General features: G+C 39.7%; 1 protein-coding gene across 2 annotated transcripts; it reads right to left on the bottom strand.

Moving 5' to 3' along the window:
- Positions 1 to 65,164: 65,164 nt before the first annotated feature.
- Positions 65,165 to 136,436, bottom strand: ahnak (AHNAK nucleoprotein). Of its 2 annotated transcripts, XM_039760700.1 has the most exons (6): positions 136,236 to 136,436; positions 112,246 to 112,393; positions 91,504 to 91,593; positions 90,994 to 91,150; positions 88,501 to 88,703; positions 65,165 to 87,529 (listed from the first exon to the last, which is right to left on the bottom strand). In XM_039760700.1, the coding sequence occupies exons 4-6, from the start codon at positions 91,148 to 91,150 to the stop codon at positions 66,056 to 66,058; spliced, it is 21,834 nt and encodes a 7,277-aa protein (XP_039616634.1). In that variant the 5' UTR covers positions 91,504 to 91,593; positions 112,246 to 112,393; positions 136,236 to 136,436; the 3' UTR covers positions 65,165 to 66,055. The 2 variants fall into 2 exon arrangements, with proteins under 2 accessions (XP_039616634.1, XP_039616635.1); XM_039760701.1 differs by lacking the exon at positions 112,246 to 112,393.
- Between the last annotated feature and the right edge of the window lie 7,743 nt (positions 136,437 to 144,179).

Here is a 144,179-nt window from a genome sequence, read left to right as displayed (position 1 = left end):
ATCCCAATTCTTCAATAGCTCTCTCCCTGCAGGCTTATCTCTGAATCCTTATCATCGTTAAAGATGTTCCAAAGCCAACTTCCTTTTCACTTCCTCTTTTCCGCTACTACACAGCATAATGACATTAGCAAAAAGCATGCACCAGGGAGATTGGTCTTTTATTCCATGACAACATATCAGATCAGAGAGGTAAGGACTTATAAAAGATCTCTGGTACAGACCTACTCTAACTGGGATCTTGTCTGTAACCCCAACACTGCTTTTAACCCAAGTCCTCACTACCTCTTATATATCCTGGACAATCCTTACATACTTATTTGGTTCTCTTTTCTCTCTCACACACCTCCAGACCTCTTGATGTGGTACTCTACCATAAGTCTTCTCTAAATCAATAAACACCATATGCAATTCTTTCCATTTTTCTTGATGCAAAGACTACATCAGTTGTTCCTCTCCCTGGCATAAAACCACTGCTCCTTCTCTATGATGGTCTCTTCTCTAACCCTTCTTCCTATAACCCTTCCCCAACTTTTCATTATGTATGATATTAGCTTTATCCCGCTATAATTTCCACAATCCTGAATATCACCCTGCTTCTTATAATTGTGTACAGTCACTCTATTCCACCAATCCTCTGGTAGTCTCTACTGTTAATGAATCTTCTGCATTAGATCCCATAACACATCTACTCCCTCTTCTCCTAAACTCTTAACGCTCATAAGTTTACATACACCTGTAAGAATTTGTAAAGTGTTAGCCATTTTTGGAAAACATGAGTGATCAGTCAAAACCTCATTCTTTTATTTAGGGATAGTCCTTAAGTGAAGCTATTTATTATCACAAAACTGTGTTTGCTCTTTAGTAATCATAATAATAACAGAAATCACACAGGCTGCCCAGATCAAAGGTTTAAATATCCTTGAATGTTTGGCCTGATAAAATACACCCAGGTTGACCCACAAGGGTTGAGATGGCTATGAGGGGTGAGTATCCACTTTCCTATGCCTTGTTTGTTTGTATAAATGCTCAAAGAGTTTCTTAACTCTTTCACATTTCATCCAGGGCTGTACTGACTTTGCTGGTTACTAAATGGGGAAAACATAAGGAACTGTCAAAGGATTTGTGAGAAAAAGCAGTTCAACTTTTTAAGTCAGGAAAAGGATGTTAAAGCATACCCAAAGATTTGAAAATCTAAATCAGTTGTGTTCAAACTCTGGTCAAGAAGTGGCAAATTAGGAGTTCTGTTCATAGCAAGTCATTGTCTGATAGATCAAGAAAGATATCTGATACATGAAAAATTGTTCAGGATGCAAAGAAAAACCCTCAAGCAACTTCAATTAAAATACTCTGAAACAAAGTAGTGTAGCTGTTTGAGCATGTGCAGTAAGGAGATCTTTGAACAAAAACAGACTGCATGACAGAGCCTCTAGGAAAAAAGCAATTGCTGTACCAACATCACAAAACAGCTTGCTTACAAGGCTCTAAATAGCACCTAGAGAAGCCTCAAAACCTTTGGAATAAAATCATTTTGGGTGATGAGGCCAAAATTGAACTTTATGGTCACAACTGAAAAACACTGTGTTTGGAGAGGTGTCAACAAGGTCTATGACAAGAAGCACACCATCCTTACCATGAAGCATGGAGGTGGATCTCTGCTGTTTTGGAGATGTATGAGTTTCAGCAGCAAAGGGAATTTTAGCCAAAGCCGATGGCAAGATGGATATAGCTTGTTGTCAGAAACTACTGGAGGAAAAGTTGCATTCATAACCCTTGAAGGTGTGCATGAGGCATACTTGGAGTTTCCATTATGACAATGATTCAAAACATATCACCAAGTCAACCCTTCAGTGGCTGCAGCCGAAACAAATTGAAGGTTTTGGAGTGGACATCACAGTCTCTTGAACTGAACATCATTGAGCAACTTTGGGATGCAGTTCATGAAAAACAACCATTGAACATACAAGAACTGGAAGATTTTTGCTAAGAAGACTGGGCAGATTTACCACGTGAGAAAATAAAGGACCTCATTCACAACAATCAGAAAAGACTTTGAACCATTATTGATGCTAAAGGGGGTAGTACACAGGTTTCAGAACTAAGGGTTTGCAAACTTTTGACAAGGACCACCTTAATATTTCCTGTATTGCTATGGTTTTATTTAATGACTGTGCTCTTCTGTGATGCCTAATTTGAATCCCATTAAAAATAAAAAAAATGTGTTTTGTGTGATCACTCATGTTTTATTAAAAAAAGGCAAACCTCTTGGAAATTCAGCCAGGGGTATGTAAACCTATCAGCATAACTATATATATATATATAGTAAAAAAGAGACACAACAAAGTGAAAGAGTTGGGGCTCCACCTTGGTGACCACATATCATTTGATGGAATGCACAATAATGCAGCACACAATAATTTGCAGAGACATCTTTCCAGACATGAGTTCAGAATATAACTGAGTTCAAGATAGCTGGTTCCCGGGTTATATAGTCACTTGGGAGGAAGGGACAGGTTCAGAAAGGGAGACAAAGGAAGTGATGTCAGCAGGGGAGTGGCTGTCAGTCTTCTGTTCTGCAGAGGGAGGAAGAAAGAAGGCATTAGGCCACTAGGCACCAACTCCTGGTTCAGCGGGTAATTTCCATCACCAGAAGCCTTAGGCTGTCTCCTATGTGCATGCGCATGACAATATTACTGTATCCAAACAATGAGACAAGTTGGATGTTGGTAAGCACTTACAACTAAGAATTTCGCTGTACTCTGTACATGTGCTAATAATTATTCCATATACAGTATATATTGTAGATGCCCCAGAGGACAGTTGGGAGTCCTGCCCAGGATGGAGGTGGAATCATTACTCATCTCGGATACCATAATGGAAAGATGAACTAAATGGGGACAGTACCCGGTCGGGACACTGTATGATCCTCATGCTGGGTGGTATGCCCAAATATTACAAGAACAAGGTCCCAGTTTGAATACCAACAGGGCTGCATGGGAGTTGGAGTCTGGAGTGATCCCTGGAGGATGATAGAGTGTGCTGCCAGGAGAGGATCTCCCTGGCTTTCTTATAACCTGGAAGTGATTCCAACTGGCTATGTCACATCACCGGAATTACTCCCGGGTCATCAATAAAAGAGACTGCACTGCCTTCTCCAGGCGAGCAAGAGCTGGGAGTGGAGACGGGCAACACTCGACTGGAGTAGTAGCAGTGTGATGGAGAGAGGGAGGGAAGAAGAAACACAGTGTTTAATTGTTACACAAGGTTTATTTGACACCCGGGACTGTGTTTTTGTATTTGTTCTTGGGGTTTGGACCTCTGTGGCACCCCTAGCTTTCACAATATATATATGATATACAGTATGATGATGCAGTATGATACTGGAGATGAAAGAACAATATTTCATAAGCATGCTGTTTATATAAGTTTAAAGCTTTTTAAATGCACAGACCACAGAATATTTTATTTTCACTGCTGCCCACACACTTCACTTTTGGAACACAGTGACTCGAACAACTGCTCAAAAAGTTGAAATAAATATTAGCTTAAGTCAGCAGTATTAAGAGATTAAAAATTCAATCAGGAAAAGAATTGTGTTAGAGGACCTTGACTTTAGAATGTAGCTGCTTTATTTCAGAGTTTACCTACCAGGTAACAGAAACATTTCAAGACCCTCACTTTTGTTTTTTACTTTTAAAGGATGAGCACTGAAGAGTACTCAAGCTATGTTTGTGGCAGTGCCCCCCATGGTACCAATTGGAGTGGCAGCCTTCTTTACTTGTGGTACCTTCCTGTTTTCTGTGATATTCTATGGAGAACTAAAATAAGTGCAGGTTTTTATTGCAGTTACTTTTTAAGTCCCATTCTGTTTCTTGCCTATTTCTGATCTCCTTGAGCCTAACAGTACTTAACATTGACAAGATTCCGCCTCCTCTTTGTGAATTTAAAAATAGCCTTTATTGTGTGTTTTTCTTTTATTAGATTTAGGGAACGTGACTTGTGTTCAAATTTTACTTTATTGCTAGGAACTTTATTCTGTGTTTTGAATGTGTAATATCACATAGCTCTTAAAAAGTTCCAATTTTGATGAAAGGCACAAGCACAAATAACCCAGAGTCCTGCTGTGGGGCAGATCATTCATTGTCATTCACACGTTAGCCTGCTCATTGCTTTTTAAAGGCAAGCAGTTTTTGCAAAGAAATGAAAGAAAAAAACATTAGCAAAAGATGTGCAAAGGAAATGAAGTTCTAAGCACCTAAATTTATAACCAGAAACTCATACTGTGGGTTCATTTTAAATTCACACGCTGAGTGAAGAAGCAAGAAAAGAAATGTGTTGGTTAAATAAAAAAAAAACCAAACAAACAAAACAAAACAAAACCATATTGTGCAGTGGACTGGTTCTCAGAAATTCCCCAATAGCCAATCTTAATACCTCCTTGCAAGGCACCTGTCTGTTTCTAAATGCTTTGTAAGAGAGACGGCCCTCACTTTAACAGGTTTCAACATCTACCACTAAAGTTGATATTTTCGACTGCAAATGTCACGGTTGCCAATTCTTTCCTACCATTCAATCCATCAACCAGCCTTGATTTTATAGAGAAGGTTTCCTTGAGCACATCATCACAAGGCAAAGCAAACAAGCAGTTCAAAGTTAGAAGATGAAGCCTAGCACAAGACTGCTCAGTGTCTCGATGCGTAAACCTTATTGTGTTGCTCAGCCTTCACCGGCTCCAGTTGCAGGAATGTACACTCAGAACTACAGTACTGAAGCGGCATGTAATGGTGACAGTGGAAGTATTGTCATGTTTACAAAGTACAGTGACATTCTGGCTTGCATGTCCAACCAACAAAAAACACATTGCCACTATCTGCTGCCATGATAGACAAGAATGTATTATATTAACAACAAAACTTCCCTGTAATTAAGAGAAAACACAAACGGGCTCCTTATTTCTGCCTCTACACTCCCATTACATGAAACCTCCAGTAGTGCAAATACTTGTTTAGGTTTTATCCAAGTAGCAAGACAGAAATGTACACTGGCTGTTACTTCAGCTCCTTATCTAAGAGAGCAGAATAGACCTGATTCCAGTTTTAATTAACATTTATTAAGTGCCTCAGCCAGTATTTCTTTGTCTTCTTTTCTTCTGGGGGCCTAGCTCTAATCGGAAGTGACCTGCCAGACCTGCATCAGGGTCTCCCCTTTCATCCTGGGTCACATGCCAAGAAGATTTAGTTGTGTGGGCTTTTTCTGAGGACCTTATGAGGTGGATCTTCCTTTCAGTTGTCTCCTTGATCCTCCCTCTTTCAGTGGAGTACTGGTCTTCAACGGTGAAGAAGAGAGAACACCATTTGAGGTGTCTGGAACCCCTCTACTGGTGCCTATAGTTTACCATGTCAGACCTTGAACGGAGATGGACAATATGTACAAGCTTGATACAAGCAAAATATGAGTACAAGTGCTTCCCAACTGAGGTTTGTGGTTTTGTGAATAAATTCTAACATGCTAACACAGGAAAGTTTATTAAAAATCAAAAATAAAAGTGAATTTGAGATATCTTGGAATACATTTCTAATATGCAAGAAATGCAAAAAGGAAGCCCATACAAGATCTTTCAAATTACATGTCACAAGTCTTGAAATACAAAAAATGTTATTATCAGCTATCCAAAATGTATTGGAGGTATTGTACAAATGACAGAAATGTATTTAAAGATATTATGAAATGAATTTAACATACACAAACCACCCAAGGGTGACATGATGGTGTGAGTTTATTAGTGCTGCTATCTCACAGAAATGGGTTTAGTCTCATAGATGCTTGTTTTCTGGTTGAACTTTGTACAGTCTCTTTGAGTCTCAGATGGTTTTTTCTCCAGTTTTCTTCTCACGTCATTAAGAGATGCAGGTCAAGGTAACTGGCCAATCTAAACTGGTCCAGTGTGGCACCTTGTCCAGGGCTTGTTTCCTGCCTTGCACCTGATGGTGCCAGAATAAGCTCTGGCCTAATGCAGCCCTGAATTGTATTAAGCAGGTCTGAGAAAGTTATGATATGAAAAGCTTTTTTAAAGTAAATGAAATTCAGTGTGAGATATCTCTAAATGCTAATTTGACATGCTACAGAATAACATACCCAACATCCGAGTTAGAAACAATGTTTTTCTGATGAGATTTGAATGTTAATAACTGATTAGTGATGCATTATGGGCAGATGAAGTGTAAGGAGGCCCAAAACTGATCTGGTGTTATCTAAGTTATCTAGTAGTGTTATGAGGTGACCACATCTATTAGTGTACCAAGCACCCCCTAGGAGTCACAACAGACGCAGAACACCCCTTCATTTAAACAGACTTTTGTCTTCATTTTAATGCTTTGTTGACTTTGGAGTTTGTTTATAGATAGATAGATAGATAGATAGATAGATAGATAGATAGATAGATAGATAGATAGATAGATAGATAGATAGATAGATAGATAGATAGATCTTTACTTTTGTCTAGGCTTTTTACAGAGGCTCTTTAAATGAATAAATACACATATAGTAAGTAAATAAATATACAGGTACAATCTGGTTTGAACACACACTGGCATGACACTTGGCTTTTTAAAGATATATATATAAACCTTCACATAACATGTATTCTCAAATCTCATCATTAAAGCTCTGCAGTGTCTGGAGTTCTCATACCTCCATATACAGTAAATGGGCATAATGCAGATTTGGAAGAAAGGATAACTCTTAACTTATAGTAAATGGTGTGGCAAAAGAGAGCACGCAGTTCAGCACAGAAATGTTGTTGTTGATGTTGCTGATATGGTGGAATGAGACCAGCAATTTGACATTCATCTTTTTGGCTCCGCTACCGCTAGCTGTGCAGCTACACACATTGCCCCGGGGTTATGCAGCTCTTTGACTTTATACTGTCTTTATTTTTATTTTGGCTTTTTAAAGAACCTCTTTTAATAAATAAATTCATAAATAGATAGATAAATAAATACACACACACACACACACACAAACACACACTATAGTCTGAACACACATCTTAAAAGGAAGAAAATTTAAAAAGAAAGAAAACATCTGACTTGACAGTCACAGTCACAGTGAGGCATTATGCAGGCTTATTTCTGTTGGTATGAAGGACCCCCAATAGTGTTTCTTGACACACTTCCGCTGAATGATTCATTGGCTGAAAGTCCTCAGTGTTACTGTGTCACAGGGAGGATGTGCAGTATTGTTCAAGTCAAGTAGAGCTTTATTGTCATCCTAACAATATACTTACAGTACACAGTGGGACGAAATATCGTCCTTAAAGATCAAAAGGTGCAATACACAATATATATATATATATAACTATAAAAAAAATGAAGAATATATATACAGTGTTATGTAATATTTTGTAATCCAGAGAGTTTATGGAGTTAAGAGTCCAGTGTTGAAGAAGGCAGCCTAGTGTTCAGGAGCCAAACTACTTGGGGAAAAAAACTATTGCACAATCTCGCAGACCTGCTCCTGATGCTGCAGAGTCGCCTTTCAGATGGAAGAGGAGTAAACAGTTGGTGGGAGGGGTGGTGGGAATCAGCCATGTGCTAGTGGCTTTATGAAGGCAGCGTGAGGTGTACATCTCCTGCAGACTGGATAGAGAGCTGCCAATAATGCACTCAGCGGTCCGCACAATCCTTTGAAGGGCTTTGCGGTCGGAGGCATGGCAATTTCCATACCAGACTGTGATACAGCTGGTCAGGACACTTTCTATGGTGCCTCTATAGTCAACAATCAACTCTTTAGTCTTTTCAACATTAAGAGACAGATTATTATCTTTGCACCAAAGTGCCAGCCGTTCCACCTCTTCTCTGTACGCCGCATCATTGTCGTTCTCGATGAGTCCCACTACTGTAGTGTCATCAGCAAACTTGATAATGTGGTTTGTTTCAGAATTGGAAGTGCAATCATGGGTCAGCAGCATGAAGAATAGCGGACTCAGCACACAACCCTGGGGTACACCTGTGCTCTATGTGATGGTATTAGATCTTATATTCCCGATCTGTACTGTTTGGGGTCTTTCAGTAAGAAAGTCCAGAATCCAGTTGCAAGTGGAGGTGTTAAGTCCGAGCAAATCTAGCTTACTGATCAGCTGCCTGGGAATAATAGTATTGAATGCTGAGCTGACATCAATGAACAGCATTCTGACATGTGCATTGTGATGATCCAGATGTGACAGAGTCAGGTGGAGTACCATTGAAATTGCATCGTCAATTGATCGGTTTGATTGATATGCAAACTGTAAAGGGTCCAGTTTGGGGGGCAGCTGGTTCTTTATGTGACTCAAGACTAACCTCTCAAAGCACTTCATAATAATTGAAGTGCCACTGGGCGGTAGTCATTGAGTTCCAAAGCTGTGGCTGTCTTTGGGACAGGTCTGATGATGGTATTTTTAAAACATTGTGGCACACAGCTTGGCTCAGGTAGATATTGAAGATATTGAAGATGTCCACTAGGACATCAGTCAGCTGATCAGCACAGGCTCTGAGCACACGTCCGGGTATGTTATTAGGTCCAGCAGCTTTGTGTGGGTTGACCTTGGTGAGAGTACTTCTCACACTAGCTGCAGACAAGGACAGAACTTGATTGTCTGGCGAGAGAGTGGTCTTCCTTGCTGGTTTGTTATTCTGTGTCTCAAACCTGGCATAGAAGGTATTAAGAGCGTCTGGAAGAGAGGTGTAATAAAAACGATAATAAAAAATCCCTCCGGGTAGCGAGATTGCAGGTCACTGATGGCCTCATACAGCTCACATAGCGCCTCCTTAGCATTAGCATCAGGAGGAATATACACTGCCACAATAACAATAACACTGAATTCTCGCGGCAAATAATAAGGTCTGCACTTAATTGCCACAAATTCCACCAGCGATGAGCAATGCTTCATGACCATGCCTTTGTTTCCACACCATTCTGTGTTGATGCATACACACAGGCCGCTGCCGCGTGTTTTTCCAGATCTGCTGACGTCTCTATCCACGCAGATCGCATATAGCCCTGTTAGCTGTATAGCCATGTCAGAGATATTATCATTCAGCCAGGTTTATGTGAAGATAAAAACACAGCAGTATCTTACTTCGCGACGTTTTGCTCTTAGAAATCGAATATGGTCGAGTTTGTTATCCAATGAACGAACATTTGCCAGAATGATGGACGGAACAGCCGGTCTGATTGAATTAGCCTTTAGCTTAGCTCAGACACCTCCTCATTTTCCGCACTCCTGGGTATGCTCACACCGCTTGCGGTGTCTCCTCGCTGCGATGGTACCTGTAGGCAATTAGGGAGCAGGTTCAAGGAGCAGGCCTTGCTCGCTGAGCTCTTTTATTAGAGCATCTTCGGGTTAGTTTCTGGTGTTAAATTTTATATTAATTTCCAAAAGAGTGACACGATTGTATGAAAGTCTTTGTGTGTCTTTCACACACATGATTTGTTGACAATATAGGCAAAATAAGATAGTTAAAAACGGCTAGAATGCACCTTTTTTGCATCCGGAGTAGCCGCTGCACTGTTCATAATGGCATTTAGTTTTCTTTTAATTCTCTCCTTCGTTACGACCTCCAGGGGGTCCAGTGTGTGTCCTAATACTGACCTTGCCCTTTTAATTACCTTGTTGATTTGGTGGTCCTTTCTTGAAGTGATTTTACCAGCCCAGCACACCTCAGCACTGGCCATCACAGAGTTGTAGAAGATATGAAGGATGTTACTTCCCACGTTAAAGGAATGCAGTCTCCTAAGGAAAAAGAGCCTACTCTGCCATTTCTTGTATAGTTCTGCTGTGTTCTGAGACCAGTCCAACCTGACATTCATGTGGACCCCCAAGTACTTGTAGGAATGGACCACTTCTACATCCACTGCCTAAATAGTGACCAGACATAGAGACTCTTTGGTGTGTTGCGAAAGTCGATAACCAGTTCTTTGGTTTTGCCGATATCAAGATGCAGATAATTCTCTTTGCACCAAGAAACAAAGTTCTCCTCCTATACTTGGTCTCATTCCCCTTTATCAATACACCCTATAAGTGCAGAATCATCTGATAATTTCTGCGAGTTACATGACCTGCTGCTATATTTAAAGTCTGACATGTACAGAGCGAAGAGAAAAGGAGACAGGACTGTTCCTTGTGGTGCTCCAGTGTTCCTCACATCCACACATACATATCAGAAACACAGTCCTTGAGCCTCACAAAGCAGTCTGCTGGTCAGATAGTCCATTATCAAGGTTTAAGAACGCTAGAGGGCGCTGTTGCCCTGTGACTTCAATAGACAGATATGCAGACACAGGGTAAAAGCACAAAGAAAATCCTTTACTTATTCTTCTTTCTTTAAAGTGTATTTTAAGCACTACAGCCACCATACACAAATAAAGAAATAATAAATCAATACAAATCACCTCCACACCTCCCAGCACGCTCTGCCTTCTGCCTCCCAACTCTGGCTCACTTGCTGGGTCTCCACCAGTCCTTTATTATAGTTCGTGACCCGGAAGTGCTTCTGTTCTTCCTCCCACGTGACTTGCCAGCATTTCAGATGGTCTGATGGAGAATCCCAAGTCTTTAAGCAGCCCGGAAGAACTGTGGGGCTTCTGTCCTCATGACTTCCAAGCATTTGTAAGGGAAACATGATTCCTCAGGTCCTTTAATAGCTCCCCCTGGCGGCACCCACGGCACCCAACAGGGCTGAGAAACCAAACTCCAAGTTCCAAGATGCCCTGCGGGAATCCGGGGCACGGCTACACTCCAAGGGAGCTGCCATCTAGTGTTTTGGGGAAGGCAGCATCCTGAAAAAGCTGCCTTTCCCCATCCTTTCATCACAGGGGCACGCCAGCCGGGTTGAGCTGCCGGCCATTCATCACACTAGGACAGCATAAGTCATGGGAGTTTACCCTGGAGGAATCATAAAACATAATCCTCACAGTCCTACCAGCCTTGTCCAGGTGAGAATAAACCTTTTGGAGCAGATAGATAATTGCATCATCCAGTCCAATCTTTGTCTGATAGGCCAACTGCAGTTGGTCCAGGTGGTCTACCACAAGAGGGTTCATATAGTCCAGGCTCAGCCTCTCAAAGGTCTACATCATGCAGGATGACTTATGGAAGCTTACCGTTCTTGTCATAAACATAGCAACTGGTGTTTGTGTTATCGTAAACCATCTGCATGTTTATTAAGTCAGAAGCTACTAAAGTTTAGAATCATGGCTAATATTTTTCTTTGAAACAAATTCACAAAGTTTGTAGCATTGTGTCACTTCTTTACTTCACTTTCTTTTCTGTCTAATGTCTAAATGGTGTAGAAGACAGGTCTGCTAGTGCCCAACCACATCCAGTAATTCTCATTGTAGCTGAGTACTTACAATCATGTCTGAGTGGAGGCCACGCATTTTAAGGTAAGAACTGGGTAGCAATAACAACATGTTACATACTGAAGTCTGTTTAATCATTTCAGGAAGGAAACAGACCAAGACAGGGTGTCAGGGCAAATACCTACTCTGGGCCAGTTAATCCAACCAGTATTTCTTTGGAAATGTGGGAGAAAATCCACACGGACACAGGAAGGAAGAATGTGCAAACCCTAGACAGGCACAAGTGTCTACTGACCTGAAGGACCTCAGATGCTGGCCAGCCTCTTCATGTCAGGATGTGCAATGGATAATGGCTGGACCCTGAGTGATCTGACAATAATAGAAGTTTCTGCACTGAAGAATGGCAATTAGTGCAAAATGATTGATCTTGGTAACAATTTAAAAGATGACAGCTTAATGGAGGCAGGTACATATTCAACAATAATTCTACATACTGTGCTAATAAAATGTATTCTCCTTCTTTGATGTTTTCACATTTAATTATTGTACAACAATGAATCAGATTGGATTTAATTGGGCTTTTTGACATTGGTCAACAGTAAAAGAGTCTTCAATGTCAAGTGAAAACAGCTCTGTTGTCTAAATTGTCTAAAGTTGTCTAAATTAATTAATACTTTTTATTAGGCTGATGCCTTTTATCCAAGGCAGCTTAGAACATTTGAGATACAATTGGCTACAGTTCTTTTGTTTTTTCAATTGGAGCACAGGCAGGTGCATTGACTTACTCTGGGTCACAGTGGGATTTGAACCTACAGCCTCAGGCTTTGATGTCCTTGGGCCAAAGCCATACCTGCTACAGCACAGTTCCTGCCCGTGGAAGGGTGGTGCAGTGTTCACAAATATAAAACACAAAAGTCCATTTTCAAGTCACTATTGAGCAGATGCTCCAGTGGCAGCCAAGACAGCCTTGAGTCTGCACAGGCCATTCTCATTAGCTTTGCACATCTGGACACTGCGATATTTCCCCATTTTTCTTTGTCAAACTGCTCGAGCTCTGTCAGGCTGCATGGGGTTTGTGACTGAACAGACTTTTTCAAGTCCAGCCACAGATTCTCAATTGGATTGACATCTTGACTCTGCCTCAGTCACTCCAAGACATTCAGATTGTAGTTTTAAGTCATTCCTGTGTAGCGTTGGTTTTATGCCTGGGGTTGTTTCTTGCTGGAAAACAAAAGATGCAGGTTTCTTGCAGACTACATGAAGGTTTCCTGCAGGAATTCCCTGTGTTGTACTGCACTCATCCTTTACGCTCACAAGTCTTCCAGGGCCTGCTACACAGAAACAACTACACTTCACAGCAGCATGTTTCTCCATGAAGCTTCACAGAGAGGATGGTGTGGTAATGTGCAGGGCCGCGCTTATGTCACAAATGGTGTTTAATCTGATGGTCAAAAAGCTCACTTTTGTTTACCTCAGATCTCACAACTGTCTTCCAGCTGACCACGGAGTCTCCCATGTGCCTTTGGAAAATTTTAGCTAAGTCATCAAATGCATTATTTTTAGAAGTGGCCTTTTCTGTGCCACTCTCCCATAAATCTGTGAATGAAGAGGCAACAATTGTTGTCTGCACCATCTCTCCAATCTCAGCTTCTGTAGCTTGTAACTTCTTTGAAGTTATCGTAGGTCTCTTGGTGGCCTCCCCTGCTAATCTTCACTCAACGTTTATAGACAGCCTGCTTTAGGCAGAGTTAAAGCCGTGAAACACTCTTTCCATTTCTTAATGATCGATTTAGCTGGACTCCAGGTGATATTCAGGGACTTTTTTTGTATCCATCCCCTGTCGTGCTTTTCTATCACCTTTTCACAGAGTTGCATGGAGTATTCATTGTGTAGATTTGGCCACCATATCGATAGGTGAATTCACACATTTGACTAAAGATAGGTGATCTCCACTAAACTAATTATGTGGCTTCTAAAAGCAATCGGCTAGACCAGTAATGATTATGGTATGTCATATTAAAGGGGTGAATACTTCTGCGATTTACTTATCAATTATTCTGTATCTTGGATTTGTAATTTAGTCCACTTTGCAGAGATCTGCTTTCACTTTACCACTTTTCTATTGATCAGTCTCAAAAGAGCCAAATGAAACTCACTGTGATTAAATGGGGTAGAACAATGATGGGGCGAATGCTTTTATAGGCTGTCGCAGTAGGGGGCGCTAGCGTTCCCTTGAACCCTCAGGTACCACGCCAAACACCTGGTAAAAGTGTTACAATTATTCTTTTTATTATAATAATGCGCACTAAGCACCCTCCACTCCACACTATTCATAAATCAATGCACAATACTCCAATAATAAATCAATAATCACAATCCTCCACTCCCAGACGTGTTGCCCTCCTACCACCCAGCACAGCTCATTGTCTGGGAGTTCCCATGGTCCTTTTATACTCCCTGACCCGGAGGTGTTCCTGCCCAACAGTCCACAAGTCCTTATTCCTTCCGGGTCAGGGTAAATAGTCCTTATCTTCACCCCGGAAGCACATCATCCCTTCCACTCATGTGACTTGGAAGTCTTGGAAGTGGGGGTATAGGGCAAAAAGAAGTCTTTGGTCCTCCCTGCAGCTCCCTCTTGTGGTCCCTGTGGTATCCAGCAGGGCTGAGGATAAAAACTACAAAGTCCATGACTCCCTGCTGGTCTTCGGGGCACCTCCATACTGCAGGGAGGGCTCCATCTGGCGGCTTAGGGGACTTGGCCGGGATAAACTGCCGAGTACAGTCCACAAGGCATTGTACTATTCTTCAAATGAAGAGACTCATTCAAACATTAAATGAATTATGGTGGATAGATGATTTTGTCCTGCCTCAAGTATGGCAGGTTCTGGTGAAGCTTGAGTCTATCTCATTCACATCAGGCATTTAAAATCTGCATCTGAATGAAATGATCTCACCCTTTCCAGAATTGTGGGAAGAGGAATCTTATAAATGTGCACAGAGCCCACAACAGACACGCAATGGGTGGAGTTTGTCTTTAGTACTCCATGCTGGAACCTGGAGTGGGTTGGCGTTGATAAGGGGGAGGTTGCATTCACTCCCGGATGATGCAATTCCTGGCTTAAAACTTGTGAAATGATATGTAAACAATTAGCACATAGAAATATGCAAGGAGCGGGACTTTAATGAGTTCAAAACAGTGGATGCGGGCTAATGATTAAAAAAAAACTGGAGACAGAGCTGGATGTCTGTGGAGGAGCACCAGATGAACACAAATTATAGAGGAGGAGGAGTTCCTCGTAGAGCTAAGAGTGTCGATTCTTACATTGGCATTCATGTTCCCTAGCTTTTATCCAAAGCAATTCTGAATCAAGCTGTTTTCACTTGAAATGCTTTAATAGACATTTGCTTGTATTATATTTTTGTAGCCAATGGCACTTGTATTACAGTGGTTTATTTTATTCAGTAGTCAGCTTTTCATTTTTTTTAAAACCACTTTTTCCAGCATAGTGTGTCAGGATCTGCAGCTGTTTGTGTTTATTTTGATATACCTTGAATATCTTTCTTCATTTTATTTTCTCAAAATTTATTTTTATTTTGTTTTTATGTTCTTTCCATTTAACTCTGACACAACACTTGGTACTGTTTTTGGGACATCTGTGTAAAACGATTTGTGACACCGTAGAGGCTGGGTTGTTTAAGAGCTTGGCATGACCATTAGTAGTCATCTGATCTTTATTACAAATAAAGGAAAAAATCTTTAAGTTCTGTAAAAGAAATAATGAAATCAAGCAAAAAATTAGGGTTTCAAGTCGTAACGGCCGACCCCTTCCCTTTCTCAGCCAGCAGCTACACTACCAGGACCTGTGGTCTGGATAAATTACTGAGTTGAACCTACTTATACCAAGCCATACCTCTGACAAATAATATTTTCCCTCAATCGATGGTTAAACACAAGCAAACAAAAGCAGATATGTAAAATAAGTGTATAAATATATTAAATAAAACACAATGACTAAACCATAATACAAATCCCCAACGTAGAATATATAATGGTGGCGCAGTGGGTAGCGCTGCTGCCTCGCAGTTAGGAGATCCGGGTTCGCTTCCCAGGTTCTCCCCACATGAAGTTTGTATGTTCTCCCCGTGTCTGTGTGGGTTTCCTCTGAGTGTTCCGGTTTCCTCTCACAGTCCAAAGACATGCAGGTTAGGTGCATTGGTGATTCTAAATTGTCCCTAGTGTGTGTGGGTATGTGCGTGCCCTGCAGTGGGCTGGCACCCTGCCTGGGGTTTGTTTCCTGCCTTGCGCCCTGTGTTGGCTTTGATTGGCTCCATCAGACCCCTGTGACCCTGTAGTTGGGATGTGGCAGGTCGGATAATGGATGGATATGTATATCCCTCCACCAAAGCAGCAAAGTGAAAACCCCACATATATAATAGTAAAACCTCCCTTGCACCTGCAAAGTATAACATACACAAATAACAACGATGGATGAATGCTGAAATGTCAATGAACGTGAAACTGAGTTCGGGTAATTCACTGTCCAGAATACAAATGACTGATAAAAGAAAAATGGTTACGTTTGTATCTCCTGAATAAAAATGAAACAATCTCACGTGTTTCCTCGGTGTATGGTGGATAATAATGTCCAACCCCGGGGTTTCTGTGGATGATTGAGCTGTCGTGAACCCGGTGGAATGAAAAGCAAACTGGGAACAAGGCGCGATGTGAATAATGGGAGAAAATGACGATCTGTTGTTGGTAATGAAATCTCCGTCTCTCTCCTTTTTTCCTCTTTCCCTCCTGATTGTTTAAATAATGATGAGCTGGATGTAACTGGAAAAACTCCGGTACTGACGTGTCCAGGGGTTGCTGCCTCTCCACAGCATCCTTCCCCATTTCCCATTGCGGGGACAACATTTAAACAGACACATATTAGTTTAAACAGGGTGCTGTGACGAGATGCGACTGGGTGCAACACTATAAACAACAATACTTATGTGGCCCTGCTAGAAAGTTTTGGGTTACAAATGTTTGGATAATCATATGAACCAATGCCTTCTATCTATTTAGTGATTCCAAAATGTGCCTCAGTTGGTTCACTATCAGGTAATGCTGGCTGCTTTGAGGGTCAGCGTTCCTTCTGGTTACACAGGAAACCTACTCTGGAGGGTCCTCTCATGAAGAGGAAAAGCAATGCTGGACACACCAACATTTTAGAGTCACTATTCAGCCTGGAGGAAAACCACTTGCTCGGAAAAGTGCAGGAAAACTCAACCCAGAAAGTCCTACATGTCATGGTGGAGCAGCGGCTGAGCCATTTCTTTGGCTGAAGGTATGCATTTTATGCATATTAATAAAAAAGATCATTTGACACATAAAAAATGGCCTGAATAAATAATTTGATCGTCTTTGACCCTGCTCAGCCAAACAGCAATCACTTTAAGTCCCCCAGAAATGATTCCACGTCATGTATTTTCTTGTGACCGATGAGGAGTGTTCAGCCAACCTGAACACAATCTCACACTTAAGATATTCCATCATTAAACATAGGATTTGATTTATTATATAAAATAAAACAGCCCAAACAAGCACAAATCACAACAATGGATTTTCCTAAGGTTGTCAGAATCCTTGTCCCTTTTAGGATAGATGTTTTAAAATCTCTAATATATACTGTATGTTTTATTTTTATTGTTTGTCACACATGTGCACTTGGGAGAGAACTAGACGGTTCATCTAATGATAATTTCACCCGGAGTTGAGGGTTTGGTGCTATTGCCTCCTGTTTCCCTTGCAGATCTGACAACCAGTAGCACCCGGTGACATCACTTCCGGGTCACTGCCCACCTCTTTTGTTCTTATTTCCTCTTAAGGAGATTCACCTCCTTCTTGAAACAGTCCAATCTACTGACTCGCGTCTGAAAGAGACGTCTCGCTATTTTGCAAGCTTTTGATTTTTTTCTTTCATTCAAATATACGAAGTTCACCTTCCAAGTGTCCCGACTCTTCATAACTTCATAACTGTGTTTTTCTCACATTTTGTTAAAATTTCATTATGATGCCACCATTTTATTTTTTCACATTATTGCAGTTTTTTCAGACAGCAGTCTGAGTGAAGCCATCTTGTTTATCAGTAACATTGCTGTTGTTAATCACAAGGACCTGGTCAATTTTTTTTTTAATGATGGCATCATGGGGGAATATTTCTACTGAATTTATTATTTTTCTGGTTGTGTTGGTTTCTAAATTTGCGTCTTTGTTTTTGAAATAAGATTTTTTTGGCATGAAGATCAGTATTGCAATGGTCTTTCAGGCCTCACTTTGACTTTTGCTTTCTCCTGCCTCTTGTAGTGGCAATGCTGCACAGAAAAGGATGGGGCTGACACAGAGAGAAGAATGGCTGATGTCACTATGAAATGCCCTGCTCAAAGTGTTCAGATGTTCTCTCTGCACCTGGCTATTGGAGTTTCTTCTCTCAGCTCACACTAAAACAGGTTTGTTTCTGATGTAGACGTTGTGAGTTTCTGACTGACCACCGGCAGTTCACCTTGGTGCAAAACTTTGAACAGAGGTGCTAAGTGGAGTGAGTCCACAGTATTTCACTTGGTGAGGAGGATCAGATTTGTCTGCAGCTGAAATGTAGTGGTGATGTTGCACAGAAAAGATGGGGGCTGACACAGAGAGAACAGCTGACGTCACCAGAAAGTGCCTGGGCAAAAGTGTTCAGAGATGTTCTCTGGGGGGCTGACCAAAGAGAGAGAATGTTGAAACTGAGATGCTTCGCAGTGCAAATCCACAGTAGCTATTGTCTATCTGTTTTTGCTTAGTGAAATCCATTTTTGCTTTAACAAAACTCTTAGTTTTGTGTATTTGCTTTTCCATTCCGTTAAACTTTCAATCCACAAGTAAGGGTCTTAAGTTTGTAGCACCAGCTTATGCATTGCCTTGCATAGTCATGAGACATTTGACCTCCCTGGGCATTCTAAGTTCCAAACCTTATTTGGAAATAATAAGGCTTATTAAAATGTCACTTATTGTAGGAATGGTAATATGATTAGAACCTAATATGCAGAGAGTACTTCAGGTACAAGGTGGAAGTCCTTCCTCCCTTGATGCCAAACATGAGCTACTGGCCCTAGAAGCTTATTCTCCTTTTTTATCATGGCCCCTGTACTCAATGACCAGAAGGGACAGACCTTGTATGGTGGTTCCCCAGACAACTCTTGATCTTTTACTTGATGTGTTCGTCATGAGAGACGAAGTCCAAGGAATATGGAGGTTTCTGCCTGTAACCCCCAGAGTTCCTCCTGTGTTCCCATTTCACAAGTAACAAGGTGAACTGATCGCTTATTTTTTGTAAAATGTGAAAGCTTGTTTATAAGGGGGCTTTAAGGTCCCATGCACTAGCATCTTAGTGACATTTACAGGACATTTTTTAAAAACCAATTAATTGTGGAATAATGTTTACTGTTTATTTTCTCTTTTCTTACAAAGAACCCATTTGCAGCTGTAGCACACTTCCAGCTGCCTGAAAATTGTCATACCAAAACGCCTGTAATAATTTTCAAAAAACCAGAAGAAGCACACACAGAAGACTCATTCCCACTTTACACTCTTGTATTAATTTAGTTTATGGCAATAAGACTTTGAGCAATAAAGAGGTATAAATGGTAGGGAATTGAATTTGACTTGGAGTTGGAGTGTCACCAATTTTATTTTTCAAATTGGTCTCCCTTAAGCTCAATACACATCCTTAGATGTTGCAACTTTTTTCTCAAACCCAAAAGTTGTTGACCCAAGACGCCTTGGCCTATCCACTTACAATTGTAGTAATCTGCATGTCCACATACCTTTAATTGTGTGCCCACACCGTTTGTTGTCAGTTTACGTTTTAAACATTGACTTCTGCAATGGATTCTTGGATTGGTTAACTGCCCAACTGGGCCATTAGCAGCAATTAAAAGTAAGCCTTAATAATCTCCTTCCTGAAGTTTGAAGGGAGGCAAGTTAGCAACAGCACTGGCTCAGCAAGATAGTCTCCTGTTTGGTGCACCGGCCATTTCTACCTTTGTCACAGGTTCATCCAGGTCATATAATTAATTCATAAGTTCTTTAGTAGAACTAAAACAAGCCTGGCCAGGCTGAAAAAGGTAAAGTCACAGAATTCAGGCCATTTGCAGGTTTATTTATTACTTAGCTGTTCACCTTTGCTGTTTTCCACGTTCAATTATTTCACTTGGGACACTTTAACTGGGATTTGCTTTAATATTCATATCACTTCTGTCATAATCGTCTTTTACCTTAATTGTGCACATATTATCTATACTAATAAAAGGCAAAGCCCTCACTGACTCACTGACTCATCACTAATTTTCCAACTTCCCGTGTAGGTGGAAGGCTGAAATTTGGCAGGCTGATTCCTTACAGCTTACTTACAAAAGTTAGGCAGGTTTCATTTCAATATTATACACGTAACGGTCATAACTGGAACCTACTTTCGACCATATATACGGCCATAGCCTGCAGCTCGGTCGCTGTGTGAGGCGGAGTTGCATCCCGCATCATCACGCCTCCCACGTAATTGAGTGGCTGCCCATATAAGGTAAATATTTGCGGGTGAAGGACTGTGCTTATGCAAACGAAGATGAGATGGTCTAGTGTTTGGCACAAACTCAGCGAAAGTGCAAGAGAAACTTTTAAGTGCCGGGTCTTAGCTAACATTAAATAAAGCTGTGGACATCGCAAGATCACACAAGAGAGTGGCTTACGTGAACTGACTGTGAACGCAGTACGTAGAGAACAAGGAAGAGATCCAAAGAGCGCTGAACAAAAAATGCATTACACAATTGAGAAGGCAGCAAAAGAATATGAAGCGAGTGACCCATACAAGCATATTCATAAGTGCAGCTACTGTGGAAACAAAGCACGGTGTAAACCGTAAGTTTAAATAAGTTTATGGACATGCTGCCGCTGGCGTTTGTCATGCCTACGATGAATACGACTTTCGATCACTTTGTAACAGAGTTAAAATAGGAAAGCAAGGTATAAAGCTTAACTTTAAATTAAGTTCATAGACACACTGCCGCTGGCGTTTGTCATGCCTAAGACGAATACGATATTCGCGAGATACAAGTTTAATGAGAGGATGCGGGGTATAAACGAGACTTTTGATCACTTTGTAACTAAGTTAAAATTGCTGGTGAAGGACTGTGCTTATGCAAACGAAAATGAGATGGTCAGGGATAGAATAGTGTTTGGCACAAACTCAGCAAAAGTGCGACAGAAACTTTTAAGTGCCGGGTCTGAGCTAACATTAAATAACTGCTGGTGAAGGACTGTGCTTATGCAAACGAATAGAAAGCAAATGTTACGTTATTTTTAAAATGTTTCCTTTTCTTTTTCATTACTTCTTTAACACACTTCTTCTCCGCTGCGAAGCATGGGTATTTTACTAGTCTATACTAATAAAAGGCAAAGCCCTCACTCACTCACTCACTCATCACTAATTCTCCAACTTCCCATGTAGGTAGAAGGCTGAAATTTGGCAGGCCGATTCCTTACAGCTTACTTACAAAAGTTAAGCAGGTTTCATTTCAAAATTCTACACGTAACAGTCATAACGGTCGATAACGGTCGACAACATCCGCCATGTTGAACTTTCTTATTTATGGCCCCATCTTCACGAAATTTGGCAGGCGGCTTCCCTGCACAAACCAAAACCGATGTATATACTTATTTCGGTGGTATGACGCCAATGTCGGCCGCCATATTGAACTTTCCAATGAAAATGATGTGTCATGGTTGAAGGAGAGAGCTATCCTGACACCAAGAAATGACATGACTACAACTATAAACCACATTTTACTTCAGGAACTACCTTCACAACAGAAAATATATCAGTCTGTGGATTCAGCTGTAGAAGTGGAAGACGCGGTGCACTATCCGGTAGAGTTTCTCCATACTCTGAATCCTCCAGGCACTCCTGAATATAATCTAATTTTGAAGATTGGGGCACCAATAATGTTACTGAGAAACTTACAGCCACCGAAACTTTGTAACGGCACGAGACTTCAGGTCACGTGTCTGCAAAAGAACCTAATTGAGGCAACTATTTTTACTGGCAGTGGCTCAGGGGAGAGAGTTTTTTATTCCTCACATCCCCATTATACCCTCTGATCTCCCATTTCAATTCAAACGCCTCCAATTTCCAGTAAGGCTCTGCTTCGCAATGACAATTAATAAATCTCAGTGACAGGCCCTACAAAAGGTTGCCATTGATTTGAGGCAAGAATGCTTTTCACATGGCCAACTGTACATTGCATGCTCAAGAGTAAGCTCAGTACACAGCTTGGTCATATTACAATCGGAGGGCCGAACTGATAACGTGGTATACAAAGAGATCCTTAACAAATAATTATTGGTATATTTTCCCTCAGTTTAAAAAGGTTTACCGTAGATCCCAGAATACAAGCCGACTCAGTATATTAGCCGACCCCCTTCTCTACCTACTAAATTACATGTATTTGCCGATGACTGGTATTTAAGTCGACCCCCTTCTCCAAGCAAAATCGTCTAAATTTCCTTAAAAGTGTCTCTTCCAGTATATTTATCATGTTTATCGGTGAGAATTTGAGACTGCCGGCATTTTTGATGGAAACCAGGAAGTGATTGCGGAGAAGTTTGGAAAAATGAAACCTTTGTGTTGAAACTATATACGCAAATACGGTACATCGGCAGGTGGATTTCCGGAGACTTGTTATAAATTTGATTAAAAATACGCAATACAGTGGACCCTTGACTTACAAACTCAATTCGTTCGCAAGGGCTGGTTGTAACTCAAGTTGGTTGTAAGTCAAGACTATTTTTCCCATAAGAAATAATGGAAATACCCATAATGCGTTCCGAACCTCCCACTGCAACACTTACTTAACCTTTTCATAATAAAAAAGGGTTGTATAATGTGCATAATTTACCAAAACACCAATCATTTTTCTAATGTGCTAACCAAAAAGTTATAAAAAGTGCCTAGCCTTCCAGAAGTAGGCTAGATTAAGCTAGGAGCATGGCGGCGCGCATGGTCGCAGCAGCTCAGGGCTCTCCTTTTCAGTGTACTTTTTTGTTGTTTTTGTACTTTTTTTTTTTCCTTGTTTGTGCACGATCGGTTCGGCGAACATCCGCTACGCCCGTCAGAACCTTCGGTGTCCAGAGCCAGACATCTGTTTTGAGTGTTTTTCATCACACACACAACATCCCAGACAACATAGCGAGACCAGCGGGCTCTCCATGGATTGTTGTCGGGTCTAGGAGACGACACAGACGGAGGAGGGAAAGAAAGCAGAAGCGGGGCCGCAGATCCAGCGTTATGCTAAGGCTAAAAAAACAACCATACAAGCCCTATACAGAACTTTTTATCAGCACTGAAGGAGCTGCTTTTAATCTCATTGTACTGTAGATGTGTATAGTGACAATAAAAGGCATTCTATTCTAGAAACAACAATTTCATACTGTACTCACCATTTAATTTGATATCTTTGGGCTGCAGGAAGGCAGGAGGAGGAGAATGAAACGGAAGGTGGTTATTGTTTAGAAGAGCCTCCTTATGCAAATCTTTTCTTTGTAAAATTGTCGAGATGGTGGATTTCGACATGCTGTACATATTAGCGAGATCAGTCACACGAACAGCACTCTCATATTTCCACACAATTTCCATTTTCGTTTCGATTGTGATCACTTTCTTTACCTTCTCTTCCTTCCTTCCTTAGCAATTATGTGTCTTGCTTGCATGGTCTTAATGAATTATATATATATATAGGTAAATCACTGCAGTGACCGAAATTACATTCACAAACACATGTATCTGGGCTCCGACTGACGCTACTAACGCTCTCGGTTGTTTGTTTACAATCGCGCAAGCAGATACACGTGACCACATCCGGGTCGTAACGCAAGATGTTGATCGTAAATCAAAACAAAAATTTTTATTTTAAACTACCCGATAATTTATTATAAATTGTATTAATAAAATCAACAAATAAAACACTTTTTTGAATAAATTCTTTATTTAATTTAAAGTACCGGCATGCAAAGTTACTTCTTCATCTGAAAGATGGCTCTGTTATACTCGTTGTATAAACCGACCCCCAAACTCCAAGCCAAAAATCTAGGACGAAATTCTCGGCTTATATAACGGGATCTACGGCACTTTTCTTCTTAATAAAAATTTTAAGGCAGTACTTCGCCGCTGCGAAGCGTGGGTATTTTGCTAGTTATATTAGATAAGGGGTGTGCATGTTTTGGAGGGTGCACTGCAGTGGGGAGAGGGTTTGTGGGGCTTTGTAAATATTATTGTATTATTCTATTGTGCCACACACAAAAAAAAAATATATATATACTGTATATATATTTATATATTGTCACACACGTTCACATGGGAGGCAGCTAAAGGGCTTGAGTGAAGGCAGTTCGGAGGCATGCCAGGATGTGGCAGAGTGCACTGACTCTTTTTCTCTCTTGCTTGTAGACCATTCCTGGGGGATTCCAGCTGGCTCTCTTGACGTCACTTCCGGGACCGAGCCAATGGAAGTAGACCTTACCAGCTCCGGCCCCTCTGATGTCACGTCTGGGTGTGATCCAATGATTGAAGACCACATGCCCGATCCTTATGACCTCACTTCCTGTCTTCCCCTTTAAAAGCCTGCCCCTTTTCCCTTTTCCCTCAGTCTTGTCTTGGACTTGTTTGTATGCATTTCAGTGCTGTATCTTCATAAAAAGAACGACTTTGCAGACGGGATACGAGATTATAGGGGTGGCTACCCCAAACCTTTATCTTGAGTATGTCTCATCTTTGTGACAATATATTATAGTGACCATTCGTGCTGCGCTTTATTCCCTGGCACAGCTTTAGCCACAGGGAAAGCATGCTTTTAAAAAGCATTCTAATGCAAAAGAAACAAAGCTTCAGAATACCAGATATCAATCCACATGCATGCCATACTGCATAAAGCATTCACCTCACGTTGCTACAAGTCTTTAAAGTCAGTTCACTGATCTGTTGTCCTGTTCCCTCTTGTCTTGTGCAGAAAGCCCCTGACCTAGTCCGGGCCTCTGGCATGCCTTTCTCTCTACAGTTAAGTCCTCCTGAACAAAACATCTACAAGTTCTTTTTTATCTCAAGAGTTGGAGTTGCTGTAATGGAGACAACTAGGAAGTTGTACACTTAGCTGTGTATTTAAATTAAGGCTCCGTTGTTGAATAAAGTTTGAGTGCTATTCCTGCAAGTGCCAAAATAAAAGTTGTCTTTGCTCCATTCTCTCCTGCCTGAGCCTGCAACTTAACAGTCCAGACATGACAATATATATATATAAATTAATGTGGTAAGAAGTTAAGCAAAATGACACCTTTTATTGGCTGACTAAAAAGTTTACAATATGCAAGCTTTCGAGGCAACTCAGGCCCCTTCTTCAGGTAAGATGTAATACAGTGGATTTTGCCTGAAGAAGAGGCCTGAGTTGCCTCGAAAGCTTGCATATTGTAAACTTTTTAGTCAGCCAATAAAAGGTGTCATTTTGCTTAACTTCTTACCACATCCATAATGGCTAACACGGTGCAACCCCTTAGTACTACATATATATATTATATTGTCACACAGATGTGCCTAGGGTTGGCACTGTTACCTAATGCTTCTTCTGCTTTTGTTCCTATATATGGCGTCCCCATAACGCCACTTCTGGGTTGTTGTCTCCAGGCCCTGCCTCATCCGGCATGGCCTCCTCTTGAGGGGCACAACCGCCATTTTTGCCTCAGTCAACAAGCTGAATTTAGTCTTAAAAGACTTTGAAACCTATTGCCTCTTTTCCTTGATTCTTGAAATCAAATACTGTATATGGGTTTTCCTTTGAGGTGCTCCACGTGGAGCTCCTGACAGTTGAAGTGTCTGCTGGTGATAATTTTTAGTACTAGGTTACAAAAGAAGGCAGATTACATGCCAGTATAATTCTCTTTTTATATGTCTTTATAAGTGTAGTTACATTTTGGACTGCCAGCCCATTTTCCCCAATTTGACACTCACAAACACAAACAAATCCAACAGTTTTGCTTAACAAAGGTTACCTGCAATGTGTGAAATTAGGCATTGCATAGAGTGCCTAGTAAATGTTTGCAATTTTAATTGTTTCATATTTGCAAGCCCTAGTTGCAGTGCCTGCGGTGGGTTGGCACCCTGCCCAGGATTGGTTCCTGCCTTGTGCCCTGTGTTGGCTGGGATTGGCTCCAGCAGACCCCCGTGACCCTGTCTTCGGATTTAGCGGGTTAGACAATGGATGGATGGATGGATAGTTGCAGTGTTGTGAAGAGGGGGGCCTGAATGCATCCAAGGAGATATGGTCGCTCCTCCGAAACCACCTCTTAAACTCTTACACAATGGGAAACAAATAGTTTTTTTTTTTTACCTCCTCTTTGCTCAATCAGCTACTGGATTGCTGTTGCTGCCATGCCGCGTGATCTGCATCTTGCACAGCGCTTGAAACATTTAAAAGCCTGTACAGTAGCTGTACTACTCTTTGCCTTTTATTTCCAGCCCCAGGAGTGGTTAAATCACTAAGTCTTGTCTCGCAGGACGTGAGTTCTTGATATTTTTTAGTTTAGAATTTAAAAACGGAATGAGAATCTGAAAATCTAACAACATCACACTAAAGTTCGATAAATTCTGAAAAGAATAATACCAAACAAATATGTGTAGTTTTTAAAATAAGCCAGGTTTAAAATATGACACAAAAGTGACATAAAAAGTCACATAAAATCGTTGCACTTTTAGGCTTAGGATTTTATATATATATAGAGTAGATATATATTTAAATATATACTGTATATATAAATATATATATCACTTTAACTTTATATATATTTCACCTTAACTAAAGTTAGCTGTTGGATATGTTTGTGTTTGTGAGTGTCAAATTGGGGGAAGTGGGCTGGCAGATCAAAATGTAACTACACATATAAAGACATATAAAGAGAGAATTATCCTGGCATGCAATCCGCCTTCTTTTATAATCTAGTACTAAAAATTATCACCAGCAGACATTCCATCTGTCAGGAGCTTCATCCTTGCTTTTGCTCTGGTATTTCCATTGTTCTTCCCTTCTGTATTAATTGTTGTAAGCCGTTTATGTTTGTGCTTAATGCTTACTTAAATGCAAGCATTTTCTATTTATTGCCTTTTCGTTTGTTAATTCATTTTTAATTATACAATATGTAGTTTCATATTTTAATAGTTTTGCATAACTGTTTCTTATTTTCCCTTATTGATATTGAATGTGGGGGCAAAGACCCTTAAATATCCACATATGCTTTCATTTAGGCAGCCTCACCTTCTAAGTAAGGTCCAGTCTTGAGTTCTACACTGTCACTTTGTAGGTGGCACAGTAAGAAACTGGAGGATTTCTGTTTCATTGCCTACCCAGGGACGCCAAATAAATGTAGGAAATGTATATATTGATGTCAGAAAAGGAACTGACTGATTGATTAACATTAATTAATTATCAGTTTTGCCTTTGGCAATGCCTGTAAATAACTAAATAATTTGCCTAAGCTGCCAGTTTATTTTCCCTACTTTTCACTGTAGGAGATGTTTCCAGCCATTAGACTTATCAAGGTAGCTGAAGACAACTCATTTTAGCAGCTGGATTTCTGCATCCCTGTTAAATCTGCTATTCTAACAAGGGGCGAAACTACAGAATCCTGAACAATGCTTGTATTTGGCTGATGTTAATTGTGAATTGTCAATTATCTGAGCCACTCGCCTCCAAGAGTCACCGCCCCTTAAAGCTTAGATCGATCGTCAATGAATCAAGCCACTCTGAACTTCTTAACATCAAGGGGAACAATGAAAAGTGCCTCCAATTCACCAAATGTTTGACGTTTTAGAATTTAAAAATGGCTTATGGTTTGTCCCCAATACCCCCAAAAATCCCACAAAGTTGCTGTTTCTGGCTTTGCTGCTGTTCTTAATAAGCCTTGTGTGTCACTGAAAGCCTAGTAAAATGGGCAATGCCCTCTTTGTCTTACAGGACCCCTTCACATAGTTGACCCTTTCTGACATTGTAGTTAAGGTTCTAGTTAGCCGTTATTTGTGGAAATGAACTGTTGTCTAGATATTTTTCAGTTTTTGTGCTGGGCATTTTGTTATTTTTGGATATAAAGCAGTGTGCGAAATGTCCAATGGTAATCAAAAGATCCCATTATTGCCCTTATTCTGGAACGATTGAAATACAAACAATTACCTATGGAGAATGTTATCAGTTAAGACATACTGTACAAATCTTCTACAGATTACTCAAATACAAATAAGCATACCACCTTGTACTTCTGACTAGCATCACTCAGAACAGTCACTTTTAAGGAGCCATTCACACTTCGGTGTGGGTGGTCTTCAGTCATGATGATGCTTGCTTCCACAGCAATGAAACTTTCAGCTGAAAAATTCCTTATTTGGGACATTTGTCTTTTTTTGTTCGCAATTTTAAAACAATTTTGATCAGTCAGTCTAAACAAAATATCATTAATGAACACTGCCACACACCACTGCTGCAGCTTTAGTCAATTACGAACACAGACTGCAGAAGCAGGCCATGTGAAATATGAAGCAGGTAAAAAAATAATATAAATCACCAAACAATGATCTTCTTCTAATTTTCTATTTTAGTCGATTTTCTTTCAGACTCAATCATGGGCACTAAGTGATTCATAATTTTATAATGTGTATAAAAGAGGTATTTTCAAAGCGGCCCCACAATTTTGATTTTAAGGGTATCGGGGCGGGGGGGGCCAAAGGGTTAGTTAATCCTGTATTTTGGTCTTAGTTTTGATGTGTGGAACGCTATAATTAAAAGAGTTTTCAGATTATTTAAGATAATGAATCTTGCAATTAACTCTGGGCTTTTTATCCTTCTTTATCCTGTGTAGTTTAGCTTGCTAAAGTTTAGACTTAGTCTACTTCTAGTGGTTTCCTGGAGGTTTTATTTTTCTTTGACAAATATTCTGGTTCTGATAGTTCTGTTTTCATTGTCACTTTTTCTTTATTTTCAAGTTGTATTTATTTCTGCTTATTTGTCATGTATGATTTAGTCATATCATTTTATAACCCATTTAATCCAAAGAAGGGTCTTTCTGGAATCTATCCCAGATAGCATAGGGTGCAAGGCAGGAACAAACCCTGAACAAGACGTCATTCCATCTTAGGTGTATGATTTAATTATTTGCATTATTAAAATTCATGAAATTATTAGTTTCCATGTCTTCTTTCACCTAGTCATATCTCCACCTGATATATCCAGGTCTGCACCTCTCCTCCTTCGATCCGCAGTTCCTTTCAGGTTTCAGACATTGTCAGGTTTTCTTGAGGGGCACATCAAAACGCCATCCCCTAATAAAGACAGTGTTACATATGCATGCTTGAGGACCTCCCAAAGGGCTCAGTTAATCCCAAAGTTACCACCGCCCTGCCACTACCCACATCTTTGTTTTCTTCTACAACAGGAGTTACCAACTCCAGTCCTGGAGGGCCCCAGTGGCTGAAGGTTTTCATTCTAACCCGTTGGAAATGGATGGATGGAAGTTTTTAGGAACAAAAACAGGTCACTAATTAAGAAAAGGGTTAGAATGAAAACCTGCAGCCACTGCAGCCCTCCAGGACCGGAGTTAGCAGATGGAGTCAACATACTTTCCGGATGCACTGTATATATTGTACTAAATAAAATACTCATTTTTCTTTACAAATTCCTTGTCTATCCTTAGGTAACTTATTACGATTAGAAAGTTGATGGTTTACAAACATATCCATCCATTCTCTGACCATTCTCTGACCTTCATTGTGCTTTACTGTATTGTTAGAAACATGAAACTTAATTTAGAAGCATCAAATATAATAAGGGTAGCGTCACTCACACTCACTAACTCCTTCTGTGTCCGTTTGAGTTGCTGGTGAACCAAATGGTATGAGAATTCACTCTGATAAGGTGAGAACATGCAAACTCCAAAGAGACAGAAACTGAATTCACCTCTCTTTAGCTTTGTGTCAGTTGCATTATCCAGTGTGCCACACCTTATAAAAACAATTTAAACAATGAAAATCTTATATTTCATTTGTTTATTTCATTTAAAACATGGTTCGGATTTTATCCAAGATTTTGAAGCCTGCAGTGTGCCTGTTGGTTTTGTTCCAAATAAAGTCATAGGCATTAAAAAATGACATAATAATTTCAATATTGAAATAATAATTAGCTCGATCTGAGCTTTTAAATTTTATTTAAATACAGGGGCTGTGATGACACATACAGACTCTTTCCTTGATCATTAAAATTAATGCTTTTATCACTTCACACTTAATCCCTATGTTAAAAAAAAACTTCGTTTTTCCTGTTCTGCTTTAAATAGGTTTATAACATATGCAATTGTTTTATTTATTCATAGTATGTGGGAAAATTGGCATGAGAGAACAATTTAAATCTTTGAAGAATACAAAACAATAAATATTAGCAAAAAAAGATGGTGAAAGGATTATGTACACAGTAGGCTGCTTGTCATACAGCTAGCATGTGAAAGCGAGCAACACTAAACAAGATGGCTCTATTCATACAGTGAACACTCCGTTTGTTTAGTAATACAATGAAATTTCTAAATGACATCCAAGTCGATTGTTTTTTTTATTCTTATTGATATTTTTAATCTGGTTAAAATAAAATAAAAACACTTACTATGCTTGTAGTCCTTTATTGAAAAAACAGTAGTTGTGAGACAAAAAAAAAGCTGGTTGTGGAAATTGTAACATTTGGTTTCAATTTACATTATTAAAAATGGCACTCCCTCAGTATTATTTCAATAATGTCATCCTTTCAGCAAATGTGCCAGTGAGATCTCTCATAAGAGTTTATGAATTTTGGACACTTAGCGAAATAATTGTGTTAAGTTATGAGTGATTTTATACTTAATGTAATCCAAAATGCCATATTGCCACAGTATGCTCTGGCTTCTTGGACCAAATTTCATCTCGCCTTTAAGGAATCTGATTCCTTAGCTTGTTCTGTTTCTTTTGCATGAGCGATGAAAATGAAAGACAGAGGAGCAGAAGAAGAGATCAGGCAGTTGACCCACAGAACCAACAGACCTTCCCTTCGACTATCATTTATACTTGTTTGTTCCCACTCTGTTAGCTGGAAAATACAACCTTACTACTTTTTCAGATTACCTGATCTGATAAAAGGGGCAAGAAAATGAAGAAGCTCTTTATTATCATTTAAAAAAAAAAAAGAAAACAATAAAGGCCCAGTATGGCTGGCATTACAGATTGTATTCTAAGTATCACGACTTGATTAATTAAGCACCCTAAACAGGCACTCTATGACTTCTCACAGTCACATAATCTTAAATAAGGTCATGGGGGACCACTGAATATCCTGGCAGCATTCAGCACAACTCAGCAAACATACAAGAGTGGATTGCCTGTCCTTCAAAGAGCCTCCTGTAGCCTTTTTGGATACAAAATTAAATTAATCTGCATGTGTTTAGGCGGGTAAAAGGGAAATGTTACATAATGGCATGTTATATGTATATATTGTCACGCACATGTGCTATTGGAGCTTGTTAGAGACACTGCTTATGAGGTATACTGGGGAACAGTTTTTTCATGGGACACAGTTTCTAAGCTCTCTTTTTCTTCCAGAACTAGAGTGGCAGAAGAGACATCCTGAAGAGATATGGGGATGATTCTGGTCCTCACTGGAAAACATCCCATTTTATAAGAAATTTTATGATATTCATTGGACTGTGCCTCACAGAAACAGTCTACCAGAAGAAGCGCCACAAATTAGATCACTGAAACAGTCCTTAACAACTTTATTTACTTTTGCCCTTTTTCATTTCCCTTCAGTTTATTAGCATTGCTGCTATTAAATTGGAATCTTGTTGGACACATCAATATTTTATTTTGTCCCATTTTCTTTCATTCTACATCATCAACTTCCCGAAAGCCGTTAAGAAAGCAAATACAATGTTAGGTTATATAGCATGCCTCGCAATTAGGAGACCCGGGTTTACTTCCCGGGTCCTCCCTGCATGGAGTTTGCATGTTCTCCCTATGTCTGCGTGGGTTTCCTTCGGGTGCTCCAGTTTCCTCCCACAGTCCAAAGAAATGCAGGTTAGGTGCATTGGCAATTCTAAATTGTCCCTAGTGTGTGCTTGGTGTGTGTGTGTTTGTGTGTGCCCTGCGGTGGGCTGGGGACCTGCCCAGGGTTTGTTTCCTGCCTTGCGCCCTGTGTTGGCTGGGATTGGCTCCAGCAGACTCCCTTGACCCTGTAGTTAGGATATTAGTTGGTTAATGGATGCATGGGTTATATAGCACAATGTGTGGACTACAAGTCCAAGGAGGTTCTGCTCAAGTTTTATAATGCACTGGTGTGGCCTTATCTGGAGTACTGTGTGCAGTGGTACAAAAAGGACATAGCAGTGCTAGAGAAGGTCCGGAGAAGAGCGACTAGGTTGATTCCAGGGCTACAGGGGAGGAATTATGAAGAAAGTGTAAAAGAGCTGAGCCTTTTCAGTTTAAGCAATAGTTGATTAAGAAGTGACATAATTGGCATATGTAAATTTAAAAATGGAGTAAGTGCAGTGCATCAGGACTGTTATTTTAAAATTAATCAATCAAAAACACGGGGACACAGTTGTAAACTTGCTAAGGGTAAATTTCGTACAAACATTAGGAAGTTTTTCTTTACACAGAGAACCACAGACACACAGAATAAGCTACCAAGTAGTGTGGTAGAGTTTAGGGACTTTTAAACCTCAACTTAATTTAGTGGATAGGACTGACGAGCTTTGATGAGCCGAATAGCCTGCTCTCCTCTAGATTGTTCTAATGTCCTAATATATACAGTATACAGTATATATATATATACACTCACCTAAAGGATTATTAGGAACACCTGTTCAATTTCTCATTAATGTAATTATCTAATCAACCAATCACATGGCAGTTGCTTCAATGCATTTAGGGGTGTGGTCCTGGTCAAGACAATCTCCTGAACTCCAAACTGAATGTCAGAATGGAAAAGAAAGGTGATTTAAGCAATTTTGAGCGTGGCATGGTTGTTGGTGCCAGACGGGCCGGTCTGAGTATTTCACAATCTGCTCAGTTACTGGGATTTTCACGCACAACCATTTCTAGGGTTTACAAAGAATGGTGTGAAAAGGGAAAAACATCCAGTATGCGGCAGTCCTGTGGGCGAAAATGTCTTGTTGATGCCAGAGGTCAGAGGAGAATGGGCCGACTGATTCAAGCTGATAGAAGAGCAACTTTGACTGAAATAACCACTCGTTACAACCGAGGTATGCAGCAAAGCATTTGTGAAGCCACAACACGCACAACCTTGAGGCGGATGGGCTACAACAGCAGAAGACCCCACCGGGTACCACTCTTCTCCACTACAAATAGGAAAAAGAGGCTACAATTTGCACAAACTCACCAAAATTGGACAGCTGAAGACTGGAAAAATGTTGCCTAGTCTGATGAGTCTCGATTTCTGTTGAGACATTCAAATGGTAGAGTCAGAATTTGGCGTAAACAGAATGAGAACATGGATCCATCATGCCTTGTTACCACTGTGCAGGCTGGTGGTGGTGGTGTAATGGTGTGGGGATGTTTTCTTGGCACACTTTAGGCCCCTTAGTGCCAATTGGGCATCGTTTAAATGCCACGGGCTACCTGAGCATTGTTTCTGACCATGTCCATCCCTTCATGACCACCATGTACCCATCCTCTGATGGCTACTTCCTGCAGGATAATGCACCATGTGACAAAGCTCGAATCATTTCAAATTGGTTTCTTGAACATGACAATGAGTTCACTGTACTAAAATGGCCCCCACAGTCACCAGATCTCAACCCAATAGAGCATCTTTGGGATGTGGTGGAACGGGAGCTTCGTGCCCAGGATGTGCATCCCACAAATCTCCATCAACTGCAAGATGCTATCCTATCAATATGGGCCAACATTTCTAAAGAATGCTTTCAGCACCTTGTTGAATCAATGCCATGTGGAATTAAGGCAGTTCTGAAGGCGAAAGGGGGTCAAACACCGTATTAGTATGGTGTTCCTAATAATCCTTTAGGTGAGTGTATATATATATATATATATATATATAGTGGAAATTCAGCCCCTTAACACAGACAGACAGATAGACACCAAATGTCCAAAACACACACATTTGAATATTCCATTCCTTCTTTACAGCACCACACAATGCATAAATCAGCCACAAGTTACTCAGTCCCTTCTTTCCTTCCAACTCTTATGTTGCCTCTACTCCTCCACACACAGCTTCTTCCTCCTCCTCCCAACTCTGGCTCCTCTACTGGAGTGAAACGGCTCCTTTTATAATACCCGGGATTGCTCCAGGTGCTTCACGATGATCTTCCGGAAGCACTTCTGCTTCTGGTTTCTGGGTGCTGCAATCCAGGGCTCTATAATCCTCCAGGCGTCCCCTGGCAGTGGCCACGGACCACAACAAGGTTGAGCTTCGTATATATACATGTACTGTATATGTCTCCATCTATCAGTATCCTTGGCTTAATTCATTCCAGGGTTCCCTTATACACATGAAAGTTGATTAATTAAATTAATTAAAGCATAAAGAAGAAGGATGCCTCACGCCTGGACAAACTGGTGAGGAAGGCAGGCTCTATTGTAGGCACAGAGCTGGACAGTTTGACATCCGTGGCAGAGTGACGGGTGCTGAGCAGGGTCCTGTCAATCATAGAGAATCCACTGCATCCACTGAACAGGATCATCTCCAGACAGAGGAGCAGCTTCAGCGACAGACTGCTGTTACTGTCCTGCTCCACTGACAGACTGAGGAGATCTTTCCTCCCCCACACTATGCGACTCTTCAATTCCACCTGGGTGAGTAAACATTAACATTATACAAAGTTATTGTCTGCTTTACCTGCATTTTTCGCACTCTTTAATTTAATATTGTTTTTTATCAGTATGCTGCTGCTGGAGTATCTATCTATCTATCTATCTATCTATCTATCTTTCTATCTATCTATCTATCTATCTATCTATCTATCTATCTAATAGGTTTCGTGATTGACCCACTAAGGGAACCAAACAAGTTTTTTTCTTCAATATAAACCTCATGAACACTAAGACACTTGTTTTAATGATCACAGAGCTTTTTTACGACACTTTTGAAGCAGACTTGATTTTTGTCATCATTGCCACAGTACATCCGGTGGAAGTCGCCCTTCAGATTGGGGAGGAGGTAGTTGTCACACAGTACCAGGTTTAGAAAGAAGAGCTGGTGTAGCATTTCTTTGACTTCACAATTTCACAGGCCATAGTACTTTGTAACACCATGCTTGGTAAGCAGGGGCATTGCCAATAATTGCATCAAAGATGATAATATGAAAAATGCACAAACAAGTGTACAAAATAACAATTAATGAATAAAAACAATTTACAATGCCCAGCAGTTGAAAAGACTGAAAGCTGCAACAAGATGCAAAACAACTTGTAAATGCTATAAATATGATATAAAAAATTACAAAACGCTGAAAATAGCAGCTTCAATATGACAAATTAGTTTACAAAATGGAAAATTAGTATGCAATTGAAGTAACACCATCAGAAATTGCTTCTGGGTTTGAAATTTAAAGCAAAAGGTACAAACTGTATGTGTGTATGCATGTTCCAATTCAAAAACAGCAAAATGTGGGGAAAATAGGAGCATTATATTCATGGACGGGCAGAAAAATGTGATAGAAAAGATCACCTTATTGATGGCATTAGACTTGCAAAAGCACTTATAATAGTGCACAGGCATCTTGCTGACTGTTAACACTTTGCAGCACTTAATGAAATAAGTATACAGTGATATTTGATGTAATTGTAGCTAGTTGTACATATTTGATGTAATTGTAGATAGTAAAATGGGAATAAGCTAAACGACAAGTCTGTTGTGGACAGCCCAGAAACAGCATATTTGATTGCAGATGTCTGATTTGTTTTGATTTCTAAAGGTAATCGTATGGCTAAAAAATCTGACAACCACTGCTTTAAGTCATCTTCAAGTGATGTCCTACCACACTGATTGTGACATATCAAGGGGTCTAGTCATGGTCCATGTTGACTAGGCAGGAATGAACCTCTAATGATGTTCTCTAGCATTTGAAATGCATATATATGTGTAAGTAATTTTTTCATTTAATGTGGGAGACCCTTTTTGTGTTTCACCTGCACCATTTGCAGTTTTGTGCCATATGGCAATGGAAAATTTCTGTGGTGCTATAAGTCATGTGTGGCACGCCGGAACGCCCAGGAGGACCGGAGGAAGGCTTGCGCCTTCTCCAGACCATGAGGGGGCGACCACCCTGGTTGCTTTGGGGGCCACGGGTGCAGAGGTTTGAAGCTCAACCCTGTAGGGGCCCGTGGTCACCACCAGGGGGCGCCCCAATGCCTGGAGAGCCCTGGACCTGGGGGAAGAGGAGCAGGAACACCCAGAGTGCTTCCGGGGATACAGCTGGCACTTCCGCCACACTGGGGCGTGTCGGTGGAAGATTGCCGGAGTGCCCCTGGAGCACATCCGGGTTGACATAAAAGGGGCCGCCTCCCTTCATTCAGGGCTGGAGTTGGGTGGAAGTGGACGAGGTCTGGGAGAGGAAAGAGGTGGCCTGAAGAGAGGAAAGGCATTGTGTGTTGACCTGGACTATTGGGGTGATTGGTGCTGCGGCACTGGGTTGTGCACTTTATTATTATAATAAATAAACGTGTGTTGGACTAAAAATGATGTCCGTCCGTCTGTGTCGCATGTATTGGATTACTTTATAAATTTAATTTATCATTGCTTTTAACAGTTTTTAAGCATGGCCTGCTGGCTAAACAGTGACAAGCAGCTTGTATGTGAATGTGTGTGATCGTTTAGGTTTTGGATATAACGGGATTAGAGTAGTGGGATCATTTACAAGTATCAGATGAGGTGGCCATAAGTTAACAGAGAGGTGTTAAAGCTGGAGAGACAGTGAGAATGAAACAAGAAAAATGAAACAAGAACAAAAGAGCAATTAATTGTCCGAGGTTTGGCTGGAAGAGAGGTACAGCATACAGCCATGGGCTTTTTATTCCTCTTGGAACATTGACAGTTATAACTGAGGATGGACTAGTTTGAACACAACAACAGTTAATGATGTACAAGGCAGCATTGGTCAAAAAGTGCAGGGCTTCAAAACCTTCATCAATAAATAATCCATAAAAATCAGTGCACTGCAGGAAGTTTAAAATCCAGTAAAAAATACAATTAATAGATAAAATCTAATTCCCAGTGCTCACTCTGTCTTATCTCAGCCATCAGGCATGCTTAAAAGGGATGAGACACTGCCACCCTCTGTCAGGGTCTGCTGAAATGCTCCAATACAGACTCCGTCCACCTGGACCCCTGGAGCCCAGAATCATGTCCCTGCTGCACAAAATCAACAGGATTCATCCACCCCTAGAATGGCTCTGCCTAAGCTCGCTCACAGGGCTTCTCCAACCTCTCACCTCCTTCCACCAGCACTGGTTCCAACCCAATTCTGCTCATCCTTCTCCATGTACACTCAATTTCTTCCTTCCTTGATATTTTCTACTCAGGCCTTTTATAATTCTGTGAGGGTAGGTGCACTAATTGATCCACAGACCACTAATGAGGATGGCTGAGCTGATTGCACTCGTGCACATGAATGCTTAATCAGCCAATTCCAACATTCATTTCCCCCATTGCTCCCTCTTATTTTATACCATTCTTCAGGGTACACTTAGATACACACACTTTAAAGGGCTGCATTAGAACATTGGAAACATTTGGACAAGAGCAGACTCAACAATTCTCACCAAGTCTATCCTCCTGAGTTCTCTAAAATAATATATAGGGCTTTGAAGGCCCTCCTGAAGTCCACACTGATTGCTAACATATTCCATGTGTCTACTGTGTAATGCTTGAGCTGAGCAAAGTTTACACTTGATAAGTTCCCAGCTGTGTCCCTGTGTTCTTGTTGAACTCTCTTTAAAATAACATCCACTGTACTAATTCCATTTTTAAATTTAAACACGTCAATCATGTCACCTCTTAATCTTCTATTGCTTAAATCGAAAAGGCTCAGCTCTTTTACTCTTTCTTCATACTTCATCCCCTGTAGCCCTGAAATCAGCCTAGTCGCTCTTCTCCGGACCTTCTCTAGCACTGCTATGTCCTTTTTGTAGCCTGAAGACCAAAACTGCACACAGTACTCCAGATAAGGCCACACCAGTGCATTATAAAGCTTGAGCAGAACCTCCTTGGCCTTGTACTCCACACATCAGGGTGCTGTATAACCTACAGTAGCATTCTGTTTGCCTTCTTACTGGCTCTTGAACACTGTCGGGAAGTTGATAGCGTGGAGTCCATTACAACTCCTAAATCCTCATAAGGTGAACCCTCGATTGTCAGACCTCCCATTGTGTATTCAAATCTCACATTTTTACTTTCTATGTGTAATACTTTACATTTACCAACATTAAACTTCAGCCATAAATCTGCCCAAACCAGTATGCTGATCAAGTCTCTCTCTAAAGATTTAATGGATTCTAAATTATCTGCTAATCCACCTGTATTGGTATCATCTGCAAACTTAACCAGCTTGTTACTTACATTCCTATCTAAATCATTTATATATATTAAAAATAGCAGCGGCCCTAGCACTGAGCCCTGTGGAACACCACTCTTAACATTGGCCAATTCTGACCCTCTTCTTCCTGTGTCTGAACCCATGTTGCACCCATCCACACACTGCCTTGAATGACCATATCTTTTAGTTTATGGTCAAAGCTATCATGCTAAAGTTACAGAAAGCTACAAATTCACTACACTAAACAAGACGTTCATCTTTGAGATCTGCCCCCTGCTCACTTTGCTCGCCCAGTCTTGGGTTTGGTTATCTGGATATACAAATGAAAGAGATTGTTATTTTCATCTTTCCGAGAAGATCACATCTTGATGCAAGAATATTTTATTATAATAAAGAGATGTGAGAGGACAAGCACAGTGCTCAGAACAAACCATGTGCAAACACAGGGAGAACATCGAACCTCCATGCAGGTGCAGTGTAGTGGTTAAGGCCTTGGACATTCAGACTTGAGGTTGTGGTTTCAAATCCTGCTACTGACACTGTGTGATCCTGAGCTAGTCGCTTCACCTGCCTCTGCTCCATTTGGAAAACTAAAAAGAAACGTAACCAATTGTAGTATCACAAATGTTGTAAGCTGCCGTGGGTAAATGTAAATGGTCTGGATTCTGGCTTAGTCCTCTGTGCCACTCCATAGCCTTAGAAAGACGTAATGCTAACAAAGGCAAATATTTAAATAATCTTTTTTTTTCATTCCATTACTGTGCCTTACGAGTTCATTCTTTGTAGAGAGTCATAAGCGGCTGGAATGCTTTTAAATATCCATAATGTATTTCCAAAAGTAAAAAAGATGTGTTGAGTCTATAAATTTGTTTTAAAAAATGTAATTTTTCATGTTTTGCTCAGATTGAATGTGTACCCACTTTTTGTTTTACTATGTATTCTTTCCACTTAATGTATTTCTTCCCAACAAATTTCTAATTTAACACTTCTCATATTTTGTGAAATGCATTCTCAGACTCACTTAAGCCAATTCAGGGTTGCATCAACAAGCACAAGACAGCAAGCAGCCCTGGACCAGGCGCCAGTCCATCATGGAGGCAGCCACACAGGGCCAAATGAGCTTGTCAAGCAGCCTAACCGCCTGTCCTTGGGGATGTGGGAGGAGATCCTGAGTGCCTGGATAAAAACTACACAGACAAAGTGAGAACAATATCAGGGCCTGAGATCTGAACCTGAGAACGTGGATCCATTAAGCAATAGCACTTACCATTTTCTTGTATAATAATGTGTGCAGAATTCTTAACATATTCATTATGCCCCACAATAATATAAATAAAAGCTTAAAATGAATTAATAATTAATTAATAATTACAAGACAGACCAACTATACCTCCATTTCTGATGCTGCTTTCTCCATTACAAGGTTGTGAGGAGCAGAATCAAGGCTGTGAATAGGATCTTAGTCCATAGCAATGAAGCTGTTATAACAAATGATATAAAAGTTCAATAACAATTAGATAGATAGATAGATAGATAGATAGATAGATAGATAGATAGATAGATAGATAGATAGATAGATAGATAGATAGATAGATAGATAGATAGATAGATAGATAGATAGATACTTTATTAATCCCAAGGGGAGATTCACATACTCCAGCAGCAGCATACTGATAAAAAACAATATTAAATTAAAGAGCGATAAAAATGCAGGTAAAGCAGAAAATAACTTTGTATAATGTTAACGTTTACCCAAAACCCGGGTGGAATTGAAGAGTCGCATAGTGTGAGGGAGGAATGATCTCCTCAGTCTGTCACTGAAGCTACTCCAATGTCTGGAGATGATCCTGTTCAATGGATGCAGTGGATTTTCTCCATTATTGACAGGAGCCTGCTCAGAGCCCATCACTCTGCCACAGATGTCAAACTGTCCAGCTCTGTGCCTACAATAAAGCCTGCCTTCCTCACCAGTTTGTCCAGGTGTGAGGCGTCCTTCATCTTTATGCTGCCTCCCTAGCACACCACCGCTTAGAAGAGGGCACTCGCCACAACCTTCTGATAGAACATCTGCAGCGTCTTATTGCAGATGTTGAAGGACGCCAGCCTTCTAAGGAAGTATAGTCTGCTCTGTCCTTTCTTGCATAGAGCATCAATATTGGCAGTCCAGTTCAATTTATCATCCAGCTGCACTCCCAGGTATTTATAGGTCTGCACCCTCTGCACACAGTCACCTCTGATGATCATGGTGTCCAGGAGGGGCCTGGGCCTCCTAAAATCCTATTATTATTACTATTATAAACATAATATGAACTCAAGCAAAACAGTGGTGAGTGTTACTGTCTCTCAACTCCAGTGTCCTGGTTTCAAATCCTGGCCCACATCATGCCTGATCACTTTGCATGTTCCCTCCATGTTCATGCATTATTTATTCTCAGTGTGCTCCTATATCTCCAAGGCTTTTGTGCAAAGACACCATCCATCCATCTATCCATCCATTTCCTAAATCCATCTTATCCTGAGCAAGATCATGTGGGAGCTGAAGCCTGTCTCAGCAAGCACAGGGTGCAAGGAAGGAACAGTCCTTGAAATGGTGCCAGGTCATCGCAGGGGTTGAGATTTTTTCGGTGACTATAAATATGGCCCAGTGTGGGTATTGTCATGGATGGACCATGGTCCAAGCTGGGATGGGCGCCGTTCACTTACCTGACCAAGAAAACAGTACAATGGATGTTCAGAAAGGAAGGTTTGACATCCTCTGACAATGGCAGCTGGTATACAGGGACTGGCATCCCAGGAAGAAGGGAAGAAAATCGTCACCTGATTTGGAGGCCAGCATCAAAGAAGTTTGAGGTCTTCCAATCAGGAGAGCTAGCAGTCCAGACCAGAAGAAGTGAGTGACATTGGGAGGCTGCACACCATGCTCAGGTTGACCCACCCCCACCCCCAAATTACACTGCGTGGCAGCAGCCCTTGTGGCAAGCCTTTATATGGACACCAGCAGGACAGCATAGAAAATATGGTCCAATAGGGCTGCCCTGTTGGGTTTCATGAGGGTAGTCAGGGAGAGCTATTGGGAGATAATGTTCCAAGATGGTTTCATCTGACCGGGAAGGGCATCCCGAAGACAATTGCTTTGGCACTGAAAGTACTCATGGGTTGGGATTAAAAGGAGCCCTCCACTGTGCCCAAGGAGTGAGAGTTGGGTGTGGAGGAAGGACAAAGCTTACCTGGGAGGAGAAGAGAAGGAAAACAGAAGAAAAGGAAAAGAAAAGAGATCTGAGTCGTGGAAGAGATCGGTGATAAGGCACTTTGTGAAGTAAACACCAGTTTATTTTCAAGGACTTGTGTCAGCTTCATTGTGTCTGGGGGTCTGAATCAGGACCGTACAGGTCACAATATATAAAACTGCCTGAGCAGTCGCTGGTGCCTTGTCCACTGCCTTGCACCCAAGATATCCTGTGGCCCCAAGACCTATAAGCTGGATTAGGAAGGTTTGAAAAATGAATGGATACTCATTCTGTTCAGAAATACACAAGCAATTTGTCATTTAAGTCTTCTCTTCAATTTAACAAATGTATGTGTAACACATGCTCCTGGCCTCTAAATATTTCATTATTAACTGATAAATGAAACACAGTTTATCCAGTTATCACACAGTTGCGTCAGCCCAAAGTAGGATCATGTTTGCCCTCCTGTGGTATAAAGCTGTCATGGCACCTTCAGGCTGCTCACTCGTTCAACTAGAAAATGCAAGAAAACAACAGTAAACCGAATAGATTGCTGTATACTTTATTCCCACATTGCCAGAAAATGTAATAGAATCCCAGGCAGTAAGACCATTCGCTTTCATTGAATGACAGAGAGTTGGCAGGGATTTTATCATGTGTAAAGCATATTTATGTGTTTGCCAAATGAAGTCATAGCTTGAAAAGAACCGTATCCCCTTGCTGACTCTTATAGCGCTGGAGCCTTGCTGTGCAGCACAGCCTTTTCTCATTAATCGAATTTCTTCATCTTAAGCAGCAATGTACTGGCAGGGTCCATTATAGAGCCCTTGGGTGCAGTGGCAAATAGGCTACAAGCATCTTATAAATGAGTAAAGTTTAGATTTTTAAATAGCAAATTTAAAAAAAATTCTTTTTTTTTTGTGTGCAGTATGCTGTTTAATAGATCTGGAGAAATTTGAAAAAATATATAGGAGCTGGGTGTGTCTTTAAGACAAATTGAGTTGGCTCTGAAGAAAAAGGTGCATGTGGGGGGGAAGCAGTAGGAAGAATTATATTATGAAAAATGTTACCACTGCCCCGCACTTTTAAAATGAAATCTGGTAAATGATGTGAGCCCAAGAGAATGCAGGCGGCAGTGGAGCTGCGATACACGAGGGGACGGTCGACATCCTAGGAATTGATTGCTACTGTATAATGTGTTTGAACGAATATTCTGCTGCATTCCCTTCCTTTCTGTTATTATCTATCATACTGTAATTTGTTGTCTTCTCCCCTTTTTTTTCATCAGTGCATTGCTGTTGTGAATCAGTTGACCATGACCATGGAAAATCAAGAATGTCTTGGAGGCTTGACTGAAGAAAAATGTTTTACACAAATGGATGGTCAAATGTTGTTTTGGAAGTGCCTAAAGCTTTGCAAAAGAGGGAAGAGCAACCAATTCATGTCTTGAAATGCGCGCCATGATATTTGTCAGCAAGCACTGACATATAAAGTGGAAATACAGATCAGAGTGATTTAGCTGTGCATGTCTTCAATCTAACTTACAAATATCACACCTTTTATATATATATATATATATATATATATATATATATATATATATATATACAATGTCTGTTATACAGCATTACTATCTATCTATCTATCTATCTATCTATCTATCTATCTATCTATCTATCTATTATGACCTTTAGTTGGCATTACAGAGCCCCAGACCCTAGACACAGCCTCAGAAACAAAAGTCCCAGGTTCAAACAAGAATTTGTTTTTAGAGAAATACCAAAACAAAAGCTTTTTCTTTGGTTCCATGCAACCACAATGCTCTTCTTTTCTTATCTTACTTTTCCTCCCAGACGAGCTTTGTCCTTCGTTGACACTCGACTCCAACTCACCTGGGAGAGCAAAATGGCATCCTTTACCCCAGGCCTGACAGAACTTCCAGTGCTAACATTGTGCACCCAATAAGCATTTCTGGTTCAGGTAAAACTTCTGTTTAAATAAGGAATCATTCTCCCCACACTCCACAGGTGGCTCCCAAGAAACTCAACAGGGCTACCCGCCAGAACTTCAACTCCCATTTAGTCCGGTAGATGTATTCATGGAGAATCCTTCAGAAGGCAGCTTCCCTCCATCCTTCCAATATGAAGGCCTCTTGGCCTGGTAAGGAGCCTTTCATCCCAGTCAGGAAACGAGCAAACTAATGCCCTCTACCTACAAAGATACTAAAAGTGAATACACTTATTGTACTTAATTTTGTTTTTAGTTGGCCATCTATTGTCAGTAGTTTAAAACCTTGACTGCCTTTGTTGTTTGATGACATCAACATTACAACTAAATGCCTGATACAATAGTTCTATTTTTCTGACTACTGCTTAATTAAAAAGCTCAATAATAAAAAAAAGTGGTGGGTTTTTCTCAAGTCTACACTACAAATATGGTTTTGGATCATACATTTGGAGCAACATTTGAGCTAAGTAACACTGTATGGACATTGTAGTTCCAGCAAGAACAGTATGCTGCTATGCTAACAACAAGCCATGGATTACAAGTGACATCAAGGGCCTTTTGAACCAGAAGAAAAGGGCTTTTAAAGGTGGTGATCAGCATGAGCTCAAGTGCATGCAGAAGGAACTCCGAGTCCAGCTCAGGCGGCGAAAGAGCAGTACAGGAGAAAGCTGGAGCAGAAGTTGCAGAAAAACAGTATGAAGGAAGTGTGGGATGGGATGAAGATTATCACTGGCTGCAGCTCGAAGCGGGGTGCCACCATCAAGAGAGACGTGGAGAGAGCAAACCAAATGAACAACTTCTTTAATAGGTTTGATCACAGTAACCCACTCTCACCTCGGAGTACTGCATCCTCCACCCATCCTTCTGCTGATACCAGCATAGGTGAGACATCCCCACCCACAATTACAGCAGCCCAGTTGAGCAGAGAGCTGAAAAGACTTTGTGCCAGCAAAGCAGCGAGTCCAGATGGAGTATCGCCACGACTGCTGAAGGCCTGTGCGTTGGAACTGGGGAGTCCTCTACAGCGCATCTTCAACCTGAGCCTGGAACAGGGGAGAGTCCCGAGGATTTGGAAAACATCTTGTATCACCCCAGTCCCAAAGGTATCACGTCCTAGTGAGCTGAATGACTTCCGGCCTGTCGCTCTGACGTCACATGCGATGAAGACCATGGAGCGGCTGCTGCTTCACCACCTGAGGCCATAGGTCCGTCACGCCCTAGACCCTCTGCAGTTCGCATACCAGGAGAAGGTGGGAGCGGAGGATGCCATCATCTATATGCTACACCGATCCCTCTCCCACCTGGACAGAGGCAGTGGTGCTGTAAGAATTATGTTTTTGGACTTCTCTAGCGCCTTCAGCACCATCCAACCTCTGCTCCTTAGGGACAAGCTGACAGAGATGGGAGTAGATCCACACCTCGTGGCATGGATCATAGGCTATCTTACAGACAGACCTCAGTATGTGCGTCTCGGGAACTGCAGGTCTGACATTGTGTTCAGCAACACAGGGGCGCCGCAGGGGACTGTACTTTCTCCGGTCCTGTTCAATCTATATACATCAGACTTCCAATACGACTCGGAGTCCTGCCATATGCAAAAATTCGCTGATGACACTGCTATTGTGGGCTGCATCAGGAGTGGGGATGAGGAGGAGTATAGGAAACTAATCAAAGATTTTGTTAAATGGTGCAACTCAAACCACTTACACCTGAACACCAGCAAGACCAAGGAACTGGTGGTGGATTTTAGGAGGCCCAGGCCCCTCATAGACCCCGTGATCATCAGAGGAGACTGTGTGCAGAGGGTACAGACCTATAAACATCTGGGAGTGCAGCTAGATGACAAATTGGACTGGTCTGCCAATAATGATGCTCTGTGTAAGAAAGGTCAGAGCCAACTATACTTCCTTAGAAGGTTGGCGGCCTTCAACATCTGCGATAAGATGCTGCAGATGTTCTACCAGATGGTTGTGGCAAGTGCCCTCTTCTACCCGGTGGTGTGCTGGGGAGGCAGCATAAAGATGAAGGACACCTCACACCTGGACAAAATTGTTAGGAAGGCAGGCTCTATTGTACGAATGAAGATGGACAGTTTAACATCTGTGGCAGAGTGACGGGTGCTGAGCAGGCTCCTGTCAATCATGGAGAATCCACTGCATCCACTGAACAGTGTCATCTCCAGGCAGAGGAGCAGCTTCAGCGACAGATTGCTATCACTGTCCTGCTCCACTGACAGAATGAGGAGATCGTTCCTCCCCCACACTCTTCAATTCCACCCGGGGGGGTAAACACCAACGTTATTCAAAGTTATTGTCTTTTTTTACATGCATTTTTTATTAGTCTTTAATTTAATATTGTTTTTTGTATCAGTATGCTGCTGCTGGATTATGTGAATTTCCCCTTGGGATTAATAAAGTATCTATCTATCTATCTATCTATCTATCTATCTATCTATCTATCTATCTATCTATCTATCTATCTATCTATCTATCTAGCATAAAGCCATCATCCACAGGTTTTTGACAGTCCAGGTCAGTTTGATGTTGCATTTGATTTGCTTCAGTTGCACTCTAAAAGCTCCACCGATTCATATCCAGTGTGCATCATGTCGGCCCAGCAGTCCTTTGTCTTAACATGGCTGAACTTTAAGATGCTGCTTAGAAATAAATTTGCTCTTGTTTACTTCATAATACACAATGTGATGGTGTGCATCGTTATAAAATACAGAATTATTTATACAACTTGCTTTTGTCACAGTTGCAAAAAACACCAGACAAATACATTCAATGCCAGTGTTTTATAGCAAGAGCCCTAACCACAACCTGACTACTTTCTGGGTGAGTTGAGCCATGTTTAGAGCACCATTCTTATCCCAAATGTATTGACTTGACTTGCTGATTTTCCTTACCTCAGTTGTTCTTAAGTCAGTGTCACATTACATGACTTCTAGTTGCTTGGCATGTCAGACTAGCAGGTGTTGATCTTGTTGCCAAGCCAGGTCGTTTTAAATGACTGAAAATCTCTGAGTATATGAAATTTAATGACTATGTGCAGACCTTCCAGACCCTTTAAGTGATGCAATGCAGTCTGATGGAGCTTTGACAATCTCAACCCTTTTAGTTACATAAAACACGAGACAATGTTGCATTATATAAATTCTACTTCTGGGTGAGCATTCATTGGTTGTCAGCACTCACACACACAAGGCCCCTGTGACTAAGTTGAAGTCAAACATGACTAGTCCCGCACTAGTTGGAGTGAATCACTGGGTGTGTCACATAACATGACTGACTTTATGGAAGCATACAGGACAACTGCCTCTGACTCACTACAGATATGTAAATGAAGGCTTCAAATGATAATCTCTGGAAAAGTTATGTGGTGTGACATAGCCTTTACATGCCTTGGTGGGCTGCTGCTGTGAAGAGTGAAACCCCCATTGTCACTCATCTTTCCACCTCTCTGTGATGTCTACTATTGGAGCACCAGAAAAGCTCTAGAGTCAAGTCTATTCTTCACAGTTGAGAATTAGAAGTCTGGACCCCACAGGCACTGTGATTCACTAAGTCTATACAGTGCCAACAGGCACACATTTATCATCACATAGATTTTACAGGAATATTATTCATAGTTTATCAGTTCTTTGAAAGCATTCTTGGAGCAGCGCCTTAGTGAAGCAATGCAGGGCAGGTTATTGTGCAGACAAATGCTAGCAATGGTGTTGCATTTCAGCCAAATCCAGCCATCACGCAAATGTATAATTTTCTCTTTATATTTCCTGAAGATCTATAGTTTTTAGTGTGTCCATCATTTTTCCAAATAGCTTATCCAGTTTCCAGGTCAAAGGGGGCTATTCTAGCAATACCTGATACATGGCATCTACCAACCCCAAAAAGGGGGCACTACATGCTTATTTGAAAGCCATTAAATTTAATTGCAAACATGAGGACTGTTTAATTCACAAAATGTATCAGCCGTTAAAGTTTTGTTTCTGTATTTCATCACCTTGCTGCGTACATAAATAAAATAGCTACCAAAGATTGAATACCACCAAGCAAACAACTGAGGTTGGGGAATATTAGTTTTAGCGATAAGTGAAAATTCAAGTTGTGACTTGACTATGTGAGATTTTTAAAATGTATCGAGTCATTATGATCGGGTATATGCAACGCTTGATTATAAAAGCACCACGAATACATCTGTATGTCGGCATCTTGCTTCATCACATCGAACCTTTATTCAAACATCCAAGCGCGCAGACCGATCTCGTAGGATCCGCAAAGCGTTCTGTCACATGTAGATAGTAAACAGAGACTCTGACGTCACATTCCAACTTTTAGCACACTGCGCCACCCCCGACTTTTTGCTGCTACTGCAACTCGTACATGCGTCGCATTAATTTCTGTGTACCTGCTTAGAGGACGCATCAAATGAACGCTGAGAATGCGTGGCAGCCACACGTTCTGAGCGTGAAGAATAAACCAGCCCTAACAGCTCCAAAAAAAGTTTACATGTGACAGGAAATGAGTCCGGTGGTTTTATTATTTTTTTTTTTTACTAGTAAACTTTATTTAAATACAAAATGATCGGCAGATGTATGAAGAATTGTCATGTCATTTGCTAACCGACTTAATCCAGACCACAGTCACTGAAGTCTATCCTAGCTAGCACAGGGTGCAAGGCAAGAACAAACTTGAGAGAGGACAGCAGTCCATTATAGGGCAAACACACACACACACACCTGCATGTCTTTGGACAGAGAAAGGAAACCCACATTGACACAGGGAGAACATGCAGAATCCACACAGGGAGGACCGGTACACGAGCCCTGGACATCTTGCTGAAAGGCAGCAGTGCTACTATTGGACCACCACGTATGCAGAATTAATAGATGTCAATCTTTCTTTCTTCTGTCACTGTCACAAATTTCATTGAAAGCACTTTGTTTCACAATTTTGTTGTGTAGCAAAACACAGAATTTCACCACAAAAATAAATTTAGCACTAATCATTTCGATCATCATTAATTCATTTGTAACTCAGCCAAGGGAGCTGGATAGCAAAACTTTCAGGTCTCCAATTTAGATTTCAAAAGACAAAGCCTGACACTGTTTATAGACTCTGTCCCAGAGGCAGCTCCTTGAATTTGGTTGAACCCCTGCTGAATTAGCCCCACTAGGGGAACACGAATTAGGCCCATTCAACCAGAGGAGAAGAAGCAACCACATGAGAGGAGGACCAGATACTAGCGGAAGTTAGATAATACAATATCTAGATCTGTGCTAGAAACACACACAGACATTGGAATATCAGACTGTACACATGTTGGAGATGTTACCAAGTAGTATAGTGGACAGTATTGCTTTGTGGGTTTACAAAGCTCGACTTGAAGTCATTTTGAAGATATTAGATGAATAGGATTGACTAGCTTGCTGGGCTGAATCATCAGTTCTCATCAAAACTGACATATTGTTTTAAATCCAGTTTTTTTGTTTGGTTTCTTTATCTGCATAGGCCGATGTGAGAAATTCTGCACATAAATCACCTATCCTTCCAATGTATGACTAGTGTGGACTATGGCCGACCAGTCATCCCAGCCAGTACCCCTGCAGCATGGAGGTGCTCCGTAAACCAGCAGGGAATTATGGACAATGGAGTTTTCATCCACAGACCTGCTGGATACCACAGGGGCCACTAGAAAGAGCTTCAGGGAGGAGCAAGGAGTACAATCCGGAAGTGCATCCTATTCACATGGACAAAGGGAATGACGTGCTTCCGGGTTGAAGAAGAGGAGCTTTCATCTGACTCGGAAGTGCTAGGAAGTCACATGGAGTACGGGTTCAGAAGCACTTCCGGGTCACGGACTATAAAAGGACTGCGGGAGATCCCAGACATTGAGCTGAGCTGGGTGGCAACGCGTCTGGGAGTGGAGGATTTGTATTGTGGATTATTGTAGTGTTTATTATATGAGTATTGCGGAGTGGAGGGGGTGCTTTCTGCACGTTTTTTGTTCAAATAAAATAATAATTGGGACTTTTACCTGGTGTCTGGCGTCTAGTCTGAGGGTTCAAGGGAACGACAGCGCCCCCATCTGTCACACTAGCATAATGATGGTCCGAGTTGCAGGGGCTGCATCATCTCTCAGAATCAGCACCACTCCTGACTGGGGTGCCAGTCCAGTGTAGGACATCCTTATTCATGCCAGGCCAGTTTTAGTTATCAAGTAACCAGATTTGCAGACTGCAGCAAAACTGAGCATACAGTAAACAGGTAATATACAATTTCATGTTCACAAATGACAGCTAACACAGCATGAGCTGGAATTAAAATCAAAGGTTTTACTATAAGCTTGAATTTTTATGAAGTTTACAAAGGGCTATCTGTCCACTTTCTGAAGCCTTGTTTTCCACTACAGGGTCAAAGGGAAGCTAAGTCAATTCCAGAAGCATTGAACACAAGATGCCCAGCCAGGGTGCACACGTGCAAATACTTACTGAGCCAATTTAGACTTCAGTGTTTGAGGTCACACAGGAAAACTCACCTGACCACCAGGAGAATGTGCAAGGCCAACAGAGACAGTGACCAGACTTTGAACCCAGGCCCCAGGAGTTGTGAGGAAGCGGCTCTAAGCCACCCTGAAGAGAGTTCATCAGTATCTGTACTTTGTTTCATGGCCAGAGGGACTGCTTAGCCCTTCATTCAACTGAAAAACCTGTGTTCCCAACAGACCATTAATGGAGTCCTTTACCACCAGGGACCTCATTTATAGAAAATGAATAAGAACACATGTTGGCACATTTCATGCTTCCTGCATTCTCCATGGAAAGTGTAGCATTTATTAATATGAGTGTGTAGAAAAGTGTGTTGATCTGCTTACACCACTAGTCATGCCTTTACACAGTCTAATGGCTGTGTAATGGAGTAGCACATCAGATAAAATGGAAAAGCGAGACATTGTAGACATGCTGCCTGGAACTACCTGGAACTCCAGAGGGATTTGGCACATGGGGACACCTCGTCAGTTACCTTTGAGAGATAAAACCTGAAGCAATATAGCATAACATCATACAACTTCTGTTCTATGAAACTCCTCGTCATCCTAATGTTTTAAATGGATGGAATAGCAGCAATAAAGACCACTGCAATCATTTGGAGTCAAGCACATTGCTTTGCTGTCATCAATGACACTAACAAGTAAAGCAAAACTACCTGCATTAGCCTTATCATTTATGTTTAGAGGAAGATGTGTATTTATTTAGCTGTTGTAATATATGGCCAGCCGTTCATCCCAGCCAATACCCCCATGCCGCCAGATGGAGCCCACCCTGCAGCATGGAGGTGCCCCGAATACCAGCAGGGAATTATGGACGTTGGAGTTTTCCTTTACAGCCCTGATGGATACCACAGGGGCCGGTAGAAGGCGCTGCAGGGAGGAGCAGCGACTATTTGCCTTACGCCCTGGAGGTACGTCCGAGTCACATGGACAAGAGGAATGACGCGCTTCCGGGTTGAAGAAAAAGGAGTTTTTATCTGACCCAGAAGTGTTCCTAGTCACATGGACAGAGAGAGAGATCGAAACACTTCCGGGTCAAGGACTATAAAGGATTGTGGGAAATCCTCAGATGATGAGCTGAGCTTGGTGGAAGGGTGGCAACGCGTCTGGGAGTGGAGGATTGTACTATTATTGAAAATTGTGTATTTGTTTATGAATATTGTGGAGAGGAGGGTGCTTTGTGCACTGTATATTATTAATAGAGTCAACTATTGGACTTTTACCTGGTGTCTGACATATTGTCCGAGGGTTCAAGAGGACAATAGCGCCCTCTATCTGTCACACTGTGTTACCCAATAATAATCAACGTAGCATACTCAGCATTAACATTTGCAGTGTACCATCATTTGGGATGTATTTTGTCATGCATGTCGTAATACGAGTAAATTCCATCCATTATCCAACCTGCTATACCCTAACACAGGGTCATGAGAGTCTGCTGAAGCCAATCCCAGGAACAAACCCCGGGTAGGGCGCCAGCCCACACTCAAACACACACTAGGGACAATTTAGGATCGCCAATGCACCTAACCTGCATGTCTTTGGATGCAGGGAACCGAACCCAGGTCTCCTTACTGCAAGGCAGCAGCGCTACCACTGCGCCATCTATGAGTAAAATGTATTGCATTTTTTATTCCAACCGATGGCACATCATAAACATTAGCACTGCTGCTACAAATCCCACACCAAATGTCTTATTACAGAGACATAACAATCAGATGGACACACAGATACACAAACACTTGCCCTTTTATTAAGGTGGAGTGCACTTACCTTTCCACAAGGTAGTGTTCTGAAAAACTGCATGCTTTCTTTAGATGAGCTACAGGACTTAGCAGATATTCTATATATGTAAATTGTCTAAACCTTGTACAAAAGATAGGCCAACCCTGAACAGGCATGAATACTAAAAATACCAAAATAAAAAAACAACAACTTTATCACAAACAAAGAACACAGGGGAGGAATAAACAGAAGGAGCAACCCAAGTGCACACAAGAAACCCTGATGCATCTCACTTGGCCTTCCTACACACTTAGATGACTGCCCCACTTTATAACTTTGTCCCTTAACCAAGATCTCCTTCCTCAAACCACACTTTTATAAACCTGTGCTCCTCCCAAGGTGTTGAACGCTCTTCCAGCTCACCGCCCAACTCCAGGTTCCATTATACTTTGGGCTTAAGGAGTGTTTCAGTTCCATCCCTTATCCCCATAACACTTCTCGGGTTATGAAAGTCAGAGGGACTGTCTCTAATGGCCTCTAAATACACCCGAGTCCTTGCTTTCATTTCAAGGAGCAAGCTGTTCCCTAGACAGTCAACAGAGACAGTAGAGGGGCCTCTTACTGCCCCCTAGTGGACAGTGGGAATTCTTTTCAAATATTTCTTCTCCTTTCTCTTAACAGCTTCCCTGGACTATCTACGCGCAGGCACTGACAAATAATGCATGCCTTGGCAGTATTCCATCTATTACTATAGACTTTGTTTTTCATCATCACTATCGTGTAAAGTCTGCTTTGCCTTTTTTTTTATTTTTCAGGCAGTCTTAATAGTTTGTCAACTGAAATCGTTCCATTGATATTTGTGTGCTGCTTTCACTTTTAGCCTGGGGCGTATTTTTGAAAAAAGAGACTCTCAACTTTTTACTCTGTTGCCAGATTTGTTCAGACCTGTTACTCCAGTGCTTCAGGTAACTCAGTATCAAATTCTGTCTTTTTTGGATATTTCAGATTGATATATGATTTAACAGCATACTTACTATATTGTGCAATATTCTAGGACCTCTAACACTGGTCTGTGGTTGGGGTACACTGGGCATGTGCTGTGTTGAGTAGTTACAGTACAACAGATAATGCTCATTTATCACAAGCTAGCCTTTAACACACTTGTCCCCTTTAACCTGGTCTTGAAACTTAAAGATGTTAGCTTTTGTAATTCTACCCTTAAATGTCTGCCAGATTTCCTATCAGGCAGACTGCAGGTGTTGAGGACAGGTAACAGAAGCTCCTCCACATTAGTCAGAAACACCAAAGCCCCTGAAAGCTGCTGCCTCAGCCCTAGAGTGTGTTTGCTATTCATTTCTGACAGTGCCATGAAATGTGGTAATAACCAGGGATTCTACCCTCATAAATCTGCAAGTATAATCATTTAGTTTCACTTTCAGTTACATTATTCAATTTCCATATTGGTTTTCAAATAAATGTAACTGACCAAAAAGGATTTCTTGTCATTGGTAGTGGCAGTCTTCATAAAAAAAAAACATACAGTATCTTAAGCATGGTGAGATGCAAAATTTGAAAAATAATATGTTCACATAGGTTTCCTTGCACTGGCACGTCCTTGTGGAAAATACATGCTCCAAAGCATAAATTTCAAGTCCCTCAAAGTTTTGTTTAATCCCTTATCCTTGTACCATAGGAAAGCAGAGTAAAAAAAGAAAGAGCCCTGTAATTGGAGCCCTGCATGCCAGTGCGGGAAGACGATGCCAAAGTGAGAAAAAGAAGATGGTGACACGAGAGAAAAAGTGACAGAGCTTCAGGTTAAAGACACCTGACCTTGTCACCAAAAGCTCGGTTCAAAGGAGGACAGACAGGAGGCCAGTGAAATCCCCCCTTTGTTGGCAAGTGCTCAGACTGTCCTGTCTGGAAGACAGCAGGCAGCTCCTTTGGACTCCATGTGCTTAAAGGACTCTGCAGGGCTCAGAAACAACTGATGGGACATTTTCTAGGTTGTTCTTGTGCCCAAAGCCGACAAAAAGAAGTGATTTCATCATATGGACCAAAAATGAGTGCAAAGCCGCTCCACAAGTTTAACTAAGCCTAGAATTTAGAGAAAAGTAAAGGGAAAGGATTGTTAGTGGGATTTTGAAGATCAGGGTTCAGAGGAGTGGGAAGTGTTTTGACAGGACTTGAGAAACAAGCAAGTTTAAAAGCTTCCTAACTAGCCAGACAGTTGAAGTACCTGGTAAACGACGGCTAAGAGGAGTTAATGTGTGTTTATATCCATTGCATCCATTCTAAGCCTTTTCCTATACCCCACATCTTGTCATTATTCCGGATATGGAGGAACAGAAGGGGAATCATCTGCAGTAATTTCACAACAGTTAGAACAGCACACACTTTTGGCTGTAATGGCACAACGTATCTGAAAAGCAGTGTGTGTATTTCAATGGCACACATCAGAACAGTTAATATAGATGCAGATCGTCGCCAAGTTGGGCCTGTTTCAAATCGTACCCAAACAAACAGCAGACGGGAACAGCTACCCATGTCTGGGTGGATTTTCTTCTGGGATTTCTGCTCACATCCCAATGACATGTAAAGTTTTATTATGACTTGAAATTGGTGTTATGTATATGAAACAGTGAAGGTTGTGGAAACTGTTGCACCATTCACGGTCGTTTCTTGGCTATCACCCAAAGCTTCAGCCGCCATGAACCTGACCAGAATTAAACAGATTCAGTAAAGAGTAGATGGAAAACATTAGAGGCAATAATTTGTATAAAGCAATTTGCAGTATATTCAGAAAAGTATTAGGTCATAGTGGTTGAAGAGATGGGTCTTCTTAACTCGAATACAAACTCGCATTCTGGCATACTAATCGGTTCCTTATTCCTGACTGGTTAGTACACAATTTCTTGATGGGACAAGTGGCAGGAAACAGTTCTGTGATACTTGTAGATGTCCAGTACTGCATCTGCTCTGCACTGAGTGGCTCAGCACTTATGTACTAGTAGTAGTAGTAGTAGTAGTCGGCTACTAATTACTACCAAATAGAAAGGAATTCCCTGTAAGTAAAGATCTCAAGGTTGAATCAATTAAATACATGTTCTTTGTTCATACATTTTAGGTTTAGCACACACTGAATGGTTTAGTGAGGCCTTCTGACAAAGAGAAGATCAACGTAATGTGAAGGATATGCCCCCCATATCTTCAGCAGCCTCATGGCTGGCTACAATCATGCCCATTAACCCACAGTCCAGTTTTGTGCTCTACCATATTTTTTGTCAATACTTTGTCACTCTCCACAACAACTTGGGATGTGCTGAATGTGTCACGGAACACACATGACATAATAAAATGATGGAATCAACTGGCCAGTTAGCTCTCATCATAAGGAATATCAACTGCTAGGTAGTGAGCTGATGTGGTGGCAAACCAGATGCAATTGCAGGACACAAGAGCAGATCATCTGATGTGATATGGTGTTTCACGTTACCATTGTCAGCTGGCGTCAAATGCCATAATGTCAGCATATAACCAGAATCATCAATTAGTAGCCTGTCTGCATGAAAGACACCACAGTAGGGTACAAGAAAGATTGCCTCCTCAGTTATGGATGAAAGGATTTCTGAACACTTTCACTCAACTTGTGCAGGATAAAATCTCATGCAGATCATGCTGACTACATTCGGTATTTCATAAGGAAAGGAATAAAAACAATCGGTTTCATAGTTTTATAACAATCCTTTGAGGTAATTTCCCAGCTTTTGTGCATCAGTGCCTACTGGTGATTTTATTTGTGTTTATTGCTTGTTTAATAAATTAATTGCACTTCATTGTACAATTATTGTGGATACTCCACAAATAAACTGTTTACTTTGCTTTAACATATAGAAATACAAGGGGGCTTTGCCCCCTGCTCACTTCGCTCAAAAACCCCCCCGGCCCCCACGTCTCTGCCGCTCGCATACAAGGATTTCACTTTCACCAAACAACAAAAATTTTAATTCTCGCAGCTATGCCTCTTCACTGGTAAGAAACAATGAATACTTTTTCTTTATGGCAACACAAATTAAATGATCTACAAGTCTCTGACTTAAAGTTTAAATCCGAGCAATAAATTCAATCTCTTCTCACTGTTCCGCTATTTCACTGAGTAATAATTTCCGTTTGTTAGCAGTAATGCGATCTTTACTATCATTTTTTTGAGACTTTTGAATTTTAGTACTTTCATTATCTCTAACCTGCTCTGCATGTGTCTCGCACCAATGTTTTTGAACCTCTTTACGACATTCTACTTTGTCATCTACTCTTTGTCTTTTATTTCCGGTCCTGGGCATGGTTAAATCTCTTGGCACAAAGACTCGTCTCGTGGGATGTGAAAGTATCTCTCTGAGAAAAGCACGTCTCATCCTAGGCTAAAAAGTCTCATCTCGTCCCAGAATTATTTAATATAATAGAGAGACAGTTGCGACTCTGACCTGTGATGAAATATGCAGGTGAGAATCTGCAGAGGACAGTGCCCTGGGTGATGGTGGAAATTAAAAAAGGAGCCATGCTGAACAGTGCCTCATGTGGGACTAAAACTAATGAGAAGATGGACAGCAAAATGAGCAGTGCTTAATACGATGGAGGCTCCCCTATGGAGGTTACCAAGATGGGTGTCTCCCAATGCAGACAGGAAGGATCAGTCTGGGTTTTTGCCAGAAAAGAGCTAATAACTGGTCTTTTCAAGGTCCATTGTGTCAGTCCTTCCTTCACCATAAATAACATGTATCTGTTAAGGAAGGAAAGCAAGGTCATGGTTCATTTTTTGAACAGAGGTTATTAGTAACATAATGAAATATCAATTAATCAAATAAAGAATACACTCGGTTTTATAATACCAAATTTAAGCATGGAGTATTTGTTGTTACTGCAGTTTATTGAAACTGAAAGTGAAAGTTTCAGTTGGGTAGATGGAAAAAGTCCATTTTTAACCCAAATCTTCCTTCAGATAGCCATGCTGCTAGACATCCTTCAACAGAGTTTCTTCAGTTATGTTAAAATTTTGTGGAATCTATAAATCATACTCATAACCAGAGAAATACCATAATTAAAAACAACAATTTAATAACAAGTCAAATTAAATCATTTGCATCATATTGGCTGTTTCAATGATAAACTCAGCATCTGCCAGAGGGATGAGCAGGAAAGATGAGCTTCGTGGGACAGAAGTAACTCAAAAGAGGCACCTAGAGCAAAAGTGTCAGGTGCTCAAGCACCCACTGTCCTGACTGGGAGTCCCATAGCACGAATTCCCAAAAAGAGCTTCCAAAAAATGCAAACTAAAGAGGGATATACTGGCAAATCCCGGCTGGGTAAATGGGCAAACACAGATACTTTCTAAAAATAAAAAGCTTTTATTGCCACTGTGGCGGATGGCTGGGGATGGTACCCTGCCGGGACGGCCAGGAGGACCGGAGGAGGGTTCCTCCAGACCACGGGGGGACGACCGTCCTGGTTGTGTTGGGGGCCATGGGTAGAGGGCTTGGAAGCCCAATCCTGTAGGGGCCCGTGGTCACCGTCAGGGGGCGCCCCATGCCTTGGGAGCCCTGGACCTCAGCACTTCCAGCACACCAGGAAGTGCTGGGGCGAAGAGATGAAGGGACACCCGGAGGGCTTCCGGCTACACAGCTGGTGCTTCCGCCACACAGGGTTATGTCGGTGGAGGCTGCCGTCCTCCATTCGAGGGCAAGAGTCGGGTGGAAGAGGACGGAGCTTGGAGGAGAGGAGTGGAGGTGGTCTGAAGAAGACTAGAAGGCATTGTTGTGCGGCCAGGACTTGAATGGGTGATTGGTGCTGCGGCATTGGGTTGTGCACTTTACTTCTGTAAAGAGTATTGTAAATAAATATGCGTGGTGAAACAACATGTCTGCCTGTTTTTGTCCGGGCTGTACCCCACACCACATATAATACTCTGTAATACTGTGAAACTTTGAAGAACACAATGGCAAAATGTAACACAAACAAACAAAGTCCCAGATCACAAATCCAGAAAATGGTCAAAAAACAAACTGATCAAGAGAGGGTTTCACAAAAGCAGAGCAAAACTGTGTAGCGCATTTGAAATGGAGCTATGGGAGACACTCCAGATTTATAGGGTGGATGGCAGAGGCTGGTGGTGATTGCCAGGTCTCACCCACAAAACTCATTGAACATAACTTAGGCAAAGAACTCAAAGCACAGAATATATGAAAGTAACATCAGCATAAAACAATGACCCAAAAGTGAATAACAAATACAAGAGTATGACCCCCTGTCAGGGCAGGAAGCCTGGCTGAAGTGTAACACCCACCTCTACAGACCACCGAAATATCAGACATAAACACACAGTAGCTCTACATCAATGTTGACTGTAGATTTATTAATGGCTTGGAACATATGCTCATCCCAACTGGCATCACCTTTCACTCAATTTTGGATATTGTCTGCCAGAACACGAACATGACATGCAGCAGTTGCTGCTCACAGAGGTGCCAGTTTCAGATTCAACAAATGTAGCCATCTATCACTAGCACCTCTGATAAGATGCCTACAATGAACTCTTTTAATTCCCCCACATCTGTGAAGGCCTTATTGTGCTTAATCAGTAAGCAGATAGATTGGAGGAAAGCACTTGTTGCCCCTTCTTATTCATTTTCTGAAGGGCTGAGTATTTTTCTGCAGTGATCATAGCTTAGTTCAATCTTCCAGCACCAGGCCTCACTCTGAGGTGGATAAGCTTAATTTTAAGTGCCTTGCTTCTGAAGATAGTGGTGCCCGCCATTCTGCTTTTATTATGAGAGCACCAGTTTTGTTGCAGATCAGACAAATTGGCTGAGCATTTCAGAATGATGAAATCAGAAATTTTGAGGTAAAGAAGAAACGAATAAAATAATAGTACTCACTAATCATAATGCTTGAGAGTGGTGACATGTTGCATGTTGATTAAGTAAGAATTTCACTGTAGTACACATGACAATAATGACCCTGTAAACCTATATTATAAAGACGTACCGCTCTGTCCGCTTGCCTTTACAATGAGGGTTTTTAGTATCAATATTCCTCTTGAGACATTTTGACAGAGACATTTCTGCCAGGTAACACGTTTTGGCAGTGAACTGGCTAATCAGTTTACATGATTGGATACAATCACGATAGATTTTCACGAGAAAAAGTCTGAGTTTAAATGATTATCTTGCTCATTTGGAATGATAATAACATCAGAAGGAATTCATTGTAACATATGCTTGATGATTTCTTATCTTGCATAGAAAAAAATTTAACAGGTTTCAATTAACTTATCATATACAACATGTGTGTGTGATGTGACTAAATAAGGCACTGGGTGAGAGTGGCCAGGAGTGAGTCTGCTGAACTGGGTTTGGTATTTGATGCCGGCCCAGCTCAGAGTATTTGCCATGGAGAGAATTTGGCCTCTGGTCAAACCCAGTCGATGACCCCTGATTCATGACATTTCCAAAATGTAGAGCTCTTTAGATACCTTTTTCTGCCAACTTCTGATGGTATTTTAACTCTTTCAGGGCGAACGTCCACTCCAATGGTGACAAAACCCATCGCTATGTTATAGTTGGACTCTCTTTGCTAGAAGGAAAGTTAGCTTTATTGGTTTGACTGAGATTCCCAGTGCAAGTAGCAAATACCATCAAAAATGACATCGACATCAAAGCGAATGTGTAAAGCAAAATACTCCATGGACGACGTTTTGCATTTTACCGTTGAATTGAACTCTGACTCGTCAGACTCTGATTTTGATATAAGTGATCGAGGTACCAGCATCAGCTGATCATGTCGTTGATGGGCGTACAACAGCATTCGTCTGGGAGGGCCACCACTTACAATGACAAGAGTTACAAAATCAGACTATGATGCACCGCGAACCAAAATTGCTCTGTCGCCCTCACCATTCAAAGACAGCATGGCAGACAGCCTACCATGTATTCCTGCCTAACTGACAGGCACAGCATGCAGCAACAGATGTTTTATGTTGATTTCTGTGTGAAACCATTGCTTTGTATGCTTTTCAGAAAACTGTGCTTTTTTGGAAAAAAATATTCAGCCCTCAAAGAGTTAAGACGTTTTTTCCCACTGGAGAATTTGTTTTCTTCAAGGTGCTGTCATTAAAGCCAATTTTTATTTCTGTTCTGTCAAATGTTTATCATGTTACCATTTTGTTGGTTTTCCGGTGTTGTCGTCTGGATACAGCAATTCATTGCTAGTGCCATTGCTCCAGAAGGTGTGTGTCAATACATCAAAAGTGCAATGGTTTAAAAGTTGAAGAGCAAGAGTTGGGGTCATCTCAGACTGCAGATGAACAAAACAGTTCTGTGCGTGTTGTTTTCCTGAATTCTGATTGGGTTCACAATTGCTGTTCCTTTCGACTTTGATTGTTAGCTAACATTTGGGCTTTGGCGATGTTTGTTGTGGTTTCTTGATTACAGATGTAACTGTCTAAGAGGACTGATGGGCATCCCAGCCTGGACTGGAGGCCACGTTGGAAGAACAGGCAAGCTGGCTGGCTGGAGGAGGAAACATCTTCATACCCGGTTGGAATTATGTAATAGTTGGACCTGTGGAAGCCAGGAGCTGGGAGCAGTTCCATCCCCTGTAGGGCAGGTAGCAGAGGTCCTCTTGTGACATCCCAGTTTGGGCAGGGATTCTTGGGAGTTGGAATCCGGAAGTGCAACCCTGTTGGGGACACTGGGTGCTCTTGGGTGAGGACCTCCCTGCTTTCCATATGACCCAGAAGTGCTTCCAAAAGAACACGCTGAGCCCACATCTGGGAGTTAGAGTCAGAAGGCAGCAGACGACACTCAATGGAAGGATGGAAGGAGGAAGAATGTATTTATTTGTGTATACTGCAACTGATCTTTGGAAGGGTGATTTTAGAAAGATGCTAAGGTTTAATAAATATCTTGTATTTAAACCTATGCATGTGTTGGGCTTTACTGTGTCTGAATTCTGGGGCTCAGTGGCTGTTCAGAAGAGTCCACACCCATTGTAATATGAAAGAGACAAAAATGAATGAAAGACGCTATGTCTTCCGTCTTTTCACTTCAAACGGATACTCAAAAACATTCATTAATCGAAGCTTACAACGAAAACGGCAAAAAACTTGAATCAGAACTACCCCCACCTTGGCACTCACTCCCTTATCACCACAAGGTGTCTGAAGGTGCAGCACACATCCTGGCCAAGTCAGGCGTCAGAATAGCACACAAACCCATGAAAATGCACACTGTCCTCTTTAATGCTAAAAACAAGAAATCGACAGCAGAAACACGAAACGCAGTTTATAGCATTCCATGCAGTTCTTGCCCAGTGGTATACATTGGACAAACTTCAAAACGAATCGCAACACGTATACAGGAACACCGTGACGTCGTCAGAAGAAAGGACTCTCATTGATCTATACGCATACTAAATCAACAGGACATACATTTAACTGGGACAATGTACAAATAAGATTTAAAGCCAATAATAAAGGTGCCAGAGAGCTGGCCGAATCTTGGCTATCAAGTGAGAACGCCATCAACAGACATTTGGACATAAATCCAGCATATGCAAACTTAAGAAGAACATGTTCATAATAAATAAAACAACCAATACAACCAAAGCCCCCAAACTAATCACACTGACTTAGCCCCCACCCTACGTCATTTTTGCTATATATTGCCTTTGATTCTTGTAAGCATTATCCTCTGAAGGCCCCTGGCAGGGGCTGAAAGCTCAGGAATAAAAGTTACTTTATGATACGTGATTCATTTTCTCCCTTTGTGGATCTCCAGCTGCAAATATATATAAATGTATATAAAAGTAACAAAAACAAAACAGCAACCACTCTGTAAGAGAAATAACTTATATTGCCATAACCTTTGTTGTTTAATCTTGGCACAAAACAGAGTAAAGAAGGTGATGTGTACAGCACAGATGTTAAAGGTAGCAAATTGTACAACAGAAAGACAGTTTTCTTTCCAAGCTCTCCTCCCCCAAGTGACCTCGGCAGCTAAATAACCAAGCTCTTAGTGCAGTCAACATTGTTTGAGTTCATTCTAGGGTGTGACTCCCAGAAATCTGCTGACTTCTCTCTCTCTGTCTCCCCCATATCAGCAACACACCTACCTGTCAATGAACTCCTGGATAGATGGAGTGTAGAAGCAGCCTGCGCAGATTCACCTTGCCAGATAAAACCAGTTTCTGCTCCCTGGTGTGTGGCTCCACTGCTCGCACTAACCTAAAGCCAGCCCTGTGGCTTATAGTCACAAATGACAGAAACAGTTCTTGGCACCAAGGAAGCTATGAATTCTGACTCCTTCACATCAGTTGGAAAGGTCAGTTTGAAGTATGGCTAATGTGTAGTAAATATGGCCTGTACCACTTATTCAAGACAGGTAACAAATTAAACAGCTAAGACACTGCAATTGTCCAACAGACGTCTATTAAATAGCATATTCACTGCATTCCATCTTGTACCTTTTTCTACGCTGATCTAATGTTCTGCTCTGTGCTTTACTGTACTCTCCGTTGATTAGTGTATTGTACAACTGCAGTTTCCCTTTATATTCACTTCCTTAATTACTTCCTTTCATATTTTTATTGTTGAGAGAAGAATAAACAAGCATAGGAATTTCAATGTTTTGGTTTCATAGAACAAATAAAAATCAAATGAGAATTTATATAGGATTCATTACATTCAAACTGAAATGTTAATTGCTGATTGCTTTTAAGGTAAGCAGTTATTTTTCAAGTATGTATGCAGGATGTGATATTGTTGGATAAATTACTCTTTACTTTTGCTCATCCTCATGTGCATTTGTTTAGTAGCCTGTATACATAATGTTACTGTTTAGGGAAGACAACTTGCATTAAAATAGTATTGTTGACTGCAACATAACAATAGTGGGCAAAAAGGTCAAAACACATATATGAATTTATGCTGCAACAAAGATGTTGAGTTTTAAAAGGCTGCATATTGTCATGTATCTGTGTCACAGGATCACCTTCCAGGTTCATACCCCACCAGGGGAAGAGGAGCCACTGTTGCTAATGGTGTTGTCTCTTTGCTCCACGGCACTGAAAAGATGCCCATTGAACGTAATTAACCTCGCCCCATCCGGTCAGAGACCAATAAGAATCCAACACTCCAGAATCGTGGCAACTTAATTGGACTCATACTTATGAGCCAATAGCTTTAGAAGGCAAAAGGGCTACTGTTGTTTCTGGTAATTAAATGCTTGTGTTTTGGGTTCTTGTGCATTTGTTTTGTTTGGCCAGCCAAAGAGATTAAATTGGGTGACCCAGCTGGCACACCAATATATCTCTGGACTCACACTGTAATTCTTCCACCTGACTGAAATATATTTTTATTAAAATTCAAGTTGTGGGTGGTAAGGGGCTTCAGTGAGCTCCAAACCCCAGACACAACCACAACAACACAGTCCCAGGTACAAATAAAGCATAATAGTTTTTACAGACTTCATGAAACAGCGCACCCATAATCTTCTTTCCATAATAGCCTCTCAGCCAGATAAGGGAAAACTTCCCAGTCGAGGCGTCAAATCATCCATCATAGCTATTACAATATTATAATTTAATCTTTAATTTATGTGCATCTGTATTATAATCTGTAGTTGCTACTGTATTAAACAGTAGAAAATAATGGAATGACCAAAAGAATACTTCCCCTGAACCGATATGGACACCCATATATAATGTCTTTATTTTCAAATAACAAATCTTTGGGGTTGATTTTAATTATGGAGTACCTACCAACATCTACACTCGTAAAAATAATGGTTATAAAATGGCACACTTCTGGGTTGTGGGGTTCCTTGTGGACCCATTGGTTGACAAAGCACCATTTCATTCAGGTGAGGATTTTTTACATGCAGAATTGGTTCTTTGGGCTATGAAAATGTTCTGAATATTTGGGCAAAATGGAAATCTTTAATGTATACAAGTAGTTGGCTACCAAGCTAGATACTGACAGATCAGGACAATCTGAACTAAGCCTGTGTGACTGAATACTGTAAGACTGCTTTCAAAATCAGGAGACAAGTGGTATTTCACAAAAATGTTTGTTCATGGTTATTTAATAAAGCTAGAAGTCTACGTGACCATCATCATCAGGTCCTTCCATGAAAACCCTAAATACAAAGAGGACTGTTTGACTAATGTTAGGTAGATTGCCCAGAGGGGACTGGGCGGTCTCGTGGTCTGGAACCCCTACAGATTTTACTTTTTTTCTTCAGCTTTTGGAGTTTTTTTTTGTTTTTTCTGTCCACCCTGGCCATCGGACCTTACTCTTATTCTATGTTAATTAATGTTGACTTATGTTTATTTTTTATTGTGGTCTTCTGTTTCTCTATTCATTTTGTAAAGCACTTTGAGCTACATTTTTTTTGTATGAATATGTGCTATATAAATAAATGTTGATTGATTGATTGATTTATAGAACCTGTTACAGATAAGAGGTTCTTTCTGGATCCTTCATGTGGATGGTTCTTTTGAGAACCAAAAATAGTTGCCCTATGAAATCATTCTGAAGAACAACTTTCTTAGAATGTAGATCACAAGCAAGCATGGAAGATAATTATCATATTTAATGGTAGTTATCTAATGATTTAGTAGTTCATTCAACAGCATAGTAAGATGTTTGAAGGTGAGCCCTGAAGGATCATCAACTGGAGCCACAGGAGGACCCATGAATGTCATGGACTTTCTCTCTTTGGCAGCACAATCTTATTAGTCATGTCTTTTTTTATCTGCTTGGGACTTAGCTCCTGATAGTCAATGTATCATTTTCAAGGACAATTAGACAGACCAGCCTTTTGTATTTCCATCACTATTCTTCCCAGTGCAAAGCCTTGTTATTGCTGATTGTTCTTATCATTTCCTCATTTTTCAGACAAAAAGAATAATCAGATGGATCCCCTTTTTTATCTTCTATCCAGCAGGGTCTTCTTTGCATATCACACCTTACTTATTAAAGAGACCTGGGTTTGCATCCTGTGTCCTCCCTGCATGGAAATTGCACGTTCTCCCCATGTCTGCATGGGTTATTTTGAAAGACCGGTAATCTGGCAACACTAAATGGGCCCTAGTTTGTGTTTGGTGTGTATGTTCATCCTGCTCTCTGTACAGAGTTTGCTCCTGCCTTTCACCCTACGCTAGCTGGGATAAGCTAACCCCCCAATGTACGACCCTGATCTGGTTAGAAAGTGACATGATTTCAATCCATTCAGGGTCACAGGGTATCAGGGCCTTTTCTTACAGCACAGAAACCAATGCTGATTAGGGCAGCAGTCAAACACAAACTCCTCCAATTGCTCACACATTTTAAGGATATCAGTTAGGGAAATATGAAAATCTTTGGGATGTCCCCATGGTAACACACACCCAAACACCTCCATACAGGCAGTCCCAGAGAGTGTGAGGCAGCTAAACCACAGCTCCACCCAGACATGTGTATGGAAAACTAAACCCTGCATTGTCAGCAGTTTGGGATGTTGAGTACACATGATGGTGAGTGACATACTCATATGTTGAAAGTATTAAAGAAGTAAAAAATGAACAGCATACAATATAGGTTAATTAAACAGTTTATTTGTTTTTATTTATTTAAAAGGCCACTCTTTACATTACCACATTTCTCTATTAAAGTGCAGAAGAGACAAAAAGGTAATTGGACGTTTCTAGCAACAAGACTTTGAAAAAAGAAAGGCTTACTTGTTTTACAAAGAAGTGAATTATATAATACATTGGCCAATGACCGAAATTATTAACACATCTGAGGTACAGCACTCTAGTGAAGTCTCAGTTAAAAATTAAAAAAAAAATCAAATGGTATCTATCTACATTCATTTTTACATTAAAAAGAGCTTTAATATGAAATTTTGAATGATCTGTTTTTCCAGGGTTTGACTGAAATCCAGTTTAGACTGCAGTCTTCAAGCACGTGTACCACAGATGTACTAAGTTTACACAGCAGACATGGTTTCCTTTTTTTTTTTTTTTTTTTAGAAAATCTAAGCATTATTACAACAGAAAAAAAAAAAAAAAAAAAAACAGCCCCAATAAAAATTAAGCTCTAAACTGAATAAACACTAAGGAAGGTCGCCTAAGGATTACATGTGCCTAAAGCCCTCCTTTACCAATACTGAAAACAATCAGTAAGAATAAAAAACTATTGCTCTAAGCTTGTTAATGCAAACTTAAAGAATTATCTGCAGACTTTAATTGCTGTTACTATTAGTTTGAAATGTGATTACATTATCCATACAAAAATAGTTCTCCTTTTATAAACACAACCAACCACTCATTTTCTGATTCTTTCCAGATCACAGCAAATCTTTGATTTCATGCTATTGTATTGCATGTGTGAGCCTCTAGAGAGTAAAAGAACTATGCTCAATAAAAGTTTATTTATGTACAAACTCTGAGAAAAACAAAAAAGCATATATCATATTTACAAATTTTATTCTTTCTTTGGCGATACTGCTAATTCTACTTTAGGGAGTTTCAAGCTTGCCTTTGTTCCACTGTCACTACTTGATGTTGATGAGACACGAGACTTTTTAGAGGACAGTGAAACTCCACTACCTTGCGCTTTCCCCGACTCCTCGTCACTAAATGTCACTTCGTAGGATCCCTTGGATTTAGAGCCAAAACCTCCAAAGGTGCCAAATTTAAGCTTGCTTTTCTTTCCTTTCACTTTACCTCCTTCCATGACTAGCCCCCCTGCCTCAGCTTCAAGGTGACCTGTGGGGGAGGACGGACTAGCTAAGTCGGGATCATCACTAAGTGAGGATGATCGATGTCTGTGTTTTTTGAATAAATCTAATGAGGCAGATTTTGACTTAGGTGAAATTGGGCCGCCCACCTCTCCTTCTAGACCCATTGACAGTTTAGAGCCTTTCATTTCAACAGAACCTGAGCTACCTTTCAAGCCTTTTGCACCACTCCCTCCACCTGATATATCCAGTTCTGCACCATCTGTGCTAATATCAGGTGCACTGCCCTTGGCCTTCGATTTTTGAAAGAACTTTGGCATTTTCATTTTTGACTTTCCTCCACTCTTGACTTCAGCTCCTTTGACCTCAATTACAGGAAGTTGCCCACTCACTTTGGTGCCTTTAATATCTATACCTGCCATGCCCTCACCTTTCAATTCAGTTTTTTTCTTCTGACCTGCTTCTATGCCCATCTGCATCTCTGCAGAACCTACATCAACTGCCTTTTCTTGTCCTCCTGCTGTAAACATGGGCAGCTTCAATTTTGGAATAGCAAGATCAAACCCACCAACATCTACATCTACACCTGGAACACTTATATCAACTTTCTGCCCTTTGAACCCCCCTTCAATGCTAGGGCCTGATAGACCAACTTTTGGACCTGACAAGTGAGGTTGTTCCATTCCAAAACCTCCTTTAACACCACCAGATACCTCAAGTTCAGGACCAGACAATTGGGGAGCAGAAATATTTACAGAGGGACCTTTTATTTCTGCTCCAAGGTTTTTCGTCTTTACATCACCCGAAATATCAAAGTCTCCTTTTACTTTCGGACTTTTCAACTTTATGTCAGAATCAGGTTTAGTCAGTGAAATACCAAATGATGGCATTTTAAATTTGCCACCTTTCAATTCGGCATCAGATTCAATCTTGAGATCAGGTGCACTGACACTTACATTTCCCTCTGGAACAGTCACAGCACTTTGAACCTGTGGACCAGATAAGGTTCCTTTTGGACTTTTTACATTCAAGTCAAGTTCTGGGCCTTCCAGTTTAGAACCACCAAAACCCTTGATTCCAAATGAAGGCAGTTTAATATTAGGACCAGTAAATTTTCCATCAGGACCTTCAACATCTATGTCAGGCTTGTGGACCTCTACTTTTGGAGCTTTAACTTCCCCTGAACCGTCAAGGTCTCCTTTGACTTTGGGGCCTTTGAGGTTAAGATCCAAATCTGGGCCAGATATTTTTGGAACATTTATATCTAATGTTGGCATTTTAACCTTAGGGCCTTTGATTTTTCCTTCTGGACCTGCAATGTTCATGTTGGGGCCCTCAATATCAATCTTTGGTCCTTTCATGTTTCCAGAAACATCAAGGCCTGTGTCAGTCTGTAAATTTGGAATCTGAGCATCCCCAGACATATTAAGATCTCCTTTGACTTTGGGCCCCTTAAGGTTAATATCTAAATCTGGAAGCGATATCTTCGGCGCTTTAATGTCTGCCTTTGGCAGCTTGATTTTAGGACCTTTTATCTTGCCATCAATATCAAAATCTGCTCCTTTAACTTCAATACTAGGCTCTCCTAACTCTCCAGACAATTTTGGAGTCTCAATGTCTATTTTTGGACCTTTCAGCTTAATATCACATCCTGTTTCTAGTTTTGGACCCTTAAAACTGACATCGGGAGCATCCATTTTCAAATCAAGACCTGGCGCTGTGATGTCTCCTTCAAGTTTTGGTGCAGACATATCTCCCTTTACTTTAGGTCCTTTCAGGTTAATATCAAAATCACCCATTTTTAACTTGGGACCTTTGCCTTTGACATTAGGACCCTCAATATCTGGTGTGTGTATGTCAGTTTTAATACTTGCTGATGGCAATTCAATGTCAGGTGTTTTTATGTCCCCTTCAATTTTGGGCCCTGAAATATATGCATCACCTTTTACTTTTGGTGATTTTATGTCAAATTCAACATCAGGAAAATTGATTTTGCCAAAAAAAGCCTTCTTTCCTTTTGTAGGTTTTAAATGAACATCCGGGGTGTCAAAAGTGATGTCGGCATCAGGTGATTTTAAATCAATACTAGCATCAGGCTTTTTGACTTTGGTCTTCATTTTTGGCATCTTAAATTTTCCTTTCTTCCCTTTAATGTCAACATCAAGATCAGGGCTGTCAACACTGATGTCAGCTTCAGCCGTTGGTATTTCAGCAGAGCGAGATTTCATGTCCGCCTTAGGACCTTTGAAGCCAAATCCAAATTTTGGCTTTTTTACCTTTGGCATTTTAATATCTGGACCTTCAATATTAACATCAGGAGCACTGAAATTTACATCGGCACTTGGTCCCTTAAGATCTACATTAGGACTTTTAACCTTCAGGTCACCTTCAACTTTGGGACCAGAAAGTTTGAGGTCTGCTGAAGGCACACTTGCATCAAATTCAGGTCCTTCCACAGATGGCCCAGATATGCCAAATTTAGGGAGCTTCAGTTTTGGGAGATGCAAATCCAAACCTTCACTGTTAATATCTGGAGAGTCAATATCAACATCTCCTTTTAGCTTTGGACCTTTCAGGTTAAGGTCAATATCAGGCATTGATATCTTCGGTCCTGTTATTGTAGGCATTTTTAATTTCGGTCCTTTGATTTTCCCCTCAGGTCCTTCTATATCAACATCAAGCCCTTTAATATCACCTTCAATTGCTGGCCCAGCTATGGCAATATCTCCTTTAGGTAAGTTCACATCTACATCGGGACCTTCAAATTTAGGTCCCTTTATTCCAAACTTTGGCATTTTAAATTTTGGCTTCTTGAATCCGCCTTCGGGTCCTTCAATATCAACATCTGGTCCTTCGATATTCAAATCAGGTCCCTTAATGTCTACTTTTGGAGCTTGAATATCACCTTCAATCTTAGGAGCTGAAGCATTTATATCTCCCTTTAGTTTTGGTCCTTTAAAATTAAGATCTATATCAGGCATAGAGATATTTGGTCCTGAAATTTTAGGCATTTTGAATTTCGGCCCCTTTATTTTACCCTCGGGTCCTTCAATGTCAACATCTGGGCCTTCAATGTCTCCTTCTACTTTGGGGCCTGTGACATCCATGTCTCCCTTAAGCTTGGGCCCTTTAAGATTGAAATCCATGTGAGGCATTTTTATATTTGGGCCAGAAATTGCTGGCATCTTGAATTTGGGACCTTTAATTTTTCCTTCTGGGCCCTCAATGTCAATGTGAGGACCCTCAATTTCACCTTCAATCTTTGGGCCAGATATATCAATATCTCCTTTAGGTAAGTTCACATCTACATCGGGACCTTCAAATTTAGGTCCCTTTATTCCAAACTTCGGCATTTTCAATTTTGGCATTTTGAATCCACCTTCAGGTCCTTCAATATCAAGATCTGGTCCTTCAATGTTCACATTAGGTCCTTTAATGTCTACTTTTGGAGCATGAATGTCACCTTCAACCTTAGGAACTGACATATCAACATCTCCCTTTAATTTTGGTCCTTTCAGATTCAGGTCTATATCAGGCATGGAGATGTTTGGGCCAGAAATTTTGGGCATTTTGAATTTTGGCCCCTTTAATTTACCATCAGGTCCCTCAATGTCAACATCAGGACCTTCAATTCCTCCTTCAACCTTAGGACCAGTAACATCCATGTCTCCTTTAAGTTTGGGTCCTTTAAGATTGAAATCCATGCTGGGCATTTTTATATTTGGGCCAGAAATTGTTGGCATCTTGAGTTTGGGACCTTTTATTTTTCCTTCTGGGCCCTCAATCTCAGGTCCCTCAATTTCCCCTTCTATCTTTGGACCAGAGACATCTATGTCTGCTTTAGGCAAATTCATATCAATATCTGGACCTCCTACTTTAGGTCCTTTGGCTCCAAATTTAGGCAGTTTGAATTTGGGCATTTTAAATCCACCTTCAGGTCCTTCAATGTTAACATCTGGTCCTTCAATACTCATATCAGGTCCTTTAATATCCACTTTTGGTGCATGAAGGTCACCTTCAATTTTTGGAACTGAAACATCAACATCTCCTTTTAATTTTGGTCCTTTCAAATTAAGGTCTATGTCAGGCATGGATATGTTCGGGCCTGAAATTTTGGGCATTTTGAATTTTGGTCCCTTAATTTTACCTTCAGGTCCTTCAATGTCTATATCAGGGCCTTCAATGCCTCCTTCTACTTTAGGACCAGTAACATCCATGTCTCCCTTAAGCTTGGGCCCTTTAAGGTTGAAATCCATGTGGGGCATTTTTATATTTGGGCCAGAAATGTGTGGCATCTTGAATTTGGGACCTTTCATTTTTCCTTCTGGGCCCTCAATCTCAGGTCCTTCTATTTCACCTTCTATCTTTGGACCAGAGACATCAATATCTGCTTTAGGAAAGCTCAAATCTATATCTGGACCTTCAACTTTGGGCCCCTTTACTCCAAACTTGGGTATTTTAAATTTGGGCATTTTGAATCCACCTTCAGGTCCTTCAATGTTAACATCTGGTCCTTCAATATTCATATCAGGTCCTTTAATATCCACTTTTGGTGCATGAAGGTCACCTTCAATTTTTGGAACTGAAACATCAATATCTCCTTTTGATTTTGGTCCTTTCAGATTAAGATCTATGTCAGGCATGGATATGTTTGGCCCTGAAATTTTGGGCATTTTGAATTTTGGCCCCTTTATTTTACCCTCAGGTCCTTCAATGTCAACATCAGGGCCTTCAATGCCTCCTTCTACTTTAGGACCAGTAACATCCATGTCTCCCTTAAGCTTGGGGCCTTTAAGATTGAAATCCATGTGGGGCATTTTTATATTTGGACCAGAAATGTTTGGCATCTTAAATTTGGGACCTTTAATTTTTCCTTCTGGGCACTCAATGTCAGGTCCCTCAAGTTCACCTTCTATCTTTGGACTGGAGACATCAATATCTGCTTTAGGTAAGTTCACATCTATATCTGGACCTTCAAATTTGGGTCCCTTTACTCCAAACTTAGGTATTTTCAGTTTTGGCATTTTGAATCCACCTTCAGGTCCTTCAATGTCAACATCTGGTCCTTCAATATTCAAATCAGGTCCTTTAATATCCACTTTTGGTGCATGAAGGTCACCTTCAATTTTTGGAACAGAAACATCAACATCTCCTTTTAATTTTGGTCCTTTCAGATTAAAATCTATGTCAGGCATGGATATGTTTGGCCCTGAAATTTTGGGCATTTTGAATTTTGGCCCCTTAATTTTACCCTCAGGTCCTTCAATGTCAATATCAGGACCTTCAATGCCTCCTTCTACTTTAGGACCAGTAACATCCATGTCTCCCTTAAGCTTGGGCCCTTTCAGATTGAAATCCATGTGGGGCATTTTTATATTTGGGCCAGAAATATGTGGCATCTTGAATTTGGGGCCTTTTATTTTTCCTTCTGGGCCCTCAATCTCAGGACCTTCTATTTCACCTTCTATGTTTGGACCAGAGACATCAATATCTGCTTTAGGTAAGTTCACATCTATATCTGGACCTTCAAATTTGGGCCCCTTTACTCCAAACTTAGGCAATTTAAATTTGGGCATTTTGAATCCACCTTCAGGTCCTTCAATGTTAACATCTGGTCCTTCAATATTCATATCAGGTCCTTTAATATCCACTTTTGGTGCATGAAGGTCACCTTCAATTTTTGGAACTGAAACATCAACATCACCTTTTAATTTTGGTCCTTTCAGATTAAGATCTATGTCAGGCATGGATATGTTTGGTCCTGAAATTTTGGGCATTTTGAATTTTGGCCCCTTTATTTTACCCTCAGGTCCTTCAATGTCAATATCAGGACCTTCAATGCCTCCTTCTACTTTAGGACCAGTAACATCCATGTCTCCCTTAAGCTTGGGCCCTTTCAGATTGAAATCCATGTGGGGCATTTTTATATTTGGCCCAGAAATATGTGGCATCTTGAATTTGGGGCCTTTTATTTTTCCTTCTGGGCCCTCAATCTCAGGACCTTCTATTTCACCTTCTATGTTTGGACCAGAGACATCAATATCTGCTTTAGGTAAGTTCACATCTATATCTGGACCTTCAAATTTGGGCCCCTTTACTCCAAACTTAGGCAATTTAAATTTGGGCATTTTGAATCCACCTTCAGGTCCTTCAATGTTAACATCTGCTCCTTCAATATTCATATCAGGTCCTTTAATATCCACTTTTGGTGCATGAAGGTCACCTTCAATTTTTGGAACTGAAACATCAACATCACCTTTTAATTTTGGTCCTTTCAGGTTAAGATCTATGTCAGGCATGGATATGTTTGGCCCTGAAATTTTGGGCATTTTGAATTTTGGCCCCTTTATTTTACCCTCAGGTCCTTCAATGTCAACATGTGGACTTTCAATGTCCCCTTCAAGCTTAGGACCAGTAACATCCATGTCTCCCTTGAGCTTGGGCCCTTTAAGATTGAAATCCAAGTGGGGCATTTTTATATTTGGTCCAGAAATTGTTGGCATCTTGAATTTGGGACCTTTAATTTTTCCTTCTGGGCACTCAATGTCAGGTCCCTCAAGTTCACCTTCTATCTTTGGACCTGATAGATCAATTTCTGCTTCAGGCAAGTTCACATCAATATCTGGACCTTCAACTTTAGGTCCCTTTACTCCAAACTTAGGCAATTTAATTTTTGGCATTTTGAATCCACCTTCAGGTCCTTCAATGTTAAAATCTGGTCCTTCAATATTCATACCAGGTCCTTTAATATCCACCTTTGGTGCATGAATGTCACCTTCCAATTTAGGAACTGAAACATCAACATCTCCTTTCAATTTTGGTCCTTTCAGATTCAGGTCTATATCAGGCATAGAGATGTTCGGCCCTGAAATTTTGGGCATTTTGAATTTTGGCCCCTTAATTTTACCCTCAGGTCCTTCAATGTCAACATCAGGTCCTTCAATGTCTCCTTCTATTTTAGGTCCTGTAATATCCATATCTCCTTTAAGCTTGGGCCCTTTCAGATTGAAATCCATGTGGGGCATTTTTATATTTGGGCCAGAAATGTGTGGCATCTTGAATTTGGGACCCTTTATTTTTCCTTCTGGGCCCTCAATGTCAAGTCCCTCAATTTCACCTTCTAGCTTTGGACCAGATAGATCAATATCTGCTTTAGGTAAGTTCACATCTATATCTGGACCTTCAAATTTGGGCCCCTTTACTCCAAACTTAGGTATTTTTAATTTGGGCATTTTGAATCCACCTTCAGGTCCCTCAATGTTAACATCTGGTCCTTCAATATTCATATCAGGTCCTTTAATATCCACTTTTGGTGCATGAAGGTCACCTTCAATCTTAGGTGCTGAAACATCAAAGTCTCCTTTTAGTTTTGGTCCTTTAAGATTAAGATCTATATCAGGCATGGAGATGTTTGGTCCTGAAATTTTGGGCATTTTGAACTTAGGCCCCTTTATTTTACCCTCAGGTCCTTCAATGTCAACATCTGGGCCTTCAATGTCTCCTTCAAGTTTAGGACCTGTAACATCCATGTCTCCTTTAAACTTGGGCCCTTTAAGATTGAAATCCATGCTGGGCATTTTTATATTTGGGCCAGTAATTGTAGGCATTCTAAATTTGGGACCTTTTATTTTTCCATCTGGGCCTTCAATGTCAATATCAGGTCCTTGAATTCCCCCTTCCATCTTTGGACCAGATACATTAATATCTGCTTTGGGTAAATTCATATCTACATCTGGGCCTTCAACTTTAGGGCCTTTCATTCCAAACGTGGGCATTTTGAATTTAGGCATTTTAAATCCTCCTTCATGTCCTTCAATATCGATGCCTGGTCCTTCAATATTCATATCTGGTCCTTTAAAATCTACTTTTGGAGCATGAATGTCACCTTCAATTTTAGGAACAGAAACATTTACATCTCCCTTTAATTTTGGGCTTTTAAGATTGAGGTCAATATCAGGCATAGAGATGTTAGGTCCTGAAATTTTGGGCATTTTGAATTTTGGCCCCTTTATTTTGCCTTCAGGTCCTTCAATATCAACATCTGGTCCGTCAATGTCTCCTTCTAGTTTAGGTCCTTTGAGATTTAAATCCATGCTTGGCATTTTTATATTTGGAGCAGAAATTGTTGGCATCTTAAATTTGGGCCCTTTTATTTTTCCTTCAGGGCCTTCAATGTCAATGTTAGGTCCCTCAATTTCACCATGTATACTTGGATCAGGCAGGTCAATATGTGCTTTAGGCAGGTTCACATCTATATCTGGACCTTCAATATTCGGACCCTTGATTCCAAGCTTTGGCATCTTTAATTTTGGCATTTTAAATCCACCCTCTGGACCTTCAATGCCGACACCTGGTCCTTTAATATCTCCTTCTACAGTTGGAACAGAAATGTCCATGTCTCCCTTTAATTTTGGGCCTTTTAGATTAAAGTCAATATTGGGCATAGATATATTTGGTCCAGATATTGTTGGCATTTTAAACTTAGGTCCTTTAATTTTACCCTCAGGTCCTTCAATATCAACATCTGGCCCTTCCATCTCCACTTTAGGCCCTTTGATATCACCTTCAACTGTTGGACCAGTAACATCAACATTTGCTTTAGGCAGATTTACATCTACACTTGGGCCTTCAATTGTAGAGCTTTTAAATCCAAATTTTGGCATTTTAAATTTGGGCATTTTGAAACCTCCCTCATGTCCTTTGATGTCAATATCTGGCCCTTCAAGATCAGGTGTTTTGATGTCAAGTTTTGGAGATTTTATATCACCCTCAATCTTGGGACTTGAAATATCGGCTTCTCCTTTTAGCTTTGGGCTCTTCACATTAAATTCCACATCAGGCATTGATATCTTGGGCATCTTGAACTTTGGACCTTTAATTTTAGCATCTGGGCTCTCAATTTCCACATCAGGCCCTTCAATATCAACCACTGGGCTCCTTATGTCACCTTCGATTTTTGGGCTAGATAAATTTATATCTCCTTTAGGCAGTTTTACATCAATATCTGGGCTTTCAGCCTTAGAACCTTTAAAGCCAAATTTTGGCATTTTGAATTTGGGCTTTTTAAAACCACCCTCATGGCCTTTCACATCAAAAGTTGGTGAACTTATACTCATATCTGGACCTTTGACATCTAGCTTTGGAGATTTTATATCACCTTCTAACTTTGGCCCTGAAACATTCATGTCACCTTCTATTTTTGGAATAGAAAAGTCTGCTTTTGGTAATTTTACATCTATATCTGGGCCTTCAAGTTTAGGGCCTTTCATTCCAAACTTGGGCATTTTAAATTTGGGCATTTTAAATCCTCCTTCTGGTGCTTCAATGTCAACATCTGGCCCTTCAATGTCAATCTTGGGTCCTTTAATATCTCCCTCTATCTTGGGAACTGAAACATCCACATCACCTTTCAGTTTTGGACCTTTCAGGTTGAGGTCAATATCAGGCATTGAAATCTTTGGACCAGAAATTGATGGCATTTTGAATGTAGGGCCCTTGATTTTACCATCAGGTCCCCCAATATCAACATCTGGCCCTTCAATGTCAACCTTCGGTCCTTCAAAATCTCCCTCTATCTTTGGAACTGAAACATCCACATCACCCTTTAGTTTTGGACCTTTCAAGTTGAGATCAATATCGGGCATCGAAATCTTTGGTGCAGAAATTTTTGGCATTTTGAATTTAGGGCCCTTGATTTTACCTTCAGGTCCTTCAATGTCAACATCTGGCCCTTCAATGTCAACCTTGGGTCCTTTGAAATCTCCCTCTATCTTTGGAACTGACACATCCACATCACCCTTTACTTTGGGGCCTTTCAGGTTGAAGTCAATATCAGGCATTGAAATCTTTGGAGCAGAAATTGATGGCATTTGGAATTTAGGTCCCTTGATTTTGCCTTCAGGTCCCTCAATGTCAACATCTGGCCCTTCAATGTCAACCTTGGGTCCTTTAATATCTCCCTCTATCTTGGGAACTGAAACATCCACGTCACCCTTTAGTTTTGGACCTTTCAGGTTGAGATCAATATCAGGCATCGAAATCTTTGGTGCAGAAATTTTTGGCATTTTGAATTTCGGACCTTTGATTTTACCTTCGGGTCCCTCAATGTCAACATCTGGCCCTTCAATGTCAATCTGGGGTCCTTTGATATCTCCCTCTATCTTGGGAACTGAAACATCCACATCACCCTTTAGTTTTGGACCTTTCAAGTTGAGATCAATATCAGGCATTGAAATCTTTGGTGCAGAAATTTTTGGCATTTTGAATTTAGGGCCCTTGATTTTACCTTCGGGTCCTTCAATGTCAACATCTGGCCCTTCAATGTCAACCTTGGGTCCTTTGATATCTCCCTCTATCTTTGGAACTGACACATCCACATCACCCTTTACTTTCGGGCCTTTCAGGTTGAAGTCAATATCAGGCATAGAAATCTTTGGAGCAGAAATTGATGGCATTTGGAATTTAGGGCCCTTGATTTTGCCTTCAGGTCCTTCAATGTCAACATCTGGCCCTTCAATGTCAACCTTGGGTCCTTTAATATCTCCCTCTATCTTGGGAACTGAAACATCCACGTCACCCTTTAGTTTTGGACCTTTCAGGTTGAGATCAATATCAGGCATCGAAATCTTTGGTGCAGAAATTTTTGGCATTTTGAATTTCGGACCTTTGATTTTACCTTCGGGTCCTTCAATGTCAATATCTGGCCCTTCAATGTCAACCTTGGGTCCTTTGATATCTCCCTCTATCTTGGGAACTGAAACATCCACATCACCCTTTAGTTTTGGACCTTTCAGGTTGAGATCAATATCAGGCATCGAAATCTTTGGTGCTGAAATTTTTGGCATTTTGAATTTAGGGCCCTTGATTTTACCTTCGGGTCCTTCAATGTCAACATCTGGCCCTTCAATGTCAACCTTGGGTCCTTTGATATCTCCCTCTATCTTTGGAACTGACACATCCACATCACCCTTTACTTTGGGGCCTTTCAGGTTGAAGTCAATATCAGGCATAGAAATCTTTGGAGCAGAAATTGATGGCATTTGGAATTTAGGGCCCTTGATTTTGCCTTCAGGGCCTTCAATGTCAACATCTGGCCCTTCAATGTCAACTTTGGGTCCTTTAATATCTCCCTCTATCTTGGGAACTGAAACATCCACATCACCCTTTAGTTTTGGACCTTTCAGGTTGAGATCAATATCAGGCATCGAAATCTTTGGTGCAGAAAATTTTGGCATTTTGAATTTCGGACCTTTGATTTTACCTTCGGGTCCCTCAATGTCAACATCTGGCCCTTCAATGTCAACCTTGGGTCCTTTGATATCTCCCTCTATCTTGGGAACTGAAACATCCACATCACCCTTTAGTTTTGGACCTTTCAGATTGAGATCAATATCAGGCATCGAAATCTTTGGTGCAGAAATTTTGGGCATTTTGAATTTAGGGCCCTTGATTTTACCTTCGGGTCCTTCAATGTCAACATCTGGCCCTTCAATGTCAACCTTGGGTCCTTTGATATCTCCCTCTATCTTTGGAACTGACACATCCACATCACCCTTTACTTTGGGGCCTTTCAGGTTGAAGTCAATATCAGGCATTGAAATCTTTGGAGCAGAAATTGATGGCATTTGGAACTTAGGGCCCTTGATTTTGCCTTCAGGTCCTTCAATGTCAACATCTGGACCTTCAATGTCAACCTTGGGTCCTTTGATATCTCCCTCTATCTTGGGAACTGAAACATCCACATCACTCTTTAGTTTTGGACCTTTCAGATTGAGATCAATATCAGGCATCGAAATCTTTGGTGCAGAAAATTTTGGCATTTTGAATTTCGGACCTTTGATTTTACCTTCGGGTCCTTCAATGTCAACATCTGGCCCTTCAATGTCAACCTTGGGTCCTTTGATATCTCCCTCTACCTTTGGAACTGACACATCCACATCACCCTTTACTTTGGGGCCTTTCAGGTTGAAGTCAATATTAGGCATAGAAATCTTTGGAGCAGAAATTGATGGCATTTGGAACTTAGGGCCCTTGATTTTGCCTTCAGGTCCTTCAATGTCAACATCTGGCCCTTCAATGTCAACCTTGGGTCCTTTGATATCTCCCTCTATCTTGGGAACTGAAACATCCACATCACCCTTTAGTTTTGGACCTTTCAGGTTGAGATCAATATCAGGCATCGAAATCTTTGGTGCAGAAATTTTGGGCATTTTGAATTTAGGGCCCTTGATTTTGCCTTCAGGGCCTTCAATGTCAACATCTGGGCCTTCAATGTCAACTTTGGGTCCTTTAATATCTCCCTCTATCTTTGGAACTGACACATCCACATCACCCTTTACTTTGGGGCCTTTCAAGTTGAAGTCAAAATCAGGCATTGAAATCTTTGGAGCAGAAATTGATGGCATTTGGAATTTAGGGCCCTTGATTTTGCCTTCAGGGCCTTCAATGTCAACATCTGGCCCTTTAATGTCAACCTGGGGTCCTTTAATATCTCCCTCTATCTTGGGAACTGTAACATCCACATCACCCTTTAGTTTTGGAGCTTTCAGGTTGAGATCAATATCAGGCATCGAAATCTTTGGTGCAGAAAATTTGGGCATTTTGAATTTAGGGCCCTTGATTTTGCCTTCAGGGCCTTCAATGTCAACATCTGGGCCTTCAATGTCAACTTTGGGTCCTTTAATATCTCCCTCTATCTTTGGAACTGACACATCCACATCACCCTTTACTTTGGGGCCTTTCAAGTTGAAGTCAAAATCAGGCATTGAAATCTTTGGAGCAGAAATTGAAGGCATTTGGAATTTAGGGCCCTTGATTTTGCCTTCAGGGCCTTCAATGTCAACATCTGGCCCTTTAATGTCAACCTGAGGTCCTTTAATATCTCCCTCTATCTTGGGAACTGAAACATCCACGTCACCCTTTAGTTTTGGACCTTTCAGGTTAAGATCAATATCAGGCATCGAAATCTTTGGTGCAGAAATTTTTGGCATTTTGAATTTAGGGCCCTTGATTTTGCCTTCAGGGCCTTCAATGTCAACATCTGGGCCTTCAATGTCAACTTTGGGTCCTTTAATATCTCCCTCTATCTTGGGAACTGAAACATCCATATCACCCTTTAGATTTGGACCTTTCAGGTTGAGATCAATATCAGGCATAGAAATCTTTGGTGCAGAAAATTTTGGCATTTTGAATTTAGGGCCCTTGATTTTGCCTTCAGGTCCTTCAATGTCAATATCTGGGCTTTCAATGTCAACTTTGGGTGCTTTAACATCTCCCTCTATCTTTGGAACTGACACATCCACATCACCCTTTACTTTGGGGCCTTTCAGGTTGAAGTCAATATCAGGCATTGAAATCTTTGGTGCAGAAATTGTTGGCATTTGGAATTTAGGGCCCTTCATTTTGCCTTCAGGGCCTTCAATGTTAACATCTGGCCCTTCAATATCAACCTTGGGTCCTTTGATATCTCCCTCTATCTTTGGAACTGACACATCCACATCACCCTTTACTCTGGGGCCTTTCAGGTTGAAGTCAATATCAGGCATTGAAATCTTTGGAGCAGAAATTGATGGAATTTGGAATTTAGGGCCCTTGATTTTGCCTTCAGGTCCGTCAATGTCAACATCTGGCCCTTCAATATCTCCCTCTATCTTGGGAACTGAAACATCCACATCACCCTTTAGTTTTGGACCTTTCAGGTTGAGATCAATATCAGGCATTGAAATCTTTGGTGCAGAAAATTTTGGCATTTTGAATTTAGGGCCTTTGATTTTACCTTCGGGTCCTTCAATGTCAACATCTGGCCCTTCAATGTCAACCTTGGGTCCTTTGATATCTCCCTCTATCTTTGGAACTGACACATCCACATCACCCTTTACTTTGGGGCCTTTCAGGTTGAAGTCAATATCAGGCATAGAAATCTTTGGAGCAGAAATTGATGGCATTTGGAACTTAGGGCCCTTGATTTTGCCTTCAGGTCCTTCAATGTCAACATCTGGACCTTCAATGTCAACCTTGGGTCCTTTGATATCTCCCTCTATCTTTGGAACTGAAACATCCACATCACCCTTTAGTTTTGGACCTTTCAGATTGAGATCAATATCAGGCATTGAAATCTTTGGTGCAGAAATTTTGGGCATTTTGAATTTAGGGCCCTTGATTTTACCTTCGGGTCCTTCAATGTCAACATCTGACCCTTCAATGTCAACCTTGGGTCCTTTGATATCTCCCTCTATCTTTGGAACTGACACATCCACATCACCCTTTACTTTGGGGCCTTTCAGGTTGAAGTCAATATCAGGCATTGAAATCTTTGGAGCAGAAATTGATGGCATTTGGAACTTAGGGCCCTTGATTTTGCCTTCAGGTCCTTCAATGTCAACATCTGGCCCTTCAATGTCAACCTTGGGTCCTTTGATATCTCCCTCTATCTTGGGAACTGAAACATCCACATCACCCTTTAGTTTTGGACCTTTCAGATTGAGATCAATATCAGGCATCGAAATCTTTGGTGCAGAAAATTTTGGCATTTTGAATTTAGGGCCTTTGATTTTACCTTCGGGTCCTTCAATGTCAACATCTGGCCCTTCAAAGTCAACCTTAGGTCCTTTCAAATCACCTTCTATGTTTGGTCCAGAAATAGCAATATCACCCTTAGGTAGGCTTACGTCTAATTCTGGGCATTCTACTTTAGGTCCTTTAAATCCAAACTTTGGCATTTTTATTTTGGGCATTTTAAAACCACCTTCTGGACCTTCAATATCAATGTCTGGCCCTTGAAAATTCAAATTGGGGCTCTCTATTTCTGCTTTAGGAGCTTTAATGTCACCTTCTATTTTCACACCAGACACATCCATGTTCCCTTTTGGTAATTTTACATCTATATCGGGGCCTTCAAGTTTAGGGTCTTTCATTCCAAATTTTGGCATTTTGAACTTTGGCATTTTGAATCCTCCCTCAGGTCCTTCAATGTTAACATCTGGTCCTTCAATATTCATATCAGGTCCTTTAATATCTACTTTTGGTGCATGAATGTCACCTTCAATTTTTGGAACTGAAACATCTCCTTTTAATTTTGGTCCTTTCAGGTTAAGGTCTATGTCGGGCATAGAGATGTTTGGACCGGAAATCTTAGGCATTTTGAATTTTGGACCTTTAATTTTTCCTTCAGGACCCTCAATGTCAATATCTGGACACTCAATATCAACAGTTGATGATTTAATATCTCCTTCTACCTTTGGAACAGAAATATCCATGTCTCCCTTTAATTTTGGACCTTTCAGGTTGAGATCAATATCAGGCATGGAAATCTTTGGTGCAGAGATTGTTGGCATTTTGAAGCTAGGGCCCTTGATTTTGCCTTCAGGTCCTTCAATGTCAACTTCAGGCCGTCCAATGGCAGCCTTAGGTCCTTTAATATCACCTTCAATGCTTGGACCAGAAATATTAATATCACCCTTTGGTAGGCTGACATCTACTTCTGGACCTTCTACTTTAGGCCCTTTAAATCCAAACGTTGGCATTTTCAATTTGGGCATTCTGAAGCCACCATCTGGGCCTTCAATATCAATGTCTGGTCCTTGAATGTTCAAATTGGGGCCCTCTATGTCTGCTTCTGGAACTTTTATGTCACCTTCCATTTTCAGGACAGACATATCCAGGTGTGCTTTGGGTAATTTTACATCTACATCAGGGCCCTCAATTTTAGGTCCTTTTGCTCCAATTGTTGGCATTTTGAACTTTGGACCCTTTACTTTACCTTCAGGCCCTTCAATGTCAACTTCTGGTCCTTCAATGTCAACATTTGGCACTTTAATGTCACCCTCTATCTTTGGAACAGAAACATCCACATCTCCTTTTAGCTTTGGACCTTTAATGTTAAAATCAACATCTGGCATGGACATCTTTGGTGCAGAAACTGTAGGCATTTTGATCTTGGGTCCTTTGATTTTACCTTCAGACCCTTCAACATCAACATGTGGAACTTTCATATCAGCTTCTATGCTTGGCCCAGAAACATCAATTTCTCCCTTTGGAAGTTTTGCGTCTATATCTGGACCTTCAATTTTGGGCCCCTTCATTCCAAATTTGGGCATTTTGAATTTGGGCAATTTGAACCCTCCCTCTGTTGTTTCAAAATCGGTGCCAGGCCCTTCTATTTTCACTTCTGGGCCCTTAATATCTACTTTTGGAGCTTTAATGTCTCCTTCAATTTTAGGGGCATGAATAGTAACAGCCTCTTTAGGTAACTTTACATCTACATCTGGGCCTTCAAGTTTTGGCCCTTTCATTCCAAATTTAGGCATTCGAAGTTTTGGCATTTTGAATCCACCTTCATTTCCTTCTATGTCAATCTCAGGTGCCTCAATATTCATCTCAGTGTCCCTTATGTCTACTTTTGGTGTTTTAATGTCACCTTCAACTTTTGGACCTGAAACTTTAATATCTCCTTTTGGTGATTTAACATTGATATCTGGTACTTCCGTTTTAGGGCCTTTCATACCAAATTTAGGCATTTTGAATCTGGGGAGTTTAAATCCACCTTCACTTGCTTCAACGTCAATATCAGGCTTCTCAATATTAATTTCTGGACCCTTTATATCTATATTTGAAGTTTTAATATCACTTTCAATCTTTGGAACAGAAATATCCACATCTCCTTTAACCTTTGGCCCTTTCAGATTGAGATCTATATCAGGCATGGAGATCTTTGGTGCTGATATTGTAGGCATTTTGAATGTCGGTCCTTTGACTTTGCCATCTGGTCCTTCTATTTCAACTTCTGGACCTTCAATGTCAACCTTAGGTGCTTTGATATCACCCTCTATCTTTGGGACAGAAACATCCATATCTCCTTTAATCTTTGGCCCTTTCAGATTGAGATCTACATCAGGCATGGAGATCTTTGGTGCCGATATTTTAGGCATTTTGAATGTTGGTCCTTTGACTTTGCCACCTGGTCCTTCTATTTCAACTTCTGGACCTTCAATGTCAACCTTTGGTGCTTTGATATCACCCTCTATCTTTGGGACAGAAACATCCATATCTCCTTTAATCTTTGGCCCTTTCAGATTGAGATCTATATCAGGCATGGAGATCTTTGGTGCCGATATTTTAGGCATTTGGAATTTCGCTCCTTTGATTTTACCATCTGGTCCTTCTATTTCAACTTCTGGACCTTCAATATCAACCTTTGGTGCTTTGATATCACCCTCTATCTTTGGAACTGAAACATCAACATCTCCCTTTAACTTCGGACCTTTCAAGTTAAGGTCTATATCAGGCATGGAGATCTTTGGTGCAGATACTACAGGCATTTTAAATTTGGGTCCCTTAATTTTGCCTTCAGGTCCTTCAATTTCCATATCTGGCACTTCAACCTTTGGTGCTTTGATATCACTTTCTGCACTTGGACCAGAAATGTCAATGTTACCTTTAGGGAGCTTTACTTCTAATTCTGGGCTTTCAACTTTAGGTCCTTTCATTCCAAATTTAGGTACTTTGAATTTTGGCATTTTAAAACCACCTTCTGCACTTTCAACGTTAACATCGGGAGCATCCATTTTCACATCTGGACCCTTTACCTCTAGCTTTGGAGCTTTAATGTCACCCTCAATCATTGGGCCATGGATGTCAATGCCCCGTTGTGGTATCTGCACATCTATATCTGGACCTTCTATTTTAGGTCCTTTGATTCCAAATTTAGGCATTTTCATTTTGGGGATCTTGAATCCACCTTCTGTTATTTCAGTGTCAACATTTAGCCCCTCAACATTCACATCTGGACTTTTAATGTCTATCTTCGGACCCTTCATATCACCCTCCACCTTAGGCATTGAGACATCCACATCACCCTTTAGTTTTGGGCCTTTCAGGTTAAAGTCAACATCGGGCATTGCAATTTTTGGTGAAGATATGGTAGGCATTTTCATTCCAGGGCCTTTGACTTTACCATCTGGCCTTTTAATGTCAACATCTGGTCCTTCAAAGTCAATATTTGGTGCTTTGACATAACCCTCTATCTTTGGAACAGAAACATCCATATCTCCTTTAATCTTTGGCCCTTTCAAGTTGATATCTATATCAGGCACAGAAATATTTGGTGCAGATATTGTAGGCATTTTAAATTTGGGTCCCTTGATTTTTCCTTCAGGTCCTTCAATATCCACATCTGGTACTTCAATGCCAACTTTTGGAGCTTTGATATCACCTTGTAGGCTTGGACCAGAAATGTCAGTATCACCTTTAGGAAGCTTTACTTCTAATTCTGGACTGTCAACTTTAGGTCCTTTCATTCCAAATGTAGGCATTTTAATTTTTGGCATTCTGAACCCCCCTTCTTCACTTTCAATGTTAATATCCAGAGCTTCCATTTTTACATCTGGACATTTTACATCTACCTTTGGAGATTTGATGTCACCCTCAAGTTTTGGGCCATGGATGTCAAAGTCTCCTTTTGGTATCTTCACATCTATATCTGGACCTTCTATTTTAGGTCCTTTGACTCCAAATGTAGGTATTTTCACTTTGGGCATTTTGAACCCACCCTCTGCTATCTCAGTGTCAATGGTAGGGCCCTTAACATTTACCTCTGGACTTTTAATGTCTATCTTTGGACCTTGAATATCACCCTCCATTTTCGGGATGGAAACATCCACATCTCCCTTTAGTTTTGGGCCTTTCATGTTAAAGTCAACATCAGGCATTGTAATTCTTGGTGCAGATATGGTAGGCATTTTCAATCCAGATCCTTTAATTTTACTCCCTGGTCCTTCAACTTCTGGCCCTTTAATGCCAATTTTTGGAGCTTTGAGATCGCCTTCTACCATTGGAACAGAATCATCCAAGTCTCCTTTAATCTTTGGCCCTTTCAGATTGAGATCTATGTCAGGCATGGAGACTTTAGGTGCAGATATTGTAGGCATTTTAAATATGGGTCCCTTAATTTTACCTTCAGGTCCTTCCATTTTAACATCTGGCACCTCAATGTCAACCTTTGGAGCTCTGATATTGCCTTCTACATTTGGAACAGATATGTCACCCTTAGGGAGCTGTATTTCTAATTGTGGGGTCTCAACTGTGGTTCCTTTTATTCCAAATTTGGGCATTTTGAAACCCCCTTTTGCACTTTCGATGTTCACAGCAGGAACATCCATTTTCACATCGGGACCCTTTGCATCTAACCTTGGAGCTTTAATGCCACCTTCAATCTCTGGGCCATGGATGGTAATGTCTCCTTTTTTCATCTTCACATCTATATCTGGACTTTCTATTTTAGGTCCTTTGATTCCAAATGTCGGCATTTTCACGGTGGGCATTTTGAACCCACCCTCTGCTATCTCAGTGTCAATGGCTGGGCCTTCAATATTTACATCTTGACTTTTAATGTCTATCTTTGGACCTTTAATGTCACCCTTCACCAATGCTGGCATTCTGAATCCACCTTCTGGACCTGCAATTCCAGTTTCAGGGCCTCCTATTTTCATTTTATCTACTTTTATATCTACATTAGGCACTTTAATATCACCATGAATTTTTGGAGTGGAAATTTTGGACACTTTTAATCCACCTTCCATTGCTTCAGTATCTATTTTGGGGATCTCAACATTCATATTACCTCCTTGCATCTCCACATTTGGAATTGTAATACTCCTTTCAGTGCTTGAAATTGTTGGAATTGTAACTGTGGCATCTGAGTGCCCCATAATTGCAATATTTCCAGTACTAATATTAGAATCATCAATATCCACTTTTCCTCTAGGTAGTTTTACATCAACATTTGGGGCATGAATTGTGTATCCTTTAATACCAATTTTAGGAACAGTAGTTCCTGTTTGTGACCTTTTAATGTCAATATTAGATCCCCCAGTAGTCATGGCAGGACCTTTAATGCCTAATTCTGGACGTGCAATGTCTGTTTTCATGCCAGAAGCTGAGATTTTCGATGATGACATTTCTGAGACATTAAAGGATGGTCCTTTAATTCTGGCCGAGGACTCTTGAACTTTAACCTCTAGGTTTTTAATGTCACCTTCTGTCTTAGGTAAAGCAAAACCTTCTTTGACATTAATACTTATATCTTTAAGCGAAATATCTCCTGAGTGTGCTGGAGCACCTGGTCCTTTAACATTGATTTCTGATGACGAAATTATTTTATCTGAAACTTTAATATCAGCAGTTGAAAAAGTAGATGTCACTGAAACTTTAGATCCCTTTGTATCAATTATTCCTCCATGAATATCTCCCCCTGACACAGTAAATTCTGTTGATTTTGACTTGTCTTCAGTATCCTTAGAACCACTGCTGATATGGTAGGTTCCCAGATTTACACTGCTATCACTTTGCATCTTTGGATCTTTTATGGCAGATTTTACTTGAGGCATTGTCACATCCATTTTACTGCTTCCTTTGCCTCCAGAAAGTTCATATGAAATCAAACCAATTTTGCCTTTATGCCCTTCAATGGCGATTCCAGGACTGTGTATATCACCACTAAGACTTTTAGCATTTGCAGTCATTTCTGGTAACGAGACAGTAATATCATGTTCACTTTGTTTGGATTTTTGTATGTCTGCAGAGGGCATGTCTATAGTGCCTCCTTTAGTGGTATATCTGAATGTTTCAGTCACTGTAACTTTTCCACCAGGGACTCTAGTGTCACTGTCGGTGGAGACTCGTGAAATATTGAATCCAATGTTTGATCCAGCAAAATCAGCACTGCCATCTGGCCCATGTACATTAGATTCAGATATCTGAATTCCAGGAACTGAGAATTTCATCGATTTGCCATCTAATCCTTCTATACTGTGACCACCAACATCTGTTTTAAATGTTGAGCTTCTAATTTCTCTGATGCCACTTCCTTCCAGGCGAATATTTGACCTTCCTCGAGTGTCTAAACTTTTTTCTATAATTGTCTTTCCTCCAAGGTTGATTTGGGGGATGCTGGTTTTAGAAACTGAAAATTTTGTGTCAATATCCATTGCTGAGCTTTCTGATCCTTCCCGTCTTGGAACTTTGACTTTGAACTCCGGACTAGTAACATCAACATCTTTAGATCCAGACACATCAACCGTGTACGTTGTAACTTTTCGTGTCACTGTGATGGTACTGCTATGTCTTTCACTCTGTGAATCAGGACTTTCTGTCAAATCTTCAGACTTCAGTCGTGGTTTAATCTTCTTTGTGTATAGACGCCTGTAATCTTCATCATCCCCACTCTAAGGTAAAAGTGTGAAATGAAAAGAGGTTTTTTGAGTCAAATAATCTGGCATAAAGCTTTGTACTATTCTTTACGCACACCAACATTATAATACAATTTTGACAAAATTATTACTTTTATCAAAATATTGTCATTTAAAACCTCAGTGTGTACTGACACCTTCTTTCTCAATCAAAATAATTAATTACATAACAGAAATGTATTATATGCAATACCTCAAAATATTTTTACTGTGCGCTTCTTCAAGATTTGATCCTTGCTTTAATTTTTACGCATGGAAGTTTAAAATATTAATTTTCAATTATTTTTGTAATGAGAGTTCTCAGCAATTTAGTAGCAAAACGATTCTGTGCTTCCAATAAATACAATAGGATAATGTATCTAACTGGAAATAATAAATAAAAGAAGCAAGAAATATTTGTCAGTAGTTGGCATTTGCTTCAGAATGTAAAAGCTATAATATTTCCAGTAAATGAGTATGAACAAGAGTGAAATAATGTGAGGCACAGGAGAAGAAAGAAAAGTGCAAAATAACTGGAATGTGCATTGAGTGAATTATCTAGGTCGGTTATGAGATGGAATCCTGTTCACGTTAGAAAGACCCCTGATCTGAGCATACAAAATACCATATTTCATATATATATAATATATACTGTATATTATGCATATAGTACTTCTGTCTATTAATCTGTATCTCTCTATCTATCTATCTATCTATATATATATATATATATATATATATATATACATACACACACACACACTTACACACACATATATACATACATACATATACACACACATATATATTCTTATAATAATCTTATATTGAGAACAGCAGGAAAAGTCACATGAGATTGATTCTGTTATTTATTACCTTTTCTAATGTCTACAAATTGAGAGGTACATATTTTATTCACTAAATTACACCCCTCATATACTGTTAGATCAGCAAATCAAGCATCCTACCAGAACAATGTCAGGGCTTGAGCCTCCAAATTGACTGCTTCCTTCCCAGGCCATCCCTGGTCCAGGGGAGCGACATGGTGACTTGTCTCCTTTGCGCTGCAGCTTCAGTCCTACTGTATGTCGATTCAAATTTTTCAAGAGCTCTGCTGTTTCCTCTGAGCTCATGTTCTCAAAGTAGATGGTTGCACCCACGATTTGATCTCCTGAAAAGAAAGGAAAGATGCGCAGGAAGAAATTTAATTCTAAAGGTGAGCCTCTTACATAGAATATGCCACAGTCAGATACAGTATCTACCTTGTAGTTTTCCTAGCACCATACAAGCTATGGATAAAAGATGTGTTGGTTAATAAAAACCAAATATCTGTTACATTTCCTCCAATAAAAAAGCAAACAATCAATACAGTTAATCGATTTATCAACATAAAATATTTTGTCTTATTGGCACTGAGGGTTCTCATGGAGTGCAAATGCGAATATCGGCAGAGTTTCTTTGCAGCCTTTGTTGATTTTCGCAAAGTGTTCAACTGCCCTGCGGGACATCCTGAGGGTTCGCGGGATCCCCTCGAGGTTGCTAGATATCATGGCCAGCCTGTACACTGATACTGTGAGTGCTGTTCAGCGTGTGGGTAGGACCTCTGCATTTTTTCCAGTTGATTCTGGGGTTCATCAGGGGTGTGTTCTTGCTCCTACTCTGTTCAATGCTTGTATGGACTGGGTGTTGGGCAAGGTCGTGGGGTCCAACGGCTGTGAGGCATCTGTTGGTGAAGAAAGATTCACGGATCTTGACTTTGCTGACGATGCTGTGATCTTCACAGAGTCAATGGAGGCTCTAATCGGGACACTTGAGAGACTGAGTGAGGAGTCTGAGTGTCTGGGCTTGCAGGGGTCATGAGGCCTCTGGAAAGGGGTGTGTGGCGCTCCTGATATCTATGCAAAAGGACGAAGGTCCAAGTCTTTAGAGTCCTGGTGCTTCCTGTCTTGCTATTGGTTGCGAGACATGGACACTATCCAGTGACCTGAGACGAAGACTGGACTCCTTTGGTACTGTGTCTCTCCGGAAAATCCAAACCATTGGTTTGACTTTTTGTTGAATGAGTGGTTTCTCATGGAGTCCCAAATGAGGCACATTACCTGCATTATGAGGGAGCATCAGTTACGGCACTACGGCCATGTGGCGCGTTTCCCCGAGGGTGACCCAGCTCGTAAGATCCTCATTGTTGGGGATCCAAGAGGCTGGACCAGGCCATGGGATCGCCCACGTAATACCTGGCTGCGGCAGATAGAGGGTCATTTCCGGAGAGTGAGGCTGGACCATGCATCTGCCTGGGGGGTTGCAAACCGGGATCCCGAGTTGTTTCGTCATGTAGTGGATGTGGCAAAACACTTTACCAGTGCATGCTCCCCAACCTGACCTGACCTGACAGGCAGTCTTTTCAAACAATAAGTTTCTCTCGCAATGTGATGGTAGTATGCATACAGTTAACTTATATTTGTGGAATACTTTTTTAAAGGCTTTGAAAAATATTAAACTTGAAAAATTGGATCCACTCAATATCAAACTGGTTTAATCCAGTTCAGCTTTAGAGAAACCTACTACAGACTGACTGAAGCAGTTCATTGAAGTCATTACAGCTAAGGCTGGCACAATCAAGAATTAAGTGTAAGTAGGCAGTTACTTTTTTCCCATAATGCCAGCTGGTGTTTAATTACTTTGTTAATTGCACAATTGAAATAATTAAAAAAGTATTATTTGATGACCCAGGTGCCCCATATTTATTAACAGATTTTGGTTGAAGACCTATAGGACATTCAGTATATTTGCAATAATAAATTAAATGAAGGAAGGGGAAAACATTTTAGCCCACATGCACTGTATGCAAATATGGTTTGAGGTATCAATATGAGCTCATGTATCAATCCTCAGCCTGGTTTTCATGTATAAGGAATTTGCATGCTCTCACAATGTGAGTACTTGGGGTTCTTCACCACCATTTTAAGATTGCACATGTCAGTTTAATTGCCACTTCTAAATGTATATGTACTGTGTGCTCATGCAGGACTGAGATTGTTTTTGTATTTTGCCTAATAGTACCCAGGCAGATTCCAGTGCCACATTCTAACAGGAATAACAAAAGTGGGTTCAGACAATGCAAAGTTGGATGGACATAACTGTATATTTTCTACTGATAGAATAAGCTTCAGCTACCTGTAACAATGAATTCAATTTGCAAGAATAAGAAGTACATCGAAGCATCTTTATATTTAATCATAAGAACCATTTAAAGACGTTAGAAACTATACGTAATAATTAATTACAAGGCGGTCAAACATAATTATATAATAAGAGTAGAAACTCCATAACAAACAAGTTATTCTCTTTAACAAACATTTCAAGTATCTTTCACTTTCACCTGTAGCATACAAGAACTAACATAATCCCCAAACAGAAGCCTTGACTTCTGAAACTGCTGTATCCTTAGAGAGTTAGTATACCTTGGTGCACCTTCCCAGTCTTGCCAGCAGGTGACTCATTCTTCACCTCCTTCACATAAATCTCTCCCTCGCTGGTTTGTTCAATGGTAAGCCCATGCTTGTCAGGGCCCATCCAATCAGGAAACAACACTTCCCGAGTATCCTCTTCTTCTGCCATCTACAGGGAACAAAAAATGACCTGTTAATAGCTCATAAGGCTTTATCCTAGCACCATCATCTGCATTAAGTAGTATGCATAGTTAAACTAAATTAAGCAGCTTGCCATATAACATAAAAGAAGTCCATTAGCCGAAATGTGCAAGATAATCATAACTTACACAATTTTAAATATCAGGTAAATTGTAATAACAGAAGTTATTTTCAGATTATGTTAAATCACAAAATATGAGTTGCACATAAATTTATTCTGTATTAAGGAAGGCAAAATCTCAAACATTACTGATTTTATAAGCACTCTAGACAAAAGTGCACTCTATATCTTATTTTTTGGCGATTTAATCTTTTTCATACCTTCTTCTTCTTTTAGGTACCTGCACACAAATGCACTGTTCAGAAAAAGGAAACACTGGATCCCCGTCAGCCTTGGATCAGGTCCCGCCACTAAAAAGAAAAGGAAAAACAGCTCAGTTTAAACTAAGTTGTTTTTTCAGAACTTTGTTTTAAACAAATCAGCCATAACATCTATACTTAAAGCTGCAACAAGGTACACAAGGGATAGAAAAATACTTTTTAACTGTGATGGCAATCTATACTAATAAAAGGCAAAGCCCTCACTGACTCACTCACTCACTCACTCACTCACTCACTCACTCACTCACTGACTCATCACTAATTCTCCAACTTCCCGTGTAGGTAGAAGGCTGAAATTTGGCAGGCTCATTCCTTACAGCTTACTTACAAAAGGTGGGCAGGTTTCATTTCAAAATTCTACACGTAATGGTCATAACTGGAAGGTATTTTTCTCCATTTACTGTAATGGAGTTGAGCTCGAAAGCCGTGGAGGCGGAGTTTCGTGTGACATCATCGCGCCTTCCACGTAATCACGTGAACTGACTGTCAACGCAGTGCGTAGAAAACCAGGAAGACCTCCAAAAAGCGCTGAAGAAAACATGCATTATATAATTGAGAAGGCAGCGAAACAATAAGAAGCAAGCGAGTGACATATACTACCATTATTCATGAGTGCTGCAACTTCGGAAAGAAAGCAAGGTGTAAACCTAAACTTTAAATTAAGTTCATAGACAGGCTGCCGCTAGCGTTTCTCATGCCCACGGGTAATGCAGGATACAAGTTTAATGAGAGGACACAGGATATAAACGAGAGTTTTGATCACTCTGTAACTAAGTTAAAATTGCAGGTGAAGGGGTGTGCTTATGCAAATTCCGAGTGACTGTGTTTGTGGGGATTGACACTTAAGGCGGTGGGAGTCACGTCATCATCTCCCTCCCATTTACCTCATTTCGGTCTGAGCTGAGCTCCGCGGTTAACGCCGTCTTTCGAAGCAACTTCGTCACACTGCCACCAAATACTCACAGAAAAATCCACAAGTTAATACACATGCTGACTCTAGAGTTTCTCCACACTGAATACTCCAGGCACTACTTACAAAAGGTTACATTGACAATTGTGTTACGTTATTTTTAAAATCTTTCCTTTTCTTAGCACAAGCACAGCTGAGAAGCTTCGATGCATGTGCTCCATAATGCGTTAAAAAATAATGCATTTAATCACACTTTGCATTACAAGCAAAGGGGAACTTTTGTCAATGCATGATTTCCTGGTACACCAATTACATTGACAAGCGCATCCCGATTCATTTTACCCTCGCACCCCCTTGGTTTGAGAAGAAGTCTGAAAAAATATGAGGTTAACACAGAGAAACAGATCACCAATTCAAGCTTTATGAATAATCGATTCGCCATCAATAATTGTTTTGGTAAAGCCATACTCAGTGTAATCCTCCTTCCATTTAATAATTTTTCCCGCCACTAGCCATGATTAAATGAACGGTAAAAAAGTAAGAGCAAAGCGAAGGTGACTTATTTAGGCAGGCATATATATGACAGCAACACTCAAGACAATGTCAATCATGTTACGTTATTATTAAAATGTTTCCTTTTCTTTTTCATTACTTCTTTAACACACTACTTCTCCGCTGAAAGGCGCGGGTATTTTGATATATATATATATATATATATATATATATATATATATATATATATATATATATATATATATATATATATATATATATATATATATATATATATATATATATGAATGACCACCAAAGAGTGCTGAGACTTTTGATATCGTGAACGTGTCTGCAAAAACTGGGGTCTCCTGCCCAGCAAAAGTCGAGCAGCCAGCGCGCGCATAGCTGTGCCGGCCTTTGAGACGCTGACTGCGCTTCTGCCTTAAGTCAAAGTGAGAGTAAAAGAAAAAGGCAACTTTCCTTTTTTTACACCTTTTTTCCTTTTATCCCAAACCAAAGCCTTTCTCTCTTAACACTGCAGAGGACACAAAACTAATTTTCTTTGCACATTACCAGAGACAGAAATTTGAACGTTCACATAGAAAATGTCATTTCTATACCACAGCCGTCGTGTAGCGCCTTTCAAAAGGGATCAACTACCGAGAGATGATCCATATACATTTTAGCTGCTGTTAGTTACTTACCTGTTGTGTTACACAGTCTTTAAAATGTAGTTTACCCGCACCACTCCAGTAGTGCTCAATGTACCTGTACTTCTTAAAACGTTAATGTTTTACTGTTTAATAACTTATAGACTATATTTTATTATTTTTCCCTTGCACTCAGTGACCAAAGCTATACACACACATATAGACACAAAGATATATATACACATATATATACCTGTGTGTATGTTTGTATGTATGTGTATATATATATATATATATATATATATATATACACACACACCTATCTACATTATATATATATTACACACACACACACACACACACACACATACATACATACATACACACATGTAGATAGGTATGTATATGTGTATATGTAGATATGTATATATGTATTGTGGCAGTAGGGGGCAGTAGTGCACCCTCGAACCCTCAGGTACAACTCCGGAGACCAGGTAATAGTCCAAGAATCTTTTATTTTCTTCCAGTGCACCAAGCACCTACCACACTCCTCGCAAATCTCTTTAAACACGCACAATAACCTCTCCTCCTCGCCCAGACACTTTGCTCCTCTCCCACCCAGCACAGCTCAGTGTCTGGACTGAGGCACCGTCCTTTTATAGGCCCCGACCCGGAGGTGTTCCTGTCCCAGCAGTCTATTATTCCTTCCGGGTCAGGGCAATCAGTCTATTACTTCAACCCGGGAGCACGCCATACCTTCCTGTCACGTGACCGTGACGTACTCCCGGGTCATAAGGCACAACAGAGCCCATAAGTCCCCCCACAGCGACTCCTGGTGGCGCCCAAGGTATCCAGCAGGGCTGTGTATAAACACCACAGAGTCCATAAGGCCCTGCTGGACCTCGGGGCACGATCCCGCTGTCGGGAGAGCTCCTCCTGTCGGCCTGGGGGTGCGGACCGGCCTCGGAAGCCGGCAGTCTTCCACAGTATATAGATATGAAAATATGTATGTGTATATATGTATAGCTATAGATAGATAGATAGATATATATATATAGATATAGATATGAGAACAACACTCATATCAATGACAAAACAATTACATTAACAATCATGTTACGTTATTTTAAAATTTTTTCCTTTTCTTTTTCATACCTTCTTTAACACACTACTTCTCCGCTGCAAAGCGCGGGTATTCTGCTAGTTGTTAATAAAAGCTAAATCTAAAAGGAGGCTTATATTCCTATTTACCCCATGGTGAAAATAAAGTCTTTGGAATCTTAACATGGTTGTTTAGCCTAGTTTAGTCATACAGTATCATGTTCACGGTGCCACTTTTGGCGATCCTGCCATGCTTTTGATTATAACAACAAAGTAATCAGGATACACTCCCAAGCACAACGTCTAGTTAAACACATTCATAACTAATAAGCATAGGTGTCCTTCCTCTACAACGTCTGGGGCTGTTATTGCAAATAAAGTCAATCACCAGTCCACCATTTCTTGTTATCTTATAAAATGAAAAATTACCCTTCAATGCAGTTTGTCTGAAAATAGAGGATTATACTAATTATGGAAATAATATTATTTTGCAATAACATATACCTGTATAACTAAGTTCAGGTGGCAATACAAGACAGAAAAAAAATCAGGTAAGGTGCACATTTAGAGACTAGACATGTTTGGGTGCCCAGAATTATGCAATATGGGATATATGAGGCTAAGGTAGTGGTTGCCATGTTTTAATTAACATATCATAGCATTTTAATCTATATCTAGCAAACCCTTTTAAGCATCATCTGTTGGTAGTGAGTTTCATAATTTATTTCTGCTACTGAAGGGTGTGTAATTTCTTTTTAATCTTTTTTGAATACATGGTTAAAAAGTATAGAGTGTCATGCATCACTTTGAAGTCACTAAAGAAACGCTTTTTTTTTTTCAAGTTCCTCTATGAATCCACAAGGTGGAGCTAAAATTACAGTCACAACTTAATGCTGACAAGTGTTACAGTTTTAATCTCTTTTGATCTGTGATCTGTGTCATTAATAGCCACCTCAACTTGTCTTATCAAAACCTCAGAGTAAATTTTCTGTGTCTGCATTACCCACATGTGTATGTATTCTTTTGACAACAGACACTGCATCTGTAAAAAAGGTTGAAAACTTAGCTTAACTTGACCCTGCCTTTTTGTGACAACAACTGATCCTCAGAGAAAGACTCTGAAAATGCTGTGCCTCATAGCTGAAGGCTGGTGTTACATTATGCTGCTCACTAAGTGATCTAAGCTGTCGTCTAGCTTATTTAGCATACGTCTGCAGTTTCTTTATTTACCAAACCACTCCTAAGAAAGATTATTTCATTTTAAGCCTGTTTGTTGTCTATGTACAGTTCCTGCCCCAGTCATCAGCAGGCCTTTCTGCAAATAAACTGAAGTGTCTCATATCTGCAAGCAGTGTAGGTTGTCTTTCACAAGTACACACAAACATATTTACTTGGCAACAGAAATGGAGAAGCTGAGATCTGCATATTATAACTATATATAAAAAAAAATACCAATCCTAGGCACACAGGGCAACTCTGACTATCTTTCTCCATTCCTTACATAATAATGATTCCACGTTCATTCGTAAAAACTAGAGCTGGGCCTGCCACCTACTGGTGAGTCTCAAGGGCAGCTTCAGAGGTATCCAAACAATGTCATCACAGTTGAGAACAACAGTGTTAAGAGCGACATCCTTTAGTTTTCCTGCTCCAAATCAACCAGAACACCTCCAAGTCAGCTGGCTAAAAACAATAAAAAAGAGTTTCCATCGAAAGATGTTACCATGACATCCACATATTTTCAAAGTGCATAATATCAACTATGTTGAAATTAAAATTGGTCTAAAAATAGCCTTTGGGCTCTAGCTGATGAGGGAGGTAGGTGGTAGCAGCCGCCCATGGCTGATACCAAGAACAGGAAGTGACTGGGTGTTTTCTAGTGCTCTGTTAGGAGAACTGCCACAGCACTACCACACAATCACAGACTCCTCCTGTTAAAAAGGAAACAAGGTTGCATATACTTTGAGCTCTGATAACACCTCCTGTGCTGCGCAGAAATCCAGAACAGGGTTATGCAGCAGCAACAATGGGTGATGGCTTCAGAATTTGTTAATGTAGCTTTACATGCTGCATCATGTTTCACCGTTTTCTTTTTAATCCAATAATGGATTTTTTTAAAGGAGACTTTAATTAAATTAAACAAGATATCAAAAAAAAAAAATATATATATACATATGGTTTAAAATTATTGCAGCACCAATGGCCAATGACCAAGCCACACTAAAGCAAGGCTCTACTGAGTCCAAATACTTGTCACTTCTCACAAAATAGTCAGTAAAAACTTTTTGGATTGAAATTAAAATGTAGTCAGACAGACAAATACAGTGGGCAAGTCATCAAACTTTTACATGTTGTGTCTGCAGCACCACAAAATGGCTGCAAGTTCTTGCTGAACAGTGCTCACAGTCAGCTAGTAATCAAAATGGTGGGAATCGCAGCATGGGATGTTAACTTGGATGAATTCATGGAAAACTGCCGGAGATCTGATGAATATATTTATGCCAAGAACCCACAGCAAGCTTTTATCGTCTATAAACTTAAGAACAAGCAAGTCCTGGCATGCTGGCAGTAAACCCGAGTGTAATGCATCTCTACTTTGTACAGCAGGCCCCACAGCTTTTCAAAGTAATCTACATCATTGTAAAGGACTGTTTTGAGGAGATGACAACAAAAATCTGATGCGCAGAAATGCAGCAATAACAGAACTGTCACAACCATAGGTTGGATAAGAAATTGATTTTTCATTTTGTTTAGAACACACACTTTTTTATGAAACAATTGGAAACATATGCAGCTAGAAGCCTAGGTGCACTGCAATGCAGCATCACAAGATTATTTTAAGTCTTGACCCTACAAAAGTGTCCAGGCAAAAAACAAACAAAAAGAAATTGTGAAGAATACACGTTGTTCCATATGTGAACTTGGCATCTCACTCGAAGGACAGTAACAAATGACAAGAATGAATGCATCCTGAAGGCTGTTTAAATTGCTTTCCAAATGACACATGTTCCATCGAAAAGGTTATACACATTATAATGAAAAGAAATGACATATTGAACAAAAGTAATAATAAAAGACAGCAGATGGACATCTCTTTTTTCATCTCTTCTGCTTCCTTATCTTTGCACAAGGAGTCGAACACAGAAGTGGAAGTAGAGCTTGGGAAGACTACTTCCACAGTCAACTGCAGGAATTCAAAGTCACATCCCTAAAGAGACCTTAACAAAGTTCCTTAAAACAAACATCTACACTTCCACATTCTGGTGTCCTGATGGATTTCAATCTATTTAGTGTTCCTTCAAAACATCTAATGAGTAATACTGCAAACTGCTTCATAAACTTTTCATGAATATTTCATTAAGAATATTCCTGGGACAAATGGAGTCCTTAAACTGTACCCAGTAAAGTCATATAAAATAACAGAAAATCACGAAAGGGAAATGAACGATATGGTGAAAAATAAGACAAAATTTGAAAAATTTAAGAATCAATGCTTAAGATAGAACACACTATGTCTGAGCAGCAATTTTAGAAAAGCAGTTATCGCAAAATCCAGTATCAGGTAAGTTGTAAGAATTTCTATAGGACCATTGTTACTCTTCTTACGTTATAACACAATGAGCAGGTGACAGCACTGACTACACTCCATATTTTTTACAAGTTAACCATAAAGCTGGCATCAAAACATATCAAGGAATCTTAATGTCACCAACAAACTTCTTTTGCTCCGCACAGGACTGGTCTTATTTGCATGTAAACACAAATGTTGTGGCTTCACATCCTGGTGTCAGTGTGGTCAAACTGGGGGGGTGCAGCATCATGGTCAAACAAATACAAGAGGCTGAACCTCTGAAATGATGGTTTCTTCAAAACCTTTAGCAGGTTTCTAATGCGTTTCTAATTGTTAACTATTAACTGCATCTCTAAAGGTTTTTAGAGTTTCATGAACACGGCCCAAGTGGCACAAAGGCTAACAGCCATTCACGTATTTTCCAGGAGAGTGCTATATCAATTGTCATATTGCGGAACACAGGCATAGACAAAAGACAGTGTACCAATACAGACTACTTGAAAAAATGATGAATGCCATCTTTGTTTATATATTTGTTAAGGTTGCATTGATGACACTTGACTGCTATACACTCAGGTGTCTGAACAGCAGTGAAATTATATTAAAGGGGTCATTTCACCTGTAACTGAGGGAGTCTGTGCCACCTTTTTAAAAATTTGGAAACTGCTACATAAAAAGGTATTATAGTTACATTTTTAATATACCTGTTACAAAATATATTTTCAATTACTTATTTTTCTCCTTTGCTGTAAAACAGTGGGTATTGCAAATACAGCCAGAGAAAGGACCCAGTTATTGGATGAAGAACAGCTTAGGGATGTGTTTCTGGATCTTGACTAATATGCAGTGAAGGGTACTCACAAACTTGCTATAAACATTTATTGTATATTATTTGTTAATGCTACACTTTTAAAAGCAAAATGTTATTCCCTTATTCTCTGAATTTTACTGAAGGGAGGTGGTGTATATTCTTTGAAGGATTTGGTACATATCCCCAGATGTGATGCCCACCCATTACAGGGCACACCCATGACCACAGATACACACCTACTCAAACTTTGCCAGTTTAGATTTGCAAATTAACTCAATAGACGTGGCTTAATTATTTGAAAGAAAACCCAAACACATGACAGCGACCAGGCTGGGAACAGAAACAGGTCCTTCTTCCGGTTCCACTGGGTTGCCCTGACATAGATTGTTAATATACACTGTGTGCCTGGTATAATGTACTGTAATAAAATAAGTATACTGTCTTTATAATTTCACACACACTCCCTTAAATTTTCCTTGTGTATGATGTAATTAAGTCAAAGAGACAAACAAAAGGGAACATTAGTGCAAAAGGCCAAATTAAGTTTGTCTGCACAGATTTTGCTTTATCCTGAACAGCGAAAAAGTTCCAAAGGCAACCCATGTTGAAACAGGACAGACATACTAAGGCTGACTATTCAGCCCTTAACTAAGCTGTAACATGCAAATTTTCTCTAAGAATTAAACTATGTTTGAAAAATACAACCAACAAAGGGATGGGTGCCCACCTTTTGAAAACCATATTCATTACCAGATAAAAACCTTTGTCCTTTTCTGACTGGAATGTAGCTTGCTGCACATTTTTAATGTTCATTTCATCCTGTTGTCATATTATGAAAGATTCTGACTACTGGACTTTGGGAGACCCATCAGAAGATTGCCCCTCCAATCTTAAGGGAGCAGTTTGGGTTCCCAGAGACAAGAATTCAACATTATAGTTCTCTGTGTTAATCTGGCACTGCTCATAAATAATTACAGGATAGAAGACCTAATGTATGAAAGGGTACCATTGAAGCAATGCACTTCTGGCACATCCTGCCTCCTATCTTTTCAAATTTGCAGGTGGTGGCTGATTTTTACCTGTTGTGCAAGCAGGTGGGAAGAAAAGCCATTTTGTGTAAGTTGCTGTTAACCAGAGGGGTGACACACGGAATTAGACCATTTTGGAGTTAATTTTAAGTGAGATGTTACTTTTTATAGATTTCTTTATAAAATAAATAAATAAATGCTTCATCTTTCTTGAGAGTTCCATAAAGTTTAATGTCTGCAGGTCATCTGAATATGAAGGAAGACATTTATCTGAGATAAAAAATTACCCTAGTTTGAGACAGAAATCATTCTTGGAAGTTGAAGAGAAACAGAAACAAGAATTACATTCAAACTTTGGATACATTTGACAGACTGATGTTGTTTTCAACACACTACTCCTCTATCTTCCTTTTTCCTTTTAACTATTCCCAACTGAAGCACCCATAGATTCTAACAGAACCTCAAGAAATATCTGATGCACCTCACAACAGATGTCTGGAATTCTTGAAATGTTTTGATGATCTGGTAAAACCATTACAGCTCACACTTTACAAAAAAGCAATGCCATTTTTAGCTGCTGTGTGCACATACAGTATAACACAATACATCTTTACATAATAAATGAGATGCAACCCCTGCAAAAGGACAGCTTCCAGGCCTGGGGGAAAGCTTAGTCTGAACTCATGTTTTCTGCTACAGCTGTTGCACAAAACAGACCTAGTGTGCTGTTCCATGAGTGTACATTACTTGTTCATAAAGCTAATTTTGGTATAACAGTTGTAGTTTTGCCCTGATTTTTCCTGTTCCATCAGGCTGAATTAGGAGTAAAATTTTAAGACAAAAATCTTGATTTGCTTTGCATCTGTGGTCACAAACTGTGAGTGGTGAATAAAATGATAAGGTCGTAAGTAAAACAGATATAATAATAGGTTTCTCTTCCAAGGTTCCAAACTTAGTTTCCAAGGCAGAGTAATGAACTTGGCAGCCCGGAAGAGAGCCACTACTCCATTGCATCATGAGCAGCCAGTTGAGGTGGTTAGAGCACCTGATGCTATGCTTCCCACTGGTAATTCAGGAGATATCAAACACTGGCAAGACATTAAGCAACAGGCCCCAGGAGGTCTGATAACACCTAGGAGTCCCTAAAGAAGAGATGGGATCTTTAAGTGGAGATGGGGAAAGTTAGGTCTATCTTGATTAGCATAGTGGAACTACAGCTTTAAGCTTCATTAGAAAATGGTTGGATGACAGGAGTGACACACTCAGAATAATACATCAGGCAACTCTATCTCTAGCAATAGGCTCCATATACTTTGACAGAATTCCCACACATTCTTGCATTCTGCCCAAAAAAGAGATTCTCTTACAAATTGAAGACACATTCTTGGATTTAGACCCGAGTGTAATAATCAGGTGTTCCACATAGCTCAGTATTACTGTGTTCCAAAGAGTATTGTGAAATACGGAGAAAACGGGTAGAGATCAGGTGACAGGCATATATGCAGCACAGTTCAAGACACCCTATATACGATACTATATATGGGGCACAAGGAGGGAATCAGTCCATCTCCGGGTACAGTCCCAGACGATAGACTATTTAACATTTTCAATTAGTCATGCGTGTATATTGTGAATAATGGAAAAAAAGTGGAATAATCAAAAAAAAAGACAGCAGGACAATGTACAAAATCCACATATCCAGAATCTTTAGACTTTGCTTTACAGGATTACATTTTCATATTAGGAAATTTTATTGGAGGCTTTGATGCCTTTTTTTTTTTAAAGTAAATTATTTCTTGCCAACACGTCAGTGAATTTGGCAAATGTGTATTTCCAGCTTTTGTTATTCTTTGCAGATGCAAACTCCCCCTTGATTCATGCTAGAGGTGTGTCATATTCATTTTCTGAGCTTATCATTAAATTTACTGACATGGCAGTCTACTGGGTAGCTAGAGTCAAGCTAGGTGCATAAATGCCTTTTATAAAGAGCTGAATACATACAACATTATGGATCAATCTCTCTCACACTGTGCCCCTAGACCCTGAGAGTTTTTTAGGTGAACCAACAGAAAAGTAAGCAAAAACAATATTTTCATAATCATGTAATCAAATAACTGCATATGTAATCATAGAACTGTGTACTAACACAAGCATGGTGAACACTGAGTGTAGAAGAGTCAGATTGACAAAATACCTTTACGTACCTTATGTATAGACAGATAAAAAATAAATGACAGACCGTATACAGTCACTGAGTGAGCTGAGAGCCATCCTTCTGCCCTGCCGAGTGCCTAATTGTTTTATGACACATGTCAATTACCCCCTGAGAAAAGCACACTGGCAATCAGAAGCTAATGAGACCCACCTGTTCTCTAATTAGCCTTTGATTGCCTGCATGCTTTTCCATAGGTTCATATTTAAGTGGGAGTTGAGGGAAAAGGGAAAAATACACGGTAATTCATTTTCCTGCCCCGTGGCGTAAATGTGCAGGGTAAGCTAACTGGTGACTTTAAATTGGCACAATATATGTGAATTTTTAATATTTTAACCCTAGACACTACATTTCAATGTATTAAATTTGATTAATTTGCCGGGCACCAGTGGCAAAGATGGATCCTGAATAAAGTCCAACTCTTTCTCGGCTGCTGAAATTTCATGCTGTCAATGGCAGGCACAAAACATGAGAACATTGTCATTGTGTGTCTAATTCAAATGCCATGAGTTACAGTTTTGCTCTTTACTGTGGGATTTCTACTGGAGCCAAAGAGTCGTTTCTTCATTGTTTTTTATAATGAATACTTTGCCCAAAGAAAAGGACTTTTAATGTGATAAAAACATTTCTATGCATCTGGTTGAGATTAGGGGCAGCTCTGGGGTATGTTAATGGAAAAGGGACCAAAATAACCAGATAATTTAAAAGTGGCCATCTACTATACACTGAAAATGAAAGAATTAAAAGATGCATTTGGTATTAAAACAAAGATGTGCATTAGCTTGCTTCTAAATGTGAATACCAGAATTTATTAACATGACTGGTTTCACACTTAGCATTCATTAGAGCTTATCAACCTCCTAGGATGGAAACCTTGATCTCACACTACCAGATTAGCACAAGCAACACAAGCATCTGAGCTGAACAAGATTTTTCAATAGTCGAAGATGTGAGCTTGTGCCCTTGAGGCCGATGCTGTCAATACATTTATAAAAGATGCACATGTTGGACATAGATGAAAATAAAACTCACATTATGAAAGATTCTATTTGTTCTGATTTGTATTCTAAGCATTATTAACTATTCAGAGTTCTATAAAGTTTAATGTAATAGAACTCACTATAAAATCCATTTATTTAATCCACTTAATCCAATTTCAGGGTGTCTGGTCTAGGCAACATCACACATAAGGCAGGAACACACCATCTACAAAATGTCTGCTCTCAGGGCACACCACACTCACACACACCCACATTTACTCATTCTGGGCTGCTTTAGAGACAAAATGAAAGCCTCACGTGCTGGATGCTGTTAAAATATACATGAAAATGAAACTCTGCCATTAGAAAAAATATATTTTATCTGATTTGTATTCTAAGCACTACTAACTATTTAGAGTTCTATGAAGTTTAATGCAACAGTGCTTGGTATAAAATCCATTTACTGAATCCATTTAATCCAATTTCTGCATAGCAGGAACACGCCATCTACAAGATGCCTGCTCTTCAGAGGACACACCCATGCAATCCCACATTTACTCATTCTGGGCTGCTTTTGAGGCGTAAAATGAAAGCTTTTTGACCGCATTTTCTCTACTTCCCACTTTCCTCACAGATAGCCTTATGATGGCATATATTCTGATGACTTTGTATAGTGTTTAATGAAGTGGCCAGAAAGGAACTACACAAAGTAACTGTAAATGAAAAATCTTAACAGACTGCGGCAATTGTTTGCTTCCATCATCTTGTGACTGGTTTCTAAAAAGAGCAAATCAATTAAACTGACCAAATGTCAAATACCTGTAAGTAAGAATGGTGTGAATCAGCTTGAAAAAAACTCTGAGGAACAGTCATTATACTGCCGTTTTATCACACCGCTGACAGACGACTTTTCAGAGGTGGTCAGTAACTTGAATAATTAATTTTCTTTATCAAGTGTTCAAGTTCTTCCCCTCCACTGTAGGCACCAGCTTCACTGTTTGTCTGTCAGAAGGCTGGCTGAACTGAATGCTATCCCTTTCCCATTACTTCTCTCTCTGCCTTTCTGATGAGCCAAATGCCCAGGCACAGCTGAGAAAAATGTTAACGAGGCACAAATTCTTAAGCCCAAAGCAATCTCGCCCATCTCTGTCACATGCCTTGCCATGATGTTGGCAAATATTTTTCTGAAGTAATCGCTGAGAACAATAAGCCACACCAAACATGTAAGCAAATTTCTGTGTTTGAGTCAGACCTTCTTAAGTGCAAAAACCACACACAAATAAATCCCACTCTGTATGCATAAACTGCAATCAGATACTCCATGTGTTACGTCCACAGGTGGATATCCCTAAAGGTAGTTATTAAGCAAGCCCATGACAAACTGCGGCATGATACACTTCCTTTCAGACTGAGATCAAGTGATCTGTATGTTTATATTCTTCACTTTCTTACAGAATATGAGAACATTAAATTTATGTTTTCTTAGCTAAGATCTTAGAGAAAACATAGGCTATACAAACCACTGTTAAAGTATCTTATGACTCATTGATATAGACCCACTAATGAAAGGCAACACCCTTCCAAACTTCCTGATCTGGGATTTTATCACTCTTTCAGGAGTTCAAAAGCATTTGGTTTCCTTTTCCCTCTGAGGTACAGCCTGATGAATCCTCTTCACACCAGGTACTGTAAGGTTGGCAGTGCCCCTTGATGCAGTACAGTCACTCCATCCCCCAGTAATATGGCTAAGCTTATATAAGGACCTATTTCATGTTCTTTAAAGATACAAGAAGTTAGTCATTTGATCTTTATTTTGTTTTGGGCCTTCCACACCTGGGTGTATCACCTGGCTGGCAGTTGGGAGTTGGCAGAGGTATTTGCATAGCAGGGTGGATCTGCTGCAGAAACACAACAAAGTTGCAACTGCATTTAAATGAGTGCCTCCCACACTTACAGCATTCATTGTTGTGTTTACTGGGCTCCCTTAAGAACTAACAGTATCAGCGTTTTAAGAAGAGTTGGCTTTTAGCATGATACGGCTTGGTAGTTTTTATTTGCTGAACATTCCCTAAGCATCACTGAGTTGACACCTGAAAGTCCCAATTTTACTTTTTGCAAACACATCAAAACATCAGTAGGCACCTTTACAATTATGTGGATTTTTTTTTTTAATTTGTAAGGCATTTACTCTTATTTAGCTTACAATTGTATCCTTGCCTAAAATCTTTTCCTTGTCCAAATCGGAATTTTATACACTTTCACCACATTTAGACAGAATATATTTATTTTCTACAATATTTCCTCATAGCTACTACCCTGCAGTTCTGGAATTAGTCTAATAACTCTTCTCTGGATATTCTTTTATTAATATGGAGACCAAAGCTGCACAGTTTTCCAGACATGTCCTCACAACCGTGTTGAAAAATATAAAGCTGGAGCAATAAAATAAAGGCTCCTGTAGTGAGTGGCCTTATGAAGCACACTAGCAGTGCTAAGTCTAAGTAATCAGCACAGAACCCTAGTGTTAACATTTGCTATGCAGTATCTATTGGAATGTATTTTATAATGCATGCAGTAATAAAATGCATTGTGCATGTCATTCCAACAGATGGCGCATCACAAACATTTGTAGCAATTAAATGTATTACAACAAATGTTTGTGATGTGACATTTGTTGGAATGACAAAAACATAGCAAATGGACAGACACCCAGATACACTTACTCTTTTACTGAGGTGGATGAAAAGTCACATATTCCTTTAGCAACATTTATTTTATATGGTACATTTTACAATGATGGAAGCATAATGATTACATTGCTGCCTCTCAAATCTCCAGGAGACTTGATTGACATCCAGAGCCCAAAGACAGCCTGTGTGGGGTTTGCATGTTCTCCTGGTGTCAGTATCCATTTTCTCTGGGTATGCTAAATTTCCTTCCAATTCCTAAAGATGAATGTGGTAAGCTAATTGGAAAATTTAAATTGGCTTGGTTCTGGAGCGTGTGAGTGTGCCCAGAGATGACTAAGTGACCCCTTGTGTCCAATGCAGCCAGACAGGTTTCAGTCTCCCTTCAACCCTGAACCTAAAAAAGCAAATTTGAAAATGGATAACTAGATGAACCTTTCATAAAAGTGCCAACTAAAAGTACAGTGCCTGACCTTGCAAACGCACTGCAATGAAAACGGAGTAATTACCAGAGTCCATGGATAAGAATGTGCTGTCTACCAAACTCTTCTCTCTCAGAACCTCTCCACATATTACCTACAGTATATTGATCAGTATCACTGTGTAAGGCTAATGGATGCTCACCTATTCACACATCTACTTTGTACGACTTTTACTTAAAGTGGCTGTCATGGCTATACAGTATGTGTCACTTAAACTCTCAGCACTGTGTTTATTTGCACCATCCTTGTTTACTCTGTACATCTATTGTCCTCATTCTGGGACCTGGAATGTTGTACCCTCATAATACTATAAAGGGGCCCTGTTAGAGACTGCGAAATGCAATTCGACTCAGCTACTAATTAAAATGCAGGGAATGGTTTTCTTGTTCTGACAGGCTACATTTCAAACCTTTTCTTTAAGAACATGCTCAGACGTGCAGGTAGAACTGTCTGATATCACAAACAAGCCGAGCTGATGCAGTGTTTATTCTAGGGCTGCTTATTCCAAGTAATCATAGACTATTTTACTTACCCTCTAGTTCAATACTGAAAGCAAGGCTGACGCATAAACTAAATTAAAAGGAATTGCTCTACTCAGTTTTACAGTTTTAAAAAGCTACCTGCTAACCAAGACAAGGCCAGAGTTTCCAAAGTTACAGATGAATGTTTAACTACAGAGGAGCCACAGAAAAGGGCACGCTCAATCTGTGATGCACCCTCAGACTGCTTTACGCAAAACCTTCACTGGTAGATCAGTCCACAGTGTAAAATACAGATACCTTTTTACAGTCAAGATGCCGTCAACAAAGCTCTGCATATAGCACCATATATACTGAAGCTACTATAAAGTTTTAGTGGCTAGGGACTACTGGGAATATATTGTCCGTTAATTAGTACACACTGAAATGACGGAAGTAAAAAATGTTTATGCAAAAAAGAAATCGCCTGCAGTATGTGTTACTGAATGACTACATGTAATTACTAAAGAGTTCACAGAGTAACATCATTGCTACCAAATTACACTAATACATATTACGTGTGCTAACCTACTGCATACATCAGAGAAGATGTATATACATTACTCTATACTGTATACTATATTCCAGTATTTCTTTAAGGGCAGAAAGTTCAATGAGCCCTGAAAGTTACAATGTAGCATACATTAATTCACCATAATATTACAAATACATGTTGGTTTTCATTATTTGTATTTTAAAAGGATCTATAAACTACACAAATTTAGGTGTTGTGTTTACGATCTACTAAAGACACCTTTTTCTGAAGAGCTATAAACCACAAGCTAGACTCTGACTTCCTGTATGTTTCTATTAAAAGCACACCTTGTAAAATGGCAGTAGGCCATAAGAAGCCTGTGCAGCCCACTGCCTTGGAAGCAATATCTTGCTCCTCACAGAAAACCATAATGAAGTACTGTAAGGCATACTATAAATGCAAAATTTAACAAAACTGATTTATATATTATGTCCACTACAAATAACCAGGTTATCCCAGAGGGTGAGGGCAGTCTCTGTTGGGCAGAGGGCAAAAGACAGTGTGGCAGGAATAGGTAGAAGGTTAGGACTCTGCCAATCACAGAATGCTGACAAGTACACAATATGCTTTCAAGACACGCCTTATTTTCTATAAACTGCTCAGTCTTCAGGCACTGAGGTCTGGGAGCACTGCCATTTTCAAGGCTACAGACACTGGCAGAGTAGAAGAACAGTAAAGTTGCAAACTGGGATGAAATTGGAATGCCAGAAGTAACAAACAATGCTACAGCTTTATTACTTTCATTATTCAGCCATCTGTTTTATTTTAGTCTCTAATAATTAGAGTTCTTAAAGAAATTCTGTCTGTAATATCGACAAAGTCCAGTGATCATAAAAATCGGGAGAAAGAAGCACCTCTTTAACTGACTCAAACAAACTGAATGTAGATCACCCATATAATAAATATGTGTATAGTAATTCCAGGGTTCTAACAAATGGCTGTGTATTGTTTATCTAAAGGGTACAAACAGGAGTGCACCACACTATGCACTTTAATACATTGGTCACACTTTAGTTTAGGTACTGCAAAAATGCCTTTATTACTCATTTACCCTTATGTAACAAGACCTTAACATTTTTATCCTTTGGTCATCATGACAGTTACAAAGCATCAGTAAACTGGTTATTCATCTCTGCAATGTCACCTGCTAACCAAACTTCACTTTGGAGTGCTCTGAGGTGGCTTAACGTGGACACATGTCTCTTGATATTACATACTCAGTATAAGAGCTGTGAATCCTTATCGACAATTTTACCATCAAGTCAATCTAACATACTGCACAGAGATGGAAAAAAAATCTACTGATGTTATACAGATGCTATGAATGTCCAAAAAAGTGTTTGTTAAGGTTTTGTTATTGTAATTTTTGTAATTTTACTGAATCAGCCCGCAATCTAGGAGTTATCTTTGACTCTAGCATGTCATTTAAAGTGCATATTACAAAGTTTTCCAAATCATGTTTCTTCCATCTTAAAAATGTTGGGAAATTAAGGCGCTTTCTAAATAAACAGGATTCTGAGAAATTAATTAATGCATTTATTTCTAGTAGGATTGACTACTGCAATGCGGTGTTCACTGGATGTTCAAACTGTTCTTTATACAGCCTCCAATTATTCCAAAATGCCGCTGCAAGAATTATGACAAGAACAAGAAAATATGAACACATAACTCCAGTTCTTAAATCCTTACACTGGCTCCCGGTTAAGTTTAGGGCCCAGATTTCAAAATCCTCCTTTTAACACATAAAGCACTAAATGGCCAAGGCCCAGCTTACTTGTCTGAACTTATGATTTAAAAACCAGAGCGCACATTAAGATCTCAAGATGCCGGTCTGCTTATGATTCTAAGGATTAATAAAATAACAGTGGGAGGTTGAGATTTTAGTTACAGGGCCCCTAAACTGTGCAATGGTCTGCCTGCTACTATAAGAAATGTCCCTTCGGTCTCAGCATCAAAATCCCGGCTGAAGACTCACTACTTCAATTTAGCATATCCTGACTAGAGCTGCTGATTAACTGTACAGACTGCATCTCTGTTGTTAGTCATCAGCACTTAAACATAAGCATCATGATAGTTATAATTGGATACCAACCGTCACCTATTCTGTTTATCTTCTCCGTACTCAAATGTGGCACTTGGTGCCACGGCCTACCTGCTAAGTTTTTTTGCCTGCCTAAAATAAAGTCATCCCTGATGGAGGATCGCAGGAATTGTGGGAAAAGGGGTTCTTTCATCGGATTAGCATTATTTCAGCCATGGAATGGCCAAATGGGGGAGGCAACTTGATGGAGGTCTCCAGGACTCTAAACAAATCCAAATCATATTTTGTGATATCATCTACTGTTAAATTCTTCTCCGTACTTCTAAAATTTTTATTTTTATACTGTATTGAGGATTTGTTCTGTTCTGTGTATTGTACTGTATTGTATTGATCCCCTTCTTTTTGCCACCCACTGCACGCCCAACCTACCTGGAAAGGGTTCTCTCTTTGAACTGCCTTTCCCAAGGTTTCTTCCATTTTTTCCCTACATGGGTTTTTTTGGGAGTTTTTTCTTGTCTTCTTGGAGAGTCAAGACTAGGGAAGCTGTCAAGAGGCAGGGTCTGTTAAAGCCCAGTGCGGCACTTCTTGTGTGATTTTGGGCTATACAAAAAATAAATTGCATTGTATTGTATTGTTAAGGAGGAGTGAACGAGTAACATATGCATTTTTGTTTGTTTTTGTTTTGCATCTAAACTAAAAGGTTACCAATACATTTTATTATACTGTAAACACCAGGGGGCAGCCCTACCTAAATATGGCTTTTACTGAACAGCAACTTTGAAACAGCTCATTAAGTCACTTTCTAGAAAATAAATGGTATCTCTCATGCTTCTGCATGTAGTCTTTGGAGTTGGGAAAACAGTTTCTTAAGCCGAGATACAAGTAGCCTGTAATGTCATTAGGGCCACAAGATTTTCTTGTACATGTAAAGCAGTCAAGGGTGTTTGACATGGAGAAGACACTAGATGTTATTTTGTGCATGTGATTTGTGTGTGCAGTAGTAGAGAGAGAGAGTTACTAACAGAAACAGAATACAATTGCAGCTCGATAAAAGAAGGACTTATTGGTTGTTGGTCAAAGTGAAGCAGTGTAAACTTCTGTCACTGGTGAGGAATCAGTCACCCATGATGGCTCTCCTGCTCTCTCATACTCCTCTCTGTAATGGTAGAAGTTACACATGAACTTAGGGCATTGGGATAAAAAGCTGGCAATTCTGCCACTCAGTTAAAAAAGAGGTATATTAGCCAGCTGTAGATTTGGCTGTCATAGCTTGGCATCCACATTTTCCTTTGCAGCAGTAGCTCTCTCAGCCTTGCTACATGAATCAACTGTTACAACTTCTTAACAGGAAAAGAAAGTTGTCAGGGCCAGAGTGAGATCAATATCAGTGGGGCTGTGTTAAAATCATCATAATTCATACAAGACAAACACAAAACCAATAAAATCAAATAGAAATTACTCAATAATGTGACTTTCTTAACTTAAGAGTCTCTCCTTTATTATAAACAAAGTGCAGATGCTTTCTGAGCACACAGCCACCATCCTCATGTGTTCATCTGTGTGGTATTAGGCACACTTACACATGTGGCATTATAGCAACCATTCCAAAATGGCAGTGCATGATGAATAACCAAATACATAAAATAAAGGGGAAAAATATTCTTGTTGGGTTTTATCCAATGCATAGTACAACATAGCAGAGTTTCCTTATAGTTTGAAAATGAATGCTATAGTGTTTGGTCTTTACTTGTTTCTGAATCCTTGTACTCAACTCTGCTCTAGGCTGTTTCCTTGAAGAGCTGCCTTGGTGACAGGTAATTTAACTCCTTTCAGAAATGGGTCTAAAGAACACTATGGCTAAAGTGAGTTAATTTCCTGCACCAGAATTTGATCAAGCATTTTAATTTCTGTTCAGCCTGATAGCCTACAGGTTGGGCATTGGGGAGTAAATGGCAATGGAACTGTTTACTTCAGTTTAACGAGTCAGCACAGTTCACGGTATTAAATAAATAGAACTGGTCTGCAAACAGAATGTAGCCACACCCATCTTCTTTGTTGCCTGTCTGCTTTCTCCACCTTCTTCAACTGGATCAGACTTGCTTTGTTAGGTGGCACTACATTTTAAATAATCAGGCCCAGGTAGTCAATGATCTAGAAGGTTTACCTTTACTGTCTGGGACCTAAATTAGGGAAATTGTCACACCCCAAAGTTCATTGATTGTTAACAGTCACTGCATTAATTTGCCAGTAATTCACGGAATGGAAAAATATAAATGAAATGCTATATTCCCCTGTTTAGAGGGTGCCAGTATTGCAAATGTAAATATAGTGTGGAGTCCTTTCTTGATTATAGGACTCTGGTGTAAACACTAAAAAGTCATACTTATTATATCAATTAAAAAAATATGCAAAACACTGTTGCCTGTTATTAAAATGCACTGTTGCACTGAAGTCTACAATTATAGCCCAGACTATTTATACTCTCTATTTCAGCAACATCCAGGCAGGCAGATACTGATAGGGATAAATACGCTTTTCTGACCTAGCATATTTCTCCGCTGAGTCACTGCTCCACCCCCTATTAACTCAATTAATCCCCCAGCATTCTTTTTTATGATTTTAATGGTTTATAGCAGAATGAAAGGGACTTAGAGCACTGACCTGCCTGAAAAACAGCAACAACATTTTCAGCAATCACCAGTTCCAGAAATGTCTTGTTAGTCAAAAGCTGGATTCATCCACTGAGCCACCCACGCCACTGAAGCAGCAAAAAATGATAAAACAAAATTGTTCGTCTCCCTTCAAGAACCTAGAAACAGAGAGACATTGTATAAATGTGTGGGTATGTACTGTGGAGTGGAGGTCAGGTTTCTACAGAAAACTGCCGCATTGAAGGAATAAAATTGTTCCCAAAATTTTAATAGCATGTTGCACATCTGGGGGGAAATAACTTGAACCCAATAATAAATTATTATTGTATATGAAGGAATACTCATAGTAAGCCTACAAAATTAAAAACTGACATACTTCTGCTTAATTGTCACACTTAAATTTTGCTCATAATTGATAACTTAACATGAATTGGCAATGTCTGGATAGAAATGTCATTTTGTAACACTTTTTGTTAACGGAGTTTTCAAATACAATAAATCAGATGCCTTTTTTTAGCTTTCTTCACATCTGAACTTTTATTGATTTTGATTTGGGGGTTAACAATGAAAATAAACTGAGTCTTCAAAAGTGCAAAAAAACCAAAAATGCTTGTGTTTGTGTATCTGATCGTTTGGACTGGTTTCTGCAAAGGAAACAGCTGGATTTAAATTAAATAATACAGGTTTCCATGGAAAGCTTCTTTTTTTAAACTGTGCAAGGTTTGTCTAATGTGGGTGTCACTCACTAATGAGTAAAGAATGGAAAGTCAAGGGCTTTTTAACTGCTTTATTTTTTTTCTTTTATGTACACATGGAGAGGTGCGTATTAAAAAAGTGATAACTGATAAAAGACACACCAAGAGCTCATCATTGGCAATGTTGTTTTTGTCTATAGAAGCACAGGAAACACCCCCTGTTGTTCCTTTCCAGCTCAAGTATTATATCATCTCTGTATTTAGTTCAGATGATTGGATTACATTTTTACCATAGTTATACTGGTATCTAAGTAGAGTGTGCTAATACTAAAATGAGTGGAAGATCTACGATCCTGTCTTAAAGGATAATTTCAGTATTTTTCAGCTTCAAGTTATTTCTTCACAAACATGTTATATATGCATTTGCCACACAAAACTGTGTTCTAAACTTAAAAGCTTTCTATAAATATAAAAACAATATCTTGCCCAGATTGGTGCTTTACAATGCAGGGTATGGTGCATCGAGATAAAGATTAAAAGCTTACCATATTCATCCATTTTTTGAGCCAAGGCATTAGTCTAATATTTTTCCACAACTTCTGTGTTTCAAGGGCGTATTTGTTACAACAAAGGGCATCTGAAACAACTCATTTTATTGCATATTCCTGGTACTATTTCTCTTGTGGTAAGGATAAGTTTTGTTTTTGCTTGTACAATTCTCACATAAATATGGAAGTAAATCAAAATTGTGATTTGGCCTTTTGGGATGAAATCACCCCCAGGGGTGTGAAAGGTTGTTGCACAAGAAGACTATGTGCTGAGCTACCGTGCATGGCTGGTCTTCTTTTAAAATGGGTGAATCTCATAATATTGGGTATTTTTGTTAAATCAATGAAGTTATAAAATATTTTACAATGTGTGTGTGTAATCCCAAGAGGCAGATCAGTGCTCGATAACTGCCTTGTTTTGAAAAATTAACCTATTTGAAAAGTGAAGTTTCCCATCCATGCCCCATTGCCTCCAATGTAAAGTGCGGGCAAGATGACTTTTTTAAATTTATAGAAAGCAAACAATTTTAGAACACAATTTTGCATGGCAAATATACCATGTTTGTGGAGAAATAACTTTGACTTAGAAAATTCCTCACTTATCCTTAAAGTGAAGACAACTACTTAAGAGTAGATGGAATCAGATTAAATTTTGAGCCCCTTTTCTGATTTTTCACATATTTTTATATACAATTCTTTGCAAAAAATTCTGTAAATAACAAATGATACTTGTCCAATGTACTTCATCCACTACAGAAACTAAACTGGAAAAGAAGAAAATTTACTCTACCTGTATTGAAGAATTCTTGTAGATATCACTACAAAAATTGTACTACTTACAAAATATAAGCAAACACTTGCAATTACTGGCACTGTAACTAGAGATGGAAAAGAGCAATGTCGCATTATAAGCTGTTTAGAATGAAACAAGAGAGAGAGTAAAAATGAAAGGCATAGCTAACATGCTTCAGAGTTTCTGAGGATCTGAAAAAATATTGCCTTGTTCGTCTCTGTTTTTTCCTGGTCAGCCCTTCCTTTGTGTGTACACTTTTGTGTTGGGAGATGCATTATTACCAAACAAATTGAAACACATTTTAGGAAAATGCTAACACAAAAATAGCATCATTAATAAAGCGCAATACAAAGATAGTTTTCTCACAGGTATAGAACAAAATTTGGATGATCAGATTTTAAATGTTGTGATTACGTTTGGAATATTAAATAAAAGCAACAAAAAATGGGAATTCAGCCATATGAATGCACAATTTTAGGCACTATTGACAGAGTGTAAAGCAATCTCTTGCCACAATTTCAGAAAAACAAAGCAGCCTCGATAAAGCTCTGCACACATTATGGAGATACTGGAATTCAAAATGTGATCTACCGCAAAGCCACGTTGGCCAAAAAAAATCCTTCTCCATGTGCATAAAATACACTGTACTGTACAGCAACTGTTATTGTTGGCTGATGCTTGTACATTTCAATATCCACTAGCAGTAGAGTAAAAATGAAGAAAAAAAAAAAATATGCACTTTAACTTCCTATGCAGACTACATGGAAAAAAAAAAAACTTTTGAGCTACTAAATTCTTCTTCTGTTTTTAATGGGATGAGGAATCGACAGGCAGATTTTTCTCACGGGCCTAAAACATTCCAGTAGAGGGGTGGGTGTGTGTGTGAGCCTGTTGGTGTTAAAAGGGTGGATGCTAAATCTGAGTGAGTAATGGTGCCCTTGTGCTTCAGCACTTGAGGTGCAAGATAAAGATCGGCAGCAGCAACATGAAACATACAAAGAAAAAGCCCAAGAATTCCAGAAATGGGGAAGGAGGGGGAGGGGTAGTTAGAGGCCAGAATCAGAAGACCAGCAACAATTCTACATCCCTTTTTAAAAGCAGCAGAGTGCCAACAACCTCCTTCACAGGATGTGCACAACTCTACCATGGCAATGAGTCACCTTCTTATTCACACAAAAAACATCCAGCTCTCTCTCTATCTGAGCATGCCGCTTCCTGTCCTCTTGCACCATGTCTACAGCTTTAGTCAGGCTGGCAGGCAGGGTGTTGGGCTCTTCTTAAGGACTACCCTGACTTCTCCCTTGCTCACTGGGCTCTCTGTATTCTCTGTTTCTTTTCCTGCTGTGATTAGAGTCACAACATTACAACTTGACGTTCTAAATGAAAGAATGCAGATGGCAGTTCCTCACACAATTCAGAATCAAGTATTTCAAAATATGATTTTTTTTCTTGTCTGGATTTTGTTCAAAACAAGAATGACCCACACCAATCAACCATGCTTTTCTGGCATGTGGGAAATGATGAGTGCTAGGACCACACAATTCTATGTATTCATTTATATACTTGTCCATTTTTAATAAATGATTAGCCCTTTAGGGTCAACAGAGCATATCCCATTAGAATCACGCGTAAGACATGAACTGAGACTGAACAGGACACAAGTGCATTATAGAGCACACTCACACACCATCACAGTAGGCCAAATTCAGAGCTACTTGTTATCTTAGCCTGCACATTGGACAGGCAATGAAAACTGGAGACACAGACATGAGACAAACATACAGATTGCAAAACAGACAACAACGTTCAGGATGAGATTTGAACCCAGAAATATGGAGCTGTGAAACAGCTGTGCTAACCTTTAAAGCACTTTGCCATCTCAGGCTAATTTTAATAGTGTGTTAAAATCGTGTATATATCAAGCTATAGGCAGTATGGCCAGTGCAGCTACATCTGCCTGAGGTACTCTAGTATTCTTCCAATATCCAAAAAGCTGTGAGTGCTATATTAGTAGTCAATTCTTAAATCACCCAATGACAATATTAAGGTGTTTGCATTAGTGGACAATGATAGACTATCACAACATCTAGAACTGGTTTGTGCCTTACACCCCATGTCTATAAAAAGGCTTCATCACCCTGTGACACTGAATTGGTTTAAGGTGGACTGAAAATGTTATGTTATAAAGTTATATCAGACACCACAAAGGATGGGTTTGTGCTAAAAGCCCATCCTTCTGATACCACTCTGGCTTTTAAACAGAGCCAATTTTGTTTTAGAAGTTTTCTAAGCTTGGGGTTTCCGGAATGGAAAGTTTATGATTATTCCAGCATGTAATAACCCTGGGAATAACCTAAAAAAGTTACTTGCCTCAGCAGATGGCATGCAATGTATAAAGGGAATTTGGAATAAGGCCTTAACCTAGTAAAGATACCACTTGCACCTGCTCACCTAACTGTCTTCCTTATAACTGAAGTGGGCTTAGTCACCAGAGACCTACAGACAGGGCAGCTACTTTTTTCCCTACTGGTACAGGAACACTTTAGAATCTCCCACAGCCAACAGACAGCTTCTCTTCATAAACAAGAAAACATCTCCTCTAACTGTCTCTGCAGTGAACACATCAAAGCATATGGCCAAAAACAACTTCAGAAGAGAGGATAATTAAAAACATTTTCAAAAATACCCCCCACTCCAATTACAGATTCAGTGAATGAATCTCTAGACCAACTTTTGAATTATGTCTAAACCAGAATAAGGTAAATCTGTCAGCCTTTGCCACCTTTAGTTTTTCATTGATGCAGGGGCTTGTCCATTTTCAGCAAGCCAAAGAGAGATGATTAACCTTGACTTTGGCTAAAGTGATGGCATTCATCTGCTTAGCAACCATAAATACCCTAACCATTACTACCTTGTTCTGAGAAAAGAAGGGTACACTTAATGTGTTTTCTAATTTGTCTCCTACAAGTTATATGTTCCAAAAACATGATGAAAGCCAGAACTATTACACAACAGTGGCATACTGATGCACTTCTGCAGTTATTAGCACTGGTACTACATCTGGTCACTCTCTCTCTGCCACATCCATGTTCTCCCCCAAGGCTTTGTTGGATTTTTCTCCAGGTACTGTGCAGTTGCATCATACATGCATTTAAATGACCTGAACAATTTCACATTTATCTGGATGACTCCCAAAAAGACATAGCTTTGCTAGTCCATTACATTTTAAAACTCAACTCAAAATCATAGGTTGACTGCACTCTATACACATGGCCATAACCCACCTTAATAGAAAGATAGGTGTCTGTTTGTCTGTCCGGCTGCTATGTCTCTGTCATTCCAACAGATGGCACATTCAAAAACATTAACACAATTTTTACGAAGCCCATATCAAAATGTCACATAACAGGGACAATTATGTTACATGGTGGACTGCAAACATTAGCAATGAGGTCTGAATTGATTATTTAGATTTCAACCCATCTTGGACAGTGTGCACAAACAGTGACCATACAAATTTATAAACCTATCAACTAGTTAGTGTCAATTAACACTCTCAAGTCTGACTCATGCTCAAATATACCCAGATGCTTTTTCTTTTCCTCACTATTTATTTCCCAGAAACTCTGATGTGGAAAACTGCAATAGGCCATTAGGAGACATACACATTCTACATGACCATAAGCTTGTTGTATGGCCACAGCTTGCACAGTAACCCAAATAAATGAAAGTGGAACTTCACTTCTTTGGTCAAATGAGCTTATTCAGCACATTAATGCACGTGTTCTTTTCAAATATGCTCCACTACATTTCAAATATGAATTTTCCAATGGTTTATCCCAAGTGAACTCTAAGCAGCTGTGTTCTCATCTTCATAAACACTGCACTTCCTGAAAGTGGTCTAAAGTAGCCAGATGCCTTGGTATTTTTTCCAAGTGGCTTACAGCAGACAGTCCCACATAACATCTACGCACCCAGCATATCCCTTTCTTTCAAGAAGCCACACTCTGCCCTCTTTTTCTAGCAAGCGTTATTCAGCAGCTACTTTGGGTTTCTCAGTGTCAATAAACATTCAACCAATCCAAGTACATAGTATATCTTTGTCTTTATCTGTATCATCATTACACATGGCTGCCTTCATTTCCTAGCATCATCATCACATCTATTAGTGTACACGCGTCTGTTCCTACTAACTGACTGTTGATCCTCTGTTCATTATTCATTAGTGACAGCAAGTTTTGTTAGAAAGTTTACAAACCAAGCAACCACAAATAGTAAAAATGAGCTAAACAATTTAAATATAATACAGTTATGAATGTAACTGTAAAATGTATATTAATGTATTTTTACACTACTGCTGATTGTAATTTATTTTATGAGCATCTACAAGATATTTAACATAAGCATGCTTATTTTGTTTGTCATGTGCATGCGCATGGAATACAGCTTAATGGCTCTGGTGAGGGTAATTACCTGCCAAACTATGGGTTGGTGCTGCATACTAATGCCTTCTCTTGTCCTCCACCTGGAGAATGTAGCCATTCCACCACTGAGGTCACTTCTGTTAACCACCTGCCTGGACCCAATCCTTTCTGCCTGGAACCCATATGTAATTCTGAGTTCAATTCAGTTCTGAGCTCCCATCTGACACAACTTGCTGTGTATTTTCATTACCTTCTTCTTTAAATTATACAGAGTCACCAGGGCAATGCCCCACAACTTTGACATTTTGTCTCCTCTTTACATGTTATAGCACAATCATATTGTATAACATCCCATAACATTTAGATAATGAAGTTATACCAATCTGTTTGGCTCTATGCGTTGTATCAAACCCCAAAAACATGGAAAGGACAGAGCTCCACTTGTTCTCTGGTTTCAAGGTCCATCCTAAAGATTTAAATTGACGCCATGGTTATTCTAAATGGATTTGTTGTGAGATAGTGTATGTGTCTGGCACACCAGCTAAGGTTGCTTCCTGTTTTGCAAAATAGTGCTGCCTTAAATACTGTACCTTAATAACCAGAATTATAAAATTAATGAAATGAACACCAGTGATAATATTGTAGATCTGGAACAAAAATGTACTCTGCATAGTCCCAAAATGCAACACTCTACTCATTTATGAGCAATGCCCCAGCAGTGTTTCAGAAGTAAACATGTGTTAACTATTAAGAGAAATAAATAAATAAATAAAGCTTTCAAACAGTATTCCTAAAATATTCAGGCAGTTTTGAAAAACAACTGCTTCTGTAATTCACACTCATTTGATTAGCAAAGGAGCAACTGATGCTGATGATTTTCCAAATTTACTGTTCAGCAGATTTAGAGATTACATTTTCAGAATCAGACTGATCAGAACAGTCTTCAGACATACAATTTCTATTGCATCCATTACTATCAGCTTGGAGTCCCTTACAAACATAACATCAGCTGACACGAGCCAATAATTTCTCAATTAAACTCTCAATTCCTAAAATGCAATTCTGACTTTTCTTTTGTTTTCTAACTTCCACTCACATCTTCATATGCAGCTCAAAATGCATGTCTAATTGTTAATTACAAAATTTAAAGGTACATATATTAAATATATCCACAATAACATATATTTTGAATTGCTATGGTAATGTGAATAACCGGTATAATTAAATTTACAATAAACCTATTTTAAAGTACTGGTTACTTAATGAGCAAAAGGTCTTATCTCATTTTTGGTCTACGTATAGTACCTATTGGCAAGATGAATGCAGCCACCATTACTATAGAAACAGATACAAATCAGACAGCTGGGCTTAGAACTGGACAGCCTCTACTGGGCACCCTAACTGCTTTATTTTCCCAATGTGAGAAATCTTGCTGCTTTATACTAGCCCAATTGCTATACAACTAGATACTTTGCATCTGCCTTTTTTTTTAAACTACTGCATTGTTTGACAGAGGAAAGAATGGGTGGCAGAAATGAAACTGAATTCCTTCTTCTTTCATAAAAGCCAACGCCCATTCTTGATGCCAAAATAAAGACGTTTTGACTAAGTTAACCATTCTTTTCACAGATGAGAACAACTGAACTTACTACAGAAACCAATTTGCATCAAGTTGGCTGTAAGGTATTGGAAAATGAAGGAAAGGTGCGCATTACTGTATTGTTATACAGTACAAAGTTATATGGCCTTACAGTTAAGGATGTACACTTTACAGTGCATGTTTATAGGTTCTGATTGCGATTTGCCTCACATTATGACCCTGAGCCAATCACTTAATGTCTGTAATGTGCTTTCATATCTAATTGAATAACATGTTGTTCATCATGAAGTGTGTTATATGTAGAACAAAGTAATGCAGTTCAGGATGAAATGCTAAGGGTGGATATTTGGTATTTCCTATTCTACAGCTTTTCCTGCTAGGTGGAGAATGCTACCTTAAACCCTACAATCCACTGCCCACCTACGAGACTGCATGTCAGATCCTTTGTGAATACAAAGAAACAAAACGGTCTTTCTGCAAACCTGACTCTGTAATGACACTACAGAAGACTACTGGCACATTACACTTAAACCCAGGAGGTGGCAGCCATTTGATTAATTTTTTTATCCACAAAAAAATACCCTGTTCATCAATGGACCTGAATTAATCTTTTCAAGTTTGACTTCCCTCGGAGCTGTGCACCTCTTATTTAAAAGAGAGCTCATGCAGCTGTGTGATGCACTATATCTAACTCTTGACGAATACACAGTAAATGCTTTATCACGACTAAGTGTGCTCTTAAGACCTTGAGGGAACAGATGGTGTATGTGTGACTATATTGGGAGAAACATAAAGCATCACCCTTATTTTCTGCTCCTTTGATGTAAAGTTATTACATAATAAAAATTTGGTAAAGGTTCTCTAAAATCAAGAATTTGATAGTATAAGACCAATGAGGGAGCATCAGTTACAGCACTACGGCCATGTGGCGCGATTCCCAGAGGGTGATCCAGCTCATAGGATCCTCATTGCTGAGGGCCGAGCAGCTGGACCAGGCCAAGAGGACACCCACATAACACCTGGCTGTGGCAGATAGATGGTCATTTCCGGTGAGTGGGACTGGACCACATGTCTGCCTAGGGGGTTGTCAACCGGGATCCTGAACTATTTCGTTGTATGGTGGGTGCGGGAATGGGCAGTACCAGTGCATGCTCCCCAACCTGACTTGACTTGATTTGTGATTATGTGAATGCATATAAATGCTTAATAATACACTGATTGAAAAACAGTACTGATTCATGTTCCTTTATGTTAGTTATCCCTCCTAGCCCATTCAGAATATCACTTTCTTTGTTATTCCTCATTAGCAGATAAGTAATGGAGACTAGGTTCCACTTAAGTGTGGACTCAGTATCAAAAGCAAATAGAGATACAATCAACCACTACACCCTGCCACATGCAACCCAGCCCTGCCTCACTTGCTCAATGGTCTCCTTATATAAGATGTTTCTTTTTTCCCCTTCCAATACAGAATCTAGTAATGGATTTGAAAAAAACAACTAGCCTGGTAAGATTATTTGATGTTTAGATTTGCAAATATTTTCTCTTTTTATTAAGTCTGAGTAATAGGCAAAAGGAGAAATACAAAGGAGCTGGTTGGCTGCACTCTTTGCTGTGTGTGAACAGATAGATAAAGCATTTAGTCAAATCAAATTAATAAATAATTTGTAACCATGGTCAACATTCAGCTGTGTTCTGTTTCACTGAAGGCACCACCCAACAGGTACCAACTATCTGGGCCAACCATGCGATAGAAAATACGTCTCTTGCATATTGTGTCCATGTTGTGGTTGTGAGTGTAAGGGTGGGGATGAAGTGTAGTGGGCGTGAACGACTATCCTAGTTTTGATTACCTTATCTCTCTTTTATATTTATATATATAGTATACACTTACATACACTTAGCTGTATGCCCAGAGTGCTGTTAGGCTGAAAATGATCCTCTCTTGCAGCTGCCTGGGATCATCTTTGGATCCTCCTCAACTCAAACTGATATATAGTAACGTACTTAGAAATTAAAGTTAGCTTAATAGCTGTCCTAATTTTAAATAGTGCTTCTGTATGCAGAGAACATGTTCTATATTTAAGTGAACAACTTGAAGATTGTTTGCTTTGTCATCCTGCTTCAATTACACATGCATTTGTTTATTAGGGAGAGTGTGGTGAAGATTCACACAGTGGACAGAAGGTGTGCTGTTTACACCGCTGTTTAGCGACAAAAGCCAGATCAGCATATCAGCTGCCTGCTGAAAGGGCCTCTGTTCCAAGTGCTTGGCAACTCCTGCTTTGCTTTTAAACACATAATCCTGAAAACATAAAGCACAATAGCCCTAGTTACTGTATCTGACAGGAAAATTGATCATATTGCATTTTATGTCAGCGCACCAAGATCTTCTTCCTGCCCATTTGAGGACTGAGTAAATATGAGGAACATGGTTTTCAGTGTATAGCTAAAATAATTAAAACTTAGAGGAGTCTCACAGCTGGACAAACTGGGCATCTGCAAAAAAATCACATATGGAGGACCTAAATAGCATTCAGATCCACCTTCTGCAGCTCACATTTAGAGGCCAGCAGTTTGGGCAATAATCAAAACACAGTGCAGTCCTTTCCAGGTTTTTCCTGTGTTCCTCAGCTTGATATTCAATACTGGCATTAAATCATACATTCACCATGCCCCCCGCCCCCCCATAACCCAAGCATGCAACCTTCCTAGTTCCCAGTAACACTGATGGAAAATAAATAATTCTACAAGGGTCTCATAGTGAACAAAAGTTCCACGCATAATTTTGGCCACATTTCCCAAGGGGCTGCCTGTCCAAATCTGGCTTGGCTGCATGTCTGTTTGTGTGATTCCATTAAGGCGCTATCTAAAGTGTTCACTGCAGAGGACTGTAACTGGATCCCCTGCTGGAATTTACAAACACATGGCCTATGGCCCACAGCCCAGCTTAGACCTCCTAGCCTTCAGTCATTTCTACTCCAGCTTAGGCAATCGCCTTTCACTAGATTCTTTGAGAAGGGTAATGTTTTTGAAAAGACATCAGATTCTGTTCCATCCAACAAATAAAATAAACAACATAACGAAAGGAGGAATGCCTCCTAGAAAATGGTGGCTTACCACTCATTCACCTCTAGCCTGTTGTGTCTATACCGTACACCCGAATTACTGACTGTTTGCCCGCTTCATTGTAATTACATGGAATATCGAAGTGAACACTCCAAGCAGAGGAAGTTCTCCAGCTTCAGGTTAGACCCTGCTCACCCACTGTTATTAATTTTTTTGCAGCATAAAAAAGTTCTTCTGTGGCCCTGCATTTATATTTTCCCATTCCACAATGTTTAAGGACATCAATATCTAGTTAACACATTCAGTGTTTCATTTGAGGGGCACCTAAGCAAAATTACGTTCTTCGCACATTAATAGACCACAATTACAACCCCAATGCAGGAACCTAAAAGTTTAAATGTAGGTGTGGAGATGGCCTGCTGAAATTGCAAATGTTAAAATCATTCAGGGAGTCTAGATTTTTATCTGTCATAGGAGCCCAAAATTAGAGACGTAGCCACAAGGTGCAATACTCTCCCGACATTTCACCTTACATTTAACACCTTGCTGTCAGTAAGAGTTCAGCTTTCAGAAAGATGATGCATGATCACAAGAACTCAAAATTCCTTGACTCGCCGACCTCTGTGAGATTTAGGACTACGTGACAAACTGAACAGCTGTGGTAGTGGTGGGTGTTTTATTTCTTAATCATGCACTGAATGTACTGGGCACACACCGATAGCATATAAAACAAAGTTGCCTTCTACTTAATGGCTGTTTTTCCAAAGCACATGGCTTAGCCATTCTCTTGTATGATCTTCTAAAGTGCATTTTTTGAGGTGCATGGCCCTTTCCTACAGACATATGCTTCCTTGTGTGACATGGAAAACACTTCTGTCATTTATTGAATGCCGCTTCAACTCAGGCAAATAAAAACAAACAACAAGGAAAGCATGAGAGGCCTGTGGGTGTAAAAGCAGACAGACACTCTAGTAACATTTTCATCACAAATAGACCAAAGAGTATATTCTGTTAAGTGAATTTGATTCAACTGATTTTTAATTCATTCTTTTGGAAAACAATTGTTGTAATTTTTAAATATATTGACCATATTTTACACAAATAGTCCTCCTTGTCTCTTAGTCACTTCTACAAAAAAGCTTCCTCTCTTTGTGGCATTTAATCTTACTAGCTAATAACAGGAATAGACTAAATGATATAAAATAGAGGTAGCTGATAAAGTGATAGAAAGCTGACTCCACTACAATTGAAATATGTTACACAAACCGCCCTTCTACCACACATGCTTAAGCTGTAGGTGCAGCAAATGTATGTACCTTTATCTTTGTTTGTGATACAAATGAATTAATAAAAGAAACTACTGAAGGTGGAGAAGAGGGCTTTGAATATCACTGTTAGATGGTGCACTTGATAAATGGTCATTATTGTATAATGAATTACAATTTGTTACACTGATACTTTAAAAATCGACAAAATATAAAGAGAAATATACTGAAACAGTTCTAAAACAATGTGTATGTGGCAAAACTGAGTCAACTGGTCACATATCTAAGTCTAGGCAGATAAAAAGGCAAGAGGGGCTGCTTGTTCAGTAACACAACTGAGGCTCTGTAGAGCAACTGAGGAATTTTCTTTAAATAAATGTATTCGTGTGGTTGCCATCTACAGATTTGATCATAAAAGAGCAGATTTATCCCTTTTCTTCCTGTCTATAGCTGTACAAAATTGTAGACCTTTATCAGTGTGAGTACATCTGACATGGATAACTTTAAATTTGGAAAAAATGATAAATGAACAGTTCTTGAAAACTATATCAAATGTGGTGAATGAAAATGTGCATTGCCCTACCTTATAAAGATTTTTTTATTGAGTTTTCAAATAATCAGGAAGCTTCTAGGATTGTATTATGTCATCATTCATGTGCATGGTTCAAAATGAATATAATTGTTTTTGCCAAAAGTATAAGTTTATTCTTTCAATTAAATTATGTACAGCTAAATTCCATCAGTTTGAAAATGTAACAAATCATTGCTCATCATAACCATCAGAATATTCCAAAACGTACTTTTAATTTACTTGTCTCTACTGGTTGGAAATCTGTTATATCTGAGTCTAATTCTACCTGGTTGTCTCTGAGCGTTGCTTTAAGTTACTTCCCCTGCTAGTTCATTAAGCACCTTAAATGTTTCACTAATTTAAATGAGAGTTTAAGGAAGCTGTTGTACCTAACCAGTACTTAGTCTTCATGTGCTTCCCAGCTCATTTCCAAGAGTGATTCCAATACACGTTGTCCCTCTTTAAATATTGTCCTTCATGCTTATTTATAAACATGTACAGATACAGTATCTGCCGGGTATCACTATGTCTCAGCATTCCCAGAATTGTCTGTATAATGTTGTACATGCACACTAAGGTCAAGAAGCCATTGTGTTCTTGTTCACAAAAAAGGTATTTCGTGAGAGTTGCAGGCAGAAACCCATAGATTTGGTGGTGTATAGCATTAAGTTATATAACACAGTATTACAGAATCGCCGTGACTTTATTCTTCAATTTTCTGTCTCTGTGACAGAATTCTATTACTCTTCTAAGTGTAGCTGAATTCTGTAACTTTTATACTCCATTGAACAGTTTAATCATTATGAAACATTATGCCATTGAAAGTTTTGTAAAACTTTTTTCTTCATATGCAAATATAAATTTTAATATCTTTTGGTTTCCTTGCATATTTAACAAGCCAAGCTTCTCAAAATTGCTTAGCACATTAGCAACGCAATTTTTAAATAATGATTTGGTTAATGACGTGGCTTTTGGTTAGTGTGCCTGACTTAACAATGCCTATACGTATATTTCTGGGGACACTAGCAGCACTTGTAAACTCTAGCAAGGCTGTTCCTCCCACATACCAGCTCATATACAGCAGACTAAACTTGCAATGAAGTACACTGTCCCAGGACTCCACAGATGTGTGTCTGAGTACGTACTTGGCACACTCCTAGGGAATTGTTCTGCTCCTTTGTTCTGTTTATATTTTCTGCATTGTCTCCTCTACCAATGTCTTCTGGAGACTTTCACCAACAACTTGTAAAAGTATTTACATAAAAATGTTTGAATTTTTGTTTTGTTATCTTCCCAGCATATCTTAGGTGTGTTGCAGACACACATGCTTTATTTTATTATTTGAACAAGTTAAACTATCACAGGCAGAATTCACTTGAAGAGAACATTTATTTAATTTTTAGAAAAAAACATTTATCAATGTACCTTGGAAAGAGTCTTACAGTAATCTTATCAAACCACCTGCATTTTGTATTATGTACAATGTAGTATGTGAATTTCCCCTTGGGATTAATAAAGTATCTATCTATCTATCTATCTATCTATAGTATTCTTCCAAGTTTCTACAGTAATGTTATCAAACAGCCTGTATCTTTTGATTATGTACTATATGTACTATACTTTTGATTATGTATTATAATGCACTGTGCATTTTGCATGTTGATGTCAGCTGTTTAAGTCTAAGAAAGAGTATTTTTTTAAAATACGTTTGGTATGACTGATTACATGCAGCAATTCAACAACAAATACACAATGTACAAAGCCCTAATAACCTTTCCAAATAATATCTGGAAGACCACTTCCTTTTACATTTCTATTTCTCAAACTTATTTTTTTTTTTCAATAATGGGTCCTCAGAAGCTAAAACTCATTGCACACAAATAACTCCAGAAGGGGCACTGATACATAGCAGGGCATGCTTAGTCACATAGGGAAAATTTAGAGTGTTCATTTAATGTAAAATGTTCTGAAATGTGGACAGAAATCTGAAGACCTGGTGAAAATATCCAGCTCCACCCAGAGAGCAAGCGGGCTAATGATCAAATCCAGGCACCTAGAGCTGTAAGGCAGTACTGCTAACCGCTTCTCTACTGTGCAAAGGAGTATCACAGTGAATGCTTTGGAAGAAACATGCAAATTAGAAAGAAACAACATTAAATGAACATGCATAAAAAACATAAAGCTAGAGACTGTAGATATTTTACTACCAATGTATATGGGAAAACCAGGCACACAAGTAAGTTATTTGCATTTCTCTAAATGTAGCTCCAGAGGATGACTTCATAAAGACCTCAAAGAAAAATATAGTAATGACACATGCTGGTTTACCTCTTCCCATGTCACACAAGCAAATATTCCTCCTATGCTTTCTGTCCTTAACCCAGAGGTGAGCATTCCTAGAGACTGAAATTATATTACAGGTTCAGTCCCATATCATTGTTATCACTCCAGCACTCCTGATCACTACTGATACTCATATATGCAGGCAGGTGTCATCTTTAGGAAGCTGGAAGTTCATATTCTACTGGTTCACTATGTGATTCTAAATAAGCTACTTAAAATGGCATTGCGCCACTTAGAAGAAACTGAATTACCAAAGCTTGGCTTTCTACTGCAAATAGTTCTTATGGCACTCATAATTCAATGTACTATATGACTGATAATTAAATACATGTTTCTGTAAAAAAAGTATCTGTGTAATTAAATAAAGACTTATGTCACTAGGCAAGTTGCTCTTCACTAATGAGTAAAGACTTAAGCTCGAACACAACCAGCACAAAACGTACACAGTGTGCACACCTCCTCACATACAAGTGTTTGGTTTTGTTTCTTTAACATTCCCTCCTCTACCTCCCAGTTTATATTGACAAAAAATGTATGCTGTTCAGTTAATCATCATTAAAGACTGTTCTTTTGTTAATGCAATCTAGCCGCAGACCATGATCACACAGTTTCCACTTATTCTTTTACAATTCAAGACAAATTCCTTGCTTATTAAAATAATCTTAATTGCAACACTCAGTACATCAGTCAAGTCGCAGCAAGTAAAAACAGACTCATGCTAACCCTGGAAGGTATAAAAGCTGAAACAAGAAACAAGGTGTAGGGAGGTTCCATTTCATGTGCGTTGCAACACCATCGAAATGCTTCTCAGTATGCTGTCAGATGTAGGCATGTAGCCCAAACAGGTCTTTTAATTATCTGGGTTTTTTTCCTAGATAAAAGTACAGAGCTGATCGTATCTTTTTCTTACAAAAGCAAACATCTAACCATTTTCCATCTATTGGTTATAACACTGGACATTCTGCTGTGCCCACTTTCAGCTGACCAACCTAATTCTGCAAATGAAATACGTGTAAAATGTATATATGCCACTATAGCCATTTCTGAAAATCCAGACTACAAAAAATCCTCTATCTGAGACAGCATAAAAATGAACACGGTAAAAAAAAAAAAAATAATAATTCATTAACAAGAAAAGTTTTATAAACTGAACTTCAAGCTAAATCGTATTGTGAAAAAGCACATGCGAGGTAGCATTCTTGATGGCAGCACAGGAAACAGTAACTTGGTAAATTGTTATCAGGGTCAAGCAAAACTGTTTGTGGTGGATGGTAGCGGTTGCTGTGCAGCTCAAATGCCAACCCCACCCCCAAAAAACATACACACCTTGCAGAGACAATACTGCCACATCCGGATCCACAATCACCATGCCAGTGCACCACCCGCAGCATGATAATGGCATCAAGTGCTAACTGCTAACGAATCAAGATATAACCTGTGTTTTAGCATTCAGTCAACTTCCACTGGGAAGTAAATCTAACCAGTGTCCATAATGCCTCATAACTTTCTATTCTCTTTTTAGAATGAGACGTCTTCTTTAAGCCAAAGCAAGGGACTCAAAGATTCACCTTATTAGGGTCACAAATAATTACAAGCAATTGAAATTATTCCTGCTGTTCTTTGCCAGCTTTTGTCAATTACGCCAGATATGGTTAGGGGTAGTGGTAGCTTTGGCAATCCTTAACAAACCAGCAATATTTTCAAACTCCTGAGACTATAAATCAGAAGCAAATTACAAGATGGAGAATATAAATCCTGAATACGTGATTTGCCGTCTGCTACTTCACACATTATTAAATGAGCCACAATACTGCCCTTGGGCCACACACTTTTTCTTCTCTATTTAAAATGTCTGTTATAGTACTCTTTACTTGCCTTGAATCATTTAGTGCCATGAAAGCATTCTGTCTAGTTTTCAAGATTAAAAAATAGAAATAGAAAACAGCTGTGTCACTATGCATTGCACTTCCACTGCCTGTGTTCAACTGCTGAGCAGCTTAATCAATAACAACTTGATCTATTTTTCTATATTCTGTACAAAGAAACCAAAGAAAGAAAAAAGATTCAATAATGCCTGTGTGTGTGTACTACTGTGGATCTGAACAGCATGAATTAGATTGACTGAACTCAACTGCTGTGATATTTTGATGCCTTACTGCCTCATTGTTGCAACACTACGCCACATATTAGCAACTTAAATTAATATGCTGTCTCGACTCGTGAATTTAAAATAAAATACTCTCATATATATATATATATATATATATATATAGAATAGATATATATGAAGAGAGAGAGAGAGAGAGAGTGTACACACACACAGTACTGACCCTCAGTGGCACATTTCACTGGAGAGTGCTGATTACTAGACATCAAGGTGTACACAGAGGAGGAATAACATAAAAGGCAAGAGGCCTAGATAGAGGGAGTAAAACAGGAAATACTCAAGTCATAAAATAGCTACTAAAAATATGATATACTTTGACAGATGAATTAATTGATTAAATTATATATTTGTGATATATTTAGGAAAGCATGTCAACATAGTCTCTTTAGATATTAACATACTTAGTTCATCTGTTTATCTGAACTATGTTGTGGGCACTGCAACCTGTTCATTGCTTATCTGTTACACTTGTATGACTATCATTGAGATTTTCTGTCTGTTTGTAGACACTTCACTAAGGCAAAATGTTGCTTCAATATCATGCTGAAAATCAACAATGGAGTTGTGTTCTTCATTGATATTTATATCACAAAAAAGAGATGACAGAATGTTGCTCTTCTTTGGTACATAAAGAAAGGGGAGTGAACATATTAAAAATGGTATAACATGCTAACAATTAACAAGGCCAGTCTGGACCTGTATAGCAGAAACCTACACATACAAAGCGGATGCACACATGTGAAATCATAGCTGAAGCCAACAGTAAAATAAAGACACTTTTTCACCTACAATGTAGGTATAATATGTATATTCAGAGCTGGGAACACCAGGAAACAGGCAAGAAATAACCTGGAGCATGTTCTTCTCTTTTTAATGGAAACACCTAAATATGGCTTGTAAAGAACATGTCCTAAAAGGGAACCAAAAGTACTTGTGAGCATAGACAGCTCAGTAAGGTCAACATCAGAAGCCCTTCTACAGTATTTTTGGTCCCATATCAACTTGTCTATGTCCCATGTCTTAACTTTATATGTCATTATCTTGATTCTGCCCCCAGCTCCCCCACTTCCAGCAAGGGAATAAAAAAGACGTCTAAGACAGGAAGTCGTGGTCATATGACCAAGCAGCATACCAGAGAACACATGACTGCTCTTGCTCAGTGTTATAAAAACAAGGATAAACTCTTACCTTTATCGAAATGCCATCTGACTTTTTCAGGAATTAAACTGGATATTCCTGGATGTGACACCATCTCTTTTTAACATTCCTCTCAATTTATTTTACTATATACTCTATGTTCAAATATTACATACAAGTAAGAATTCTAAGGAAACCCAGAAAAATCAAATGTGAGGCACACCCAGGAAATAAGCAACACAGGGAGTACAGGCAAATAGCTAATATTCCAACTAACGAACACAAAGTTTACACCTCTCTGTTGGGCAGTGTCCTCCACTTTCACAACAAAGCATTCAATCCAAATCTTTTTTCCACTGTCTACAAAGGCGGGAGACCTGACAGTACTTTTCACCATTCACATAAAAACTCACTAGACTACTAAAATATGTAATTCCTCCACAATTAATTCGTCTACCTCCCTACACAATTCACCTGGTTGTCACTTAACAGGCATCAGTGGCTACATATTAAAGACCTAAGGTGAAGAAGTCCCTTCCAGGAAGCCTTACCTCACATGACAGTTCCAACCATAAACCCCACTTAACATGTAACACTTTCTATTTCTGTCCTATTTTATGTCTCCAAAGATCCCAGTTCCTTGTTTTTCCCTTCTTTGTTCACCAGGGAAAAGAAAGATATGACTGGCCTCATTCTAATCTATGAAGTGTTTCCTTAGGCTTTTTATATACTGGATGAATCTACTATCACCCAAGGACAAAGATCTGACTTCACCACAATATGAATGGTTCCTGCTCGGATGTGTGTGATACACTCTCAGATATGAACTTGCAACCTACCTTATTTCAATGAAGTGCGCTTCTACCACTGTAACTCATCACTCAATATTTACCTCCTCATCCATTCATCTCTGCAAGCTGCTTTTTCCAAAACGGAAGGACTGACTGACATGTTTTACTGTTGTAAAAGGAAATCTGTGTAGTTCAGTTAGATGGACTGTGATACATCAGTTTGCTATAGAGTGAACCAATATGATTATTAATCACAGAACAAAGCCACTATTGGACAATATTGAATATATAAAACAATCATCTAAAAAATGTTTAAAAAGTTTTACAGCATTTCACATTTTTCTTAAAATGGTTTTACTGTGTTTCTTTGGAAGTAATACTGAGCAACGGCATGACTTTGATAATAAATTAATATAACTTCTCCCTCTTGATCCCTGAGTACATACATATTGTCACTAGAAGATCGTAATCAACCACTCATCAATTTATGAACTATCTAACCAAGCCAGCTAAATTCAAGGATCCTGAGAGTCCATTAACAGCTAGTCTTCACTGTACCGTTTGTTCATATGCTTGATGCTGATTAATGTTTGGAAACACTGAACGTGTTTTAGGCTAGTCTAACTGTTAACCTATTTCTTAACATTAGTGGAAACTGTCAAAACATATAGGTGTCTTGCTTTGTAGTCTGAGTTTATGTGATTAGCATGCTTAGCAACTAGGTAACATGACAAAGCAGAAACCAACAGCAACTTTTTCCTGTGTGATCTTTCAAGATAATCCCAAAATTTTCTGATTGCACTATATGGCTGCGCCTTTATCTGGTTTCTAGACATTTACCTAAGGGTGTAGCTCACTTGATTAATCTGAAGGCAATACCTTAATCCCCATTTTGTATCCGTGGTGCTTGTTCTTAATCACAGGCTGTTTTGTAAGGATAGTGTATGCCAGGGTGAGAAATCAATGTAACTGCACTGATGGTAATGTATAGATTTTGACATGCCAACCAGTAATTCCTGTAGCCAGGCAGATTAGTCTCAACAGAACAGATAAAGATGAAGACGGCTGCCTAATGTCTACCAATGTCATTGTCAGTTAATGAGTGCAGACTCCTTCAATATTTGATAATTTACATAAACCTACTACTTCACATAAAACACACACACACACGACAAACAATATCAGAGCAAATTTATAACAGTCAACAGCTCAATTCAGTTTGACATGGCCTGAGAAAGCTGTGAAAATGGATACCTGTCCTATGAGTGAATAATAGTTTGTTTTTGTTTTTCACTACAATTTTTAACACACAAGAAACTGAATTCTACCTCTCACTTGTGAACAACTACAGCCAGTAAATGAGTCTGTTCTTAGCAGCAGAAAAACTGAACAGAAAGTCTGTTGTTACCAAGCTTGAAGACAGTTTACTCAAAGTCACCAGACTGAGGCTTTAAGTCACAGGGTAGAAGGAAAAAAAATCACTTTGCTTCTTATAATGAGGCACACCCTTCAGTTGGAATCTGGCTGCTGGAAAGCTCCTATTGTTAATTGAAAGTTTATTCTCAGGTGTTTTACTAAAGGAGTGACTCAGAAAAAAATCTGCTACACCCAGTCCACAGACAGGCTTTGATGTGATAAAGCAGAATTAGAATGGTAAATCACACCTTGGCTATCGGCTCCTTCCTGTTGATGAGATATTAAAATTGCAAAGCAAAAACTGCACAAAATACAGTACTAAGTTTCAACAAGTCCCTTAGTGAGAAAGCTAATGTCCTTATAAAATTTGTTACAGATATGTTCCTGTCTAGTTAACATCCTTAAAGAAAAAGAAAAATATGTAGATAATGTATCACTGATAGTCATTAACTTGCCAAGTTAAAAAAAAATACATAACCTAATATGCTGGGAGATTATTGTAGGCTCCCATCTTATATTTCTTGTAGTCACAGTACATGTTTTAATTGGGCACAATGCACCACGCTGGAAAGTGTTGGGAGTTATTTATATACTCATACATATGTGTAATGAGAGAAAAATAGGTATATATTATGCTGGAAAAGTTAGTTTCTTTATAAAGTCTTCAGGAGTGGAACAGACACAACTTAAGTGCACAGAACTCTGTCTAAAATAGTTTTGCCCAAGAACTGAGAAGCCAGAAAACTGCACGGAGGGTCTGGCTTCCATGAGGAAAGCAGAATGTTGTTCTATGGATCTGTAAATGTAGGAGATCTGGGAGGAGAGGGAATTGGTTGCTTTCCTTTTTAACACTGATGTGGCCGAGTCTGATGTGTGCCCCTGAAAATGACAGTTCTGCCGATTGTATAATGCCAGCTCTAGATGTTCTTCTTGGACATTTAATCACAACAGCACTACAACCAAACAGACGCTGCAGCACGAGTAAGTATATCCGGACGGCTCTTGGCGCAGTTCCGAGAACCACCGCCCAGCTCTGACTGCAAAGCGCGCATCTCCGCCACGAGTGTCGTCTCTGCTTCAAAAGCGAAAAACAGATGCGGAACGGAAAGAGGGAGGGTGGTTGGGGTGGTACAATTACATTAAGATATGGAATCGCTTAGTGTGTGTCAATGGGTACCCGAAAACGTGTCGCCAGGTGTCCCATGCCTATGCAGTGCTTTTCCCGGGTGCGTCGTACGTCAGACTTTCTCCTTTCCAACACTGCCCTCATGCACACCTGTCCCCTTCTTCTACAAACTCCGATTTTCTGCAAAGGTACAGCAGTTCCAACTTTTCACCAAAAAAGATATACCGGTAAATGGCCTTTAAACTTGATTAAAAAATGTATTTTAGTGGTCATTTTTTAAAAGGATTGATCAGCAAATCTGTATTTACTTTATACAGTGTTTTTTACAATGGGTGCCCACACAAGATGTCCTACAAAGCAGAGAGGACACGAAAGAATTCAAAACTCTTAATTAAATGGTTTCAAGTTTCTAACTTTATGCACCACCAGCCATGCAGCGGTACACTTCGGAAATGTCGATCGCTGTGCCATCGCGAGTAGCTCACTATCCTCCATCTGCTTTTTTCTTCTTATTACTACAACTGCTACTACTACTGCGATACGCCCATTCTTTCTTAAATACATAACAGTCCTTGATCCCCTTGCCATGCGAAGTCCCTCTCCCTCTCTCCCATTCCTTCTCTCTCTCTCTTGCTTGCTCTCTGTCTCTCTTTCTCAAAACCTGGTTTCAATTAGTCAGTCTTTCCAAGCCACTACATTCCAACCCCCCCACCACCACCACCCCACTCTGGCTGAAAGCCCAGGTTAAGAAAACGAGCGAATGGAGGGAAGATCAATCCCGTGACTCCACCCATTGAAACTGTAAAAAAAAAAAGTTTGCAAAAGCAAGAAAAAAGTTTTAAAACTTTTTTTAAAAACTGCGCAACTTCGCTCCTTCTCGTCAGGCCCCTTCTAGAAACCTTCCCTTCACCACACCTTCTATTCCATTTCTTCAAATCCAAATAACACCTACATAAAGATAAAAATGTCACATTTTCTTTAGTTTTTTTTCTTTTCATTTGTGCGCATCTACCCTGCACATTTGAAAAGATCTCCTCTTGCACCAGCAGAGTGTTCTCGTGCATTTTTCAGACAACCAAAACTTTTTTTCTTCCCTTCTTTACCGATTTTATTTCCATCCGAAACACGTTCCATAATACTGAAACCCTCATGCCTTCTTCCCCCACCCGTCTTCTCCATTTTCAGTCCTCAGTTTTGGCATTTCTTGGCGAACGTGATTGCCAAGCTTTCTTACACCAGGGTCTGTGAAAATGCGTAATACTGGATTGTACCAATGTCCACGCTGATTTGCTTACATTTGGAATCTATTCAACTGCCTTCTGGAGTCTCTTCTTTCCAATACACTGGTACATGACAGGAGCCATCCAGGAACGGGACGCCTGGCGATCAAAGGGTACATGCATGTCCTAATCACATCGGACCAGTGGCCAATCAAGGTGGAGCGCACAACCAGTCAGGTACCAAGCTACCCACACCCAAAATCACACTCAGCGAAGTCCCGCCTACGTGCAATAACAAAAACGGCAAAAGAAAATGAAAAAGAAAAGAATCGAGCATGCTGCATATCCGCTATGCCCATTAATTCAGTCGATCTTCTTGTTCGATCCTCTGAAAACAGAAGTGCGCAGAAGCCTTGACAGCATCGTGCCAGACGAAACTCGGGCAACACCTTTCCACGTTACGCATCTTTGCTAGCAGCTTACACCACACGAGCTTTGCACATTTGACTACGCAGCGCTGTACTGACAAACAGCCACTGTAAAATGGAAATTCTAAACGACAAAATATGATCAATCGACTGAAAGGATCACACAAACAACTTTTAAGCTATATTTAGTTGACAACACATAATGTTTATAACAAAAAAATTCCGTTTTAACAAGTTTTCATCTGTACAATGCAAACCAAACTGCACCATCCAGCACCAATTTACCCTGCTTAGTATTTTTTTAAGTCGCATTTCGCATAAACCATTCAGCACTCGTTATTTTAGTGCCCCACCCCCTCCAGTTCAACAAGTTTCTAATAAGTTTGGCACATGTAAACGAGCCTCACCTTCTTCTGTCTAAAGTGTCCAGGCTCTCATCCTCAGCTGCGAGTCCCGTTTCCCCAGTTTAGAAAGGCACCCTGTGCGCCTCCACCCAACAATCTGTTGCCGTGTCTCCCTCAGTTTGCTATGGTGAGCTGTGCCTCTCCTCTCCCCAAGTCTGTATAGTTGTAACTCCAGGCTCTGAAAGTGGAGAATGGCAGTGTTGTGTTTAAGGGCTGGGCTCTTGTATTGCAGAGGCAGAGCAGGGAGTGGCCCTGTGCCTTTTGGAAGCGCCGCTCGCAGCGTTTACACACAAGGGTGGGGAAGCTGGGCGCGCGCTTGTGTGTGTGTGTGTGTGTGTGTGTGTGTGTGTGCATGCGTGTGAGGGTCTGCCAGTGTGCTTGCCGAGTGATCTCGTGGAAAACTGAATCCTCAGTGTCCCAAAGACGTCGATTACATCCTCCATATTCATTTTTTAAGAACTATACTGCACATACACCGAGTACACGTACAAAGTCAGTTAAGTTAAAAAAACAAAAAGCAGTCCATGATACTCACAGCAGAAACCTTCTCAACATCTGCTGTCTGGCAGAAGAACTGTTTGAAAAATTGTTAGTGCCCATCCCCCTTTTACGAAAAAAAATCTACACTGACATATTGGTTAAACATTGCTAAAGTGTTATCTTTTGAAAATATATTGGCATTTCTACTATACACAAGTTTTTTTTTCAATTTACCACATTAAATAAATTAAAACACACACTTACCTATCTATAAACAGGACACAACTATAATGATACCTTACCTTGCACGTTGTGTGCTTTATTTGCAGCTGAAGCCACTGTAAGTGTTCATTCATCCATCCATTTCCTGAAGGCCATAATAAAGGTACCTATCCTGAAATCATCAAGTGCAAAGGAGGTACCACCACTAAACAGGCTGCCAGTCCATTTCAGCACAGATGTTTACAACCACATGTATACCAATCAGTTCAAATGGACATTCATGTGTATGTGAGGAGAAATCCGCATACTCAAATAATATTCACAAAAACAAAATGGGGAATGAAAATGCTCTGAACATGTGGTGACCAGGCCAGGATTTGAACCCCAGACTCTATTACTTCAAGGCAGCATCAATCAAACTTTATATTGCATTTTACCCAAAGGATAGTACAGTGGTACTGCAGTTACAGCAGTTTACTTACAGTTTCAGTATGCTGGGGTTTGAATTTGGGCCCCAGTGTGAGCATGAAGTCTGCATGTTTTTATGGTAGCGTATCCACATTATTTTTCCCTGGGTAGCTGAGACCCTAAAATTGAAATATGCACCTTCAATAAATGGATGGGTGTATCAGTCTTTCACAAAAGACTGTTATGAAAGGCACTACAGAAACCATAGAAAGGTACATTTAAATTCAAAGTCATTAGTTTTGATAAGTTCAGACAAACCTGATATTAGATAAAGGAAATTTGCAGTGCTGCACACGTTATTTGACAGTCCTGGCAGAAGGTCTGAAGCTAAAAATAAATATCCAACCATCTATCCATTTTCTGAATCAAATTTTCCAATACAGTGTCTTAGCTAATTAGAACCTATCCTGTAAGCATCAGATGCACGCTCATATCTCCATTTCTTCTTCTGCCTCTGCTGATGACAATACAAAATTCTATCATAGTGAGTCTGTATTCCTTCCTATCCACATTTATCTGCATATGAATCTTGAATTAAAAACCTAAGACTGCATTATCCTAGGTTCCTAGGGAAAAGATCTGTGACTCAAACTGGCTTCAATTCCACAGAAAAACAAATATTCACAATTATTGTCACTATCCATTGATCAATTGATTTTATCTGCCCACTTAATCCAATTGTACGGTCTGATGAACCACAGCCGATCCCAAAGCTAATTCTGCATATCTCAGTAGGTAGCCCTGAACAGAATGTCAGTCAATGACAGGACAGATTCTGTCACACATGGTGACAACTGAAAATGGACAATTAACTTAACCTATATATTATGGGTTGTGTAAGGAAAATCAGAGAGGTTGAAGAAATGTCTTGAAGACACAGAGTCACGTCATGTCATTTCCTAACCTGTTCAATCCAGACCAGGGTCATGTTGGGTGCTGGAACTTATCCCAGCTAGCACAGGGTGCAAGGCAAGAATAGGGCAACAGGGCAAGGTCCATTGCAGGGTGAACACACACACCCCAACTACACACTAGGGCCATTTCACCTAGCCTGCATGTCTTTGGATGGTCAGGTGGAAACCGGAGTACCCAGAGGAAACCCATGCAGACATGAGGAGAACATTCAGATTCTACACAGGGAGGATCCAGGACAAATCCTGGTCTCCTTACTGCAAGGCAGAAGTGATATCACTGTGCCACCCAAGACACAATGTTCTGACTTGTACTCAAGTCGGTAGGTAGGTAGCCTGTGTCTACAAGTCAGCAGCAGTAACCACTGTGCCACTGTACTCTCAGCCAGTTTATTCAATCAAACATGATTTTAAATTCCATCTTTCATGTAAATGTGAACTGCGGCAGCAGTGGCATTCATGACTCTTATTACCCATCCATTCAACCATTTTCCAACCTAATTATGAAGTTCAGGGTTATACAGACCAGAGCCCATTTCAGTAGCTCTGGTGATAAAGCAGTAATCAACCCTTGATATGACACTAACCAGGTACAGGGCATACTCATACACATACACACACTCACAACAGACCAAATTAAAGTGTTTAATAAGTGCTTAAATGCTTGTCTCCGTGAGGTGGGAACTGAGCACCCAGAGGAAAACCCATGTAGATCCTAGGAAAGGACTGCAATGGACTAGCATACTATGCAGAAGTGGTTGCTACCTGGTACACAGTACTGCTGAGATATGTTCTAGTTGTGAGAGAAAAACAAATTTAGAAAAATTAGGGATTGATGGAAATTCTTGTTTACAGTTTACTTTAAGTCATTATTTTTATGATTACATTTATTTTAGTTTAAAAATGAGTATTTTTGCCTATGAAAAAAGATGTTTCACTGTGGCAACTCCTAACAGAAGTAGTCAAAAGAAGAGAAAGAAGAATAATTCATATTTTTGTCGTTTCAGAGTATTTTTTAGCAATATTTACAAGCTTTTTGAAAGTGTTCCTTCTTGTTCTTTCCAATATTAATTAAGTATAGATAATTCTTAATCAGCCTACTTAGCAGTGTTGCATATTGATATTCTGCCTGTCTTTAGTTTGACACTTTGTCCATTGTCAAAGAGCTTGAGTTGGATGCGCTGAGCAATCAATCCTTTCTGTATTACTCCATTAAGTTACAGTGATTTAATTAAAAACTCAGAAATACTGAATATACGTAAAAATAACAATTTCAGCTTCAGAGTTTGTCCTTGCTATGCTCTATTAGTGTTGTTGCCACGTGGACTCAGGTTACTTTGTTCAAATCCAGGCCCAGTCACTTTGTAAGGTTTCAGTGTTCACCCAGCATAAATTTTTCTCCAAGATTTTGATTTTCTCCCATTCCTCAATAACATAAAGGTAAGCGAATGGTGACTCTAAGGTGTGTTTAAGTGTATATCTTTGTCATGTGAGTATAAATGTCCCCTGTGATGGACCCATTCTGGTACTGGCTCCTGCCTTGTGTTGTGATGGGGTGAACAGACCAAGGAAAGTGAGAAGGAATGTCGTGGAATCAACCAGGCAATCCCTTTTAATTGGCACAAAAAAGCAACAAAAGAAATAGTTCTCTTTGAAAAAAATAGGGTTAGCAGCAATTAGCCTAGTAAGGTTGCATGTTGTTGAGGGTATGGTCTAAATTGAGACGACAACATCCTGGGATCACCAGTTTTATGGCATCCAAGGTGGAAGGGGTGAAGCCAGCATTGGGCACTGTGGGCGAGGTTCGGGGGTCTTTCTTGTGCATCTTCTCTGAACTATGGTTGAAAGAGAATATAGAGCTAGTGCCAGCACCCCCACTCATCCTAAAGTGGCATCGCTAATGTCATCAGATCCAAGACAGTGGTCCCCAGGCATACAAGTGTGACAGTTTCAAGTACCACTAGATTACTCTCTTGCTTTCCTTTAATGGATAAAAAAAAGGTTCCAGTAATGCCTGGATGGACAGGTTTGCCCACAGTGATGAAGATAACAATACAGTTTTTATATATTTCCTCTTTTAATATTATTGTTGTGGACTAGGAGTCCCAAAGCCCATAAGTCCCAACACATTCCAAAAGCACTTCCAAAACTGACCACAATATAACTGACTAGTTACAAGGCCAAACACTGAATCTTTATAATAAAACATAACTATAAAATAAATAAATAAAAAGTTTATTTTCAAAAAAATACTCTGTCTCACTATGAAGCTCCAAAAAGCACAAAAGAAATAAAGGAGTTGCCATTGTGGCAATCTAAAACAAAGTCCCAATGCAATAAATTAAAACAATGTCAAAATACAGAACATTAGTTAAAAATACAGAAGAAACATAAACACTGCAAAAAACACAGTAACTCACTAACTCAATTTCAAAATTAACCCCTTTACCATTAGACCTGAGCATTACTTGAGCTTTAAAAACAGTGTTAAAAGTGTTAGTCCTGAGTATGACTTGGGCAAGTGTATAGACGTGTCTGAGGTCTTTACTCTCACTTCACCCCCATGGTCAAGTATAATGTTTCCTAAACTGTTGCTACCACACCAATCCGTTGCTCAGTGTCAAAATCACTTCATCCCTCACTTATAAACAAGACCCTGAGCTTCTTGTACTCCTCCAGTTTGAGCATTGTTCAAAGTCTATTAGAAAGCAAGCCCTTTTTTCATGAAAAAACATGACCTCAGATGTAGAGGTGCTGATTTTCATTCCAGTTGCTTTACACTCAAGCATGAAGTTTTCTACTTTTGCTGGCGATCACAGTCTGATGAGGCCAAGAGGACACCATAATCTACAAATAGCAGATATACAATCTGTGCGTTTTCATACTACATTCTCTCCAGTTCTGCCCCTTCATAACCTGGCCATGAAAATCATGAACAGGTGAGGAGATAGAATGCACCCTTAGTGGAATCCTGTGTCCACATTGAACTAACATGACTTCCAAATATGTGATACAATTCTTACTCTGCAAATACAGGGACTGAATGGCACACAACTGCATCTTCATAACCCCACTGTATTTAAGGACCTCCTGTAGGATAGTATGAGGTATACAGTAATAACAGCACATGAAGAGTTTAATCTCACAATGCGATAGATGCATGTTCAAATGTTTAAAATCTCTGGTGACAAAGGACCATTCATTGAGAGACCCATGCTGTATTTTAATCATCTTTTAAAAGAATAGGACATATCCTGCTGTCTTACATGTTAGGACATACTCTTTGATTTCAGAATGTCATAAATGCCACTTGCCTTTTACTGTAATATAAACTGCTATAAATACTTTCATCAGAGTCTTTGAAACATTAAAAAAGATATGAGGTTTCATTGTTTGTAAAGCAAGCCAAGTGCTTTATTTACTTTTCGTGAGTTAATTATGCATTTATTCTTAATCATTGTAGTCTACTTGCACTTGCTAACTGCCCCATGTTTGTTCGTTTCACCTCAATGACCTGGGATTGCACCTAATATGAGGCCTTTGTGTGCCCTGTGTCAACAGCTGTTGAGTACTGAAAGAAGTAAGCTGCTGTAGGTAAGTTGACAGCTCAGCTCCCCTCAGTACTTAAATATCCAGAACATGTGGCCTCAGATCAGAAGTCACAACAGTCAATTACTGAACTTTAGCCCAAGGTACTCTAGTACCAGGTACACTAATTAGCATCCTTGTGTTTAAACATAGTGCTTGTTCTGGACAATCCATGTCTATCATAGCAAATCAGTAACAATTCGCCAGTTGGACTTAGATTAGTTAGGCTATTCCTATCTGCCATGCCACCTCAATTATGTCTGCCATTCCTGTTGTGTGCGCTGAGGTCTGTCAGTTAGCAGAATACTCCAAATAACTTCCTTTAAATGAAATGAAACACTTCAACTACTTTTGGAAGCAATGAATGAAATCTTAAGTTTTAGTTTAAGTAATAATAGTTAATAGGTAGTCTTCTTTTGAGTTGCATATTCACCATCTTCAAAAAGGATGAAAAATCTGAATTCTTCTTTGCTATTAACACAAAAAACAACAATCAGAATTTGCTGCATACAACTCATTGCTACATCTGAGCGACACTCTTGTTCACTAGCAAAACTTACAGCAGTATTTTGGCCTCATAAGTATCCCTTTACCCAATCACTCCCAAGGAGCAACTCCAGGGTAGAAGAGAGGACACCGTTGATTGAGAAGGCAGGATCTATATACATTATTGCAGTACTTTTCTCACCTAAGAACATACAAGTATGTTCCACATCCCAAGAGTCAGTTTCCATTACCTAGTCAATAACTACAGTATATCTGTCCCACTCTTGCTCATATCCCAACTAGCATCACACGTATTCTTAATCCTTCTTCTTGTAGATGGAGAGGCCACATGGTGACTACACACAACTTTTTTCTGGACCACCAAGTGGTCACTGAAGAGCTCCACTCCCAGGCAATGCCCTGTGAATCATGAGGATCATTAATGGTCCAGAAAAGTTATCAGACCAGCTCTTAGGAGCACCTCCAAACATGTTAATTATAAGCACACAAATCCTCCCACCATGGCAAGGTCATTTAATCAGCTAAAATATTTACTAGAAAAGTGGTTTATAAACAAGAGCAACAAATATTAAGTATGCTTATGCAAATTTAACATAGGAAACACTGGGAAATATTCTTATCCTTTGGCAAAGGCTGGTAATAAATTTCATATAGCACCTTCAATATGGGTAAGGTGCTATATAAATAAAATGTATTATTATTATTATGTTTTAGCCAGGGTTCCTCTCCTAGATTGGGTTAAAATTCCTGTTTTAAGTCTCTTTTGTTCTTTTTTGATTCTTTTATTTATGTTAATTACGTGTACGATTCTTTATTTTTATTTTGTCTATGTATGTAAGCTGCCTTCATTATTTTCCATGAGTGGGTGAACCCCCAAGAGATGGGGCCACCTGCCCACCGCCGACATGAACTGCCCCCCATCCTACAAATACGGAGTGTTTCCTACAGTTCCTGGTGGTTAATTAAGTTAAATCGATATCCCTATTTTCAGCTATGGTCAGGAGCTCTGGAAAGTGACTGAAAGAATACAATTAACAGCACAACTGGTTGAAATAAGGTTCCTTTGCAAGGTTACTGGGATCTTTCTCTCTGCTAGTGTAAGAAAGTTGGGTAATACAGACGGAGAGTAACTTGGATTAGAACCATTGTTATCAAGAGAGCAGCCAATAAAGGTGGTTTGGGCATGTGGACAGATGAAACTTGGGCATCTTATATAGGATGTGTACAAGACATATACCAATGGGAGAATACCTATCGGTAAACCCAAGTCGCACTGAAGAGATTTTATCTCTCAGCTTGTGTGGGTGTGTCTGGGAATTATCCAGAAGGTGCTGGAAGAAGATGCTAAGGACAGGGCTGCCATGTTCATCTTTCAGTCCAATCCTGTAAGCTGAGAATCATGATCCCCATCAGGATAAGGGGATAATATTGATGACTCATTGTCTTAATTTTTAAAGAGGTCTAAATACTTTGGGTTTTACGGCAGAGGAAATATAAACTATACATGGTTATTCTAGTTCATTTTTTTATTTGTTTTTTATTTCTATATTATTTTCACATGCCATTTCATGTTCAGTTTAGTTTTATGAAGTTGTCTCATTTCTGTATTTGCTTTTATTTTAGAGAGATATATAAATTAGCTTTTAACTTGATAATCATTTCAGTTTAGTATTCAATTAAGCTTAAAAAATGGCCATTCGATGAAGACTAACAAATGTGCAGTGTCTACATAGCAAAAGGGTCTGCAGAAACATGTACCTGCCAAGCTGCA

Source organism: Polypterus senegalus, chromosome 8, assembly GCF_016835505.1.
Source record: "Polypterus senegalus isolate Bchr_013 chromosome 8, ASM1683550v1, whole genome shotgun sequence".
Lineage (NCBI taxonomy): Eukaryota > Metazoa > Chordata > Cladistia > Polypteriformes > Polypteridae > Polypterus > Polypterus senegalus.
The sequence above is the reverse complement of the archived record's forward strand: the minus strand, read 5'-3'. Positions and strand labels throughout refer to the sequence as shown.

Bases quoted from the DNA above. Each gene is read 5' to 3' on its own strand.
- ahnak (XM_039760700.1), bottom strand. From the start codon at position 91,150: ATGGCAGAAGAAGAGGATACTCGGGAAGTGTTGTTTCCTGATTGGATG. The intron at 88,704-90,993 runs GTATACTAACTC...CTTTCTTTTCAG, and splicing joins GACTGGGAAGGTGCACCAAG to GAGATCAAATCGTGGGTGCA. The intron at 87,530-88,500 runs GTAGGATGCTTG...CTTTTACCTTAG, and splicing joins CAAGCCCTGACATTGTTCTG to AGTGGGGATGATGAAGATTA.